Below are 128,724 nucleotides of genomic sequence, written 5' to 3'. Positions count from 1 at the left end.
TACATGTTCTCTTTCCTGTGCAAGCAGTGATAAGGCCTTCTGGTGCTGATAGTCACTGTGGGTTGTGTGTGCAAGGCCTGGTGTCGTCAGTTACTGTGGAATGTGTGTGCAAGGCCTGGTGTTGTCAGTCACAGTGGAATGAGTGTGCAGGGCCTGGTGTAGGTCACTGTGAGATGTTTGTGCAAGGCCTGGTGTTGTCAGTCACTGTGGGATGAGTGTGCAAGGCCTGGTGTCAGTCACTGCGGGATGTGAGTGCAAGGCCTGGTGTCAGTCACTGTGGGCTGTGTACGCAAGGCCTGGTGTCGGTTCACTGTGGGCTGTGTGTGCAAGGTCTGGTGTCGGGCGCTGTGGGATGCATGTGCAAGGCTTGGTGATGTCAGTCACTGTGGGATGAGTGTGCAAGGCCTGGTGTCAGTCACTGTGGGATGTGAGTGCAAGGTCTGGTGTCGGACACTGTGGGATGCGTGTGCAAGGCTTGGTGATGTCAGTCACTGTGGGATGAGTGTGCAAGGCTGGTGTCGGTCACTGTGGGATGTGAGTGCAAGACCTGGTGTCGGTCACTGTGGGCTGTGTGCGCAAGGCCTGGTGTCGGTCACTGTGGGCTGTGTGCAAGGGGCTGGGTTGTTGTCAGTCACTATGGGCTGTGTGTGCAAGGCCTGGTGCCGTTCACTGTGGGCTGTGTGTGCAAGCCCTGGTGTTATTCACTGTGGGCTGTGTGTGGAAGGCTTGGTGTCGGTCACTGTGGGCTGTGTGTACAAGGCCTGGTGTTGTCAGTCACTGTGGGCTGTGTGTGCAAGGCCTGGTGTTGTCAGTCACTGGAATGTGTGTCCAAGGCCTGGTGTTGTCAGTCACTGTGGGATGTGTGTGCAAGGCCTGGTGTCGGACACTGTGGGATGCGTGTGTAAGGCCTGGTGTTGTCAGTTACTGTGGAATGTGTGTGCAAGGCCTGGTGTTGTCAGTCACAGTGGGATGAGTGTGCAAGGCCTGGTGTCGGTCACTGTGGGATGTGAGTGCAAGGCCTGGTGTCAGTCACTGTGGGATGTGAGTGCAAGACCTGGTGTCGGTCACCGTGGGCTGTGTGCGCAAGGCCTGATGTCGGTCACTGTGGTCTGTGTGTACAAGGCCTGGTGTTGTCAGTCACTGTGGGCTGTGTGTGCAAGGCCTGGTGTTGTCAGTCACTGGAATGTGTGTCCAAGGCCTGGTGTTGTCAGTCACTGTGGGATGTGTGTGCAAGGCCTGGTGTCGGACACTGTGGGATGCGTGTGTAAGGCCTGGTGTTGTCAGTTACTGTGGAATGTGTGTGCAAGGCCTGGTGTTGTCAGTCACAGTGGGATGAGTGTGCAAGGCCTGGTGTCGGTCACTGTGGGATGTGAGTGCAAGGCCTGGTGTCAGTCACTGTGGGATGTGAGTGCAAGACCTGGTGTCGGTCACCGTGGGCTGTGTGCGCAAGGCCTGATGTCGGTCACTGTGGTCTGTGTGTACAAGGCCTGGGGTGTCAGTCACTGTGGGCTGTGTGTGCAAGGCCTGGTGTCGGTCACTGTGGGCTGTGTGTGCAAGGCCTACTGGTAACCTTTGTCCCTCTGTGGATGGACAAGGGAGGCATTTATAGTGTTTCCATCTGTGTGCCACTGGGGAAAGGCAGGCTACTCTTTTGTCCAGGCAGAAGGTATGATAGTAATCTTGTGATATTCCCTCTCTGAGCATTGTGTCGGTCTACTCGGATGGTATTCTGTTATCACATGGGATATATTGTTGGTATGTCTTGACGTTCTCAGTCCCTGTGGGAAGTGTTAGTATGGTCTGTTGGTGTTCCATGTTCCAGTGGAAGTGTTGGTGTGGTGTGCTTGTGTTCTGTGTCCCTGTGGGAAGTGCTGGTGTGGACTGCTGGTGCTCTGTCTCCCTGCGGGAAGTGCTGGTATTGACTGCTGGTGCTCTGTGTCCCTGCGGGAAGTGCTGGTATGGACTGCTGGTGCTCTGTTTCCCTGCGGGAAGTACTGGTGTGGACTGCTGGTGCTCTGCTTCCCTGTGGGAACTGCTGGTGTGGACTGCTGATGTTCTCTGAAGCAAAAAAGGCAACACGCAGTGATTTGCAGTCAATATATAAAAAATGCTGGAGGATTTGAGCAGATCTCACTGCATCCAATATTTCAAGCCTGAGCCCTTCATCAAGGTGTGACCAAAATGCAGGCAGGAGCCTGAGTATAAAGGTGGGGGGGGAGGGGAAGAAGGGGCAGGGGAAGGCGCGCAGGCCAACAGGCAAGAGGCCATAGATGGACATAGATCAGAATTGATCGGGGAGGGGGTGGCTTTGTGAATGCAGGGCTGGAGGACAGCAGGATAAAGGAAGGGGAGAGGTGGGTGGGGCACCTGAAACCTCTCCATCTTCAGTTCAACTGCAGACCGACACTCTTATACAGGTCCCACCTGCCCTGGAAGAGAGCCTAGTGATCTAAATAAGGGCATCACGTTTAGCGTAGTAGTTAGTGCAATGCTGTTACAGTGCCAGCAATTGGGACCAGTGTTCAAATCCCTTGCTGTCTGTAAGGAGTTTGTATGTTCTCCCTGTGTGTGGGTTTTCCTGGGTGCCATGGTTTCCTCCCATCCTCCAAAACGTACCAAGGGTTGTAGGTCAATTGGGTGTAATTGGACGACATGGGACTCGTGAGCCGAAAGGGTCATTTACCAAACTGTTTGTCTAAAGGTAATTTTTTTTTTAAAAACACCCGTAAATTAGAGATGCAACACCTAATTTTCTATCTCTAACATCGACTTCTCCGGTTTCTGCTAGCCTACTCCCTGTTCTCCCTCTCTTCCCCATCCCCTGTCTTCTTTCCTCCAGCTCTCCACCCTCTTCCCTCTCTGGTCACAGAGCCATTCCCCCCTCCCCCTATTTGCTGCTGTGCTCTCCCTCCTTTGTACACCTATTACCTCCTGCTTGTGGGACTTTGTTCCTCCTCCTGGCCTACGCTCCACTATTTTTTTCAGCACCTGTCTACACTTTGCTTATACCCTGACGAACCATTGGTTATGTATCTTTGCTATATAATGTGCCCTGTTTGACCTGATGAGTTTCTCCACTGTTGTGTCATGGCGCCTACAGACTTTTGTGTTTTACTCCAATGATTTAAATATCTGAATCTCGCCCTTTCCGTTGGATTCTCAACCGTGCATTAAACTGCACCACCTTCTTGTTTCGTGCCTCTCACTGGAGCTTTGGGCACTGAGGGGTGATGTTGTGCAGGTTTTGAGGAATGCAAAAACCCAAACACTGCTGGAGAAACACAGCAGGTCACATAGCATCTAACAGAAGTAGAAGTCAATGTTTTGGACCTGGGCCCTGTCACATTTGTGGCCCGAAATGCGAAGTTAATTACACTATGTTTACCGGTTAAACATCTCCGTGTCTTTATTCTCCAGTTTTCATTGTTCCTCCATTTCGCGCTCTTCTCTCTCTCGTACCATGTGACTTCCGGTCAGCTGAATACATCTCATGCATATTCATTATCACGACATCCCTCCTTTTACCAGAAATAAACTTTACACCTTAATGTTGAAATGTAAACACCGTCACCTTATCAATATCCCTCGGAACCAACAAACAATGTCTAACAAATAAACAAACAAGTTCAAACTCCTACACACAATGTAACATGAACATGTTGTAACTAACTGTAATACAATAACTCAACTAAACAAAATGTACTTCATACAGCACTCATACACGCACTTTATGATATATGATCAAATCATTGTCCCAATGTTCTTTTATCATTCCAACCGTCACAAACTTTCCCTTTTGTGATAATGCGGGCACAATTAGAAATACGGCACAAAGTCTTCATATCGTTTAGGCGGTTTCCTGTCTCGTTTCGGCCTTCCTGCGATACTATCGTCGCTACTCGGCTGTTCACTCTCAGTGTTGGAAACACTACTCACCACGGCATCGGGTGCTTCTGGCACTCTAGTCACTTCATCAGGAATGCTGGTAACCGCCTCGGGAACATCATCTGGTCTCTCAGGTTGAGAATCTCGTATTGGACTTTCAACCACCTCGCTCGATGTCTCTCTGGATTGGTACCTTTTTACACCTGACACATTTCTTTTGTACAGGACTCCAGCCGGAGACTTGACTGTTACCATACTGCCACTTCTGGATACGACAGTGTAGGGTTGATGGTAATAAGGTGTGTCTAGCTTACCACCATTCTCATGCCTCACCAGAACATTATCTCCAGGCATGATGTCTGAGTACCTGGCTCCACGTCTCGAATCTGTACAGCTTTGCTGCTCCTTTCTTTTCAGCATCGTGGTCCCTCATCTCCTGGTCGTCCCTGATTTCCTTTATTTCGGGCATTTTTGTGCGGATTTTTCTCCCAAAAAATGCTTCTGCAGGACTTTTTCCTGTGGTTGCATGAGGCGTTGCCCGATAGACATCCACATAAGATAGCAATGCTTCTCGCCAATTTTGTCCTTCTGCGTGAGCAATCCGTAATCGTTTTTCAATGGACTGATTTGGTCTCTCTACTTCCCCGTTGGCTTGCGGCCATTTCGGAGTTACTTTATGATGGTGGATACCTGTGGTCCTCATGTATTCAGCAAATGTCTCTGAAATGAACTGTGGACCGTTGTCAGAGTATAGCGTAACAGGCAATCCATATCTTGTGAAGATCTCTGCTAATGCTTGTATTGTTCTTTCAGTGGTCGTGGACCTCATCACAGCGTACTCATAGTATCTGCTGTAGTAATCTATCACTACCATGATTGATTCACCAGTCGGTAAAGGTCCAAGAAAATCAACGGCTATGTCGATCCACGGTCCTGTCGGGAGTTGTGTACTCCGGATCGGCTCTGGAGGATTACTCCTACTTGTGATTTGACATCCATGGCAAGTTTTGACGAATTTCTCTGCGTCTTTATCACAACCTGGCCACCATACTTTACTCCTGAGGTTTTGCTTGGTACCAACAATACCTAGGTGTCCTTCATGAGCTAAGGATACGATCTTCGGTCTCAACCTCTGTGGTATCACCAATCTACAACCTCTCAATACACACTGTCCGATGCAACAAAGTTCGTCTCTAATGGGAATGTAAGCCTTGTGAGTACACTTGTCCCATTGTCCACTCTAGATACATTCTCTCACTTCCATGAGTTCTGGGTCATGTTCGGACTCTCTCTCGACTTCCTTCGTGGTCACAGCTTTCGGTGTCGACTGAATAGCTACAAAGCGTACAAAGCTCTCTGCTTCTGACCCCAATTCTGACTTGGATTGTGGACATCCATCCTTCACCAATCTGGACAGCGGATCAGCAATGTTTGCTTTCCCGGCAATGTGAACTACTTTATATTTGTAAGGTTGGAGTCGGAGTACCCATCGCTCTATTCTGGCATACGGTTTGGATCTAGGTGCATAGATCACCTCTAATGGCTTATGATCTGTGATGAGTTCAAATTCAATGCCATACAAATATGCGTGGAACCTCTCACAGGCCCATACAAGTCCGAGTGCTTCTTTCTCTGTCTGAGAATATCTTCTTTCCACATCTGATAATGATCTGCTGGCGTAGGCAATGATTCTTGGTCCTACATCATGCATCTGGACCAACACGGCTCCTAAACCAACAGGACTAGCATCCGCTATGACTTTGGTTGGTGCAGCCGGATCATAATATCCAAGAGTATCAGCATCTGTCAGACTTTGCTTCAGCGTTGTGAACGCTTTCTTCTGCTCCGATCCAAAATGAAATGGTACACCTTTCCTGGTTAGTTTCTTTAGTGGTTCTGCCACTGTAGCAAAGTTAGGGATGAACTTTGCGCAATAATTGACCAATCCCAGGAAACTCCTCACCTCCATTGCGTTCTGGGGTGCACGTGCATCTGCAATAGCCTTCACCTTGGCCTCTGCTGGGTTTAGTCCTTCCCGTGTAAGTCTGTGTCCCATGAAGTCCATTTCTGACACACCGAACTGGCACTTGTTTCCATTCACGGTAAGGCCTGCCTCCTGTAGTCTAGATAGTACACGCCTCAACCGTCTGTCATGCTCTTCCTTTGTAGGTGCATGGACTATGATGTCGTCAGAAATGTTGGCAACTCCAGGAATGCCTTGAATCACTCGATGGATTTCATACTGGTAGATCTCAGAAGCTCCATTAATGCCGAACGATAGTCTCTTGTATCGGTACAATCCACAGTGAGTCACAAATGTTGTTACGTCTCGGGATTCTGGGTCCAGCTCTAATTGATGATAGCCCCATTTTAAATCAATTTTTGAGAATGTCTTACTGGTAGTTAACTCCTGAAGTATTTCCTCCACTGTTGGTATAGGGCAGGGGTGTCAAACTCAAATTCACGGAGGGCCAAAATTAAAAACTTGGTCTAAGTCGAGGGCCGAACTAAATATTTATTGAAAATTTTCAACAACATCTGCATGCTTTCTCTTCTTTCAACATATGTAATGTTAAACTTTTTCTTATTAAAATAAATGTTTAATAATAGTTTTGGATAAACTCTTTCCAGAAGCATTAACAAATGAGAAATAAAATATTCAATAAATAATATTTCTCTATAGAGGATTTGTCAAATGTTGCTAGTGTGCTGTCGAATAGTAAAATCTGAGGGCTATTGAGAATGTGGGAGAATAACATGATTCCTGAAACAATCAAATGGGTGACTGATTGTGGGCATGAACTCTAGCAGGGTTATTTGCCATGCCCTTTTTCCATTGGTACAGATATCCTTTGATTGACAGACTTCAAGTTTTATGCCTAATGAGCTCGTATCCAGGTGCAGGACCATTTTTAACCAGGAATATATTTATCACTGAGACATGAAACTATTGGAAGATCGTTTTATCCTGAGATTAAAGTTCATAATACTTACTCAGGCCTGTGTGCGGGCGGGTGGGGTTTGCGGGCGATCGGGTTGGACAACGACAGTGCGGGGGCATCGGCTGTCGCTGCAGGGCGGCATCTCGGCGGATCACCGGCCCTGAAACCATGAGTCGCGGGTCGGCCTGCGGCAGGGAGGGGGAGTGGGCAACGGTCCTGGCGAGGTCAGGCCCGAGGCCTCCAGTTCCGGGCGCTGGGAAGCGGCCTTGGCTTCCCCTGACACCTGCCAGGTCGTGCTGCGGTGGGGGGGCGGGCGGGGGGACACGACAGTGCGGGGGCATCGGCTGTCGCTGCAGGGCAGCATCTCGGGGGATCAGCGGCCCCGTCACCGTGAGTCGCGGGTCGGCCTGCGGCAGGAAGGGGGAGTGGGCAACGGTCCTGGCGAGGTCAAGCCCGAGGTCTCCGGTTCCGGGCGCTGGGAAGCGGCCATGGCTTCCCCTGACACTGGCCAGGCCCCAAAACCAGAGTCCATGGTGAGACCCTGCAACGTAAACAGAGGAGGTGGGGGCGATTAGCGGGCTGACGCCAATGCATTCTGGGATTTGTAGTATTAGCTGTGCATGTGCTATACTGCCACGGCGGCCAGCAGGCCACCTCTAATACATTTTTGAAATGATCTTGCGGGCCAAATATAATATATCGGGCCAGAGTTTGACATGTGTGGTATAGGGTGTCGTTCTCGAATTATAGCTTAATTGGCCATCCTCATATCAACACACAGTCTTATGTCACCATTTGGTTTGGGCACAATCACTACTGGGCTGACCCATTGTGTCGAATGTTCCACAGGTTCAATAATGTCTTGCTCGATCAACTCTTTAATTTTGGCTTCGACTTTCCCACGAAATCCAAACGGAGTTCTGTGCACTAGTTGCGCCTTGGGTTTGACCGTTTCGTCCATCGCTAGCTTTAGTTGTTGACCTTTCAGCTTTCCTACTCCTTGGAAGACTGCGGGGAATTCTTGCTTCATATCCTCGTATGACTGAACTGAATTGACACGAGCTCCAATATGAAGTATTGCCAGGTCTTGCGCTGTGCGTCTACTAAGCAATGGTTCTCCCCTCTCGTCTATGACAACAAACTCTGCTTCGGTGTACTTGTCACCAGCTTCAACAGTTGCAGTAAAACATCCAATGGTCTGCAATGGCTTGGTTGCTGTGTATGGATACAGTTTCTTGGAGCACTTCTTTGAGGTACAGATGATCTTTTTCCTTTTCAATTTCTCCCATAAATGTCGATCAATTACATTACTGTCACTGCCTGAGTCTACAATGACCTGAACTGTCACACCACCAATGATCACTGGGACCTTCTCATGATGTACATCATTCAATGTAAATTGATAATATCTCTGTCCATCCTGGTTATCATCATCATCATCGTCACTTTCTGGGTCACCGTCTATATGGCGAATAGTGTCTTTCTTTCCAGGATACTTTCCTTTCCCCCAAGCTTTGTCTTTGGAAGCTGTGCTCTTCCCCTTCTGGTCTGCATTGGACTTACTTTTGCACTTCTTTGCAAAGTGGTCCTTACCTCCGCACTTTCTGCAAACTTTGCCTTTTGCTGGGCAGCATGGGTCTTTTCCGAAATGACCTCTGTTTCCACATCGATAACACTCCACGTCATGTGTCGACGTATATCTTGGCTGGATATGGCGATGCGAGAGCCTCTTAACTTGCTGGCTTGAGTTATCCTTCAGGGTCATGGTATGAAATTGCCCCTCAACAGCCTCTAATGCAGCAGCAATGGCTAAAGCATCGGTGAGCTTCAACTCACTCCCTTTTTCCAGCAGACGTCTCCTGAGTTTGTCTGATCTGCAGTGCTGCACGACTTGATCCAATAATTGGTTGTCCAAATCAGCTGCCATGTAATTGCATCCAACAGCCAGCTGGCGCAATCTCGTCACGTACTGAGCAATTGTTTGTCCATCTTCTTGTTTCGTTCTCCGAAACAAATGGCGTTGAAATGTAGCATTCGGTGTCACTACATAGTGTGCATTCAATGCATCGACCGCTTTCTGGTATTCATCCTTCCTTCCTGTATTCAAAAGTGTCTTAAAAGTTTCCCGAACTGCGGGTCCTGCGGTGAAAAGAAGTAACGCCCTCCTCTGCGCGTTTTGTTCCACCGTACCGCTATCAAGAAATAGGCCACGACTGTCGGCGTAGACTTAATTCTTCCAGCCATGCCTTCCACTTCACACTTACAGTGCTTGCATCACCCGTTGGGTCAAAATGAGGAACACCTCGAAGTGTTAGAAAGTCAGCTTCTGCGCCTGCCATGAGGAAACTTTTTTCAGCCCAAAGCCACCGAATCAAAGATCAAAATTCTTATCACATTGAAGTTCCAAAATGTTGTTGTTTTAATCCTCGTCGCCAATGTCACATTTGTGGCCCGAAATGTGAAGTTAATAACACTAATAACGCAGGTTTTACCAGTTAAACATCTCCGTGTCTTTATTCTCCAGTTTTCATTGTTCCTCCATTTCGCGCTCTTCTCTCTCATACCATGTGACTTCCGGTCAGGTGAATACATCTCATGCATATTCATTTTCATGACAGGCCCTTCATTAGGTAGAAGCAAAATCAGGCAGACACCCGAATAAAAAGATGGGGGTGAGGAGCACAGGCCCACAAGTGAGAGGTCACTGGTGGGAGGATAGAAGAGAAAAAGATTGAGGGGACGGTGAAGAGGGCACAGGGCTAAGCTGTCTGATGATTGGATGAACTGGGGAGGTGGGAAGGGAAGGAGGGGTGGACACGAAAACATTGACTTTTCCAATTTCTCTTCATGCCGCTCCCCCAAGTCTATAGCTGCTTTCAGGTGGCCAGAATACCCCAACGTAAAGCTGCCTAAAATACCCAAATGCGGCTGTTTGGAGGCCACCTGAAAACAGAGAACCCTGGCCCAAGGTGCACTTACCCAACCCTCCTTGGGTAGCTGCTTCTGAGCGCTCCCCCTAGGCACCTGAAAGCAGACGGGCTATTGCCACAGTCAACGGGAGCCAGCGTTTGCTCCGCGGCACCTCTCCCCGCTGCAGACCTTTCAGGTGCCAGAACAGCACCTTCAGCGCTGCCACCTGAATGTCGCTTCGCACACATCCGCAGCCAGCTCTGGAGCCGCATCCTCCCAGCTATTCCACCTGAAAGCAGCTTATCTTTCCCCATCCCTCTGTCGCCTTTCCTCCAGCTCTCCACCCCATTGCTTTCCCTCTCAGAGAGATACCCTCTTCCCTATCAGTTCTCAGCTTCTACCCTCCCACCTGCATCCACCTATGACTTGTTGGCCTATGCTGCTTCCCTTTCTCCACCCCCACCCAGCCCCCACCATATTATTCAGGTTTCTGTCTGTTTTTTTGGTTCAACCTGACCAAAGGCTAAGGCCCGAAACATTGATTACTCATGAGGATAATTCCATGAATGAAAGGTTTATCATATGTTTGACAGCTCTTGGCATGCCCTTGTTGGAATTTAGAATAAGTGGGGGGGTGTGGGAATGGATCTCAATGAAACATTTTGATTGTTGAAAGGCGTGGATAGAGTCGATGAAGAAAGGTTGTTTCCTACGGTGGGAGAGTCTGGGCACAACTTCAAGATTGAAAGGTATCCGCTTAGAGCAGAGATGAGGAGAAATTTCTTCTGCCAGAAGGTGGTGAATTGTGGAATTTGTTGCCACAGGTGGTTGTGAAGGCCGGGCCATTGGGTGTATTTAAATTTAGGCATACAGCATGGTAACAGGCACTTTTAGTCCATGAGTTTTGAACATTTTAAGGCAGAGATTGGTAGGTTCTTGATTAGCCTGGGCATCAAAGTTGAGGAGAAGGCCGGGTATTGGGGCTGTGGGAAAATAGATCAGCTCATGAAAGAATGGCGGAGCAGACTCGATGGCCTATGTCTTATGGACCTGCTGACTTTCTCCTGCCTTTGTTATACTCCTCCCAGCATCTCCAGACTTTCTTGTTTTTTCTCAAGTTTACATCAATATGTGGAGCATCTCTTAATAGTTGCTGTCTTTGTTCCAGTGGTCCAGAATCTAACACTAAATGTGAGAGGTTTAAGGAGAAAGGGGAGAAAATAAAAGATCCAAGGAGTGAGTTTTCACAAGAATTTGGTAATTATTTGGAGCTGGCTGTCAGGTAAAATCCTGTGGGCAGAAACATTGATGTTTAAATGGCAGGCACTCAGATTAGAATGAATGCTTGATGCAAAGGAAATGGGATCTGTGTAGGACCCTGGCTTCAGGGTCAGTACAGGAGTTGGGTGGAGTGGGACTCCACCACTGAGGAAATGATATTGGTGTGTGCTTTGTTGACGTACTTGCCGAGCTTCGGAGTGCCACCAGGGTCCCAGATTGATAGAATGGTGATAGCATTCCCACGTGTACTAGTGCCACAAACACTGCACAGTCTTTCCTTGAACATTCCCCCAACTCATCTCTGAATGCATCAAATAGACTTCCACAGGTTACTCGAGCAGCAAATTCCAGATGACTCACAAGTTATTTAAATTTATACACACCGTACGGTAACAGGCCCTTACAACCCATGAGTCTGTGCCACCCAATTAACCTGCAAACTCCCATACATTTTTGGAGGGTGGGAGGAAACCTGCATGGGTCTTGGGGAGAACTCCTTGCGGACAGTGCCGGATTTGATCCTGGGCACTGGCACTGTAATAGCATGCTGAGGGTGAATGATTATTCCCGCCCGGCTCATTTTCATACATCTATCCATCATCCTCTGTACCATGGTTCTTGACCCTGATGCCGATGCTTCCTATCACATCAGTCCATAGGCCATATGATGGTAAACACATTGGTAACTGCTCTACCCCAGGGAGAACAGCTCCTGCTTTCCCAGTTTACTTACACAGCAAGTCAGCACCTCTGGATTCAGGCTTGGGAAGGTCTTCTCCATCCCCATCACTCTCTGAACACATTACTGTGGTGTAAAAATGTGGAGTTTGCACCAGTATATTTCTAAACGTCTCCCCACTAATCCTAATATGTTTACTCTTCCTCACTGTTCCCTCCCAGCTGCGCATGGGTGCGCGCGCACATGTTTTGCAACCAGTGTCCAAAGGAAATTAATGTGTGCACAAAAGGTCAGTTACCTAAAATAATGTAGTCATTAATAATTATATGTATTGAAAATAATCTCTTAGGTCACTTTCTTTCAACTGGTTAGTCAGTTTTTCAAATACCACATTTGCATTTCACTCATTGATGTTTTATTTAATGGAACAACAAACTGAACAAAGTAGTTCAAAGTATAGAATAAAATCTTAACTAAATATGTTACTTTGTAGAATGAAATCATACTTGTATTATATTAGAACATGGCAATAGAGTTTTATTATCCATGAGAGATAGACTGCACCAAAATTATCTTTAAACAATTACAAGTTTACATTTACACAAGCATTCAGTGCACACATACTTTCAGCACAGGAAAAAATTTGCACAACATAAGTTTTTTTGTGCACACTGACTACTAAAAATTTGGGGGACCATTGCTCTTCCCCCACTGGTCCCAGTGTGTTTACTCTACCTCACTAATCCCAGTGTATTACTCTCCCCCGCTGGTCCCAGTGTGTTACTCTCCCCCGCTGGTCCCAGTGTGTTACTCTCCCCCGCTGGTCCCAGTGTGTTACTCTCCCCCGCTGGTCCCAGTGTGTTACTCTCCCCCGCTGGTCCCAGTGTGTTACTTTCCCCCGCTGGTCCCAGTGTGTTACTCTCCCCCGCTGGTCCCAGTGTGTTACTCTCCCCCACGCCAGTCCCACTGTGTTTGCTCTCCCTCTACCGGTCCAGTGTATTTACCCCCCCCACCACTGGTCCTAGTGTGTTTACTCTTCCCCCCCCCCCCCCACTGGTCCCACTGTGTTACTCTCCCCCACTGGTCCCAGTGTGTTTACTCTTCCCCACTGGTCCCAGTGTGTTTACTCTTCCCCACTAGTTCCATGGTGTTACTCTCCTCCACTGGTCTCAGTGTGTTACTCTCCGCCCCCCCCTGTAATGTTTACCCCCCCCCCCCCCAAATGGTCCCAGTCCATTTACTCTCTTCTCCCCTTGTTTCCAGCTCAGCTTGCTGTGCTCACTGACTACTGTCTCTGGAATCTGGATATAGGTGAGTAAACATAGAACACTACAGCACAGTACAGGCCCCTCAGCTCTCGTGCTAACCTATATGTACCAAAAAAAACAAACGAAATCCTCCATTTTTTTTTCATCCATGTGTCTATCTAAGCGTCTTCTAAGTGGCTCTAATGTTTCAGTCTCCACCACAATCTCTGGCAAGGCTTTCCAGGCACCCACAGGATTCTGTGTTTTTAAAAAAACATATCCCTGATATCTCCCATAATCTTTCCTCCCTTCACATTGTACAGAAGTTCTTTATTGTTTACTACTCCTGCCCATGGGAAAAGGCACTGGCTGTTGACCTTATCTGTGTCTTTCATAATCTTGTAGACCTCTATTATGTCTCCTCTCATCCTTCTTCACTCCAAAGAGAAAAGCCCCAGCTCTGCTCACCTTTAATTTTTAAAATTTAGACATATAGCACTGAAGCAGGCCATCTCGGCCCATGAGTCTGTGCTGCCCAATTTATACCCCATTAACCCTCGCAACCCAATACATTTTGAGCGGTGGGAGGAAGCCAGAGCCCCCAAGGAAAACCCACGCAAACATGGGGAGAACGTACAAACTCCTTACAGACAGCGCGGGATTCGAACTCTGGTCCTGATCGCTGGTGCAGTAAAGGCGTTGCACTAACCACTACACCAACCATGCCTTATAAGACATCCTTTCCAAACTAGGCAATATCCTGGTAAATCTCTGAACCCTCTCCATAGCATCCACATCCTTTCTATAATGGGGTGGCCAGAACTGAACACGATGCTCTATAAGTGTGGTCTCAGCAGAAATCTGTAGAATTGCAACATGACCTCTCAGCTCTTGATCTCATCCCTGCTATTAATGAAGCCCAGCATTCCATAAGCTTTCTTAACTATCCTTTCAACCTGTGTGGCAACTTTGAGAGATATACGGTTTTGGACCTCAAGGACCAAAACTGTTAAATATCCGACTGTTAACCAGGTACTCTGCCTTCAAGTCTGACCTTCCATATGATTCACCGGATTGAGCTCTGTCAGCCGCTTTTCTGCCAAACTCTACATCCTGTCTATATCCTGTTTTAACCTAAAACAACTTCCAACACTATCCATAACACTTCTAACCTTTGTATCATCTGCAAACACTAACCCACCCCTCTACTTCTTCATCCAGCTCTTTGTTAAAAATCACAAAGAGCAGGTGTCCCAGAATTTGATCCCTGAGGAACTCTACTAGACACTGACCACCAGACAGCATTCTTTCCTGTCACTACTACTGTCTGCTTTCTCCAGGCAGGCCAATTCTGAATCCCCACAGCTAAGATTCCATGGATCCCATGCCTTAAGACTTTCTGAACAAGCTGCCCATGGAGGAACCTTGTAAAATGCCTTACTAAAATTTTATTTTAAACTTTATTTATTCATTCAAAAAACAAATAATATATGACATATACAGCAATTAAACATGAACATTTTTATATATATATATATAGAAAAAAAGAAAAGAACCCCCCCTTCAGCCAACTCTCTTAAAAACCAGAAAAAAGAAAGAATATTAAAAAAAATTAAATGTACATATTAAAATCTAATCAATATAAATTGAAATGTAAATATTCCAAGTATAACAGCCACTTGTTAATAAAAAATTATAATGATCATGCAAAACATATGTAATATTTTCCATTATTAAACAATATTTCATCTCATTATGCCATCTATTAATATCAATCATATTTGTATCTTTCCACGTCCCAGCAATACATTTTTTCGCTACAGATAAAGCTAAATATGCAAAAGCAAGCTGAAACTTATCTAATTCCAAGCCTTTTAGAGGTTGCAAACTACCCAATAAAAATACTGTTGGATCTAAAACTATTTTAATCACGATTGAATTTACTTCCAAAAAGATTGTATATGTACACATAGCCAAACAGCATGAAAAAAGTTCCAACCGTATCTATCACCACATCTAAAACACAAATCTGATTCATTAAAACCATATTTTTTTAATTTTTCAGGTGTCAAATATAATTGATGTAAAAAATTGTAATTAATCATTGCATAACGTGCATTTATCAATCTAGTTACACTATCATAACAAATATCTAACCAATCATCTTCAGAAAAAGTAAAACCAATATCTGCTTCCCATTTACTTTTAGATCTATCCCAACCCTTTTTATCCATACCATCCTGTAATATTTGATACATAAATGAAATATAACCCTTCTCTGGTACCTTCAAAAGAGAAGTCTCAAATTTAGTCATTTTAGTTCAAATCATATCTCTACCAAACATACATTTTACCAAAGATTGAATTTGATAATAAAGAAATAGAGTTCTTATCAATACCAAAATATTCCCTCATCTGATTAAAAGATAAAAGCTTACCCTCTTTAAAACAATCTCCCAAATTTTTCACACCTTTAAATCTCTAATGCAATAAAATTTGATTATGTATTGAAAAAGAAATAAGTTGATTATTATACAACGGAGTCAAAGCCAATAATTTACCCCTAGAACCTATCATTTTATTTTTCTTTATCCATAACTTCATGAAATATTTTAGTATAGGCACATTATATTGTTGTAACAAATTCATATTCCACCTAAACACAAATTGATGTATTTCAAATTCAGAAATACTTGCCATCTCAATTTTAGCACAACTAGGAGTCTGTACCAAATCCATCAATGAACTAATAAATTTAAGTTGGGCTGCCTCATAATAATTTTGAAAATGTGGTAAACGTAATCCCCCTAACTCATATTTCCAAGTTAATTTATTCAAAGCTACTCTCGAAAATTTACCCCTCCATAAAAACTCCCTAACCATTTTATTAAATCTCAAAAAAAAAATTTATCAAGTAAATATGGCATAGATTGAAATAAATATTGTATATGTGGATAGATATTCATCTTAATTGTATTTATCCTTCCCATTAAATTAATAGGTAAATCTTTCCATTTAATCAAATCAGTTTTAATTTTTTTCATTAACGGAGCATAATTTAATTTATATAAAGATTGATAATTAACATTCAAAATTATACCCAGATATTTAATTCAATCAGTCCATTTCAAATTAATAATATTCTTATAAACTGAATAATGTCCTTCACTTACCAGTAATATTTCACTTTTTTCCCCAATTAACTTTATATCCAGAAAGACATCCATATTGTATTAAAAATTCCTTCAAATTCAAAAGTGACTGAGCTGGATTTGTTAAATACACCAATACGTCATCAGCAAATAAATTAATTTTATACTCCTCGTCTAAAACTTTCATACCTTGTATCTGTGTATTTTGTCTTATCAACTGTGCTAAAGGTTCAATCACTAACGCAAACAAAGCTGGTGATAAAGGACAACCTTGACGAGTTGATCGAGTTAACTTAAAAGATTCTGAAATCAAACCATTCGTCAATACTCTAGCTACCAGTTTACTATATAGAGCACTTATCCAACCAATAAAAGAAGGACCAAACTTAAATTTCTCCAAAACTTTAAACAAAAAATTCCATTCAACTCTTATCAAATGCTTTTTCTGCATCTAGGAATATCACCATTGGGTGATCTGAAGATTGTCGAAATCTATTAATCAAAGTAATCATGCGCAAAATGTAATCTGAAGCATATCTATTCTTTATAAAACCTGTTTGATCAATATGAATCAACTTGGGTAAAATTTAGCCAATCTATTCGCTAATATTTTAGCTATTATTTTATAATCTACATTTAACAACAAAATTGGTCTATATGAAGATACTTTCAAAGGATTATCTTTTTTAGGAATTACTGTAATTAAAGCACTAGAACAAGACTCAGGTAATTTATAATGTTCTCCAACTTGAAGTAATACATCCCCAAACACTGTAGATAAATCATCATAAAATTTTTTTATAAAATTCAACCGAAAATCCATCATCGCCAGGCGATTTACCGTTCGGCATTTCCAGCATAGCCATTTTAATTTCTGAATCAGTAATTGGTTCTTCCTACTCCTGTATATCTGCATCCTCTAATATCGGTGAATTCAACTGTGATAAAAAAAAGATCAATTGATCCAGTTTCCTGTTTTCCTTCAGATGTATATAACTTTTTATAAAATGAATAAAATTCATCATTAATCTCATGAGGTTTATAAGTAATAAGGGAATTCCGTCTAACAGCATTAATAGTCCTCGAAATCTGTTCTTTCTTTAATTGCCATGCCAATACCTTATGTGCTTTCTCCTCCCCATTCGTAATACTGTTGTTTAGTCCTATTGATCACACATTCAAATTGATAAGATTGCAAAGAGATACATTTCAATTTCAGCCGAGATAATTCTATTTTCTGATCTTCTGTAGCATCTTTCTGAAATTCCTTTTCTAACTCATCGATCTGTTTCTCTAATTCAAGACTCTGATTTAATCGATTCTTTTTTATTTTAGAAGTATAACTAATTATTTGTCCTCTCAAATAGGCTTTCATAGCATCCCATAATACAAACTTACTTTGAACAGAATTAGAATTTTCTTTAAAAAAAAAATTAATTTGATTTTTCAAAATATCAATAAATTCCATATTTTTTAACAACATTGTATTAAACCTCCAACGATAAGCCATTTGAATTTTCTCGGAAGTTTCATATGTAAAATATAACAAAGAATTATCTGAAATCACCCTACTTTTATATTCTGCTTGTTTTATTTTTCCCTTGTAAGTGTGCCGATACTAAAAAGAAGTCAATCCTTGAAAACGATTCATGTCTGGATGAATAAAAGCAGAAATCTTTCTCTGTCGGATTAAGACGTCTCCAAATATCTACTAAGTTAAGATGTTTCATCACCGCTTGGACCTGAATTGCCATCTTGGATTTTTTAACTTTGTTCAGAGATTTATCTAATAAAGGTTCCAAAACACAATTAAAATCACCACCATCTAAAATACTAGCATTAGCCTGACCCAAACATAAAAATGCATCCGAAATAAATACTTTATCATCTGCATTTGGAGCATAAATATTAAGTAAAGTCCAAAATTCACTTAAAATCTTACAATTCAATTTAAGAATACATCCTGCCTTTTCCTCCATTGATTGTAATTCAAAAGATAAATTTTTATGTATCAAAATTGCTACACCTTTAGCTCTAGAATTAAATGAAGAAGAATATATATGCCCAACCCAGTCCCTTTTTAATTTCACGCTTTCCTTCACATTCAAATGTGTTTCTTGTAAAAAGGCAATATCAATTTTCATTTTCTTAATATATGCCAAGACTCGCTTACGTTTAATCGTACTATTTAATCCTCGAACATTAAAAGTAGCAAACCTCAATTTTGACATATTTACTATTATTACTAAATACCAATAATATCTTTATATAAAAACTCAAATCAATGTATGTTGTCTATATGGACTTCAGTAAGGCCTTCGATAAGGTACCACATGGAAGGTTAGTTAGGAAGGTGCAGTCTTTAGGTATAAATTTTGAGATAGTCAAATGGATTGAACATTGGCTGAAAGGGAGAGGCCAGAGAGTGGTAGTGGATAATTGTCTGTCAGGTTGGAGGCCGGTGACCAGTGGTGTGCCTCAAGGATCTGTATTGGGCCCATTGTTGTTCGTTATATACATTAATGATCTAGATGATGGGGTGGTGAATTGGATTAGTAAATATGCAGACGATACTAAGATAGGTGGAATAGTGGATAATGAAGAAGGTTTTCAAGGATTGCAGAGGGATTTGGGCTGCTTAGAAAAGTGGGCTGAAAAATGGCAGATGGAATTTAATGCTGATAAGAGTGAGGTGCTTCATTTTGGTAAGAAGAATCAGAATAGGACATATGTGGTAAATGGGAGAGTATTGAGGAATACAGAAGAGCAGAAAGATTTAGGAGTAACGGTACATCGTTCCCTGAAGGTAGAAACTCACATGAATAGGGTGGTGAAGAAGGCTTTTAGTATGCTGGCCTTTATCAATCATTGCATGGAATATAGGAGTTGGGAGGTGATGTTGAGATTGTATAAGACGTTGGTGCGGCCTAATTTGGAGTTCTCTGTGCAGTTCTGGTCGCCTAATTATAGGAAGGATATACACAGAGTGGAGAGAGTGCAGAGAAGGTTTACCAGAATGTTGCCTGGGTTTAAGCATCTGGAGTATGGGGAGAGATTGGACAGATTGGGTCTTTATTCTTTGGAGTGTAGAAGGTTGAGAGGGGATTTGATAGAAGTATTTAAGATTATGAAAGGGATAGACAAAATGGATGTGGATAGACTATTTCCGTTAAGAGGAGGAAAGTTTAAAACAAGAGGACATGAGTTAAGAATTAAGGGGCAGAGGTTTAGAGGTAACATGAGGGGGAACTTCTTTACTCAGAGAGTGGTAGCTGTGTGGAATGATCTTCCGGGAGAAATAGTGGCGGCGGAGTCAATTGTATTATTTAAGAAAAGGTTGGACAGGTATATGGATGAGAAGAAGATGGAGGGTTATGGGCATTGTGCAGGGAGGTGGGACTAGAAAGGGGTGTTTGGTTCGGTGCGGACTAGAAGGGCCTAATGGCCTGTTTCCGTGCTGTAATTGTTATGTTAATATTATGTTAATATAGGCCCTCCAATAATAAAAATCACAAATTTAAAACTAAAAAAAAATAAAGAAAAAAAAGAAAATCCCCCCCCCCCCAAAAAAAACTGCCAAAAGGTAGTAATCCCCTAAACAAAAATTGGGTGTGGGTCACCCACCAGTGGCTGATGACTAGTAAAGAACTTGAAGCAAATCTCTCCCTCCCCAGCCAAACAATCAATAACATCAAATTATCATAATAACAAAAGGAAAAAATAGAATAAGAAAATTCTTCTTTTCATCCAGAAGATTCCAATCTCGAAGATCCCATTTCAGAAGGAGGTAGACTCTTTCCATTCCCATTTTTCCCATTTCTGCCATTTCTTCTGTTTCCAGAGCAACCAGATTTTTCTTTAGGAGATAATGGTGGACTACGTCTTTGTCCTCTTATATCTGGCAATGAATCAGCAAAAATCATTGCCTCACGATCAGTTTCAAAAAACCAAAATTGATAGTCTCCATAAAACACCTTCAACACTGCAGGGTAACGAAAAGTAGACTTATAACCTTTACGCCACAAAACTTCTTTAACTGGATTGAAACGACGTCGACGTTGAATGACCTCTTGACTCATATCAGGATAAAAAAAGACTCTGCTATTCTGAATCAATAATGGGGTTTGTCGTTGTCTCGCATTTTGTACTGCAAGTCGAAGTATTGCTTCTCTATCCAAATAACTCAAACATCGAATTATTACCAGTCTCGGTGGTTGACCAGCTGAGGGTGTTCTTCTTAAAGCTCTATGGGCTCTTTCCAGTGCCAATCCCCCAGAGAAAAATTATTGCCCTAATACTTGCGGGATCCAGTCTTTAAAGAAACGAAGAGGATCTTGTCCTTTTATACCTTCTGGCAAACCAACAATTTTCACATTATTCCTTCTGCTTTGATTTTCCAAATAATTTATTTGTCTTTCTAGCTCCTTCTCATGTTCTCCTAATTCTATGACTGATTTTTCCACCTTCAATACTTTTTCTGTGTTAGAAGTCACTTGTTGTTTACAGTCCAAAAAAGCAGTCTGAAATTTTAAAAATTCTTCATAAGATGCATCCACACGTGTCTTAACCATATTTAATTCTGAACTTATACCAGCATTCATTTGAACTATTTCATTCATTTGAGATGCCAACAAAGGTTTTATAACAGCTTGAACAATTGCATTCATTTGCATACACTGTGATTCAGTAAAGCTCAGTTCTGCTCTCTCTGACATAGTGGCAGAACAAGGTAACTGCAGCTCCTGCTGCAACTCAACAGAAGGCATTTTAAAAGTTTTACTGGGGGTCTGGACTCCCAGCGACGGCACCCTGACTTCCTCAGGGGGTTGCCGCTGGTCTCCCCCCCCCCCATCTCGTTATTTTTTCATCAATTCACAAAGAAAAACGATTTCTTCAGATTGAAATGCTACCTGATGCATTTCCAACAATGGAGTCGTCTTCCTGCGTGCTCCCTCCATTGAAATCAAAAGGTTTTCCAAATTGGGGTCCACTTCTTGGGAACACGCACCTTCTTCCGGAGAACGGGTAATTCCAGCGCCATCCTTCATTTGGTGAGCAATAGATTTTTTCAGCCCCCATAGGTGATCTTTGGGGTTTAGACAATGAAGAGATTGAGCCTGGGGCTGTATCAAGTTGTCTGGGCCCCAAATCTTCAGCACTTCGAAAATGTAACTTCTTATGAACTTGAGGTTTAGTCTTTTTACCATTAGTTGCCATAGTAATTCCTTAATACTTTAAACTAAAATTTAAAAAGTTTAAACTTGAAAACAAAGGGTTAAAAAGCGGGTATTTAAAAGTCTGGCCAGAGAGGTCGAGATTGCACGTCTAGACTCTACGCCATCTTGCCACGCCCCCCCATGCCTTACTAAAATCTATATACACTACATCCATTTCTTTTGTTGCCTCCTCAAAATACTCGATTAGGCTTACCCTCACAAAGCCATGCTGACTCGCTGAGGAGACTGTACTTCTCCAAGTGCTCATAAATTCTGTCCTTAAGAATCCTCTTCAATCGTTTGCACACCATTGACATAAGACTCACTGGTGTATAATTCCCAGGATTCCTATTACCATTCTCCAATCCCCTGTTACCTCTCATGTGGCCAAGGAGAATGCAAAAATCATTGCCAATGTTCCAGCAATACCTTTCCTCCCTTCCCACAGCAACCTAAGGTATATCTTTACCAACCCCTGGGATGTTTTTAAGAAGATCCAGTACTTCCTCTTTCTTGATCTCAGCATGGTCCAGCACATAAACTGGTTCTATTCTGACCTCACCTTGACCAAGATCCTTCTCTCTGGTAAATACTGTAGCAAAGTATTAATTTAGGACCTCACCAACCTCTTCCACTTCAGGGCACATGTTGCCTCCTTTATCCTGAACCTGCCCCACCTTCACTCTCTTCATCCTTCTGTTCTTCACAAAGAATGCCTTGGGGGTTTTTCCTTGATCCTATATGCTAAGCTCTTCTCATGCCCCTTCTAGCTCTCGGAAGTCCTGGCTGTCATATAATTCTCATGCCTTCCTTTTTTTTGCTTCCTAAATCTAATGTATGCTTCCTACATCCTCTTAACCTGCTGCCTCGCTGGTTTTGATAACTATGATTCCCTTTTCCTATCATCTTTTCCCTGTCTCAGTGGGACAAACCTATCCAGAACCCTGCGCAAATGGTTCTTCCACATTACTTTTGTGCTTTCTCCAGAAACCACCTGTTCCCAATTTACTCTCCCTAGTTCCTGCCTCATCCTATCATAATTAGCTTTCCCAATTAAGTATTTTTCCATTTTGGCTGTTTTTATCCTGTCCAAACTATAGCTATGCTAAAGCTCAGGGAGTTGTGATCAATATCACTGAAATGTTCCTCACCGAGAGGTTTGTCACCTGACCAAGTTCATTATTCAGTACTAGATCCAGTATTGCCTCTCCTCTACTTGGCTGGACACATACTGTGTCAAGAATCCTTCTTGGACACACTTGACAAATTCTGCCCCTGTCAAGATTTAAGAAGTTGAAGTCTCCCGTAATGACAACCCTGTTATTTCTGCACTATTCCAAAATCTGCCTGCTTATCTGCTCCTTGGTGTCTTTTTTTTAATTTAAAAAAATTTTTTCACACTATGAACCATATTAATCAAAATACACACAAACATTTCCCTCTTGAATATACACAGTGACATTTTCTCCCCCTTTTTCCCCCCTCCCTTCCCTCCCTCCCACCCCCCTCCAAACCCATTAAATGTTCAACATATACAAAACATAAACCCATTAAACAATTTCATCACACCATGAAAATAAACAAGAAAATTGTGTCATCTACTTTTACACATTGGATCAAGTCATTTTGTCTTCTTCTCATTCTATCATTTTAGGGGGTGGAGGTCTGTGGTAGGCCCTCTCTGTTGTTTTCCATGTACGATTCCCAAATTGGTTCAAATAATGTGACTTTATTTTTTAAATTGTATGTTATTTTTCCAATGGAATACATTTATTCATTTCTATGTACCATTGCTGTATTCCCAGGCTCTCTTCTGATTTCCAAGTTGACATTATACATTTTTTTGCTACTGCTAAGGCTATCATAATAAATCTTTTTTGTGCTTCATCCAGTTTAAGGCCTAATTCTTTACTTTTTATATTACTTAGAAGAAAGATCTCTGGATTTTTTGGTATGTTACTTTTTGTGATTTCATTTAATATCTGATTTAGATCTTCCCAAAATTTTTTCACTTTCTCACATGCCCAAATTGCATGTACTGTTGTTCCCATTTCCTCCTTACAGCAAAAACATCTATCTGATAATGTTGGATCCCATTTATTTAACTTTTGGGGCGTGATATATAGCCTGTATAACCAATTATATTGTATCATGCTTAACCTCGTATTTATTATATTTTTCGTAGTTCCGTAGCATAGCTTTTCCTATATTTAATTTTTTATCTTTATGTTTAGATCTTGCTCCCACTTTTGTTTGGATTTATAGCTTATTTCATCATTTTCTTTCTCTTACAGCTTGATGTACATGTTTATTATAAATCTTTGAATTATCATTGTGTCTGTAATCACATATTTAAAGCTGCTTCCTTCTGGTAATCTTAGTCTTCTTCCCAATTTGTCCTTTAAGTAGGTTCATTTGTTCAAATGATAATAAATTATTTCCATAAAAACAATTTTCTATTCTTTTAATTCCTTTTCTCTCCCATTCTCTAAATGAAAGGTTATCTATTGTGAAAAGGATTAGTTGATTTTGCGTCAATAATAATTTTGGTAGTTGGCAATTTTTTTTTTCCTTTCGACGTGAATCTTCTTCCAAATGTTGAGCAGATGGTGCAGTACTGGTGAACTTCTATATTGCACCAGTTTTTCATCCCACTTATAAAGTATATGTTCTAGATCCAGTATGGTCTCTCCTCTACTTGGGTGGACACATACTGTGTCAAGAATCCTTCTTGGACACACTTGACAAACTCTGGTACCTTTGCCCCTATTTTATCTAGCTCTAACCTGGTCCAATCTGGTTTTTCCCTTGTTTGATAGAGATCTGATAGATATCTTAATTGTGCTGCTCTATAATAATTTTTAAAGTTTGATAGCTGCAAACCACCTTCTTTGTCTCTCTTTGGCTTGGCTTCGCGGACGAAGATTTATGGAGGGGGTAAAAAGTCCACGTCAGCTGCAGGCTCGTTTGTGGCTGACAAGTCCGATGTGGGACAGGCAGACACGATTGCAGTGGTTGCAGGGGAAAATTGGTTGGTTGGGGTTGGGTGTTGGGTTTTTCCTCCTTTGCCTTTTGTCAGTGAGGTGGGCTCTGCGGTCTTCTTCAAAGGAGGTTGCTGCCCGCCAAACTGTGAGGCGCCAAGATGCACGGTTTGAGGCGTTATCAGCCCATTGGCGGTGGTCAATGTGGCAGGCACCAAGAGATTTCTTTAGGCAGTCCTTGTACCTTTTCTTTGGTGCACCTCTGTCACGGTGGCCAGTGGAGAGCTCGCCATATAACACGATCTTGGGAAGGCGATGGTCCTCCATTCTGGAGACGTGACCCATCCAGCGCAGCTGGACCTTCTTTGTACCATTCTGTTAATTTATCTAGCGCTATCCTCGGTTTCCCCCCTTTCCATAAGAATTTCCTTATTATTCTCTTTAGTTCATTGAAGAATTTCTCTGTTAAGGGAATTAGTAACAATTGAAATAGGTATTGTATCCTTGGGAAGATATTCATTTTAATGCAATTTACCCTTCCTATCAGTGTTAGTGGTAAATCTTTCCAATGTTCTAAGTCATCTTGTAATTTCCTCATTAATGGCTGATAATTTAATTTGTGTAGATGGCCTAGATTATTAACTAGTCTAATACCTAGGTATCGGATTGCTTGTGTTTGCCATTTAAATGGTGATTCTTTTTTAAAGTTTGTGTAATCTGCATTATTCATTGGCATCGCTTCACTTTTATTTGCGTTGAGCTTGTACCCCGATACTTCTCCATATTCCTTGAATTTCTTATGTAATTCTTTTATTGATAATTCTGGTTCTGTTAAGTATACTATGATGTCATCTGCAAATGGACTGATTTTATATTCCTTCTCTTTTATTTTTATCCCTTTTATTTTATTTTCTGTTCTTATCAGTTCTGCCAATGGTTCTATTGCTAAAGCAAACAGTGAGGGAGATGGTGGACATCCCTGCCTAGTTGACCTGCTTAATTAAAATTGTTTTGATATATATTCATTTACTGTCACCTTCGCCATTGGTCCCTTTTATAATGCTTTAATCCAATTAATATATTTCTCTGGTAGGTTGAACCTCTATAATACTTTGAATAAATAATTCCATTCTACCCTGTCAAAGGCTTTCTCTGCGTCTAAAGCAACAGCCACTGTTGGCGTCTTATTTCCTTGTAACTTACATACATTGTCTGTTGCTCGCCTTTTCTTAATAAATCCAGTTTGATCTTGTTTTACTATTTTTGGTACACAGTCGGCCAATCTGTTTGCTAATAGTTTTGCTATTATCTTATAATCTGAGTTAAGTAGAGTTAAATAGAGTTAAGCATCTATACGATGCTGGTGTTAGTGGATCTTTCCCCGTCTTTGGTATTACTGTAATTATTGCTGTTTTACATGAATCTGGCAAGTTTTGTGTTTCTTCTATCAGGTTCATTACTTCCAGGAGAGGAGGAATTAGTAACTCTTTAAATGTTTTATAGAATTCTATTGGGAGTCCGTCCTCTCCAGGCGTTTTATTGTTCGGTAGCTTTTTTAGTATATCCTGTATTTCCTCTATTTCAAATGGTTTTATCAATTTGTTTTGCTCCTCTTCTTGCAATTTTGGTAGTTCAATTTTAGCTAGAAACTCATCTATTTTGTCTTTTTTCCCTTCGTTCTCAATTCAGTATAATTGCTCGTAGAATTCCTTGAAGTTTTTATTGATCTCTGTTGGGTTATATGTAATTTGTTTGTCCTTTTTTCTTGATACCAATACTGTTCTTTTAGTTTGTTCTGTTTTAAGTTGCCAAGCTAGTATTTTGTGCATTTTTTTTCCTAGCTCATAATACTTCTGCTTTATTTTAATTATGTTCTTCTTCACCTTATACATTTGTAGTGTTTCGTATTTTATTTTTTGTCTGTCAATTCTCTTTTTGTTGTATCTTCCCGTGTTGCTAGTTCTTTTTCTGTACTTACTATTTCCCTTTTCAGCTGTTCTATTTCCCGATTGTAGTTCTTGTAGTTTCATAACTTACTATCTGCCCTCTGATGAAGGCTTTCATTGCATCCCATAATATAAATTTGTCTTTCACTGATTCCGTATTTATTTCAAAGTACATTTTAATTTGGCGCTCAATAAATTCTCTAAATTCCTGTCTTTTAAGTAGCATGGAGTTTAATCTCCATCTATATGTTCTTGGTGGGATGTCCTCCAGTTCTATTGCTAATTACAGGGGTGAGTGATCAGATAATAATCTAGCTTTATATTCCATTTTCCTAACTCTCCCTTGGATATGGGCTGACAACAGGAACAGGTCAATCCTTGAGTATGTTTTATGTCTACTCAAATAATATGAGTATTCCTTCTCCTTTGGGTGTTGTCTCCTCCATATATCCAAAAGTTGCATTTCCTGCATTGATTTAACCATAAGTTTGGCTACTTTGTTCTTTTTGCTAGTCTTTTGTCCAGTTTTATCCATCTTTGAATCCAAATTAAGGTTAAAGTCCCCTCCTATCAATATATTCCCCTGTGTATCTACAATCTTCAAAAAAATATCTTGGATAAACTTTTGATCCTCTTCATAAGGTGTATATATATTGACCAAATTCCAGAGTTCTGAAGATATCTTGCATAAATTTTTGATCTTCTTCATTAGGTGAATATACATTGAGTAAATTCCAAAATTCTGAATATATCTGACATTTAATCATTACATATCTCCTTGCTGGATCTATTATTTCCTCCTATATTTGGATTGGTACATTTTTATTGATTAATATAGCTACACCTCTGGCTTTTGAATTATATGATGCTGCCATTACGTGCCCTACCCAGTCTCTCCTTAATTGATTATGTTCCACTTCAGTTAGATGCATTTCCTGCACGAATGCTATATCTAATTGTTCTTTTTAATAGCCTCTTCCTTTTGATTTGGTTATGTATTCCGTTAATATTTATAGTCTTATAGTTCAACATGGCCATCTCATACTCTGTTTACATTTCATTTCCGCTTCCTCACCACCACTTTTCCCCTTTTCCTCATTTTCATTTCTCTGTTTTCCTTTTTTGAACACACTGTATGACAACACTTCTAAAACATAAAATACTTCAACCACTCCCACATTTAAAATTCCCTTAACCCCAGGTGTCCCCCCCCCCTCTCTGAGTCGCCCCTTGTCCCTTGCTGGGCAACCATAACTCCCCTCTCCATTCGGACTGTGAACCCGATCGCAAGTGTCAACTGATTTCGTAGTGACTGTTCTTCTCTTCCACCCAACCAGAAAAGACTTTTAACTTCACATTAAAACAAAGCTACCCCTCTTTTCTTCTCTTTTTCTTTTTTTTTTAAACCCCTCTTTTTTTCTCCCCCTTCTCCCTTACTTCCCTTTTCTTCCCTCCTTTAGTTCTTACTTATACATTATTTTTACATCTTTATATGTAGTTTGTCGTCATTCTTCATTCTTGTTACATCTCTTCAGGTGTTCTGCAAATTCTCGTGCTTTCTCCGGATCCGAAAACAGTCTGTTTTGCTCCCCCAGGATAACTATTTTAAACACGCTGGATATCTTAAACATAAATTTATAGCCTTTTTCCAGAGGATCGATTTTGCTGCGTTAAACTCCTTCCTCTTCTTGAGGAGCTCAAAACTTATGTCTGGGTAGAAAAATTTTTTTGACCTTTTCTTCTCTAATTTTATTAATTGCCTTCTCCAATATATTTTCTCTTGTTGTGTATCTCAGAAATTTTACTAAAATGGATCTTGGTTTTTTGCTGTGACTGTGGTTTCGGGGCTAATGTTCTGTGTTTCTTTCTATTTCCATTCTTTCCTGCATTTCTGGCATTCCCAGGACTTTTGGGATCCATTCTTTTATAAATTCTTTCATATCTTTGCCTTCTTCATCTTCCTTAAGGCCCACTATCTTTATATTGTTTTCCATTATATCCATCTTCTGAGCTAACAACTCCTCTGTTTAACTTTTTTGTCACTTTCTTCCAATTTTATTTTTAAGTCATTCACTCCCATTTCTACCGCTATTACTCATTCTTCCACATTTTCTAATCCTATCCCTACATCTGTTATGACCGGCTCTATTCTACTCACTTTTTCTTCTGTACTTTTCATTTTTCTTTTCATTTCACTAAATTCTAATGTCAACCATTCTTTTAGTGCTTTCATTTGTTCTTGAAAATTTTTTTAATCAATGTACTGTCCATTCATTTTATCTTCTATTCCTCTGTGGAGAGCTTGGTGTTCTACTTTTTCTTCTTCTGTGTCTGCTCTTGGGTTTGTGTCTTCTATTTCTCTTCCTTGTATCTGTGTCTCTTCTGACTTTCTTGTTGAGCTGCTTGTCTCAGTTTGTTGGGTATTTTTTTTCATGGTTTTTTGATGTTGGTCCTCTTCTTCTGGGCTGGTTATCTGTTGGGCCTCCTGCTTCTGTTTTTCTTTCTCATCCCTCCCTTTCCCATTGCTTACCTTTTCTTCCAGCTGGGAGCCCTGCTGTCGGGCCTCTCTCAGCTGTTCGTGCTGTTTCACTCCACAACTGGACCCCCCTCCCATTGTCATGCGGATGCGCAGTTGCGCACCTCTGTTTGGCTCAGTGAGCCATTTTTGCAGTCCCGTGGTCGGTAGGTCGCCACCCTGCGGGGTCTTCACTAACCTCGGAGAGCGGGCTCCTCTTTCCACGGTGAGTCCCTGCTTTTTCGTGCAGGTAAGGCCTTCTCCTTTCTCTTCTGGTGTCTTTCCTTTTTTTCCCGTTTTTGGTTTTTCTTTCTTAGGTGCCATTTTCTCCACACCTTTATCTTATTTGTTGTATTCTGTGTATCTGGGGGTTTGCTTTTTCTTCACATTTTTTCTTCTTTTCTGGAGAGGGCTGGTATTCTCCTACCGGCCACTACTCCATCATGTGACTCCCATCTGCTCCTTGGTGTCTTGAGGGCTATTTGGGAGCCTATAGACTACTCCCAGGACAGTGATTGCTCCCTTTCTATTTCTGACTTCCACCCACACTCCCTCCACAGCGTAGTTGTGATACTATCCCTGAGAAATGCTACCCCCCCTCTATTTTACCTCCCATCCTATCCCTTCTGAAACACCTAAACCTCGGTACTGGCATCACCCAATCCTGTCCTTGCGTCAGCCAAGTCTCTGTAATGACCACAGCATCATAATTCCATGTCCTGATCCATGCTCTGAGTTCATTTCCTTTATTTCTAATACTTAATGCATTGAAATAGACACATTTCACCAGCTTTGTAATTCTCATGTTCAGCAGGAAGAAGTTTGCAGTGGCGAAGTGCCTACCAATTCCTGAATGATAACCAGGTAAGCAGATGATTGGTGTGAAATCGTTGAACACAGGCACGTGGCTGGGTTTGTGATTGCACTCTGTGTCTCTTCCAGTCTGAAGCATGTGGGCATACAGCAAACTGAATGCTCCTTAATGACCCTTTTTGGTCTGTGAGACTGTGATCCATTGGGGCTGAGGCTCTGGCTGTGAAAGTCAAGTTTATTGTCATCTGATTGCACAATTGCAACCCAGTGAAACAGCGTTCTCCGGTCCTCAGTGCAAATCACCCAGACACACAACCAGATATAATACACATAGAATCATAGAACATTACAGCACAGAAACAGGGCCCTTCTAGTCTGTGCTGAACCATTTTTTTTTTGCCAAGTCCCATTGACCTGCATCCTTCCATACCTCTCCAATCCATGTACCTGTCCAAATTCTTCTTAAATGTTAAAACATACAGACAAACAATACATATGCAGGGTAACTATATATATAAATAAATATTGTTTTGTAAATATGAGAGACTTGGTTGGTGTGAGCAGTTCCTTTGGTTGTTCAGCATTCTTACTGACTATGGGAAGAAGTTGTTCCTCAGCCTCGTGGGCACACTCACACACTTCAAGCGCATTGTATGCAGCTAACCAACTGATGCTTTCTACTCCTGATAGATCACTACTAATCGCAGATAAACGTGAGGATGAAACAAACATTACCCGCCACCCCTCGCTCACCAACAGACACAATATCCCGATTAACCACAGAGTGTAATCACACTGATTATAAGGCACAACAGTCCTTCACAGGTGTACACATAGGAAAATGATTTTATACCTGCCTGGTCAGAGCAAGCACCTGGATTATCCTTTGTTCGGACCACTTTCCTGTTCAGGCTGTTAGATAATCCTCTGGATCCTTGGGCAGAGTGGTTAGCACAGCCATTAGCGCAATGCCATTACAGTGCCAGCGACCGGGGTTCAAATCTGGTGCTGTCTGTAAGGTGCTTGTATGTTCTCCCTGTGTCAGTGTGGTTTCCTCCCACCTTTCAAAAAACACGTACCAGAGTTGCAGGTCAATTGGGTGGCACAGGCTTGTGGGCTGAAAGAGGCTTGTTACCGTGCTGTATATGTAATCTCCCCTCATTCTCCTATACTCCAGGGAATAAAGTCCTGACCTGTTTAATCTTTCCTGTAACTCAGTTCCTGAAGTCTTGGCAACATCCTAGTAAATCTTCTCTGCCCTCTTTCTGTCTTATTGATATCTTTCCTGTAGTTAGGTGACCAAAACTACACACAATACTCTAAATTTAGTGTCACCAGTGCCTTGTACAACTTTACCAACTCCTATTCTCAATACTTTGATTTTATGAAGGCCAAGATGTCAAAATCTCTACAACCCTATCCACTACCTTCAGGGAATTATGTATCTGTATTCCCAGATCCCTCTGTTCTATCGCAGTCCTCAGTGCCCGACTATTTTCCTTGTATGTTCTCACCTTGGTTTGTCCTTCAAGAATGCAACATTTCACACTTGTCTGCATTAAATTCCATCTGCCATTTTTTAAGCGGTCTAGATCCCATTGCAAACTTTGAAAGATTTCCTTGCTGTTCCAATTTATAATTTTATCATCCAGATCATTGATAGAGATGACAGATAACAATGGTCCCAGCACCTGATTCCTGAGGCCCACCAGTCTGAGAAGCAATCATCCAATACCACTCTCTGGCTTCTCCCATATAGCTATTGTTGATTCCAGTTTACTATCTCACCATTTCGATCCTCTGTCATTTCCTCAAAATTGGCCTTTCTCCAGTTTAGAATCTCAACCTGAGGACCAGCCCGATCCTCATCCATAATGAACTTGAAACTAATGGCCTTATGATCACTGGACCCAAAATGTTCCCTTACAAGTACTTCAGTCACCTGTCATGTTCATTCCTTGCTCAGTCAAGTCATCTTTATTTATCGTTCATACCACGTTCGCATAGTAAAGACGAAATAGTGTTTCTCCAGGACCACGGAACATATTTACATAAATATAAATTAGAATAGAAACATTGAAACATTAAAATATTAAGATGTATACAGTAAAAGACATGGTACATTATCCAGATATGTTCTGGGAATTCAGGAGTCTGATAGCCTGGGGGAAAAACTTGCCAAATCTGGATGTAAGGGCCCAAGTGCTACAGTACCTCCTACCAGATTGAATTCAATCCCACTATTAATGAAGCCCAGCATCCCTTAGGCCTTCTTAACTATCTGATCAATCCGCTTGGCAAACTTGATTTGGACCCCAGGGTCCCTCTTCTTCCACACTGTTAAATAACCAACCGTTAACCCTACAGTCAACCTTCTGGATTGACCTTACAAAATGCATCACCTTACACTGATCCGGATTGAACTCTATCTGCCATTTTTCTGCCCAACTCTGCATCCTGTCTATATCCTTTTTTGTAACCTACGATAACCTTTAGCAATATCCATAGCTCCTCCAACATTCATATCATCTGCAAACTTACCCATCCTTCTGCTTCTTCATCTAGGTTATTTATAAAAATCACAAACTCAGTAAACAAGCCCTCTGGTCTGAGCACCGCTGTAAACCCTCTCCCCTTTTTTCTAGCTCAAACTTCCGTGCCAACAAAGTGCTGTGCCTCAAGAATCTGGATGCGGGTGAGTAAATGATTTGCTTTTGCATATTCAATTCAGTTCATATAATTTGCACTTGCCAGGTAATATTGGATGATCATGAAAGATCCTTTACCTGATTGATATCTAATCGCTTTGAAATGGTTCCTGGTAGCTAGTTGACTCTGAGCTTGTTAAACCTGGGGTAATTCAGGTCAACTCAGCAGGTCACACAGCATCCATAAAGGGTAACCAATGTTTCTCGTCGGGGGCCTTCAAGTAAAAAACAGGCAGGCGTCTGAATAACAAGATGGGAGGAAGGGGCAGGGGGAGGACACAAGTGGGAGGGTAGAAGAGAGAAAAGTTGAGGTGATAGGGGGAAGGTAGCTCTCTGAATGGAGAGGGAAGTGAAGGGGTTGGGAGCTGGAGGAAGGGAGAGAGGGATAGGGAAAGAGGGACTCGGGTGCGGGGGAGGGTAACAGAAACTGGAGATGTTGATGTTATCAGATGGAGAGTACCAAGACAAAATACAGTATAAGGTGTTGCTCCAAGGCAAGAGGCGGTGTCTTAAGAAAGCAGCCTCATTCCTCAAGAACCCCCACCACCCAGGCCATGCCTTCTTCACTCAGGAAAAAGGTATTGAAGATGAGCACTCAACGGCACAAGGACAGCTTCTTCCTCTGCCATCAGATTGCTGAATGGACAATGAACCACAGACACTACCTCACTTGATCTTTTTCTTTTTCTTGCACTATTTTCCTTTATTTTGAAATGTGGTTTATATAAATGCATATTCTGTGATGCTTCCGCAAAACAGCAAATTTTATGCCGTATTCATGACAATAAATTCTGATTCTCATCCTCTGGAAGGATGTGAGGAACCTTGTTGAATACTTCACTGAAGTCGGGAGAAACTCGGTTTCTCAGAGAACCTGACATGCGGTGAATACGGGGGAAGCTTCATCCAGGAAGACTATGCTTTGGGGAAGAGGGTATGGGTTCAAGGTGAGAGGGAAGAGGATGAGAGGTAATCTGAGGAAGAATTTTCTTTCCCTTCCCTCCCCCGTCCAAAGGCTATTTTAATCTGGGACAAACTGCCGAAAGAGACGAAGGAGGCAAGGACTGTTGAATGAGCATCTGGATGACAATCGCTGAGGCACAAAAGACTAGGCAACAAGTGATGGTAAATGAGTAGGGTTCCCAGAAATCCCCGCTATCAGCACAACAACCTCTAGCTCCATGGCCTGAGCCCGCAATGCCTGGCCTCACCCTGACCCCGCTTGCAGTCATGTCCTCCTTTCCACTCCAGCCCACCCCGTTCCCCTCTCTGCCCTTCTCCACCTATCTCTCGTCACTTGCCCCTGATTTCCCCGAGCGCTCTCACCTGCAGTCGCGGGAGGTGGAGATGCCCGTTCCTGAACCAGCCTGCCTCGCTGGGCTCCACTGGTCTGTTTCCCCCACTCCTCGGGCATTCTCACCCACAACTGCGGGAGGTGAGATGCTTTTACTCATCCTCAAGCTCCCTGAGACATCTTTCTGGAAGTTCACTAATGACTTCCAGAAATCTCTGGTCACAATATCCTAATTTAAGTTCAAATTTATTATCATCTCTCTGTACCAAGGTACCCACACAAACACACGCAGTATGCAGCACATAATACGCAGACCAAAAGTCATAGAAGCAGAAATAGGCTATTCAGCCCATTGAGTTGGCCCTGCCATTTAATTAAGAGCTGATCCATTTTCCCACCCAACCCCACTGCCCAGCCTTCTCCCCATAACATTTGATGCCCTGGCTAATCAAGACCCTATTGTTCTCTGCCTTAAATACACCCAATGACCTGGCCTCCACAACCTCTTTCCCCCCCCTCCATTTTTCCCTCCCCTCACCCTCCCTCTTTTCCCACCCCCCCTCTCTCTCTCTCTCACACACACACCCCCTCACTCACCCTCTTTCGCACTCCTCCCCCAGCTCTTCCAGCCATTTCCACAAAGTGCCGTGCCAAGGGATTCTGGATGTTGGTGAGTAAATATCACGATTTATTTGCAGATTTTCTTAACTTTCCAGTTTTCAATGAAAATGATAAGGAAGTAGTATGAAGTGGGGGATAGCTTGACATTCAGGTAACCAGAGAGCTGGACAGTCACAGACTGCTGACTGATCCTGTCTGGGTTCAGCAGTTGTCCAGCAAGGTATTCCTGGAGAAAGTGGTGTCCCAGGATGTGGATGGCTGTTCTCGGGACAGTAGATTTGTGGTTAGTGCATGCAGCGATGTGGGCTGAGGACCTAACTGTTCACAATCTATATCAATGTTCTGTGTGAGGGCACCGTGTTTGGTATCTACCTTCGTTGAGGATATAACGCTGCGTCCGATAGCAGGTTCTGGGAGGTGTGGGGGAACAGGAGCATGAATTAACGTGGTGGCAAACGAGGGAGAATGAGAATTCCAGTATTCACTGGTCCCAGTGTGTTTACTCCCCCCCCCCCACTGGCCCCAGTGTGTTTACTCTCCCGCCCCACTGGTCCCAGTGTATTTACTTCCCCCCACTGGTCCCAGTGTGTCCCGTCCCCCCCACTGCTCCCAAGGTGTTTACTCTCCCCCCCACTGGTCCCAGTGTGTTTATACCCCCGCCACTGGTCCCAGTGTGTTTACTACCTCTCCACTGGTCCCAATGTGTTTACTCTCCCCCCCCCCCACTGGTCTCAGTGTGTTTTCTCCCTCCCCCCCCCCGCCCCCCACTGGTACCAGTGCATTTACTCTCTCCATTGGTCCCAGTGTGTTTACTCTTCCCCCCCAACTGATCCTAGTCTATTTACTCTCTCTCTCTCTCTCTCTCTCTCTCTCTCTCTCTCTCTCTCTCTCTCTCTCTGTTCTTTTTCAGCTCAGCATCCAGCACCGACCGAGTGCCGGGTCTTGGGAGACTGAATGTTGGTGAGTGATTATCTTCTGAGCCCATTGAACAGATATTGAATTCTTAATTGTGTCTCTGCCATGTGAATTGAATGACTAGTGGTACAGAGGGTAATACACAATCATGGGTATGGATAGAATAAATGGAACTAGGTTTTTTCCACTGAGGTTAGGTGAGATTAAAAACTAGAGGACATGGGTTAATGGTGAAAGGGGAACAGTTTAAAGGGGGAGCATCTTTGTATGGAGAGCGTGGAATGAGCTGTCAACTGGTGATGAATTTTGACATTCAAGAAAAATTTGGACAGGTACGTGGATGGGAAGGGGTAATGAGGGCTATTGTCTGGGTGCAGGTCAATCTGTCTAGACATAAAAATAGTTTGGCACAGACTAGATGAGCCAAAACGCCTGTTTCTGTGCTGTCGTGTTCTATGGATCTTTGCAAATGCCAGGTGATCAGGAACTGGTTCCTGATGTGGGATGACTCCGAGACCTGCGGGTATGAGTCAGCGGATGCTCATGTGGTGCAGTGCATCCTACCTCAGAGCTCAGATTGATGATGTAGAACTTCAGGGTTTCATCAAGCAAGTCTGTGACTGGTGGTACACTGAAGGGACAAGAGGTGGGATTGAGGAGGTGACATGAGGCTGGATAAGGGAGATGAAGTGGATATTATGTATTTGGATTTTCAGAAGGCACTTAATAAGGTGCGAGCTGATAGGAGGAAGCAGAGAGTCGGAATACAGGGATCATATTTAAGTTGGCTGCCAGTCACTAGTGATGTTAGAGGTCAGTGTTGGGGCCACTTCTTCTTGTGTTGTATATTAATGATTTGGATTGTGAAATGAATGGCTTTGTGGCCAAGTTTGCAGATGATACAAAAGTGGGGCTCATTTCAGGATTCATTCAAGGACACATTTTTGCACGATATTGTGTTTTTTTTATCTTCTTGGTATTGCATAGTCTGTTACTTACATTTTTAATTGTTTACATGCGTACATTGTGTACAGTTTTTTTTGCACTACCAATAAGTGATAATTCTGCCTGGCCGCAGAAGAAAGAAACTCATGGTTGTATGTGAGGTTATGGATGTACTCTGACAAGAAATCTGAAATCAAGTGGTGGAAAAGGGGGTGTAGAGGAAACTTGGAAGCTGCAGAAGGACTTTGACAGATTTGGAGAATGGACAGAGAAGTGTCAAATTAAATGTACTGTCGTGTCAGAAAGATTATGGTGGTGCTTGCTTCGGCAGCACGTATACCATTCAGAGAAGATTAGCATGGCCCCTTCAAATTCGTGAAGTATTCCATATTTTGAAAAAAACAAAGTGTAAGGTCACTTTGGTAGAAAAAAATAAATGGGCCGACTTTTTTAAATGGGGAGAAAACTGAAGATCCCTAGAAACAAAGGGACCTAGGAGTCCTCATACAGGGTAGCCTGAAGGTAAGCTTGCACATTGAGATGGGGGTGAAGAAGGCAAATGCAATGCTGGTGTTCATTTCAATAGGAATCAAATACAAGAGCAGGGATGTGATGTTGAGGCTTTATGAGACACTGGTGAGACCTCACTTGGAGAATTGTGAGCAGTTTTGGGCTCCTTGTTTAAGAAAAGATGTACTGATATTGGTGAGGGTTCAAAGGAGGTTCACTCGGATGATTCCATATGAGGAGCATTTGATAACTCTTGGCCTATTATCGTTGGTATTTAGGAGAATGAGGAGGCATCTCATTGAAACATTTTGAATGTTGAAAGGCATGGACAGAGTAGATGTGGAAAGGTTGTTTCCCGTGGTGGGAGAGTCTAGGACAAGAGGGCACAAATTCAGGATTTAAGGGAGTCTGCTTAGAACAGAGATGCTTAAGAACTTCTGGTAAATCTGTAGAATTTGTTGCCACAGGCCAGGTCATTGGGTGTATATAAGATAGAGATTGATGGGTTCTCGATCAGCCAGGACATCAAAGATTGTGGGGAGAAGGCTGGGCAGTGGGTCTGAGTGGAAAAATGGATCAGCTCATGATTAAATGGCAGGGCAGACTAGATGGGCTGAAGAGCCTACCTGCTTCTGTGTCTTATGGTCTTATTTACTGTCTGTGACATAAATCTTTTGAGATGAGAATGGGGGAGGTCTGATTACTGAATTTGCAGAGAACGCGGGAACAGCCTACCTGCTTTTTTCTCCTATCTTGACAAAAGCCTTAAGGCCCAAAACATTGGTTCTATATCTTTATCTCCTATGGAAGGTGCGGGACCTGCTGAGTTTCTGCAGCAATTTTGTGCATTTACAAGAGCAGCTGGTGTTTGTGCCCCACAAAGAGGGATGTTTAGAACATTGGACATCACAGCACAGTACATGCCCTTTGGTTAACATTGTTGTGCTACTCCGACAGAATCTACCTTTGCCCTCCCTCCACCCATAACCCTCTTACATCCATGTGGCTGTCTAAGCTTATTTGCAATGCCCCTTTTTCTTGTGTGTGCGTGTGTGTGGTTGTAAAAATGTCTCCTCTCAACTTTCCTCCCCCCACCTTAAACCGATAGTGTCTGGTATTTCCTACTGGTTCTCTGGGAGAAAGGTGCCTCCTTGTTATCTTGTACACCTTTGTTAAGTCACCTCTCATCCTTTGTCATTCCAAAGAGAAAAGCCTCCAGCTCTGTCAACCTTGCCTTTAACATGTCCTCCAATTGAGACAACATCCTGGTAAATCTCCTCTGCACCCTCTCCAAAGCTTGCATTATCCTTCCTGTAAGGAGGTGACCAGAACTGAACACAATACTCCAAACGTGGTCTCACCAGAGTTTTATAGACCTTCATCATTACCCTACAGCTCCTGAACTCAATCCCCTGACTAGCACACCAAGCGCCTTCTTAACCGCCCTGTCAACTTGAAGGATCTATTGACCTGGACCCTAAGATGTCTCTGTTCCTCTGCACAGTTAGGAATAAGAGACATTTAGATTGGCACATCGATGTAAGTAAAATTGGAGAATATAGATTGCAAGGGAGTGAAACACAAAAATCTGTTGACAATATGATTGTAGTCAAAACACAGAAATGCTGGAGGAACTCAGCTGGTCTCACACAGTCCACAGGAAATAAAGATATGTTACGACCTTTTGGACCTGAGCCCTTCCTCAAGGTATGAGTGAAAAAAACAGGCATCTAAATTAAAGGCTGGGGGTAGAAAGGGGGGAAGAATTGGAGAGGGAGGAGTACAGACTAACAGACAAAAGGTGTTAATTGAATATGATTGATGTGCTGTTAGGTTACGTGGGTCAACACAACAACATGGGCTGAAGGGCCAGTACTCTTCTATATTTCAAGGTTGCTTGAGGCAGGATATTAATCTGGGACAAACTGCCGAAAGAGACGAAGGAGGCAAGGACTGTTGAATGAGCATCTGGACGACAATCGCTGAGGCACAAAAGACTAGGCAACAAGTGATGGTAAATGAGTAGGGTTCCCAGAAATCCCCGCTATGGAAAGTGAAACAAATGTTGGGAGATGAGTGAGAAGTGATGCCAGGTAGGGTCAGATGTGTTGGTGGTATGGTGGCATGAAGGAAGTTGGATGAGCAGAGGGAGCTTGATGTCCAGGTCAATTGAATGGTGTAGGAGGTGTATGGGTGGTTTGGACAAGAGAGAAAAGGTTGGAAAAAAAAGCACCAATACCTCCGAGCAGAAATAGTGGACACAGCCCAGAACACAGGCAAAACTCTCCCCATGTATTCGGGGAATACTGCCATCAGAGAGCAACAGCAATCATCAAGGATCCACACCTCCCAGCACACATTCTCTTCTTGCTGCTGCCATCAGGAAAGAGGTCAAGGCGTCACAAGATTCACACCCACCAGGTACAGGAACAGCTGCTACTTCTTCAACATCAGTTCAACAACAAACTCAATCAGGGACTCGTTTAAGGACTCTTACTTTGAACATTATTTCTTACTGATTTTTTGTATTGCACAGTCAATTTGTTTACATTTATTTCTTTGTTTACATTTCTCTCTCTTGTACACATATCTTTTCTTGAGTACAGTTTTTTGCACTACTGATAAGTGGTAATTCTGCCACGCCCGCTGGAAAAAGAATCTCAGGGTTGTATGTGCTCTGATAATAAATCTGAAGTTTGAACTGAGGTGGAGGGTATCCAGAACGAGCTGTTAGAGTGATGGGTAGAAGTGGGAATGGCATCACTTGGATTAGTTCAGAGGGAATTGGAATGAGGACAAGCAGATGGGAGCAGGACAGGTTGACAAGTTGGGCCAAAGGGCCTTTATCTGTACATTGGATAATTGGTGTAAGCAAAGAATAGGAAGGCATCAGAATAAAGACTGAAGAATGACAGGGGGAGGGGTCCAGACCAACAGAAGATGTTAATTGGATATGAAAAGGTGGGACCAGTAGCGTGGATCTCCTAGTGACCATCCATTTCAACTCCCCATCCCATTCCCTTGCTGACATGTCTGTCCACGGTCTCGTGCACTGTCAGACTGAGACCACCCACAAATTGGAGGATCAACATCTCATCATCTGTCTGGACACCCTCCAACCAGATGGAATTAACATAGACTTCTCTGGATTCCCAGTCACCTTTTCCCCATCTCTCTCTTTTTCTCTGTTCCATCTTGTCTCCTTCCACAGAGCAATTAACCCTTTTTGTTGGTCTGGACTCCTCTCCCATGTCATTCTCCAGTCGCCTTCCTGGTCTTTGTTTATACCTTGCTCAGGCCCAAAACGTCAGTAATATATCTTTGCCTTTTATGGGTGCTACAAGTTCGGCTGAGTTCCTCCAGCTGTTTTTACGACATTCTCAGCATCTGCAGACTTTTGTGCTTTGCTGGATAATTGGTGTTGGATAAATACACAGATTTAAATGCTGAGACTCCCGGCCTGAATGTTGAGGGACTGTCTCAGTGTGGGCAGTTAGTGAGGGAATGTCTCAGTGTGGGCAGAACAGTGACCATATTGGAGGAGCGGTGAGGTGGGGGAACAGCACTTTGGGAGAAGTAATGAGGAGGGAGGGGTGGGAGAGGAGGGACCTGCAGAGCAGTGTGTGCCACAGGGATAGAAGAGGTGCAGTGGGAATCGCACCGGAGAATCCAAGGTGGATAATTCATTGATTTCTCCTCCCAGGTGAACATAAAGGATCCCATGGCACAGTTTGGAAGAAGAGCAGCTGAATTATCATCTGGTAGGTTGCTAGCTCTGTATTCAGCCCTGCATGGCTTGCTGACTCTTTGTGTAGGTGCAGCAGTAACTATCTCCTTTGTCAGTGACCTGAAACACCAGGAAATGTTCTGTGTGGGTGAGCAAATTCCGCTTGGACAAATTCATTCATGGTTCCAATCCCCATCGCATAAAACTCAGACCCACTGAGTTTGAGCTGTTCACATTTAACAAGTAGACTTCAGTATATTTGCTCCCTCCTGCGATATTTAAGGGGGATGGGAAAACCTTGTTTTCCAGAATTCAAGGAACCGACAGTCTCAAGCAACTGTCAGTAAGTCCCTGTGTCCCAGTGAGTTTGCTTCACGTGCCTCATGGGAGAGTAGATTGATGGGTGGAGCGAGGGAGAAGGTCAGGGTGAGGAGGAGAGGATGGAGGAGGCCGGGGGAGGAAAGAAAGGGAGGGAGGAAGTGGCAGGAAGATGAGAGGAGGGAGGAAGTGGCAGAGCGAGGTGAGGAGAGGTGGTGAAGGAGGCATGGTGGCAGGGGTAGTGAGGAAGGAGCAGTGGCAGGGTTAGGAAAGGAGGGAGGAAGGGGCATGAGGAGGGAGGAAGGGTCATGAAGAGGAGAGGAGAGAGGAAGAGGCAGGGAGAGGAGAGGAGGGAGGAAGGGGCAGGAGCACGGGGAGAAGGAGTAACTAACAGATAAGAAATCACAGTTGACCCAGGTGGGAGTGTAGACTTAGGGAAAGGAGTAATTCTCTGACAGGAGAGGGATGGGAAGGGGTTATAGGAAATTGAACACTGATAATCATGCTGTCTTATTGGAGACTACCCAGATGGAATTGACTCTCTGTCCCTCTATATTCTCAGCTCTTATTTCTGCTCTTCCACCTGTTTCTACCTGTGACCTTCTCCCCCTGCCCCTCCTCCCTCCTCTCCTCTCCACCCCCTCCCCTCGCTCCTTCCTCTCCACTCCTGCTCCTTCCTACCTGCTCTCCACCCCCTGCTTCTTCCTCCTTCCTCTGCCCCTTCCCCCCTCATCCCCCTCCCTGCACCATTTTATTCAGCCACGTGCCAGTTTCTACTTCTACCTAACGAAGGGCCCAGGCCCAAAACATTGGTCCTCTTTTCTTCCCGTGGACACTGCGTACAGGAGAGGGATTGGATGGTGGTTAGATGGTGCGTAGCCGACAGGGGCCAGTTGGGATGAAAGGCCTTCCTCTGGAACTCCACCTTCCTCACATGGGCAAGTGGGACATCATGGTAGGCAGGATGGGCTGAAGGGCCCTTATCCAGGCACCACAACAACAAAGACATTCAAGATCGAATGGGGAAACAGATATTGGAAAAGTGAAATGCACATTTTTCTAATTTAGCATAGCTGTGATTGACTGTTGTTCACGGATGGCTGGTGATGCCTGGGGTTTGGGCCTCCACTGTTGTCAAAGCTGTTGTAGGAGAGAATCACTTCCCCTTCCTTGTACTGTGTGTACCTGGGAGCTAAGGTCCATGGGCTCACCCCACCTTTGGCAAGGTCAGGAATGCCAGACCCTGCAACACTGACTGGCCCTCGATTTGTGTGTTGCAGGCGGGTGTCGCGGGACCAAGAGCCAAGGGGTTTCCATGAGGAGTGAACGAAGATGCATCTGCTGCCAGCCATGGTGCTCCTGATCCTGATGTCGGTCAAGCACAGTCGGCAGCTGTTCTCCACGCTGCGCGTGGGTGAGTCCGCATGCGACTGTCCGCAATCCTGGTCCACATTTCGTATGCCACCCCTCCCCCAGATACAGTGTGTCAGTCCCCACACCCCACCCCAGATACAATGTGTCAGTCCCCACACCCCCCAGATACAGTGTGTCAATCCCCACTTGTCTCTTCCCTACTTTACCGCATCACTCCTTCTCTACTCTATCTCCTGCCCCTTTCACCCTTTCTCCCTCCTCCCCTCTTCCCCCTTGCTCTCTCTCTGCCCCCTCACTCCATCCCTTTCCCTCCACCCCCTCCCCATGGCTCTCTCTGCTCTTCACTCCCTCCTTGACCCTACCCTCTCCGCCCCCTTGCTCTCTCCCTGCCCTCTCCCCAGGCTCCCTATGCTCCCCTCTCTCTGTCCCCAACCCCCCACCACCCCGTGCTCCCCTATCCATCCACAATCCCTCTCTATTCCCTATCCCCTTCCCATTGCTTCCTGTTTCCTACTCCCTTCCCCCTTGCTCCCTCCCTGCCTTCTCACTTGTTCTCTGTCCCCAACCCCTTCCATTCGCCCCCCCGTCCCCTACCCCGTCCCACTTGCTCCCCTTCATCCTTTCCTCGCTCCCTCCTTCTTACTTTCTCTCTTCCCTCTACTTCTTCCTCTTCACTACCTCTGTCCCTTGCTTCCACCTAACCCCTTTTTTCCCCTCCCATTGCTCTCTCTCCCTTTCGCTCCCTCTCTGTCACTCTCTCTCTCTGCCCCCACCCTCCCTCTCTGCCCCCTGTGCCACACACCCCTTCATTCCCTCCCAATCTAATCTGCTCCCCTTTCCCTCCTGCACCACTCTGCTCCCATCCCCAAGCTCTCTTTCTGCTCCCTTTCTCCTTCCCCCATCCTCTTAGCTTCCCTCTCTGCCCCCTCCTAACCGGGGCTGCTGTGTTGCAGCCTCGATTCTAGAAGACCACACCATGTGATATCTCTTCCACCTTCCTGTGACCCCCCCCCCACCCTCTGCCCTCCCTCCTGACGAGGGGCTGCTGTGTTGCAGCCTCGATCCTGGATGACCACACAACGTGTGGCCGCGGAGAGCGTTTGGCGCTGGCGCTGGCCCGTGAGCAGATCAACAGTGTGATGGAGGTGCCGGAGCGGGCCCGGGTCGAGGTGGAGATCTTTGAGCTGCAACAGGACAGTCAGTACGAGACAACCGACATGAGTAGGTGTCTGCTTCTCCCTCTGGGTGTTTGTTGAGCTAAGTTTAAGCATCTGCCGCTCTGTCTGGGCATCTTTTTCGACCCTTCTGGGCGTTTGCCAGGCTGCATCTGGGTGTGTGCCACTCCTTCTCAGCATCTGGCGAACGAGTTCTAAGTGTCTGCCACTCCTCCTGGGTGTCTGCTGGGCTGGGTCTGGGCATCTGCCGCTTTGTCTGGGTATTTGCTGAGCTGGGTCTGGGCGTCTGCTGGTCCTTCTGGGCCTCTGCTGGGCTGGGGCTGGACATCTGCCACGCTGGGAGTCTGCTGGGCTGGGTCTGGGCATCTGCCGCTTCGTCTGGGTATCTGCGAGGCTGGGTCTGGGCGTTTGCCAGCCCTTCTGGGCCTCTGCCGGGCTGCGTCTAGGTGTGTGCTACTCCATCTGAGCATCTGCTGGACTAGGTCTAGGTATCTGCTGCTCCACCTGGGCGTCTGCTGGGCTGGGCCTGGGTGTCTGCTGCTCTGGGTTTGGGCATCTGCCGCTTCCTCTGGTTATCTGCTGGGCTGGGACTAGTCATCTGCCACTCTGTCTGGTCGTCTGCCACTCTGTCTGCATATCTGCCAGGCTGATCCCAAAACTGCCCACAATACTCTAAGTGAGGTCTCACCAGTGCTTTTTAAGCCTCAACATCACATCCCTGCTCTTGTATCCTTTTCCTCTTGAAATGAATGCCAGCATTCTATTTGCCTTCTTCACCACCATTTTAAACTGCAGATTTAATTTCAGTCTACCCTGCGCGAGGACTCCGAGGTCCATTTAAATCTGGGTATTTTCAATTTCCTCCACATTTAAAGAACAGTCTGCTCATCTATTTTTTTCCACCAGAGTGCATGACCTTACACTTTCCGACATTGTATTTCATTTGCCCACATTATATTTCATTTACTTCCAACGAGACCTCTGGCAACCCAATTCAGACACCCTCCACTGTGTAAAATAACTCCTTCACTTGCTCCCCCCTCCCCAACCTTCAGCCAACTCTCCTAAGGAGAGCCATAAAGAAAGAAAAAAGAAAGAATATTAAAGAAAAAAATAAATATACATATTAAGATCTAATCAATATAAATTGAAATGTAAATATTCTGAGTATAACAACCACTTATTAATTAAAAAATTATAATTATCACACAAAACATACGTAATTTTTTCCATTATTAAACAATATTTCATCTCATTATGTCATCTATTAATATCAATCACATTTGTATCTTTCCACGTACTAGCAATACATTTTTTCGCTACGGATAAAGCTAAATATACAAAAGCAAGCTGAAACTTATCTAATCCCAAACCTTTCAGAGGTTGCAAACTACCCAATAAAAATACTGTTGGATCTAAAGCTATTTTAATCTTATACAGGTATTTTAAAAAAGATTGAATTTTCTTCCCCAAAAAGATTGTATATGTATACATAACCAAACAGCATGAAAAAAGTTCCAACCGTATCACCGCATCTAAAACGTAAATCTGATTCATGAAAACCATACTTTTTAAATTTTTCAGGTGTTAAATATAATTGATGTAAAAAATTGTAATTAATCATTGCATAACGTGCATTTATCAATCTAGTTACACTATCATAACATATCTAACCAATCATCTTCGGAAAAAATAAAGCCAATATCCACTTCCCATTTAATTTTAGATCTATCCCAACCCTTTTTATCCATACTATCTTATAATATTTGATACATAAATGAAATATAACCCTTCTCTGGTACCTTCATAAGTCTCAAATTTAGTAATTTCAGGTAGAATCATATCTCTACCAAACATACATTTTACCAAAGATTGAATTTGATAATAAAGAAATAGATTTCTTATCAATACCAAAACCTTCCCTCATCTGATTAAAAGATAAAAACTTACCCTCTTTAAAACAATCTCCCAAATTTTTCACACCTTTAAATCTCCAATGCAATAAACTTTTGATTATGTATTGAAAAAGAAATAAGTTGATTATTATACAACAGAGTCAAAGCCAATAATTTACCCCTAGAACCTGTCATTTTATTTTTCTTTATCCATAACTTCATTAAATGTTTTAGTATAGGCACATTATATTGTTGTAGCAAATTTATATTCCATCTAAACAAAAATTGATGTATTTCAAATTCAGAAATACTTGCCATCTCAATTTTAACACAACTAGGAGTCCATACCAAATTCATCAATGAACTAATAAATTTAAGTTGGGCTGCTTCATAATAATTTTGAAAATGTGGTAAACGTAGTCCCCCTAACTCATATTTCCAAGTTAATTTATTCAAAGCTACTCTCGAAAATTTACCCCTCCATAAAAACCCCCTAACCATTTTATTCAAATCCCAAAAAAAAATTTATCAAGTAAATACGGAATAGATTGAAACAAATATTGTATACGCGGATAGATATTCATCTTAATTGTATTTATCCTACCCATTAAATTAATAGGTAAATCTTTCCATTTAATCAAATCAATTTTAATTTTTTTCATTAATGGAGCATAATTTAATTTATATAAAGATTGATAATTAACATTCAAAATTATACCCAGATATTTAATTTGATCAGTCCACTTCAAATTAATAATATTCTTATAAACTGAATAATCTCCTTCACTTACCGGTAATATTTTACTTTTTTCCCCAATTAACTTTATATCCAGAAAGACATCCATATTGTATTAAACATTCCTTCAAATTCAAAAGTGACTGAGCTGGATTTATTAAATACACCAATACGTCATCAGCAAATAAATTAATTTTATACTCCTCGTCTAAAACTTTCATACCCTGTATCTGTGTATTTTGTCTTATCAACTGTGCTAAAGGTTCAATCATTAACGCAAACAAAGCTCGTGATAAAGGACAACCTTGACGAGTTAACTTAAAGGATTCCGAAATCAAACCATTCGTCAATACTCTAGCTACCGGTTTACTATATAGAGCACTAATCCAACCAATAAAAGAAGGACCAAACTTAAATTTCTCCAAAACTTTAAACAAAAAATTCCATTCAACTCTTATCAAATGCTTTTTCTGCATCTAAGGATATCACCACCGGATGATCTAAAGATTGTCGAAATCTATTAATCAAACTAATCACGCGCAAAATGTAATCTGAAGCATATCTATTCTTTATAAAACCTGTTTGATCAATATGAATCAACTTGGGTAAAAATTTAGCCAATCTATTCGCTAATATTTTAGCTATTTTATAATCTACATTTAACAACGAAATTGGTCTATATGAAGATACTTTCAAAGGATCTCTATCTTTTTTAGGAATTACTGTAATTAAAGCACTAGAACAAGACTCAGGTAATTCATAATGTTCTCCAACTTGATGTAATACATCCCCAAACACTGTAGATAAATCATCATTTAAAAATTTTTATAAAATTTAACCGAAAATCCATCATCGCCAGGCGATTTACCGTTCGGCATTTCCAGCATAGCCATTTTAATTTCTGAATCAGTAAATGGTTCTTCTAACTCCTGTATATCTGCATCCTTTAATATCGGTAAATTCAACTGTGATTAAAAAAAGATCAATTGATCCAGTTTCTTGTTTTCCTTCAGATGTTTATAACTTTTTATAAAATGAATAAAATTCATCATTAATCTCATGAGGTTTATAAGTGTGAGAAACAGAAGTACCTTCACAGATTTCGCTTGAGACAAAAATTGAGAACAAAGAACATTTATTGTACAACAGTGCAAAGTTGGGTGCTTCCCCTTACCATGGGAATACACACACATACTGGGGCTCACCCAACTCTTATACAGTTCATTTCAGTGTAGAGGTACCCTCCCCCCCTAACATTCTTCTGCCTCCTGGATTGGTTTGTCATTTGGTAATTCTGTCTGCCTACCTGCAGTTTATGTAAACTTGAAAGACCATGGGGTATCCTGTCTTGGTCCCATCATGTCATTGTCCTTATTCATGAATCTGCCTTTGTCCTTATTTACACATCTCAACCCCCAGGACTTACTAATTCTATATGCAGAACTTGGTAATTCTGTCTATCACTATAAGACCCTTATACTATTATACTTGTGTAACCCTTCCTCACACTCTTATCGGAATTCATCCCTACTCAGCACTTACTTAACTTCCTCTAATCTAGTCTAGTATTCCTTATTTCATTCATACTAGCTTTACTTCCTATATTCTATTATCTCTCACATAAATAATAAGAGAATTCCGTATAACAGCATTAATAGTCCTCGAAATCTGTTCTTTATTTAATTGCCACGCCAATACCTTATGTGCTTTCTCTCCCCATTCATAATACTGTTGTTTAGTCCTATTAATCACACATTCAAATTGATAAGATTGCAAAGTATTATTTTCCAATTTCAACCTAGATAATTCTATTTTCTGATCTTCTGTAGCATCTTTCTGAAATTCCTTTTCTAACTCATCGATCTGTTTATCTAATTCAAGACTCTGATTTAATCGATTCTTTTTTATTTTAGAAGTATAACTAATTATTTGTCCTCTCAAATAGGCTTTCATAGCATCCCATAATACAAACTTACTTTGAACAGAATTAGAATTTTCTTTAAAAAAAATTAATTTGATTTTTCAAAATATCAATAAATTCCATATTTTTTAACAACATTGTATTAAACCTCCAACGATAAGCCATTTGAATTTTCTCAGAAGTTTCATATGTAAAATATAACAAAGAATTATCTGAAATCACCCTACTTTTATATTCTGCTTGTTGTATTTTTCCCTTGTAAGTGTGCCGATACTAAAAAGAAGTCAATCCTTGAAAACGATTCATGTCTGGATGAATAAAAGCAGAAATCTTTCTCTGTCGGATTAAGACATCTCCAAATATCTACTAAATTAAGATCTTTCATCAACGCTTGGACCTGAATTGCCATCTTGGATTTCTTAACTTTCTTCGGAAATTTATCTAATAAAGGTTCCAAAACACAATTAAAATCACCACCAACTAAAATATTATCATTAGCCTGACCCAAACATAAAAATGCATCTGAAATAAATATTTCATCATCTGCATTTGGAGCATAAATATTAAGTAAAGTCCAAAGTTCACTAAAAATCTTACAATTCAATTTAAGAATACATCCTGCCTTTTCCTCCATTGATTGTAATTCAAAAGATCAATTTTTATGTATCAAAATTGCTACACCTTTAGCTCTAGAATTAAATGAAGAAGAATGTACATGCCCAACCCAGTCTCTCTTTAATTTCATACTTTCCTTCACATTCAAATGTGTTTCTTGTAAAAAAGCAATATCAATTTTCATTTTCTTAATATACGCCAAGACTCGCTTACGTTTAATCGTACTATTTAAACCTCGAACATTAAAAGTAGCAAACCTCAATTTTGACATATTTACTATTATTACTAAATACCAATAATATCTTTATATAAAAACTCAAATCAATGTATATAGGCCCTCCAATAATAAAAAATCACAAATTACAAACTAACTAAAATGAAAATTAAAAAAAAAAGAAAATCCCTCCCCCCAAAAAAAACTACCAGAAGGTAGTAATCCCCTAAGCAAAAATTGGGTGTGGGTCACCCACCAGTGGCTGATGACTAGTAAAGAACTTAGTGCAAATCTCTCCCTCCCCAGCCAAACAATCAATAACATCAAAATATCATAATAACAAAAGAAAAAAATAGAATAAGAAAATTCTTCTTTTCATCCAGAAGATTCCAATCTCGAAGATCCCATTTCAGAAGGAGGTAGACTCTTTCCATTCCCATTTTTCCCATTTCTGCCATTTCTTCTGTTTCCAGAGCAACCAGATTTTTCTTTAGGAGATAATGGTTGACTACGTCTTTGTCCTCTTATATCTGGCAATGAATCAGCAAAAATCATTGCTTCACGATCATTTTCAAAAAACCGAAATTGATCTTCTCCATAAAACACCTTCAACACTGCAGGGTAGCGAAAAGTAGACTTATAACCTTTACGCCACAAAACTTCTTTAACTTTTTTTTTCGTTCATGTTTATGGTTAATTGTTGCATATGTCATATATTATTTGTTTTTTGAATGAATAAATAAAGTTTTTTTAAAAACCTTGCTTCCCCTCACCTAAAATGCACACCCTCTCATGTCTGGGGAAAAGATTCTGTCTCCCCTACCGATGCCACTTAGAAATTTATAAACTTCCACCAGGACTGCCCTCGGCCTTTGACACAACAGAGAAAACAACCCAAGTTTTTCCAAACTCTTCCAATAATTTTCCAAAGCCTCCACACCCTTCCTGTGGTGGTGGGGGGGTGGTGGTAGGGGGTGCGACCAGAATGATACACAGTATTCCCAGTGCAACCAGACCACAATTTTAGAGAGCTGCAACACGACTTCTGTACTCTGAGACTCCATGCTCCGTCCATTGAAGGCACCCAGATCACATGCCGTCTTTCCCACCTGATTTACTTGCCTGGCCATGTTCACAGAACCCCAGAACCCTTATCAGTGCTGTTTAGAGCCTGGCATTCACTGCTTCCTTTGCCTTTAGGTTTGACATCTCAAAGTGCAACCCTCACACTTGTCTGGGTGAAACTCATCTGCAGTTTCATTGCTCACATTCTTTCCTTTGTCCTTGTGTCTGTGCCTGTATGTGTGGGTCTGTGTGTATATCTGTGTGCCTGTCTACATACCTGTGTCCCGAGTATGTGTGTGTGCATTTACAGATGTATGTATACATAAGTGTGTCTGTGTTTGTGTCTACATATGTGTGTGCATGCATTTGGAGTGCCTGTGTGTGTGTGTGTGCCTGCATATATTTTTGTGTATCTGCATGTTTATGTACGTATGTGCATGTGTGTGTCCATATATCTGTGTACATGTTTGTGTGTCTCTGTATGTGTGTGCATCCGTGTGTGTCTTTGTGTGTGTCTGCGTGTGTGACTCCATGTTATGTGTGTGTTTGTGTGTGTGTGTGAATGTGCAGAGATCCGTGTTTATGTGCATATGTGAATGTACGTGTGTTTGAGTGGCTCTGTGTGTGTGTGTGAGATACAGATTCTGCCCGTCAACATATGTGTTCCCCCAGGTACTCCCATGACTTCCCAGTCATGCAGGAGTTAGGGATTTAAGTGCGCTGTATATTCACCCTCACCCTCTCCCAGATGGGTGGGTGACGGGAGAAGCTGGGGGAGAATGGGTGATGGGAATGTGGGGACAATGGGTGACAAGGAAACTCAACAGTATCTGGGAGCTGGCATGGGTTTGATGGGCCAAACGCCCTCCTGCCTGATTGACAGGAATTCAAGGGATTGAGGCTGGAGAGCTGGGTGTGTGCTGAAAATCCTGGAGTTGGTGGGGAGATGGGCTGGGAGTGGTCACAGATCATCTTTGCCCAAGGTGCCCAGTGACAGCATGAACAAAGGGGTTGCAGAGCTAGGGTGCGGGGGACCTCTCCCCTTCTCGGGGCAGTGACTGTCTGCATCACAGACCTCCCCACCAGCCCCTGCTCTTCTCTTGCAGTGTGTCAGATCCTGCCCAAAGGTGTGGCGGCAGTGCTGGGCCCTTCCTCCAGCCCGGCATCTGGGACCTTCGTCAGTCACATTTGCGGAGAGAAGGAGGTAGGGAGTCGGGATCTGGTGGGGATGCACAGCGGGTCCCATAGAGATGTGACCCAGAAATCAATGTTCATCTGCTCACTGACCCATTATACACCAGTTGCTTACTCTCCCGTGACACACTGGTTACTCACTCTCCTGTTACACACTGGTTACTCAATGACCTGTATCACACTGACCCGTTACAGACTGGACACACACTGACCCGTTACAGACTGGACACACACTGACCCATTACAGACTGGACACACACTGACCCGTTACAGACTGGACACACACCGACCCATTATACCCCAGTCACTCACTGACCCATTACACATTGGTCACTCACTGACCTTTTACACACTGACTCATTACACACTGGTCACTCATTGACCATTACACACTGGTCACTCACTGACCCGTTACACACAGGTTGACTGACCTGTTACGTACTGAACACTGACCCATTATTCACTGGTTACTTACTTATCCATTACACATCAGTCACACACTGACCCGTCACTCACTGACCCGTTACACACTGAGGGCTTAAGGAGGGGCTGAGTGAGGCACTCTCCCTTCCCTCCCTCCCTCTCCCTCCTCCTCTCCATAACCCTCCCCTTAACACTCTCACATTCTTTTTGTCTCCTCCCTCCTTACACCCTCCCCACCCCACCTCACCCTCCCATCCTAATCTCCTCTCCCTCATCTCCCCTTCCCCTGTTCCCTTTCACCCTACCCCTCTCATTTCCCTTTCTCAATCCCCTCGCCCCCTCTCCCCAGCTCTCTACCCCCCCACCCCTTCCTCCCTATCATCCTCTTTCCCTCCCTCCCCTCTCCCTAACCTCCCTCTCCTCTTGGTCTCCTCCTCCCACCCTTCTTCCCTCCTGCTCCTCCACTCCCTCCCTCACACCTCCTCACCTACTTCCCCTTACCCTCTCCCACCCCTTCTCCTTTCCCTCTCCTCCACTCCCTCCCTCTCACCTCTCTCTACCTCACCTACTCTCACTCCCACCCTTTCCCCTCCCCTCTCCCTACCATTTTTCCTCCCCACCCCCCTCCTCCTTTCCCTTCCATCCCCATCTTGTCTCTTCCCTCCTCCTTTCTCTCCCCCTTCTCCTCTCTCTGCCTCATGGAAACTGTGGTTTGTCGCAGGTTGGGGGTTAGGATCCGGGACCAGATCCATGTGGATAACCAACATCACTGACGAAGCCCCCTGCTACCCCATAGACCTATATGTGCAGTTGGGACCGGAACCATGGTTTGGATTAGAGGTCAGGGTTAGGGTCTGGGAAGGGACCATATGGGCAATGGACATCTCTGATGAAGCCCCTCCCTCTCCCCCTTACAGATCCCCCACGTGCAGGTGGGCCCGGAGGAAACCCCCAAGCTGCAGTACCTGCGCTTCGCCTCCATCAGCCTGTACCCCAGCAACGAGGACATCAGCCTGGCTGTTGGCAGCATCCTCAAGTTCTCCAGCTGTCCCTCTACCAGCCTCGTGTGTGCCAAGGCCGAGTGTGAGTGGAGACCCCACACCTCCCGGGACGCTTGGAACCCTGCAACATTCTTCTCGACCTCCAGGATCCCCACCCCTCACCCTGGACATCCTCCTGAACTTCCATCCATCCCAAGATCCTCACACACGGTCTGGGGGTCTGACACTCTGTTTAGAGGTCTAAGACTCTATCTGGTGGTCCAACATTGTCCTGGGATCCGACGCTCCAACTGAGGGGCCAGAACTCCTTTCAAGGGTACGACAATCCATCTGGGGGGGCAAGTATTCTGTCTGGGGGTCCAACAGACTCCCAGGGTGGCTGTCTGACACACTATCCAGGGTCCGACAGTCCATCTGGGATTCTGACACACGGCCCAATGATCCAACACTCAATCCTGAAGTCTGACACCCTGCAGGTCTCTGACACACGGCTCGGCGGTTCAACAATCTGTCCATGGTCCTACACACGGCCTGGAAGTTCAACACTCTACCTGGGGGTCTGACGCTCCTTTTGAGGGTCTGTCACTGTGTGCGGGGCTCTGACAAATGGTCCAGGAATCCGAGACACACCGTCCATCCCGAGGTCTGAAACACACCACAGGCCTCTAACTGTCTTCCCCCTTCCTTCTCACAGGCCTACTGCGGCTGGAGGAGCTTGTGCGTCAGTTCCTCATCTCCAAGGACTCGCTGTCCATCCGAATGCTGGACCAGTCGAATGACCCCACACCCCTCCTGAAGGAAATCCGTGACGATAAGATCTCCACTATCATCATCGACGCCAACGCCTCTATGTCTTACCTCATCCTCAAGAAGGTGAGCTGGGCCTCCCCTGGATCCGGCACGGCACAGGGCTGACATCCCAGGAGCACCAGAAGGACCAGGCCCATGGTATTCCACTGCCGGGGCCACCGTCCTGGTCAACCAAGATGGGATGGTTCCTTCATTGTTCTCCAGTCACCCCCTGGTCCCTCCCCAGCCCCTTCTCAGTCCCTAGTCCCTCCCCAATCCTGGTCCTCAGGCCCAAGTCCCCAGTCACCCCCTGGCGCCATCCCAGTCCCTCCTCAGACTCTCCCCAATCCTCAATCCCTAATCCCAGTCCCCACTTCCTCCCCAATCACCTCTCTCTTTTCCTTTACAGGCAGCCGAACTAAGAATGACTTCCGCATATTACAAGTACATCCTTACAACGATGGTGAGTGCAGACTGTCAGCAGAAAACTGGCTGCCCAACACCTCAACAGGTGGCCATGATGTCAGGGCATTGGGGTGTGTACATAGTCCCTGTATATTCTGGGTGAAGATGTTTGTAAAGGATTCTCTGCATTCAGGTTGAGGATATCTGTAGATTGTCACTGTGTATTTGGGGGTGAGGGTGTGCGTACAGGGTCCTGTGTATTTGGGGAGAGGGTATGTGTAGAGGTTCTGTGTACTTGGGGTGAGGGTGTATGTTAAGGTTCCTGTGCATTTGGGGAGAGCATATATCTCCTACCTCCGCCCCATCATCCCCCTTTCTCCCTCCCCAACCCTCACCCTCTGCCCCTCATCAACCCCCTCCTCCACTTTCTGACTTTTTCCTCGCCCACCGGCCCTTTCTTTGCCTCTGCCCCAGCTTTTCCCCCCTGCCCTCCCTCCCTTCTACTCCATCTTACCCGTTGCTTCCTGACCTTCTCTGCTGCTCTGCCGACCCTCCCTCTGCCCCATCGTCCCCTCCCCGTCCCTTCTCCCCCAGTCCCTGACCTTGTTCTCTACTGCTCCCATGACCCTCCCTCTGCTCCATAGTCCACTCTGTCCCCCTTCCCCTCCCTTTCTCTGCCCCATCTTCCCCCGCCTCTGCTCCCTGACATTGTTTTCTGCCCTTCCCTGTCCCTGCCTCCCCGCCACATGTCATCCCCTCCCTGCTGCCTGATCTTTTCTGCCCCTCCCCCCTCCCCATGATCCCCACCCTCCTTCTCTGCTCCCTGACCTTGTCCTCTGCTCTTCCTCAGGACTTCCCGGTGCTACAGTTGGGTGACATTGTGGATGACCATGCCAACATCATCGGGTTTTCCATGTTTGACCCTCGGCATCCCTTCTTCCTGGAGTTTATCCGCAGCCTTAACATGTCCTGGCGGGAAAACTGTGACTCATTCAAATTCCCGGGAGCTGCGGTAAGTCCCAGCGGGTGAGGCAGGGTGGGACAGAGAGAGGGACCACACCAATTTTGTTTCCCACCCCAGGTTCCTCCCCTGTTCATCAACACCTCCTAAACATAGAGACTCTATCAGGATCCACCGCCTCCTCTGCAACCGAGTTCCAGAACTCGACCAAGCTCTGTGTGGATAAACCTCTGCCTCAAGTCCCCATTGAATTTAAATTTAAACATATCACACTGTAACAGGCCCTTTCGGCTCTTGAGTCTGTACTGCCCAATTACACCAATTAACCAAGAATGCCTGTACATTTTTAGAGAGTGGGAGGAAACCAGGGCACCCAGAGGAAACCCATGCAGACACTGGGAGTACATACCAACTCCTCACAGCAGTTGATTTGAACTTGGATCCTGGTGCTGGAACAGCATAATGCTAACCATTACCGGCTCTACCCTCTCACCCTCCCCTTGTTTCCACTCTGCCTAAAGTAAAACATGAAAGTCTGCTGACATTGTGGTTGAAGTAAAGATTACCTCAAGGCCAATTCGTTGGTTATGTATCTTTATCTTTGCTACATAAAGGGCACTGTTTGACCTGCTGAGTTTCTTCAAAACTGCCTATCCTACTGATAGCTCTGATCATTTGACACACCTCACTCCTTCATGTGACTAAAATCTTCCAGTCCAGGCAACAAACGTCCTGGAGAAATTCAGCAGGTCACGCACATTCCCTGGGAAATAAAAGGTAACCAGCCTCTCACCTGTTGTAAAAAAAAACACACAGAGAAATTCTGGAGGAATTCAGCTGGTCTCGCAGCGTCCATAGGAGGTAAAGATATATTATTCGGAAAAGGAGCAATTGGTTTATAGGTGGAGTTTTAATTCTACATTGTTAAAGAGGGGGGACTTTTGTGATCTTATAAGAAAGCAAATCAGGAATTTTTAGAAATAAATTCTAATTTAGTTGTTAATAAATGTATTGTTTGACATACAATAAAGGCATATTTGAGAGGACAAATACATTTTCCAGTGAAAATTTAAAAAAAGATTATATGAAAGAGGTTGATCGATTAAAAATGGAAATAGAAATTTGGAGAAGGAATTACAAAGAAAGGTTTCAGATGAGAAAAAATATATTAAAAAAGAAAAAAACTATTAGAATACGATTCTGACTTGTAGATCGGAAAAATTAATTGAGAACTAAGCAAAGAAATTATGAATTAGGAGAGAGGGCCATAAGAATTTAGCTTGGCAGTTAAAAACAGAGCAAACTTCTAGAATAATTAATGCAGTTAGGAAAAGCTTAAAGATAATTATTTATAAACCCCAAGAAATTAATTATTCATTTAAAGATTTTTATTCTAATTTATATGTCTGAATCTACTAGAGATTGTTAAAATTAGGAATTTTTTTCTCAGATAAATTTATCTAGTTTAAAACATCAAGATCAAAGAGATTTCGATGCTCCTTTTACAACAAGAGAAGTTTAGTGAAGTACTTATTTCTTTGCAAAATGGTAAGTCTCTGGGAGAGGATGGTTTTATAAGATGTTTCAGGATCTTTTAATACGTCCTGTAATGGAGATGTTAAAGCAAGTGGCAGAATCTCATTCCTTACTGGAATCTATTTCAACTGATAATTACAGTTATACCAAAGAAGGATAAATTAAATCTGGTGTCTTATTGTCCTATATCATTATTAAATGTGGATTATAAAATTGATGCAAAAATTTTAGTAATAGACTAGCTAAATATTTACCTAATTTAATTTATATGGACCAAACAGAATTTGTCAAAAAGCAACAATCTGCTGATAATGTTGAAAGGTTAATTAGTTTAATTCATTTAATTCAAAAAAGAGGTGATTTAAGTGTGGTAGTAATTTTGGATACAGAAAAAACTTTTGATAGATTAGAATGGCATTTTTTGTTTAACGTGTTAGAGAAGTTTGGTTTTGGGCTGACGTTTACAAATTGGGTTAAAGCTCTATAAAAATCCTTATGCAAGGACAAATATCTGCTTCTTTTTCATTAACTAGATCAAGTTGTCAAGGTTGTCCTTTATCACCAGCTTTGTTTACTTTATCTTAGAGAATATCCTAAGATTAAATGTATAAAGGTTCAGGAGGAATATAAAATTAATTTATTTGCTGATGTTTTAGTTTAATTAACTGATCCTATAAATTCTTTGTCCCAATTACATGGTAGGTTGGAAGAATATGGGGGAAATTTCTGGAATAAAATTAATTGGAGAAAAATGAAATTATGCCTTAGTTAGGGGTGATTATACTAATGGTCATTAAATTTGGGTGGCCAGATTCTGGTATTAAATATTTAGGTATTTGGGTTGATAATGATATAAGAAATTTATATAAATTAAATTATTTGCCTTTACAATAAAATTGATGAAGATTTGAAAAAGTGGAATGCCCTGCCTATTACTTTAATAGGTAGGGTAAATTGTGTTAAAATAAATAATTTTCGGGAGGAGTCACGTGATGGAGTAGTGGCCGGTCAGGGAATTCCAGCCCTCTCCCGAAAAGTTTTAAAAAAACGCACAAAACACAAAGGTACAAAATTAAAATTTAAAACAAAGTAAAAATAAAATTGAGAAGAAAATGGCAGTGAAGAGAGAAAAGTCGAAGACAACGGGAAGAAGAGAAGAAGAAAGAACGTCGGAGGAAGAAGGTGAAGGCCTTACCTGTCCGAGGAGGCCCGCCGCGGAGAGAGAAGCCCGCTCCCTCAGGTCAGTGGAAGTCCCGGGCTCGGGACTACAAAAATGGCTCAAAGAGCTGAGTAAAAGTGCGCAACCGCGCATGAAAAAAAACACACTGACGGGAGGGGGGAACAGCTGTGGAGTCGATCTCCACAGCTGAGAGAGACACCTGCAACACAGCAGCAGGTGCAGAAAACAGAAAATAACGACAACAAGAAAGAAGAGGGTAAAAAGAAAACAAGGAAACAACAGATGGTCAACCCAGAGGAGGAAGAAGAAGAAGAGAAAGGCAAGACAATGGATATATCTTTTTTTAAAGAAAATATGGAATCAGTGAAAGAATGGCAATTACAAGAATTTAATGAGATAAAAAGAAGAATTAAGAATGCAGAAGAAATGAATAAAATAGAAATGGTCATATCAGAGATAGGAAAAAGAGTGGTAAATGTGGAAGAACGAGAAATAATCGTAGAAATGGAAGTAGAGGACTTAAAAGAGAAATTAGAAGAATCTAATAAAAAAGTTAAAGGGACACATGAGCTGTTAGCTCAGAAGATAGATATAATGGAAAACTATAATAGAAGAAATAATATAAAGATAGTGGGCCTTAAGGAAGATGAAAAAGGCAAGAATATGAGAGAATTTATAAAAGATTGGATCCCCAGGGTCCTAGGAAGACCAGAATTACAGGAAGAAATGGAAATAGAGAGGGCACATAGAACACTAGCCCCGAAACCACAACCGCAGCAAAAACCAAGATCCATTTTAGTAAAATTCTTAAGATATACAACAAGAGAAAATATATTGGAGAAAGCAATGAAGAAAATAAGAGAAGACAAAAAGCCACTGGAATACAAAGGTCAAAAAAATTTTTTCTATCCAGACATAAGTTTTGAACTCCTGAAGAAGAGGAAGGAGTTCAATACAGCAAAAACGATCTTATGGAAAAAAGGATATAAATTTATGTTAAAGTACCCAGCGGTACTTAAAATAGTTATTCCAGGGCAACAAAACAGACTATTCTCGGATCCAGAGGAAGCACGAAAATTTGCAGAACAACTACAAAACAAGCAGAGAGATGAAGACATGTAATGAGAGTAAAAATGACCACAAACTATATGTATGTGTGTATATGGGTATATATATATATATATATATATATATATATATAATATATATATAGATGTGTATGTATATATGTGTATACATGAGTGTATCCGTATTTAGAGGAAAATATATAGAGTATAGATCAGAATTAATAAGGGAAGGAAAGGGAATAGAGGGAATAAGGAGGGAATTAAAAGAGTGACCTTTGTTACATATGAAAATTGACATCTTTTCCGGGGTGGGGCTGGGTGGGGAGGAGTTACGGTCACTGCAAAATCAGTTGACATTTGCGAGTGAATTTGAAAATCCAAATGGAGAGGGGAGATGTGGTTGCCCGACAAGGGATAAATGGCAACTCAGGAGGGGGAGGGGAGAATGGGGTTAAAGAAGTTTTAAATAGGAGAATAAGGAAAATGTTTGATGTTTTAGAAATGTTGTCTTATAAAGTGTTCAAAACAAGAAAGCAGAAATGGATAAGAAGGAAAGGTGATGATGGAGAAAAGGAAAGGGAAGATAAACAAAGTATGAAATGGCTACGCTGAACTATATGACTTTAAATATTAACGGAATACATAACCAAATCAAAAGGAAGAAACTGCTAAATTTACTGAAAAAAGAAAAAATTGATATAGCATTTGTGCAAGAAACACATTTAACTGAATTGGAGCACAAGAAATTAAAGAGAGATTGGGTAGGACATGTAACAGCAGCGTCGTATAATTCAAAAGCAAGAGGAGTAGCAATATTAATCAGTAAAAATGTACCAATTAAAATAGAAGAGGAAATAATAGATCCAGCAGGGAGATATGTAATGATAAAATGTCAGATATATTCAGAGTTTTGGAATCTACTCAATGTATATTCACCTAACGAAGATCAAAAGTTTATGCAAGATATTTTTTTGAAGATAGCAGATATGCAAGGGAACATATTAATAGGAGGGGATTTCAACCTTAATTTGGATTCAAATATGGACAAAACTGGGAAAAAAATTAACAGAAAGAACAAAGTAACCAAATTTATAATTAAATCGATGCAAGAAATGCAACTTTTGGATATATGGAGGAAACAACACCCAAAGGAAAAGGAATATTCATATTGTTCGGGTAGACATAAAACATACTCAAGAATAGACCTATTTTTGTTATCAGCTCGTATGGAAGATAGAGTAAGAAAAACAGAATATAAAGCTAGAATATTATCGGACCATTCACCCTTGATATTGACAATAGAGTTAGAGGACATCCCTCCAAGAATGTATAGATGGAGATTAAATTCCATGCTACTTAAAAGGCAGGATTTTAGAGAATTCATTGAAAGACAAATCAAAATGTACTTTGAAATAAATACGGAATCAGTGAAAGATAAGTTTATACTATGGGATGCAATGAACGCGTTCATTAGAGGGCAAATAATAAGTTATGTAACCAAGATGAAGAAGTACTATAATCAGGAAACAGAGCAGTTGGAAAGGGAAATAGTAAATATAGAAAAAGAATTAGCAATGAAGGAAGATACAACTAAAAGAAGAGAATTGGCAGATAAAAAAATAAAATATGAAACACTACAAACATATAAGGTGGAGAAGAACATAATGAAGACAAAACAGAAATATTATGAACTAGGGGAAAAACCGCACAAAATTCTAGCATGGCAGCTTAAGACAGAACAAGCTAAGAAAATGGTATTGGCATCAAGGAAAAAAGACAAACAAATCACATATAATCCAACGAGATCAATGAAAACTTTAGAGAATTCTATGAACAATTATACCGAACTGAAAACGAAGGGAAAGAAAGCAAAATAGATGAATTTTTAACTAAAATTGAACTACCAAAATTACAAATAGAGGAACAAAATAAATTAACAGAACCATTTGAAATAGTAGAAATACAAGAGATAATAAAAAAATTACCAAATAATAAAACACCAGGAGAGGATGGATTCCCAATAGAATTCTATAAAACATTTAAAGATTTATTAATTCCTCCCCTCCTGGAAGTAATCAACCAGATTGACAAAACACAAAGCTTACCAGATTCATGTAAAACAGCAATAATTACAGTAATACTAAAGCAAGGGAAAGATCCACTCGCACCAGCGTCATATAGACCAATATCTTTACTTAACACAGATTATAAGATAATAGCTAAACTATTAGCAAACAGATTAGCAGATTATGTACCTAAAATGGTAAATCTAGACCAAACTGGATTTATTAAAAAAAGACGCACAACAGACAATATTTGTAAATTTATTAACTTAATTCATGCAGTAGAAGGGAGTAAAGCGCCAGCAGTAGCAGTTGCTTTAGACGCGGAGAAGGCCTTTGACAGAGTAGAATGGAATTATTTATTCAAAGTATTGCAAAAATTCAGTTTACCAGAGAAGTACATTAATTGGATTAAAGCATTATATAAGGGGCCATTGGCGAAAGTGACAGTAAATGGATATATATCAAAGCAATTTAACTTAAGCAGATCAACAAGGCAGGGATGCCCACTATCACCCTTATTGTTCGCGTTAGCTATAGAACCGCTAGCAGAATTGATAAGAACAGAAAATAATAAAAAAGGGATAAAAATAAAAGACAAGGAATATAAAATCAGTTTATTTGCGGATGATGTTATAGTATACTTGACAGAACCAGAACTATCAATAAAAGAATTATATAAGAAATTGAAGGAATATGGAGAAGTGTCGGGATACAGGATTAACGTAAATAAAAGTGAAGCAATGCCAATGAATAATGCAGATTTCTCAAAATTTAAGAAGGAATCGCCATTTAAATGGCAAATGCAAGCAATAAGATACCTAGGTGTACAAATAAACAAAAATCTCGGCCAACTATATAAACTCAATTATTATCCACTAATGAAAAAATTACAGGGCGATTTAGAGCATTGGAAAGATTTACCATTAACACTAATAGGAAGGATAAACTGTATTAAAATGAACATTTTCCCAAGGATATTATACCTATTTCAGGCATTGCCAATACACTTGACAGAGAAATTCTTCAAGGAGTTAAAGAAAATAATAAGGAAATTTTTATGGAAAGGGTGGAAACCGAGGATAGCACTAGATAAATTAACAGAATGGTATAAACAAGAAGGCTTACAACTGCCAAACTTTAAAAATTATTATAGAGCCGCACAATTAAGATACCTATCAGATTTTTACCAAACAAGGGAAAAGCCAGATTGGACTAGATTAGAACTAGATAAAATAGGGGAAAAGATACCTGAACACATATTATATAAATGGGATGAAAAATTGGTACAACATAGGAGTTCTCCAGTATTACATCATCTGCTCAATATTTGGAAGAAGATTCATGTGGAAAGGAATAAAACAAATTACCAATTACCAAAACTAATAATGACGCAAAATCAGTTACTCCCTTTTACAATAGATGACCTTTCCTTTAGAGAATGGGAGAAAAAAGGGATCAAAAGAATAGAAAATTGTTTTTCAGGAAATAGATTATTATCCTTTGAACAAATGAAAGATAAATACAATATAACTCAAGATACAGTGCTGGCATATTACCAATTGAAATCCTACTTGAAGGACAAATTGGGAAGCAGTCTGAGGTTACCAGAGGGAAGTAACTTTGAATATGTGATTACAGATACAATGATAATCAAAAGATTTGTAACAAGTATGTATATTAAACTGCAAGAAAAAGAGAATGAGGAAACAAATGGTAGAACTAAACAAAAATGGGAACAAGATTTATATATAAAGATAAAAAAGGAAACATGGGAGAAGTTATGTTCTGGAACGATGAGAAATACAATAAATACGAGGTTATGTATGATAAAATATAACTGGATACACAGGCTATACATTACACCTCAAAAGTTAAATAAATGGGACCCAACAGTATCTGACAGATGTTTTCGTTGTAAAAACGAAATGGGAACAACAATTCATGCAATCTGGACATGTGAGAAAGTAGAAAAATTTTGGGAAGATCTAAACCAGATATTAAATAAAATTACAGAAAACAATATACCAAAAAATCCAGAGATCTTCCTCCTAAGTAACATAAAAAACAAAAAATTTGGAATTGATTTGGATGGTGCACAAAAAAGATTTGTTAAGATAGCTCTAGCCGTAGCAAAAAAATGTATTATGTCAACCTGGAAACCTGGATTTGGATGGTGCACAAAAAAGATTTGTTAAGATAGCTCTAGCCGTTGCAAAAAAATGTATTATGTCAACCTGGAAATTGGAAGATAATTTGAAAATACAACAATGGTATATAGAAATGAATAAATGTATTCCATTAGAAAAAAATAACATATAGTTTAAGAAATAATATTGAAATATTTGAACAAATATGGGAGTCATACATGAAACACAATAGAGAAAACCTACCGGGGACATTCACCACCTAAATTAACGAAAGGATAAGGAAATGAAAAGAATTGACTCAGTGGAATTTCTTGTTTATTTTTATTGAATGACAACATTGTTTGACTGGTTTAATGTATCTTAGATTTTGTACTTTAAATGGATGGGTGGGAGGTAGGGAGGGTGGGATGGGAGGAGGGGGGGGAGAAAATGACACTGTATATATTTGAAAAGGAAAATGTATGTATCATGGTCAAGTGGTTTATGGTGTGAAAAATAAAAAAATTAAAAAAAAAAAATAATTTTCCTAGAATTCAATATCTTTTTCAGTTGATTCCTATTCCAATTCATCAAAAATATTTTAAGGATTTAAATATGATTGTTAGGAAGTTTTTATGCATAGGAAAAATTGATTTGGAAATTTGAATTGGAGGGATTTAAGAATTGTTATAAAACTGCTCAATTGAGATTTATTAATTTACTATTTAATTCAGATAAAATTCCTGCTTGGGTTAATAGGAGAAATAAATTTACAGGATTTTATCTTTAAATGGAATTCTAAATTGTTAATAGGAAATACAGAAACCCCTATTTTGAAACATCTGATTGAATTGCAAAATAATATTGATAATGAAATAGGTATGAAAGGTTTAATATCTTGAAAAATGCCCCTCTGTCAAAATAGACTTATTCTGTTTTCAATGGATAGTCAACTTTTGAAGATGTGGATGCAGATGGGTATTAAGATTGAGAATAGTTTTGAGAATCAGAAATTTATAACATTTGAATGAATGAAGAATAAATTTTATGTGCCTAACTATACTTTATTTTGTTATTATCAAATTAAAGCTTTTTGTCTCTTAAAATATGTCTGAGTTTGACGTTACCTAGTCAGAGTGAATTGGAATTACTGATTTGTACTAGTAATGTAAATAAATTTATTTCTGCAATGTATAATTTACTTCAAAGGAAAGCCCCCAAATTAGGGGTGCATAAATTGAGATTTAGATGGAAAATAGATTTAAATAGACAAATAAATGAGAAGGAATAATATGACAAAAGTTATAAATATAAGATATAGGTTAATTCAATATAATTTTTTTGCATTAATTATATTTGACTCCACAAAAATTAAATAGATTAAATCCTGCCGTATCAGATATATGTTTTAGATGTGGACGTGAGATAGGAATTTTTTTCCATTCTCCATGGCAGTGTCCTAAAGTCAGATATTTTTGGTTGGAAGTAGATAATTGTTTGGAATGGATTATGGGGGTCAAGTTCCCACAGGATCCAATGTTATTCTTATTGAGTAATGTTAAGGTTATAAGTCCTAAATTAAAATTAACTATGTATCAAATTGAATTTCTTTAGCAGTTTCTAGGAAATGGATAGAATATCAATATAATTTAGGTATGGAAAGATGGCACGCAGAACTTCGTAGTTGTATACAATTAGAGAAGATAACATATAGTTTACAAAATAATATATTTCACTTATATTTTATAAATAAATATTTTGCAAAATATGGCACCCATATATACATAATTTGGGTTTGTATGTTTGATAAACTCTCTGATAATCTCACTCTTGGTAACCTTCAATATTAGAATTTATGTTATAAATGCCTTATTCCCTTGAATTTCTCGGGTCCTTTCTTCTCTTTTTTAGGGCAGCAGTGGGCTTTCTTTTATATTTACCACATGTATAATTTTTTTGGATAATTTTTGAATTTAATGTAATGTTTGATATTGTTTAAAATTTATAAATATTTTTTAAAAATATATATTACCAATGTTTTGGGCCTGAACTCTTCTTAAAGGTATGAGCAAAAATCAGGCAGACGTCTGAAAAAAAGATCAGAGAGAAAGGGGGAAGAACGGAAGGGGGTGCAGTCCAGAACAACAGACATAGGACATTACAGGCCCTTCAGCCGTATTTGTTGCGCTGACCTAATATTCCTACCAAAAATTACCAAAACCTTCCTACCTCATAACCCCCTATTTTTCTTTCATCCATCTAAGAGTCTCTTAAATGCCCCAGAGTTTCAGCCTCCACCACCAAACCTGGCAGGGCATTCCAGTGTAAAAATAAAACTTGCCCCTGATGTCTCCCCTAAACCTTTCTCCCTTCACTTTGTACCAGACCTCTGGTGTTTATTATTCCTGCCCTGGGAAAAAGGTGCTGGCTGTCCACCCTATCTCTGCCTCTCAGACTGTGCAGACCTCTATCAAGTCTCCTCTCATCCTTCTACACTCCAAAGAGAAAAGCCTCAGGTCTGCTAATCTTGCCTCATAAGACTTGTTTCCCAATGCAGGCAACATCCTAGTAAATCTCGTCTGCACCTTCTCCATAGCTTCCACAATCTTCCTGTAACAAGGTGACAAGAACTGATCACATCACTTCAAGTGTGGTCTCACCAGAGATTTGTAGATTTGCAGATTTGCCACATGACTTCTTGACTCTCGAACTCAATCCCCTGACTAATAAAGCTCAGCATCCCATAGGCCTTCTTAACTATCCTATCAACCTGCACAGCAGCGCTGAGAGATGTACGGATTTGGACCCCAAGGTCACTCTGTTCCTCCACACTGTAAAGTAACCGACCATTAACCCTGCACTCACCCTTCTGGTTTGACCTTACAAAATGCATCACCTCGCACAAATCCAGATTAAATCCCATCTACCACTTTTCCGTTCAATTCTGCATCCTCTCTGTATCCTTTTGTAACCCACAATAACCTTTAGCACTATCCACGACTCTTCCGACCTTCGTATCATCTGCAAGCTTACTGACCCATCCTTCCGCTTCTTCATGTAGGTCATTTATAAAAAATCACAAAGAGCAGGGCCAAAAAGGATCCCTGCAGAACTCCACTAGTCACTGACCTCCAGACACAAAAGGTGTTCATTGGATATGATAAGAAGAAAGGTGAGAAACCCTCCCCTTCTTTTTTCCCATCTCCTTACTTCTAGTTTTTGTTCTCTCTCTCTCTCTCTCTTGCTTTCTTCCCTCTGTCTCCTTTCACAGAGCCAACATCAATTCTCACCTTTCCTCTTATAAGACACCTGCCTGCTTTTTGTTTATACCTTGAAGAAAAGCTCAGGCCCGAAATGTTAGTAATATATCTTTACCTTTTATGGTCACTGCAAGACTGGCTGAGTTCCTCCAGCATTGCTTTTTTTTTTAAACAATCTCAGTGTCTGCAGACTTTCGTGTTTCACCTCTTACCCGTTAGCCAGTCCTCCTCCTCCACTGTCTATTTTTGGCTCTATCTGAAAAAGGGCTCAGGCCTGAAAAGCTGGTTACCCTTTACTTCCCATGGATGCTGCATGACCTGCTAAATTTCTCCTGCACCTTTATGTGTTTCCCTCAACCCCAGCCCGTGCAGACTTTTCTTGATTTTTGGGGAAATCTCTCAGCACAGTTACTGAAGCGATTAGCACAATGCTGTTACAGCACCAGCGACCCAGGTTCAAAGTGAGAGCAGGCGTAGGAACATTTATAAATGGGGGAAAGAAGCTGGAAAAGAGGGCCCAGAGATGTCAGAAGATGTGGGAGGTGAAGAGCAAGACCATTGGGATTTCAATTCAATGCCCAAAAGTGCTGGAGAAACTCAGGAGGTCATGCAGCGGTCCATAGGAGGCAGTTTCAGACCTGAGCCCTTCGTCAAGCTATGAGAAAAAAGCAGGCAGGTGTCAGAATAAAATGGTTTGGGGTAGACCGGGGGGGCATCACAGGTTCACATGACAGAGGTGGATATGATGGGAGGGCAGAAGAGAAAAAAGCTGAGAAGAGATTGAGGGAGGGGATAGCTCTCTGTATGAAGAAGGAAGTGGGGGAGAGAGAGAGAGAGAGAGAGAGAGCACTGTGCATGTGGACTTGGACAGACATGTCGGTATGGGAATGGAGGGTGGAATTGAAATAGGTGGTCTTTGGGAGGTCCCTGCTATTGTGGCGGATGGAACAAAGGTGCTCAACAAAACGATCACCCAATCTGCGTCCAGACTCTCCGATGTAGAGGAGACCACAACAGCAGATTCACTTGGATGGACTGTTTGGGTCCCAAAATGGTGGTGTGGGCGCAAGTGGAGTATTTCATGCAGTCACAGGGGTAGGCGCTGAGGAGGCGATTAGTGGGAAGGGAGGAGTGGACAAGGGAGTCACAAAGAGGGTGGTCCCTGCAGAAGGCAGAGAGTGGAGCTAGGGGAAGAGATATGTAATTTCAATGCCCAGAGAACATTACAGCAGAGGACAGATGATGTTGTGCCTACTTGTTATATACAAAAAAAACCTTTCTCGTAACCCTCTATTTTTCTTTCATCCACATGCCTGTCTCAGAGTCTTTTATATGCCCTTAATGTTTCAGCCTCCACCACTCTCCTGGAAATGCATTCCAGGCACCTACAACTCTGTGTTTAAGAAAAAAACTTGCCACTGATGTTTCCCCTAAACTTTCCTCCCTTCACTTTGTACAGATGTCCTCTGGTGTTTGCTACTCCTACCCCGGGATAAAGGTACTGGCTGTTCACCCTCATAAATTTGTAGACCTCTGTCAAGTCTCCTCTCATCTTTCTACACTTCAAAGAGAAAAATCGCAGCTCTGCCTCACCCTCCGACGGCAATGTTCCCTATAGATAATCTCAACAGTGGGGACAGTTTCACCCGTGATGTTATAGGCTGTGTCCACTACCTTTTGCAGGGCTTTTCACTTGGGGATATTGGTGTCCCCCATACCAGACCATGATGCAGCAAGTCAGCAAACTTCCCACCACTCATCTGTAGAAATTTGTCAGGGTTTCCGATGTCGCATCAAACCTCCGCAAACTTCTGGGGAAGTAGAGGCACTGACGTGCTTTTTTTATGATATCATTTGTGTGTTGGGTCCAGGAAATATCCTCTGAGATAGTGACTCCCAAGAACTTAAATTTGCAGACATAATATAAGTCAACTTTCGTCTGCCATAAGGCAAACAAAGAGTCACCATGAGTGTTGCCCAGCGCCCCCAACAATAGAAAGAGAAGCAAAAGAGAGTCCCTTCAGAGCCACTGAGGGTCTATGGATTCTCCTCCAGCGCTCCTGCAGACTCCTGTTTGATCCATCAGCCACCCGAGCTCCAGATCCAAACTTCTGATATGATCAGGGAGCCTTCAGCATCTGAGATACTTTGGGAGCCCTTCTTGCCCTCAGCACCCTCGCAAATCCAGGTTCTGATACCAGATTCCTATGAGCCATTCTCCAGCATGCCCCATGCTGATGTGGGTCCTTCAACCATGTCGGCAGCAGCCTGTAGCAGGAACAAGTCTTTTGATGGCAAGTTGCCAACTGACTAGAGCCTGTGGGGGGGGCTCTCAGCTGCTGAGTCCCTTGCTGGCTGGCTGCCGTGGTCACCTTCCCTGTAGGGTTGTGTCCTCTGCTTCTCCTTCTCAACAGCAGGGAGGTGGGTGTTCTCGTTTCTGCCTGTATCAGTCCACTGCTCCCCGGAGTCTGTTGGCTCTCCAGCAAAGGTACCACCATTCTGGGCACTTCGTGGTTACATGATTAAAACAGGGTATTTAAAGCCTGTTCGGAACTGTTGGCAATAGAAGCAGGAAGTAGGACCCTGCAGAGTAGCGCTTGTCTCCGCTCCCCACTCTCATGGGTCCTAACCAGTGGCCGCTCCGCCATTTTTTTTTCACCTGAGTTGTTAATGTACGTTTCTAATGGGAAAGGTCCCATCACCCTTCCCCCCACCCTTGCAGCCTCTCACCTGCCTCTTCCATCTCCTCTGCCCCCTACCCTTCTCTACCTCTCCCATCTCCTTGCCCTTCCCTCCTCCCCCTCTCTCCCCCTCCATCTCATCTCCTCTCCCCTTCCCCTCTCACCCCTCTCCCTCCCCTCTCACCCCTCCCCTTTTCTTCCCCTTCACAAACTCCCTCTCTCATCTTCCCCTCTGCCTTTCCCCCACCCTCAACCGCCCCCTCCCCTCCCTCTCTGTCACCTCTCTCTTCCTTCTCCCATATCTTCTCCCTCTTCCCTTTCCCTCCATCCCCCCACTCCCTCTTCCATCTCCTCTCCCCTCCCCAGTCATGTTGTCACTAACAGCTCTCCCTCTCCCCTCCCTCCTTCCTCACCACCTTCTTTCTCCCTTACCTCCTCTCACCCCTTTCACCAGTAGTTGCCGCCACTGACACCTCTCCCTCCTTCTTCCCCTCCCCATCCCCTTCCTTCCTCTCTCCCTCCCCAGATTGCCACCTCTGACACCCCTCCCTCCCCTCCCATCCTCTCGCTCTCCCACTCCACCCCTTTCCCTCCTCTCCGCCCTCTCTCTTTTCCACACTCCCCCTCCCTCTGCTCCTCCCTTTTCTGCACCCCAAACCTCTGTCCCTTCCTTCTTTCCCTCCACATTTCCCCCTCCCCTCCACTGCTTTCCTCCCTCCCCTACCATCTCCCTCTCCAGCCTGTCCCTCCTCTCCCCTCTTTCTTGGTCCCCAGTCCCTTTCCCCTATCCTTCCCTCTCTCCACACTCCACTTCCCGCCCCTCTCTCACCCCACCCCCCCGTCCTTGTCCCCTCCAGCCATTGCTGCCGCTGACCCCTCTCCCTCCCCTGCAGCTCCCGTCGGCCCTGATGTTTGACGCGGTGCACGTAGTGGTGAACGCAGTGCGGGAACTGAACCGTAGCCAGGAGATCGGCCTGCGGCCCCTCTCCTGCAGCACCTCGCAGATCTGGCAACATGGCACCAGCCTCATGAACTACCTGCGCACGGTGAGTAGGGGCAGTGCCCTGGGATCCTCGACCTGACCTCCCCCATCCTTGCACCCCCCCCCAAAACACAGAGGTCAGGCCCCATCCTATGTTATTGGCCTGAGGTCAGGCCTCCAATGACATCACCCCCCATGCCCTGGAGGGTCAGGCCCTGTCCTGTCCTCTTCCCCTGTCCTAGAGGTCAGAACCCTCCAGGAATCCTGATTCCCCCCCCCCACCCCCCCAGAGATCAAACTCCTATTTCCAAGCCCCAGAGGTTGGATTCCCCATCTTTCCCCGTACCCCCATGAACCCTGAGGTCAGACCCCCTCTCAACCCCACCCTTACAACCCATCTCTCTGCCCCAGAGGTCAGAACACCCTTTCCTCCTGACCCCCTATCCTCCCCATCCCCTTCTCTGGAGATCAGACCGCCCTCCCAGGAATCCCCATCTCCCTTGAAAATTAAACTCCTGTCTCCCTGCCCCTGGAGGTTGGAACCCCCCCCCCCACCTTGTTCCTTCGCTCCCCAGAGATCAGACCCCCTCAGAAATCCCTGTCACCATGGAGATCAGACCCTCTGTCTCCCCAATCTTGAAGGTTGGACCTCACCTCTCCGTCCCTCCATTCCTTCAGCGATCAGACCCCCTCAGGAATCCCTGTCACCATGGAGATCAGACCCTCTATCTCCCCAATCCTGGAGGTTGGACCTCATCCCCATCCCTCCATCCCCTGGATCCCCTGCACTCCCGGCTCCCTGCTTCCCACCCCCCAACCTTCTGCTGCACCCTCACACATTGCTCAATTCGTCTCACCATTCCCCTTTCTCCCATTCCTCTTCCCTCCCCTCTTTCCCTCTCCCCTCCCAATCCCCCTCCCACTATCCCTTCCCTCTCTCACTTTCCTTCACCCCCTCCTTCCTTCAACCACACCTCACTCTCCCCTCCTTGGTTTGCATCTCTCCCTCCCCCACCCCATCTGTCCCTTACTCCTCCATCCCTTCTTGGTCTCCCCCACTCGCTCTCCCTCCCTCCTACACCCCTCTCACCCTGACTCTCCCACTCCTTCCCCCTCTCCTCTGCTTCTCTAATCCCTCTCCTGCCTCCCCTACCCCCTCTCTCCCCTATACCTCTAATTGCTCTCCCCCTCCCTCCCCGCTCCCCAACTCCTCCAATCCCTCTCCTGTCTCACCCTACCCCTGCCCACCCCATACCCTTCCCCACCCCCAGGTGGAGTACGACGGCCTCACAGGCCACGTAGAGTTTAACAGTAAGGGCCAGCGGATGAACTACACACTGCGGATCCTGGAGCAGGGCAGGGACAGCCATAGGCAGGTGGGTGATCTGCAAACCTCCCATCCAGGCATTCCCAATCCTGGCATTCCAGTCCATTGATCCCAGCATTCCTGGTCCCCAATATCCCATTCCATCCCTCAATCCCAGTGTTCTGTCCGTTGATCCTGGAATTCCATCCCTCAGTCCTGGCATTCTGTCCTCCAATCCTCGTGTTCCTGTCCTTTAATCCTGGCATTCTGTCCCTCGATCACTGCGTTCCATCCTCCAATCTCGACGTTCTATCGTCCAATCCCGGCGTTCCATCCTCTGATCCCAGCATTCCATTCCTCAGTCCTGGCATTGTGTCCTCTGATCCTCATGTTCCCGTCCTTCGATCCCGGCATTCTGTCCCTCGATCCCTGCTTTCCATCCCTCGATCCCAGCGTTCCATCCCTCAATCCTGGCATTCCATCCACCAATCCTGGTGTTCCATACCTTATCCCTGTGTTCCTGTCCCCCTATCCTGACGTTCTCCCCTTAAACCCTGCATTCTACTCCCTCGATCCCCACATTCCCATCTCCCAATCCCGATTATCCTGACCCCCTCCCCCTGAGTTCCCGTCGCCCAATTCTGGCATTCCTGTCGCCCAATCCCAGCATTCCAATCCTCGTTCCTAATTCCAGCGATCTCATCCTCCGATCCCAGTGTTCCTGTTACCTGTTCCCGACGTTCCCTGCTCCCAATCCCGGCTTTTCTGTTCTCCAGTCCCTGTCGTTGCCTGCTCCCAATCCCAGCATTCCCATCCCCTGATCCCGGCTTTCCCGTCCCGGAACCTAGCTTTCCTGTCGATCAATCCCGGAATTCTAGCACTCCCGTTTCCCCACCCCCCGATCCCAGCATTCTGTGCCCTGATCCTGGCATTCCAAATCCCCAGACCCAGCATTCCCATCCTGGCATAATCCTGGTGTTACCTTCCCCTGGTCATGGTGTTCCCATCACCCAATTCCAGTGTTCATGTCCCCTCAGCTGCATCTCCTCTTGAGCCCATGGCTGCACTAGAGGCTGGGGTCCCACAGAGAAGGCTCCACACCCAGCCGAGGGGTGGGGGTGTGGTGGGGAAAGGGCGTGGGGTGGGGGAGGGGAAGGGTAAGGTGGAAGAGGGGCTGGACGAGGGAGAGTCAAGAGGAGGTGCAGGGTATGGAGTAGGGGCAGGTGGTGGGGAAGATATGGGAGGGGTAGAGGAGGGGCGGTGGGGGGTAAGGGAGGGGCAGGGGAGGTAAAGATGGTTAGTAGGGGTGGGGAAGGGGGTGGGGGAGGGAGGGGCAGATTCAGCAGTATCAACTCAGGCAGTTATGTCGACTCCAGCTCACAAATTGGGGGTGAGGGTTGAGAGGGGGGGCAGGACTTGGGGGATGTGGGGCGACTGGGAGTCAGGGTGATAAGGGTAGGGGTGTAGATGGGTATGGGTGTGACTGGGAGTCAAGGTGATGGGATGTGGGTGGGCATGGGGGTGACTGGGTCAGGGTGTGGGTGGGTGTGGAAGTGACAGAGTTAGGGTGACAAGGGAGGGGTGTAGATGGGCATGGGTGTGACTGGGAGTCAAGGTGATGGGGTGTGGGTGGGCATGGGGGTGACTGGGTCAGGGTGTGGGTGGGTGTGGAGGTGACAGTCAGGGTGACAAGGGGAGGGGTGTAGATGGGCATGGGTGTGACTGGGAGTCAAGGTGATGGGATGTGGGTGGGCATGGGGGTGACTGGGTCAGTGTGTGGGTGAGTGTGAAGGTGACTGGAAATCAGGGTGACGGGGTGGGGGTATGGATGGTTGTGGGGGTAACTAGGTCAGGGTGACAGGGTATGGGTGGGTGTGGGAGCTGTGGGGGTGGCTAGGAGTAAAGGTGATGGATGGACGGGGGATGTTGGGGTGGGGTTGGGCTAGGGAGTCCTGGTGGGGGTGACTGACTGCGATTCTTCCCACCCCCCCCACCCCAGATTGGGATCTGGCACTCGAGCCGGGGCCTCAGCATGGAGGCGGCCTTTCTCCATGTCAACGTGTCCCAGAGCCTCATCAACAAGACCCTGATCGTCACCACCATCCTGGTGAGTGGGCCATTGCCTCACCCCTTCCCCCCATCCCCCCACCTCACTCCACCCCCACCCCCACCAACCCACCCCCCACGATCCTCATTGAGTCCCCGCATTATTCCTCTACCCCTTCCTCCCATCTATTCCCTCCCATCCATTCCCCCACCCACCCCCTCCCATATAATCTCCCACTCACCCCCATCCATCATCTCATCCATCCACCCATCCCTCACCTAGCCCCTCTCTCTCCCTCCCTCTTCCTCTGCCTCACCTCCTCTCCTTCAACTCTCCCCATCCCCCACCCTTTCCTCCACCCCTCTTCCTCTCTTCCAACCCTCCTCCTCTCCTCCAAACCTCTTCACCCTATCCCCTCCTACTCTCTCCCTCCCCTCCCAACCATTTCTCTCCCCTTCCCCACCCTCTGTGCTCTGGGTGTTCGAGAGCTGCACTCTGGAAACGTGAGAGCCTACTCCATGGATATGCAAGCCTGCACGATGTGTGTGCGAGCCCATGTGGTGGGTGTGCGAATCTGTGCGGTGGGAGGGCGTGCCTAAGGTGAGTGTGCAAGTTCGTGCATTGGGAATGCGTACCACCAAATCCAGTGTGATGCCTGTGTTCCCTGTAGGAAAACCCGTACGTGATGCGGAAACGGAACTACCAGGATCTTCAGGAGGAGGAGCAGTACGAGGGGTTCTGTGTTGACATGCTCCGCGAACTAGGGGACATCCTCAAGTTCAACTTTCGCATCAAACTTGTGGAGGACGGGCTGTACGGCGCTCCCGAACCCAACGGCTCCTGGACCGGCATGGTGGGGGAGCTGATCCAGAGGGTAGGAGTGGTCCCTCCCCAACCTCTCCACTCCTCATAACTGTAATGTGCTCCCGAACCCAACAGTTCCTGGACTGGCAAGATGGGGGAGCTGATCTGGAGGGAGGGTAGGAGTGGTCCCCTCTCCTCTTCCAGTCTCCACATCCCCCACCCTTCCCTCCTCTCTTCTCTACTCCCCTCCTCAACCTTCTCCCCCCATTCTTTATCCCCATAGATTGAAGGAAGGAGTGGGAGGGAGAGATGGAAGGGGAAACAGAAGGGAAGACAGTGACGGGGAGATGAAGGAAGAGATAGACACGAGGTGGAGAGAGGGTGAAGGGCAGAGGGAGGGAGTGTGAGGGACACGAGGGAGGGAGTGTGAGGGACACGAGGGAGGGGAGAGTGAGGAACCGACATGGGGAGAGTGAGGGTCCAAGGGAGGGGAGTGTGAAGGGCAGAGGGAAGGAGTGTGAGGGACAGAGGGAGGGGGAGTGAGGGGTAGAAGGAGGGGAGTGTTGGACATGAGGGAGGGGAGTGCGAGGGACCGAGGGAGGGGAGTGCAAGGAACATGAGGGAGGGGAGTGGGAGGGACAGGGAGGGGAGTGTGAGGGGCAGAGGAAGGGGAGAGTGAGGGACTGAGGGAGGGGGAATGTGAGGGGCAGAGGGAGGAGAGTGTGAGGCTCCAATGGAGGGTGAGGTAATCTAGGACCCTCCCTTTGATCACTCACCCCAGTGTGAGTCAGCCTGTGTGTCCCCTATTCCAGGGGTCCAGTGCAGTGCCACTCACCTCGGTTTGTGTCTCTGCAGAAAGCTGACCTCGCTGTCGCTGCTTTCACCATCACGGCCGAGAGGGAGAAGGTCATCGACTTCTCCAAGCCTTTCATGACTCTGGGCATCAGCATCCTTTACAGAATGCACATGGTGAGACTTGACATTGGCATGCACTTCCTGGGGCCCAGTGTCTTTATTCATGCCATTCCGCCATTGACATGCTCTCCCTGGGGCCCAGTGTCTCTACACACGTCCCTCTGCCATTGACATGCTCTCCCTGGGGCCCAATGTCTTTACACACGCCATTCCACCATTGACATGCACTCCCTGGGGTCCAGTGTCTTTACACAGACCCTTCTGCCATTGACATTCTCTCCCTGGGGCCCAGTGTCTTTACGCACGCCATTCTGCCATTGACACGCACTCCCTGGGGCCCAGTGTTTTTACACACGCCCCTCTGCCATTGACACGCATTCCCTGGGGCCCAGTGTCTTTACACACGCCATTCCGCCATTGACACGCATTCCCTGGGGCCCAGTGTCTTTACACACGCCATTCCGCCATTGACACACACTCCCTGGGGCCCAGTGTCTTTACACACACCCCTCTGCCATTGACATTCTCTCCCTGGGTCCAGTGTCTTTACACACGCTATTCTGCCATTGACATGCTCTCCCTGGGGGCCCAGTGTCTTTACACACACCCCTCTGCCATTGACATTCTCTCCCTGGGTCCAGTGTCTTTACATACGCTATTCTGCCATTGACATGCTCTCCCTGGGGGCCCAGTGTCTTTACACACACCCCTCTGCCATTGACATTCTCTCCCTGGGTCCAGTGTCTTTACACACGCTATTCTGCCATTGACATGCTCTCCCTGGGGGCCCAGTGTCTTTACGCACGCCATCCTGCCATTGACACATGCTCTCTGGGTCAGTGTCCTGAAACAAGCTCCCTGGAGCCGAGTATCATTTATACACACTCCTTTGTTATTGACGCACAATCTCCTGCCATTGACATTCTCCTTAGAACCCCTCTGTCATTGACACATGTTCCCTAGAGTCCAATGTTCTTTACACATGCTCCTCTGCCATTGACACAGGCTTCAAAAGGTCTGCTACATCATTTACACACGTTCCCTAAGGTGTGATGCATCATTTACACATGTTCCCTAAGTTCTGTGGCATCATTTACACATGCTCCCTACATTCTCCCCTCCTCTATTTACACATGCTCCATTAAATCTCCCCACCCAAATTTACACACATTGTCTCATACCCCTATTTACACACGTTCCCTTCAGCTCCTCACCCCTGTTTACACACATTTCCTACAGTCTCCGCACACATATTTACTCACGCTCCCTAGTCTTCCCACAACTAATTACACAAGCTCGCTACAGTCTCCCCTCTATTTACAAACACTCCTAGTCTCTCCACACCTATTTACACACACTCCTTACAGTCTTGCACCCCTATTTATACATGATCCCTACAATCTCCCCTTCCCAATTTACACACGCTCCCTCCAGTCCCCAACCCAATACCTATTTACACATGCTCCCTTCAGTTTCCACACACCTATTTACATACACTCCCTACAGTATCCAGCTCTATTGCCCCTTCCCAACACAGACTAGAGGGGCTGAGGTGGCCTGTTTTTTGTGCTGTAATTGTTCTAATATCTATTTGCACACGCTCCGTACAGTCACGTCTTCCCTATGTACAGACTCTCCCTACAGTCTCCTCTTCCCTACACACTTTCCCCACCGTCTCTCCACTCCCACAGCTCACAAGATGTGACTCACTGCTGCTATGAGATCTCCTCAAGGTCCCAGGACAAAAAATTTTGAAAAATGATTTCCCTCTCTTTGCCCCCCCCCCCCACTCAGAAAAGGCCACCCCTCCCAAGGATGGTCACTGCTGCCACTGACTGCACAAGCCTATTTATGGGGTCTGCATGCACAGCACTGTTTACACAGCCCCACCCATATTGATGAACACTCCATTTGCCATTGAAACCCTCCCTAAATCTCCCAAGACCTGTAACAAGCGTTGGCCCCTGGAGATGGAATGGAACAAAGGCTGGAGCTTTCGCTCTCTTTTCCACTCACCGGTACCGGAATAGCCACCTGATAATCTCTCTTGTCCTCTCTCTCACACACACTCTTTCTCTCTCTCTCTCTCTCTCTCTCTCTCTCTCTCCCACTACCTCTACCCTATTCCCTTCCTCTCCTCCACCCATGTTCTACCTCTCGCCCTTCCTCTTTTCTCCTCTGGATCCTCTGTCATTCTTCTCCTCATCTCCTCCCCTCCCCATCCACCCTCTCACCTCTTTCCTCCTCCCTTCTCCTCCCCTCCCCTCCTCCACCCACTCATTCCTCCCTCTTTCTTTTTCTTTCTCCTTACTCTCCCCCTCTATCCTCACCCTCTCCCCTCCTCTCTTCCTCTCCAATCATTTTCACCCTCTCTCCTCCCCTTCTCTCTGACTCCCATATCTCTCCCTTTCTCCTTCCTCCTCTGTCCCTTCCCTTCTTTCCTACCTCTCCCCTTCCCCTCCCCAACTTCCCTCTCCTTCCCCAATCTCCTTGCTCTTCCCTCTCTCCCTGGGATGCCTAAACCCCTCCCCTCCATCTGCACCACCCTACTTTCCCCTTCTCTCCTTCCCTCCTTCTCCCTCCTCCCTCTCTCCCCTCCTCCCTCTCTCCCCTCCTCCCTCTCTCCCCTCCTCCCTCTCTCCCCTCCTCCCTCTCCCCTCCTCCCTCTCTCCCCTCCTCCCTCTCTCCCCTCCTCCCTCTCTCCCCTCCTCCCTCTCTCCCCTCCTGCCTCTCTCTCCCCTCCTCCCTCTCTCCCTCCTTCCTCTCTCCCCCCTCCCTCTCTCCCCTTCCTCCCTCTCTCCCCTTCCTCCCTCTCCCCCTCCTCTCTCCCCCTCCTCCCTCTCTCCCCCTCCTCCCTCTCTCCCCCTCCTCCCTCTCTTCCCCCTCCCTCTCCCCCTCCTCCCTCTCTCCCCTCCTCCCTCTCTCTCCTCCTCCCTCTCTCACCCCTTCCCTCTCTCTCTCCCCTTCCCCCTCTCTCTCCCCTTCCCCTCTCTCCCCTTCCCCTCTCTCCCCTTCCCCTTCCCCCTCTCTCTCCCCCCTCCCCTCTCTCCCCCTCTTTCTCCCCCTCCTCTCCACCTCTCTGCCTCCTCTCTCTCACACCCCCCACCCCTCCCTCCCACTCTCCCTGCCCCTCCACCACTCTCTTCTCCCTCTGTCTCCCCCTTCCTCTCCCTACCTTTTGATCACCCACTCCTCTCCCCTGCCCCCTCTCCCTCCCCATCCTTCTCCCCAGGGTCGGAAGCCAGGATACTTCTCCTTCCTGGACCCCTTCTCTCCGGCCGTCTGGCTCTTCATGCTTCTGGCCTACCTCGCCGTCAGCTGTGTGCTCTTCCTGGCTGCCAGGTGAGGCATCTTCTCATCCCTACCCCCTCCCCCACTCCCCCCCTCCTGTGCGCCATGGCTGAATCCCCCCCCCCCCCCCCACTTATCTGCAGCCTGGGGCAGGTCAGCACCATCAAGCCCTTTCCCCTCCATGCTGGGTCCCTCTACCCCCCATCTCCACCCAATCCTAAGGGGCCCTCCGCACCCCTGATATGTTTGTTGTATAAGACTAACCAGAGACAGGAGTTGGCCACATGGTCCATCGAGCCTGCTCCCCCATTCCGTGAGATTGTGACTGATCTGTCCTTGGACTCAGCTCCACCTACCTGTTTGTTCCCCAACGCCCTCAATACCCCCACAATGCCAAAATCTGCATTTCAAATGCTTCCCCAAGCAGAGAATTCCTGGGATTCACCCCTCCCAGGGTAAAGCAGTTCTTTCTCACCTCCATCCCAAATCTACTCCCATGAATCTTGAGGCTGTGTGCCTTGGTTCTAGTCTTACCTCCCGGTGGAAACAATCTCCATTCCCTGGACCTTATCTACCCCTTTCAAGATACCCCACTCTGTCTTCCAAGTTCCAGTGAGTACATCCCCCAGATGCCTCAAGCTCCCCTCACAGGCTAACTCCCTCATCTCCAGAATCCTCTGCACCACCTCCAAAAATTGTGTATTCAGTCTGATTGCCTCATTACAGGAAGGACATGGCAGCTTTGGAGAGAGTGAAGAGGAGATTTACCAGGACTTTGCCTGAATTGGAGAATGTGTCTCATGAGGCAAGGTTAACAGAGCTATGGTTTTTCTCTTTTGAGCGATGAAGACTACTGAGAGGTGACTTAATAGAGGGACGTAGAAAAATAGGGGCAAGAGTCGGCCATTTGGCTCGTCAAGCCTACACCGCCATTCAATATGATCATGGCTGATGAGTACCTGGTTCCTGCCTTCTCCCCATACCCCTCAATCCCCTTAGCCCCAATGACCAAATCTAACCTACTCTTAAATATTGACAAGGAACCGGCCTCAACTACTTCCTGTATTCCACAGATCCATCTCCCTCTGAGAGAAGAAACTTTTCCTCATCTCAATCCTAAAAAAAACTTCCCCCCCTTATCTTTAAACTGTGACCCCTGGTTCTGGTTTTTCCCAGCATTTAAACAACCTACCTCCGTCTAGTCTGTCTAAACCCTTTTTATATGCTTCTATAAGATCCCCCTTCAATCTTCTAAATTCCAGAGAATATAAGCTTAGTCTATCCAACCTTTCATCATATGCAAGTCCTTCCATCCCTGGTATCAGTCTAGTGATGGTCTCACCAAGGCCCTGTACAGCTGCAGCAGGATCTCCCTACTCCTGGACTCTAATCCTCTTGCTATGATCGCCAACATAGATAGGGTGGACAGGCAGCACCTTTACCCCGGGGCTGGAGTAGAGGATATCTGTACAAGGTGAGGGGAGGAAAGTTTAGGGGAGACATCAGGGTAAGTATTTTACAGAGAGTTTTGGGTGCCTGGAATGCATTGCTAGGGAAGGTCATGGAAGCTGGTGCAGTAGGGACATTCAAAAGGCCCTTGACAGACACATGGATGTAATGAAAGATATGGGTGTGAAGGAGATTGTTGTTGCGTAGTGTTATATGGATCTGCTTGAAGGGCTTGTACTGCGCTCTAATATTCAGCGTCTTTCCTCGAGTCAGGAGGCCTGAACTGCCTACAGTGCTCTAGGTGCCTCACCTGGCCCCTGTCCACTGCAGCAGGACATCCCTGCTCTTGAATGCAATCCCTCCAGCAATGAAGGACGGCAGGTTTATCGACGGCGCTAAAATCGGTGGGACAGTGGAGACTGAAAATGGATCTTAAATCACAACTGGGCAAATAGGTCAAGGAATGGCAGGTGGAATTTAATTTGGATGAAGTCTATTTTGATACATAAAGCTAGGGTTGGCATTACAGCGCACAACAGGCCCTTCAACCCCTGATGTTGTGCCCTTCGATCCCTGATATTGTGCCGAACTATATATTTCTACTGGAAGAAAAACTAAGCCCTTCCGACCTCATAATTCTCTATTTTTCTTCCATTCATGTGCCTGTCAGAGTCTTTTAAATGCCCCTAATGTTTCAGCCTCCACCACCATCCCCGGCAAGGCATTCCAGGCACCCATCACTCTCTGTGTATTTTTTAAAAAAAACCTATCCCTGATGTCTCCCCTAAATATCCCTCATTTTATACAGAGGTCCTCTGGTGTTTGTTACTCCCACCCTAGGATAAAGCCACTGGCTGTCTGCCCTATGTACACCTCTCATAACCTTGCAGGCTTCTATTAAGTTTCCTCTCATTCTTCTTTGTCCAAAGAGGAAAGTCCCAGCTCTGCTAACCTTGCCTCATAAGACATTTTCCAATTCAGGCAACATCCTGGTAAATCTCCTCTGCACTCTCTCTATAGCTTTCACATCCTTTTTTTAGTGAGGTGACCAGATCTGAACTCAGTACTCTGTATGGGCATACACAGTAAATGTTAGATCCCTGGGGAGGGTTGTGGAACAGAGACACTTATGGGAGGGTGGGGGGTTAGGTCCATAGTTTCCTGAAGGAGGAGGCGCAGGCACCCAGGGCAGCGACAGGGGCAAACAGCCAATTTTGCCTTCGTTAGCCACTTAATCCAGGACCAGGGATGTCCTGTTTCAATAAGGGTGCAGAGGAAATTTACTAGGATGTTGCTGGGACTCGAGGAATTGAGTTACAGGGAAAGGTTAAACAGATCAGGACTTTATTCCCTAGAGTGTAGAAGGCACGGTAAGTGTAGCGATTAGTGCAATGCTATTGCAACGCCAACAACCTACGTTTGAATCTTTCACTGTCTGTAAGGAGTTTGTACATTCTCCCCGTGTCACAGCTATGCCCAGAACGGGACAGATCAGAGGGTTTGTTTACTGGGGCTATATGGATGGAGCTGAGGAATGGGACAGACCAGAGGGCTTGTCTACTGGGGCTGTATGGATGGAGCTGAGGAATGGGAAAGGTCAGCAAGAATTGGAGGAGCAAATCTGAAGAGAGAGAGCACAGCTGCAGGAAACATGAAGTTGTGATAGAAGCAGGTTTTTACTTTCCATATATTGATTGGGACTTCTATACTGTATAAAAAGGGCTTAGAGTGTGTCAAGTCTGCTCAGGAAAGTTTTCTAAATCAATATATAGAGGTACCAACTAGAGAGAGTGCAATACTGGATCTCCTATGAGGGAACAAGACAGGACAGGTAACAGAAGTATGTGTAGGGAAACATTTTGGGACCAGTGATCATAATGCCATTTGCTTCGTTAATTATGGATGATTGATCTCATCCTTGGGTTGAGATTCTAAACTACAGTAAAACCAATTTTGAGGAAATGAGAAAGGAGGATTGGGACGTTGTTTTCCGGCAAGGATGTGCGAGGTAAGTGGAAGGCCTTCAAAATAGAAGTTTTGAGAGTACAGACTTTGTATCTTCCTGTTAGGATTAAAGGCAAAGTTTACAGGCACAGGGAACCTTGGGGATCTGGTTAAGAAGAGGGATATTGGGGATCTGGTTAAGAAGAAGAGAGAAGTATATAGCAGTGGAGAAAATGATGTACTTGAGGAGTTTAAAACATGCAAGAAAAATCTTAAGAAGGATAAAAGAAGTCATGAGGTTGCCTTGGCAGACAATGTGAAAGAAAATCGTAAGGGTTTCTACAGGTATATTAAGAGTAAAAGATAGTAAAGGACAAAATTGGTTCCCTTGAAGATCAGAGTAGTTGGCAATGTATGGAGCCAGAAGAGATGGCTTATCTTAAGTGGGTTTTTTGCATTGGTATTTACTCAGGAAACTGGCACAGTCTTGGAAAGTAATGAAAAAAAACAGTGAGGAAATGGAACCTATACATATTGAAGAGGAGGAGGTGCTTGCTGTCTTTTTTTTTAATGTTTTTATTTTTCACACTATAAACCATATTGACCAAGATACATACAGACATTTTTCTTCTTAAATATATACAGTGTCGTTTTCTCCCCCCTTTTCCCCCCTCCCTTCCCTCCCTCCCTCACCCCCTTCCCCATTTATTTGAAGTTCAATCGATAAGATACATTAAACCCGTTAAACAATGTTGTCACTTAATAAAAATAAACAAGAAATTTTACTGAGTCAGTTCTTTTCGTTATCTTCTCCCTCTGTCATTTTAGGTGGTGGAGGTCCATGGTAGGATTTCTCTATTGTATTTCATGTATGGCTCCCATATTTGTTTGAATATTGTAATGTTATTTCTTAAATTATATGTTATTTTTTCTAATGGAATACATTTATTCATTTCTATATACCATTGTTGTATTCTCAAGTTGTCTTCTAATTTCCAGGTTGACATAATACATTTTTTTGCTACAGCTAGGGCTATCATAACAAATCTTTTTTGTGCTCCATCCAAATCGAGTCCAAATTCTTTGTTCCTTATATTACTTAGGAGGAAGATCTCTGGGTTTTTTGGTATATTGCTTTTTGTGATTTTATTTAATATCTGGTTTAGATCTTCCCAAAATGTTTCCACTTTCTCACATGTCCAAATTGCATGAATTGTTGTTCCCGTTTCCTTTTAACAGCGAAAACATCTGTCTGATACTGTTGGGTCCCATTTATTTAACTTTTGAGGTGTGATGTATAGCCTGTGTATCCAGTTATATTGTATCATGCGTAACCTCACGTTTATTGTATTTCTCATAGTTCCGGAGCATAGCTTCTCCCATATTTCATTCTTTATCTTTATGTTTAAATCTTGTTCCCATTTTTGTTTAGGTTTACCATTTGTTTCCTCGTTCTCCTTTTCTTGCAGTTTGATGTACATGTTTGTTACAAATTTTTAAATTATCATTGTGTCTGTCATCACATATTCAAAATTCCTTCCTTCTGGTAACCTCAGACTGTTTCCCAATTTGTTCTTCAAATAGGTTTTCAGTTGGTAGCATGCAAACATATCATGAGTTATATTATATTTAAAGGATAATAATTTATTTCCCGAAAAACAATTTTCTATTCTTTTGATCCCTTTTCTCTCCCATTCTCTAAAGGAAAGGTTATCTATTGTGAAAGGGATTAGTTGATTTTGCGTCAATATTAGTTTTGGTAGTTGGTAATTTGTTTTATTCCTTTCTACATGAGTCTTCTTCCAAATGTTGAGCAGATGATGCAATACCGGTGAATTCCTACGTTGCACCAATTTTTCATCCCATTTATATAGTATATGTTCAGGTATCTTCTCCCCTATTTTATCTAGTTCTAATCTGGTCCAATCTGGTTTTTCCCTTGTTTGATAAAAATCTGATAGGTATCTTAATTGTGCGGCTCTATAATAATTCTTAAAGTTTGGTAGTTGTAAGCCTCCTTGTTTGTACCATTCTGTTAATTTATCTAGTGCTATCCTCGGTTTCCCCCCTTTCCATAAGAATTTCCTTATTATTTTCTTTAGCTCCTTGAAGAATTTCTCAGTTAGGTGAATTGGTAATGACTGAAATAGGTATTGTATCCTTAGGAAAATGTTCATTTTAATACAGTTTATCCTTCCTATCAGTGTTAGTGGTAAGTCTTTCCAATGCTCTAAGTCGTCTTGTAATTTTTTCATTAATGGATGGTAATTTAGTTTATATAGACGGTCGAGGTTTTTATTTAGTTGTATACCTAGGTATCGCATTAACTGTTCTGTTTCCCGATTGTAGACCTTCTTCATCTTAGTTACATAACTTATTATTTGCCCTCTGTTGAACGCTTTCATTGCGTCCCATAGTATAAACTTATCTTTCACTGATTCCGTATTTATTTCAAAGTACATTTTAATTTGTCGTTCAATTAATTCTCTAAAATCCTGTCTTTTAAGTAGCATGGAGTTTAATCTCCATCTATACATACTTAGTGGGATGTCCTCTAGCTCTATTGCCAATAACAGGGGTGAGTGGTCCGATAATTGTCTAGCTTTATATTCCGTTTTCCTAACTCTCCCTTGAATGTGGGCTGATAACAGGAATAGATCTATCCTTGAGTATGTTTTATGTCGACCCGAATAGTATGAATATTCCTTTTCCTTTGGGTGTTGTTTCCTCCATATATCCAAAAGTTGCATTTCTTGCATCGATTTAATTATAAATTTGGTTACTTTGTTCTTTCTGTTAGTTTTTTATCCAGTTTTATCCATGTTTGAGTCCAAATTAAGGTTAAAACCCCTCCTATTAGTATGTTCCTTTGCGTATCTGCTATCTTCAAAAAGATATCTTGCATAAATTTTTGATCTTCTTCATTAGGTGAATATACATTGAGTAAATTCCAAAATTCTGAATATATCTGACATTTTATCATTACATATCTCCCTGCTGGATCTATTATTTCCTCTTCTATTTTGATTGGTACATTTTTATTGATTAATATAGCTACTCCTCTGGCTTTTGAATTATATGATGCTGCTGTTACATGTCCTATCCAATCTCTCTTTAATTTCTTGTGTTCCACTTCAGTTAGATGTGTTTCTTGTATGAATGCTTTATCAATTTTTTTCTTTTTTCAGTAAATTTAACTTTCTTCCTTTTGATTTGGTTATGTATTCCATTAATATTTAAAGTCATATAGTTCAACATAGTCATTCCATACTTTGTTTATCTTTCCTTTCCGTTTCCTCATCACCACCTTCCCTTCTTATCCATTTCTGCTTTCTTTTTTTGAACACATTATAAGACAACATTTCTAAAACATAAAATATTTCCACTATTCTCATATCTAAAATACCTTTAACCCCCCAATAGTCCCTCCCCTTTCTGAGTTGCCCTTTGTCCCTTGTCGGGCAACCACAACTCCCCTCTCCATTTGGATTTGCGAATCCGCTCGCAAGCGTCAACTGATTTCACAGTGACTTTAATTCTTTCCCACCCAGCCCCCCACCAGAAAAGTTTTTAATCTTCATAATAACAAATGTCACTCTCTCAATTCCCTCCTTACTTCCTTCCTTCCTTCCCTTTCTTTCCCTTCTTAATTCTTACCTATACTCTATTTTTTATACACACACACACACATATATATATATATATACATACACACATATACATATAGATATATACATACATACACACATACATATAGTTTGTTGTCATTTTTGTTCTTGTTACATCTCTTCATCTCTCTGTCTGTTTTGTAGTTCTTCTGCAAATTTTCGTGCTTCTTCCAGATCCGAGAATAGTTTGCTTTGCTGCCCCGGAATAACTTTTAAGTACCGCTGGGTATTTTAACATAAATTTATAACCTTTTTTCCATAGGGTCGTTTTTGCTGCATTAAACTCCTTCCTCTTCGTCAGGAGTTCAAAACTTATATCTGGATAGAAAAAAATTTTTGACCCTTGTATTCCAGTGGTTTTTTGTCTTCTCTTATTTTTTTCATTGCCTTCTCCAATATATTTTCTCTTGTTGTATATCTTAGGAATTTTACTAGAATGGATCTTGGTTTTTGTTGTGGTTGTGGTTTAGGGGCTAATGTTCTGTGTGCCCTTTCTATTTCCATTTCTTCCTGTAATTCTGGTCTTCCTAGGACCCTGGGGATCCATTCTTTTATAAATTCTTTCTTTCATATTTTTGCCTTCTTCATCTTCCTTGAGGCCCACTATCTTTATATTGTTTCTTCTATTATAATTTTCCATTATATCTATCTTCTGAGCTAACAGCTCCTGTGTTTCTTTAACTTTTTTATCAGATTCTTCTAATTTCTTTTTTAAGTCATCCACTTCCATTTCTATGGCTGTTTCTCGTTCTTCCACCTTGTCTACTCTTTTTCCTATATCTGTCATGATCATCTCTAATCTATTCACTTTTTCTTCTGTACTTTTTATTTTTTTTATTTCACTGAATTCTTGTGACTGCCATTCTTTTACTGTTTCCATATATTCTTTAAAAAAATATATATCCATGTACTTGCCCTTCCCTTCATCTTCCTTTTCTCTGTGTTCTCCCTCCTCTTCTTCTGAGTCCACTCCAGGATCTGTGTCCTTTACCTCTGTCTCTTCTGGTTTTCTTGTTGGGTTGTTTGTTTTATTTTGTTCTTCTTATTTTTATTAAAAGTGTCTTGGTGTTGGTCTTCTTCCTCTGGGTTGGTCATCTGTTGTTTCTTTGATTTCCTATTTTTATTCTCTTCCTTCTTGTTCTCGTTATTTTCTATGTTTTCCTTTTGAGAGTCTTGCTGTTGTGTTTTAGTTGTCTGTTTCAGCTGTGGAGATTTACTCCTCAGCTGGTCCCCCCTCCCGTCAGTGTTGTTTTTGTCTTGCGCATCGCGGTTGCGCACTTTTGTTTGGCTCAGTGAGCCATTTTTGTAGTCCTGAGTTCGGGGTTTCCACTGACCTCAGGGAGCGGGCTTCTCTCTCCACGGCGGGCCTCCTCATACCAGTAAGGCCTTCACCTTCCTCCTCTGACGTCCTTCCTTCTTTTCTTCCCGTTGTTTTTGATTTTTCTTTCTTCGCTGCCATTTTCTCCATACTTTCACTTTCACTTTGTTATGGTTTCTATGTTTGTGCCTTTGTTTTTTCTCTCTTTTTTTTACTTTTCTGGAGAGGGCTGGAGTTCCCCTACCGGCCACTACTCCGAAACCCACTACTCCAATAAGGGTGGATAAATCCTCAGCGCCTGACATGATATTCCCTCGGACTTTGAGGAAGACTAGTGTTGAAACTACAGGGGCCCTGGCAGAAATATTTAAAATGTCCTTAGCCACATGTGAGATACTGGAGGATTGGAGGGTAGCTCATGTTATTCCATTGTTTAAAAAAGGCTCCAAAAGTAACCCAGGAAATTAAAGGCTGGTGAGTCTGATGTCAGCAGTAGGTAAATTATTGAAAGATGTTCTAAGAGATCAGATAAACAAATATTTGGATAGTCGACATGGCTTTGTGCATAACCAATCTTATAGAATTTATTGAGGAATTTATCAGGAATGTTGATGAAGGAAAAGCTTTGTATGTTGTCTACATAGACTTTAGTAAGGCCTTAATGAGGTCCTGCATGGGAGATTAGTCAGGAAGGTTCAGATGCAGTTTAGGTTCAAGGTGAGGCAGTGAACCGGATTTGACATTGGTGAAATGGGAGAAAGCAGAGAGTGGTAGGAGATTATTGGTTCGCATACTGGAGGATCATTGTTGTTTGTCATCTATATCTGGATGATGATGTGGTAAAAATGGATCAGCAAGTTTGCAGACGACACTAAGATTGGAGGTGCTGTGGACAGTAAAGCAGGTTTTCAAAGCTTGCAGAGAGATCTGGATCAGCTGGAAAAATGGGCTGAAAAATAGCAGATGGAGTTTAATGCAGACAGGTGTGAGGTGCTGCATTATCCAAGAAAGGACGCTCATGGTAAATGATCGGGCACTGAGGACAGAGGGATCTGGGAATACAGATACATAATTCCCTGAAAGTGGTGTCACAGGTGGACAAGGTTGTAAAGAGTCTTCATAATTCAATTTTTTTTTAATTATTTAAGAATTTTAAAACTGAATCCATGGAAACATATTCAATAAAACTACAATAAAAATTACATGTGGTGTATGATATATACATATATATATATAAAACCATCCCCCATCCTTCCCTCCCCCCCCCCACCCTCCCCCAAAATATATCAAAGAAAAATAAAGAAATGAAAGAGTTGGGAGAATGGCGAAAATAAATACAAAGCTTCAATACTAATAATAATGGAACTGGGGGGTTACCAACAGGATGGGCTTTCAGAGAGTCCTTCAAATTTTCAAACCGACATGTTGTAAGTATGGGCTCCATATTTTTGAAAAAATTATACATTATGTAAGTTATGCTATTTTCTCAAGTGGAATATAAGATAAATCAAATTATTGAGTATAGGTGTTGGGATGGTGTGGTAAAATTGTAGAAGACATTGATGAGGCCAAATTTGGAGTTTTGTGTGCAGTTTTAGTCACCTAACTACAGGAAAGATATCAATAAGATAGAAAGAGTGCAGAATTTACTCAGATGTTTCCCAGACTTCAGGAACTGGATTAGAGGGAAAGGTTAAACAGGTTTGGACTTTATTCCCTGGAGCATAGAAAAATGAGGGGAGATTTGATCGAGGTGTAGATGGAGTAAATGCAAGTAGGCTTTTCCACTTAGGTTGTAAGATACAAGCCAAAGGGCATGAGTTAAGAGTGAAAGGGGAAAATCAAGGAGAACTTCTTCACACAGAGAGCGGTGGGAGTGTGGAACAAGCTGAAGTGGTGAATGTGGGCTCAATTTTAACATTGTGGACAGGTACATGGATGGGAGGGGTATGTATGGAGGGATTTGGACTGGGTGCAGGTCAGTGGGACTCGGCAGAATAATAGTTTGGCACAGACTAGAAGGGCCAGAGAGCCTTTATTTTTGGTGTAATGTTTAATGGCTATATGGTCTGCATAGGTTTCCTCCAGGTACTGCAGTTTCCTCCCTCTTTTCAAAAATGTGCAGGGGATGTAGGTTTAATTGAGGTATTTGGTGCGCACAGGCTGGTGGGCTGGAAGGGCCTGTTACTGTGCTGTACGTCTAAATGTGAAAGAATGAGGAGAAATTTTATAAATGTATGCAAAATGATGAGAGGTGCAGATAGAGTAAATACAAGTAGGCTTCTGCTGAGGTTAGGAGAGATACAAACCAGAGGACAAGGGTTAAGGATGAAAGGCAAAAGGTTTAAGGCAGTGGTTCTCAACCTTTTTCTTTCCACTCACATACCACTTTAAGTAATCCCAATGCCACAGGTGCTCTGTGATACCAAGCCATGAAAGACCCCAACAATGAAGACGCTGTTTACATCCGGTACCGCACGGATGGCAGTCTCTTCAATCTGAGGCGCCTGCAAGCTCACACCAAGACACAAGAGAAACTTGTCCGTGAACTACTCTTTGCAGATGATGCCGCTTTAGTTGCCCATTCAGAGCCAGCTCTTCAGCGCTTGACGTCCTGCTTTGCGGAAACTGCCAAAATGTTTGGCCTGGAAGTCAGCCTGAAGAAAACTGAGGTCCTCCATCAGCCAGCTCCCCACCATGACTACCAGCCCCCCCACATCTCCATCGGGCACACAAAACTCAAAACGGTCAACCAGTTTACCTATCTCGGCTGCACCATTTCATCAGATGCAAGGATCGACAATGAGATAGACAACAGACTCGCCAAGGCAAATAGGGCCTTTGGAAGACTACACAAAAGAGTCTGGAAAAACAACCAACTGAAAAACCTCACAAAGATAAGCGTATACAGAGCTGTTGTCATACCCACACTCCTGTTCGGCTCCGAATCATGGGTCCTCTACCGGCATCACCTACGGCTCCTAGAACGCTTCCACCAGCGTTGTCTCCGCTCCATCCTCAACATCCATTGGAGCGCTTACACCCCTAACGTCGAAGTACTCGAGATGGCAGAGGTCAACAGCATCGAGTCCACGCTGCTGAAGATCCAGCTGCGCTGGATGGGTGACGTCTCCAGAATGGAGAACAATCGCCTTCCCAAGATCGTGTTATATGGCGAGCTCTCCACTGGCCACCGTGGCAGAGGTGCACCAAAGAAAAGGTACAAGGACTGCCTAAAGAAATCTCTTGGTGCCTGCCACATTGACCACCGCCAGTGGGCTGATAACGCCTCAAACCGTGCATCTTGGCGCCTCACAGTTTGGTGGGCAGCAACCTCCTTTGAAGAAGACCGCAGAGCCCACCTCACTGACAAAAGGCAAAGGAGGAAAAACCCAACACCCAACCCCAACCAACCAATTTTCCCTTGCAACCGCTGCAATCGTGTCTGCCTGTCCTGCATCGGACTTGTCAGCCACAAACGAGCCTGCAGCTGACGTGGACTTTTTACCCCCTCCATAAATCTTCGTCCGCGAAGCGAAGCCAAAGATGTGGGTGGAAAGAAAATGTTTGAAAATCACTGTTTTAATCATCCCTAATTGACTTATTATGTGCACGGTTTCATAACTCCAAAGGAAATGGGCCAATTACATTTTTTCTCAAGCAAGATATTTCAGTAACAAGTGGATCTCGAGCATTGATTCTCAACCTTGCCCTCCACTTACATCCCACCTTAAGCAATCCCTTACTATCACAGAGCACCTGTGGCATTGGGATTACTTAAAATGGGATGTGAGTGGGAAGAAAAAGGTTGAGAACTACTGGTTTAAGGGGAACAGTAGGGGGAATTTCTTTCACACACAGAGTAGTGGGAGAGTAAATGCAGGATCAATTTTGACATTTAAGAAAAATTGGGACAGGTGCATGGATGGAAGGGGTATGGAGAGCTATGGACTGGCTGCAGGTCAGAGGGAGTGGGCAGAATATTAGTTTGGCACAGTCCAGAAAGGCCGAAGGGCATGTTTCTGTGTTGTAGTGTTCTAACTGAACTAAAGACCTCATTTGGAGTTCCAGCTGTGGGAAGGATATCACTGAGCTGGAAAAGCAGACGGAGGGGGTCTTGAGTTATAAGGAGAGGCTGGGGTATAGGTGGCATAGGGGTCAAGAAAATAGGAAGGGGGCAGATATGGAGGACACTTACTTCCTGTTCTTCCCGGTGTTGGGGAGACGGAAGTGACAGTGCAGAAGTTTCAGGTGAGGGGAAAGGTGCAGAGGGTGATGGCAGAGCAGCCAATGGAGGCAGGAAGCACGATTGAGATGAATGCAGGAAGGGGATAGCACAAGAGCTCTGGACAGAAGGGCTTGCAGCTGTGATGTGGCCCTGTGAGGGAGCAGTGCCCTGGTTAACAGTGCTGTCTCTCCCAACCCTGCGCAGGATGAGCCCCTACGAGTGGTACAACCCGCACCCGTGCCTGCGGCAACGCCTTGACATCCTGGAGAACCAGTACACCCTGGGCAACAGTCTATGGTTCCCTGTCGGGGGCTTCATGCAGCAGGGCTCCGAGATCATGCCCCGGGCCCTCTCCACCCGCTGCGTCAGCGGGGTCTGGTGAGTCCTGGGGTGGACGGGGAACGGTGGTGTAACTGTAGACCAGTGGCACAGTCCCGGCAACGCACTGACATCCCACCGGTGGCGGGGGGTTAGGGGGGATGGAATGGGACCCACAGGGGAATGGGACAATTGGGAAGGAAACCTCCACTCCTGTCTCCCCATCCCGACACTTCTCCCCTTCTCTCCCCTCCCCTCTCCTGACCTCATTGCACCACCCTTGCTCTCTCCACCCATCTCCCCTCCTTCCCTCACCATCCCCCTCTCCGCTCACATCACCTCCCCACTCCTGCCCATTCCCCTTCCCTGCCCTTCCTTCCCTCCACCCTCCTCACCTCCCCTCCACCTCCCGCTCTCTTCTCTCCTCTCCCCCCTCGCCCACACCTTCCCTCCACTCATTTCCCTTCCCCTCCTCTTTTCCCCAACCCCCGTCCCCACCCCTGCCATGACAGCCTGCTCTGTGCTCCAGGTGGGCCTTCACCCTGATCATCATCTCGTCCTACACGGCCAACCTGGCTGCCTTCCTCACCGTGCAGAGGATGGAGGTTCCCATCGAGTCAGCCGATGACCTTGCCGACCAGACCAACATCGAGTACGGAACCATTCACGGAGGTTCCACCATGACCTTCTTCCAGGTTGGTCCCAGGGGTCATGGAGGGATTGTGGGTCACAGGATCCCTGGGTATTCCAGGGATGTCGGGGTTCCCGGGGAGGGTTCCACTCAGTCCCAGGGATGGGGTGGGTTTCTGGATTCCAGGGGTGGTGGGGGGGAGGGTGAGCATCATATTACTGAGAGAACTCTGAACAGTGAGGAGGAATGGGATCTCCTGGGCTGACTGTGCCATTGGCCTTGTTAACCATGGGATTGAGTTCATGAGCCATTGGTCAAGTTGCAGCTACATAAGGCCTTAGTTAGTCCCCAGTTGGAATATGGTGTTGAGTTCTGGTCACCTCACTGCAGGAAGGATGGGGATGCTGTAGAGAGGATGCAGAGGAGATTTACCAGGACACTGCCTGGATTGGAGAGAATGCCTCATAGGCATCAGCTGAGTGAACTTGGAATGACAGAGGATGAGGGGATGACCTGATTGAAGTGTGCAAGACAATCAGAAGCATTGATCGTGTGGACAGTCAGAGGCTTTTTAATAGAACTTTACAGCACAGTACAGGCCCTTCAGCCCACAATGTATATAAATCTCAAAAAAACGAAATCTTCCCTCCCTCATCACCCTCTATTATTTTATCTATCTGTCATCCAAGAGTCTTTTAAACGTCCCCACTGAACATGCCTCCACCATCACCCCCAGCAATGCGTTCCAGGCATCCACTACTCCCTATGTAAAATAAATTATCCCTGGCGTCTCACCTGAATTCTCCTCTACTCACCTTAAACAGAATCTCCTCTGGTATTTGCTATTGTCACCTCAGGAAAAAGGTGCACCCTATTTAAGCCCCTCGTAATCTTATATAACTCACTTAAGTCTCCTCTCATTCTTTGTCACTCCGAGCTCTGTTAAAACACAATGCTGGAGAAACTCAGCAGGACCAACACCGTACTTTATACGGCAGGGACAATTTACTTATTTATTTTATTTAGACATACAGCACGGTAACAGGCCATTTTGGCCCACGAGTCTGTGCTGCCCAATTTATACCCCTGGTACGTTTCAAACAGTGGGAGAAAACCGGTGCCCCTGGGGAAAACCCACACAAACGGAGAGAACGTACAAACTCCTTACAAACAGCGTGGGATTCGAAACCCAGTCCCGATCGCTGGCGCTGGAACGGCGTTCTGCTAACCATGATACCCATATATTTTATATAAAGATACATAACCAATATTTTGAGGCTTAAGCCCTTGGTGAAGGGTTATGATTCTTTATCTTCGCCTCTATAAGAATGTAAGAAGTAGGAGCAGTTGGCCATCTGGAGCGTAGAGCCTGCTCCGCCATTCAATGCACTGACATCCCACCAGTATGAGATGATCTTGGCTGATCATATCCACTTACCTGCCTTTTCCCCATATCCCTTCATTCCCCCGGTACATAAACATCCATCTAACCTTGTCTCAAATATATTTACTGAGGTCACCTTCACTGGGCAGCAAATTCCATAGATTCACCACCCTCTGGGAAAAGCAGTTCCTCTTCCCCTCCATCCTAAATCTACTCCCCTGGATCTTGAGGCGATGTCCCTCAGTTCTAGTTTCCCCCACCAATGGGAACAACTTACCTGGATCTTGAGGCGATGTCCCCCAGTTCTAGTTTCCCCCACCAATGGGAACAACTTACCTACCTCTACCATATCAATGCCTTACATAATTTTATACATTTCTATAAGATCCCCTCTCCTTCTTTTAAAGGACACTGTTTGACCTGCTGAGTTTCCCCAGCATTGTTTTTTTCCTTCAATTATGGCATCTGAAGACTTTTATGATTTACTCCCCAGCTCCTGCCAACCTTGCCTCATAAGGGCATGTTTCCCAATCCAGGCAACATCGTGGTAAATGTCCTCTTCACCCTCTCCACACCTTGCACATCCTTCCTATAACGAAGCAGTCAGAACTGAACACAATATTCCAAGTAAGGTCTACCTAGAGTGTTATAGAGCTGCAACCTGACCTCATAGCTCTTGAACTCAATCACCCAACTGAATCCCAGGGCTGAAATGTCTTGACAGGAAGGGTGCAGTTTGAATGTGATTACATGGGTAAGTACGGAGGGTGGGGGGTATAAGAGGTAAGATCTTCATGCAGAGAGCGGTGGGTGCATGGAATGCATTGCCAGCAATGGCGGTGGAGGCAGATACAATAGGATCTGGGGAACGCTGGGGTGTGGGGAATGCTGGGGTTTGGAGGTGTGGGGAATTCTGGGATGGGGATGTAGAGGATCCTGGGGTGTGGGGAAAACTGGGGTTGGGGATGTGGGGAACCTGGAGGTTTGTAACCTCTGGAACCCGGCAAACTTGGGCATGACTTGCTGCATAGAAACACTGATGTGCACCCCTGTATACCCGGCCTCCAACAGAATTCCCGGTACCAGACCTACCAGCGGATGTGGAACTACATGCACTCCAAGCAGCCGAGTGTCTTTGTGAAGACCACCGAGGAGGGAATCGCCCGCGTCCTTAACTCCAAATATGCCTTCCTGCTGGAGTCCACCATGAATGAGTATCACAGGAAGCGCAATTGTAACCTGACCCAGATCGGGGGGCTGCTCGACACCAAGGGCTATGGCATTGGCATGCCTCTGGGTGAGAAGGGGTGATGGTGGAGGTGGGGAGAGAGATGGACAGAGGGAGCAAGGGGGGAGGGATGAGGAGGGGCAGAAAAGGAGCGGAGAGTATGTATGTGAGAGTGAGAGGGTATGGGTGTGTGTGAGATGGGGGAGAAAGAGTATGTGTGTGAGAGAGGAGAGTGACTATATGAGGGAGAGGGGGTGAGTGTGTGAGACAAGGTAGAGTGGTTGTGTGTGAGAAGGAGAATGGAAGGAGTGTGTGACTATATGGGGGAATGAGGGGGAGGGAAGGAGAGGGAAGGGTGGCAGAGAGCAGGAGTGGAGGGATGGAGAGAGGGTTAGAGATAGAGGGAGAGCATGTGCATGTGTGAGGGAGAGGGTCAGGGAGAGGGAGGATGGGAGAGAGAGAGCGTGTGTAAGAGGGAGAGGGGGTGAGAGGTGTGATTGTGTAGGGTGACGGGTGTTTGTGTGTGTTTGAGAGGGGGTGGGGTATGTATCTGTGTGTATGAGAGGGGAGGGATGTGTGTAAAAACACATTGCTGGAGAAACTCAGCAGATTAAACAGTGACCTTTATAGAGCAAAGGTAAAAATACATAATCAACATTTTGGGCTTGAGCCCTTCATCAAGTGATGGAAAAATGTCAACAGGCAACCGGATAAAAAAGGTAAGGTGGGAGATGTGGGGGGAGGTGCGCGTTTCCAAAGGCAGGAGGTAATAGGTGGAGAAGGGAGGGAGGGTACAGCAGCAAGCAGGGAGACGGGGGAGTGGGGGCCAGTTGCTGGGTGAAAAGAGAGGAAGGAGTTGGGTTGGAGAGCTGAGGGAAAGAAGGAGAATGGAGAGTAGGTTAGCAGGGAGAGTGGGAGAATTTGTGAGGGAGGGAGGGAGAGAGGGGAAGAGTGGATGTGTGTGAGAGAGGGAGAAAGGGTGGGGATCTGTGATGGGGGTATCTGTGAGGGGGGTCCGCGGGAGGTATATATGGGGTACGTGAGAGTGTGTCTATGACTTGGGAACTGCCCACCCCCCAGGTTCACCGTTCCGTGACGACATCACCCTGGCCATCCTCCAACTGCAGGAGAACGACCGTCTGGAGATCCTCAAGAGGAAGTGGTGGGAAGGGGGCGAGTGTCGGCGGGAGGAGGACCATCGGGCCAAAGGTGCGACCTTCGGGACCCCCCCCCCACCACATCTCTATCAACCCATTCACCCAGCCCATCTCACTGTACCCCCACCCTGACCATCCCATCCTGTCCCCCCACCTCATCCGTCCCAACCTCTCACTTCATGCCCACCCCATTCACTTCAACTTGTACCACCTCACCCCATCCATCCCAGCCCACCTCACTCCATCCCCCAGCCCGTCTTACCGCACTCCCCACACACCCCCAGCCCATTCCCCCTCACCAACCTTCCCACTCTGTCCCCAACCCAGCAGTGACGGTATTGCCATGTCTCCCTCCCCGACCCTGCGGTAATGGTGTTGCCACATCCCCCTCCTTGATCGCAGGTAACGGTGTTGCTGTGTCCTCGACCCTGCGGTTAAGGTGTTGGCGTCTTTTCTCTACAGGTCTTGGCATGGAGAACATAGGTGGCATCTTCGTGGTACTGATCTGCGGGTTAATTATCGCTGTCTTCGTGGCCGTGATGGAATTTGTGTGGACGACACGCCGCTCCGCCGAGTCGGAGGAGGTACAACGGGTCACAGCTACAAGTGTGGCAGCCAGGGTCAGAGGGAGGGGGTCTAAGTTGTGTCTACATACCGCGCTGTGGTATGGCCCATCCTCTGGAGCACCAAGGGAAATCTAACTCTCCCATAGGTCACCGGACCACATCTGTCCTACCCATGGGTCTCCGGATGACCTCTGCCCCACCTGCAGGTCACCAAGCGACTCTGACCTACCTATGGGTCACAGGGTGACTGACTTACATCTAACTTGAACTGGGAGCAGGCCTAACTCGATGCCACTTGCCCTCTGACCTCCTCTTTCTCCCCAGTCTCGGTGTGTAGAGGTGAGCTGGTGCCCTGTATCCGCCCTCTGCCCCCTGCTCTCTCCCCAGGGATTGCAATATAGGGGTAAGCTGGTGATCTTGACCACTGCCCCCCCCCATGCTTCAGGGTGGACTTCGAGGCCTCGGTGACCTTTGCCTCCCTTTCCTGTTCTCTTTTTCACCCCTGGATATCCATATGGAGTGGGGGTGGGGGGTGGGTCGGTGATGACCAGGTGACGTTTACCCTCTGACTCTGCCTTTCTCCTCCATCCCAATAGTTGGTATGTGAGGCATGTAATAACCCAGCAAAATTTGCCCCACTGATCTCCCCTCCCCCTTCCCACAGGTGTGTTGGGGAAATGGTGGTGACCTTGTGACCCCCTCCTTCTGACCTTTGCCCCCAGGTGTCAGTGTGCCAGGAGATGCTGAGCGAACTGCGCCACGCCGTGTCGTGCAGGAAGACGCTGCGCTCCCGTCGACGCCGGCGGAGGCAGGGCCGTGTCGGTGTCTCGGCATCCCGGCAGCTTCGGCTCAGCAACGGCCGCCTGTACCTGGGTCCTGGGCCCCTGCAAGGCTGCAGCCATGTCCGCGTCTGCCAGGAGTGCCGGCGTATCCAGGGTGCCCGCCCCGCCCGCGGGCAACGACCACCAGCGCCCACTGAGGAGCCGCCGCCGCCGCCCAGGACTGGCCTTCCTGCTGAATGCCGGGCCCAGGAGTAAGGGAGTCACTGGCAGCCATCGTCGGCTTCACCGTGTGGGTGAGGGTCCCTGACCATCGACCTTATCAACCTGACCTTTGACCCTGACCCTTGACCTGAACCATCTTTTGACTGATCCTTGTCCTGAATCCCTGACTTTTGACCTGAACCCCCAAACCCTTCACCTGAATCTCCAACCATTGATCTGCACCTTGACCTGGACCTAAACATCTGACCCTTAACCTAAATCCCATCCCATGACCTGACACTTGACCGACCCTCCCAGTCCTCAACCTCAACCCCCGACCTTTGACTTGACCACTGTCATTTACCCGACCCTTGTTCAGAACTTTTGACCCTTGACTTAACCCTGCCTTTGTGCCCTGACACTGAACCGTTCACCACACCTCTTGACCCCACTCCTTGACCCTGCGGGCATGACCTGTGGCTGTGAGCCCAGACTTGCCCTGCCCCCACTCCACCCCATCAACCCCCCCTGCCTTCGAAACATCATGCCTCCAACCTTCGACCCCCCCCCCCCCCCCCCACCAAGACCCTCACGCCCCAGCACAGACCAGCCGGACGAGGGAAAGTGCCAGGAGCAGCCAAGGGGGGCTCTCCCCGAGGGGATTGGCCAGGGGGCACGAGGACTGCGAGGCAGCCGCTGCCCCGGCCCTCTGCAAAGCCGCGGACTCGTGCGGTGCGCAGAGATCCCCACCGCCTCTTTTTTCAACGGTTTCTCTTTTTGCTACTTTCTATGTATAGTTACCAAAAACAAAAAAAATGTCCGCAGCTCACCACGTGGCAAATGCAAGGCCATATGATCGGAGTCCAATAAAGCACTCTCCTATGCACCTCCCCTGTCCAAGCTCTCATTCACAGCGGCACGATGGGAGGAATAAGGAATCGTGAAGGTCTGGGGACGCTGGCCCAGAGGGCCATGGGGAAGGTCACGCAGCATCCACGGGAAGTGAGGGGTGACCAAAGTTTCAGGCCTGGGAAATTCCTCAGGTAAAAGTGAAAACAGGCAGGATGCTAAGTGAAAAGGTGGAGGGAGGGGCAGTGGGAGGAAAGGGGAGGGACAGGGAAGGAGGAAAGACAGTGAGAGGAGAAGTGGAAGGGGTACGAGAGGAGGGAGGGGCAGGGGAAGAGATGAACGGGTATGGGAGGAGAGGAAGGGGTGGGGAGTAGGAAAGAGGAAGGGGCAGGGGAGGGAGGAGGGGAAACGGGCAGGGGAGGGGGAGGGAAGGAGAAGGGGCAGGGGAGGAGGAGAGGAGGGTGAAAGGGGCAGGTGGATGAGAGACTAACAATGGGTCGATGCAGGTGGGATGATAGAATAGGGTGAAGCTGGATGACAGGGAGGGGGCAGCATTTTGATAGCAGAGGGAAGGGGTGAGGAGTTCTCCGGTCAGGTCCCTGCTTTAGCCCGCGGGGATTCATGGCCATCCACCACTTCCCAATCCCGTGGGCAGTGGGATCTCTGGGGTGAGACCGGCATCTGGAGACACCGGCAGGCTGCTGTGGACCCACAGCAGAGGAAGTCAATGGCTCGGAGGAGGGCAATACTGGGGCTGGTATGGTTGGCAGGGAGGGGATTCCAAGGTGAGGTGCAAGACCCTGAGGGCTGTTGGAAAGAAACTAAGACAAAGATGCTGGTCTTCAGGCTCTGAGACCTTGTGCCCAGGGAGCAGTCAGTGGAGATTGTGACTAAGAGCATGGGGGTCCTGCATGGGGACAGGCTACTTTTATCAGGCACCACCTCACATGGACATTTTCACGAGATCGGAGCCTGTGATGTACCCAGCTGGGTTTGCCACCTACAGCCTTCAGCATCCCTGAACAGTTGTGTGACCAAATCCAAAGGCAATAGATTAATGGTGTAACTTGGAGTAATGTTCATTAAACTTGTGCACAGTAATCCAGTTACACGGGAAATGTACGTTAATACGGTTACACGGAGGAATGTACGTTAATGAGATTATATGGGGGAATGTACGTTAATGCGGTTACATGAGGGGGAATGTGCATTAATACGGTTATACACGGGAATGTACATTAATGCGGTTACACAAGATGGAATGTACGTTAATGTGGTAACACGAGGGGGAATGTACATTCATGAGGTTACACAAGGGGGAATGTGCATTAATGCGGTTACACGACGGGGAATGTAAATTAATACGGTTACACGGGGGAATGTACATTAATGAGGTTACATGAGGGGGAATGTGCGTTAATGCGGTTACACGAGGGGGAATGTGCATTAATGCGGTTACACGAGGGGGAATGTAAATTAATACGGTTACATGGGGGAATGTACATTAATGAGGTTACATGAGGGGGAATGTGCGTTAATGCGGTTACACGAGGGGGAATGTGCATTAATACAGTTACACAGGGAATGTACATTAATGAGGTTACACGGGGGAATGTACATTAATAGTTACACGAGGGGAAATGTGCGTAATGTGGTTACACGGGGGAATGTACATTAATGAGGTTACACAAGGGGGTATGTGCATTCATGCGGTTACACGAGGGGGAATATAAATACGGTTACACGGGGGAATGTACATTAATGAGGTTACATGAGGGGGAATGTGCGTTAATGCAGTTATACGAGGGGGAATGTGCGTTAATGCAGTTACACGAGGGGGAATGTACATTAATAGTTACACGAGGGGAAATGTGCATTAATGCGGTTACACGAGGGGGAATGTAAGTTAATATGGTTACATGTGGGAATGTACATTAATGAGGTTACATGAGGGGGAATGTATGTTAATATGGTTACATGGGGGAATGTACATTAATACAATTACATGAGGAGGAATGTACGATAATGAGGTTACACGGTTACATGAGATGTGCATTAATGCTGTTTAAATGTGGGGAATGTGCGTTAATGCTGTTTAAACGGGGAATGTGCGTTAATGCTGTTTAAATGCGGGGATTGTGCATAAATGCTGTTTAAATGTGGGGAAATGTGAGTTAATGCAGATACACAAGGGGGAATGTACGTTAATGCAGATACACGAGGGGGAATGTAAGTTAATGTGGTTTCATTAATGCTGTATTACTATTCAGTAATACCATTTTACGCAAATCAGAAATATCATTACACGAGGATATTCAGTAATAATGTCACACGGGGACATATAAAACAGAGGGCTTTGGATAAAGGATTTGTGAGAGACTTTTTTCACCCAGTTTAGTGGCAAGTACCTCAAAAACAATGGGTGACAGCATGGTGGCACCACAGTTCCCGAGACAATTTACGATGTTTCTGGAGCGGCACTGCCTAAGTGTTGGACGGGCACTTAATATAGATGCATAACCAGTGGTCATTGTGGACCAAGGACACCCATTCTTAACAGGGGCCCTACAGCCTCCCTGGAGCCCACAGCACATTCAAGTAAAAGTCTTGTTTTTTCACCACGTAACATGATTTTTTTTTTTGTTTTAAGTAGTCATTAGGAGAGAAGTGCAGAAGAAACCAAAACTAGACTGCTTCACAAGGAAGGGGCCCCCCAAAGATTTTGAGCAGATTCCTAAGGGGGCCATAACCAAAAAAAGAGTTGAGAATGCTGACCTGGGGGCTCTTTCTGTGTCCTATGACAATGATCTAGTGTATCCCTAGCTGTGAATCTAACTGCCCCCATTGATCTTTGTGCTCCCACCCAATCAGAGATATTCCACTTGTTCTACCCATCCCTCACCCCCATTTATTTTCTAACAGAAAATCTGCTGTTTATCTCTCTTGAATGAACACCATGATGCAAGAGGAACTGAATGGATCAGACAGAATCAATGAAGAAGAAAGATCAGTCAGTACTTCAGGTTAGGAGTAAAGGGCTGACATCAAGGGGAAAAGGGGCAGTGGAGGGAGGTGGCAGAAGCTTGGGAGGCTGAGACATGGTTTTGGCCAGAAGGTGGGCAAAATGCAGAGACAGGTAAAAGAGAGAGCTACCTGAGGTGGGGGGGGGGGGCGGGGAGGAAGGTGTGAGAGAAAAGTAAGACTGACAGAAGTTGAAGAAGAGATTGAAATAGAGCAAAAGGATTCCCAATGACGATTAGTGTGGTCGGTATGTATGGAACTTCATGGGGGGAGATCTTAAATGGGGTTTTTGCATCAGTATTTACTTAGGAAATTGGCACCAAGTCCGTGGAGGTAAGGAAAACAAACATTTTAAATAGGAGGAGGAGCTTGCTGTCTTAAAGCAAATAAAGATGGAGAAATCCCCAGATCATGACAAGATTTTCCCTCTGACCTTGAGGAAGGCTGGTGTAGAAATTGAAGGGCGCCTGGCAGAAATATTTAAAATGTCTTTAGCCACAGGTGAGGTGCCAGAGGATTGGAGGGTAGCTCATGTTGTTCCTGTTGTTTTAAACAAAGGCTCCAAAAGTAACCCTGGAAATTATAGGCCAGTGAACCCGATGTTAGTAGTAATTAATTATTAGAGTCCAAAGAGATCAGTTGTACAATTATTTGGATAGCCACTGATTGATTAGGGATGGTCAACGTGGCTTTGTGCGTGGTAGATTGAGTTTAACCAATCTTTTCGAGTTTTTTGAGGAGGTTACCAGGAAAGTTGATGAAGGAAAGACTGGGTGTTGTCTACATGGATTTTAGTGAGGCCTACGACAAGGTCCAATATGGGAGGTGAGTTAGGAAGGTTCAGATGCTCGGTATTCATGGTGAGGTGGTAAACTGGATTCAACGTTGGCTTTACAGAAGAAGCCAGAAAGTGGTAGTGGATGGTTGCTTCTCAGAGTGGAGGCCTGTTTCTAGTGGTGGTGCCTAAGGAATCGGTGCTGGGCCATTGTTGTTTGTCATCTATATTAATGATCTGAATGATAATGTGGTAAATTGGATCAGAAAGTTTGCTGATGACACAAAGATTGGAGGTGTGGACAGTGAGGAAAACTTTCACAGATTGCAGAGGGATCTGGACCAACTGGAAAAATGGGCTGAAAAAATGGGAGATGGAATTTAATGCAGACAAGTGTGAGGTGTTGCATTTTGGAAGGACAAACCAAGGTTGGACGTACACGATAAATGGTCGGACACAGAGGAGAGCAGTAGAACAGAAGGATCTGAGACTACAGATGCATAATTCCCTGAAAGTGGTGTCACAGATATGGTTGTAAAGGGAGATTTTGCTATCTTGGTCTTCATAAATCAAAGTATTGAGCATAAGAGTTGAGATGTTATGGTAACATTGTATAAGTCATTTATTTGGAGCATTGTGTGCAGTTTGGTCACCTAACTTCAGGAAAGCTATCAATAAAATTGAAAGCGTGCAGAGATTTACTGGGAAGTTGTCAGGACTTTAGGAACTGAGTTACAGGGAAAGGATAAACAGGTTAGGACTTTATTCCCTGAATGAGAGGAGATTTGACAGAGGTATACAAAATTATGAGGGGAATAGACAAGAGTAAATGGAAGTAGTTTTTTTTTCCACTGAGGTTAGTTGAGCTACAAACCAGAGGACATGAGTTAAGGGTGAAAAGAGAAAAGTTTAGAGGGATCATTTGGACAGGTACATGGATGGGAGGGATAAGGACTGGTTGCAGGTCAGTGGCATTAGACAGAATAATAGTTTGGCACAGACTAGAAGGGCTGAAACACCTGTTTTCTATGCTGTAATGTTTTATGATTTTAAGACAATGTCCAATCTCCTCCCTCCGTGAATCCAGATGATCCAACCAGTTGCCATGGTCTGCCAGCAGGCTGGCCAAGCTGCCAAAACTAGCACTATCATCAGTCCATCCCGGGGACTCCCTACACTCCACACATGGTGCGCTTCTTCTAAGTGCACGTGTATGAAATGTGTATAGGTTCAGGAAAGTTCTTTGATTCACAGTCCAATCTCACTTCTCACTCCTCCAAGTTCACCAGTATCAGGCAATTCTGAAACTGTGCACAGAATTCAACATTTATGCATTTTCACCAGGCTTTGGTGCTTGAAAGGTAAATGGTTACCACTCAGAAAGGTTCTTGTTGGTTTTCAGAGAGAGATTTGTTGCTCGTTGGACACAAACTGATTCCTTGTAACCAGCCACTTCAGTGTCTTGCCGAAGGAACTTGCCCCATCAGGTTGTCCAGATGATAACCTCTTTCTTTCAGGTCATCACAGAGTTCCTTTTTGTTTCCCTTATTTTAAGTGAAACATTAGGCAGCCAGTCCTCTCCTCTTGAATGGATACAAGGGCTTTGACCAGGCTGAACTAAGAACTCACAACTCGTCATCAAAATGGGGTTTTTCCACAAGTTTGCCAGCTTGTCCTGTTCCAGTCCCAGCTGCTACTGCTGAACTGTAGAACTGAATTCTCTCTCTCTCACTCAGAGAAAACCACACGACCCTCAGAACAGCAAACTGCACTCAGACTGCAGCACTGGACTTGATCTTTCAAGTCCATTCATCTGTTGCTTTGCAAAACAATAATCCATTTCTCCACAGCATGTCTAATTAACACCTACTTGTGAAGTCCTTATAGGCATCCTTTAATAAAGTCTTTGGAAAGGCACCCGGAGCCTGGACTGTCTAGGCTTGAGCAGAGCTCTGGCATTTTAACATAACATAACATAACATAACAATTACAGCACAGAAACAGGCCATTAGGCCCTTTCTAGTCCCACCTCCCTGCACAATGCCCATAACCCTCCATCTTCTCATCCATATACCTGTCCAACCTTTTCTTAAATAATACAATTGACTCCGCCGCCACTATTTCTCCCGGAAGCTCATTCCACACGGCTACCACTCTCTGAGTAAAGAAGTTCCCCCTCATGTTACCTCTAAACCTCTGCCCCTTAATTCTTAACTCATGTCCTCTTGTTTTAATCTTTCCTCCTCTTAACGGAAATAGTCTATCCACATCCACTCTGTCTATCCCTTTCATAATCTTAAATACTTCTATCAAATCCCCTCTCAACCTTCTACACTCCAAAGAATAAAGACCTAATCTGTCCAATCTCTCCCTATACTCTAGATGCTTAAACCCAGGTAACATTCTGGTAAACCTTTTCTGCACTCTCTCCACCCTGTTTATATCCTTCCTATAATTATGCGACCAGAACTGCACACAGAAATCCAAATTAGGCCGCACCAACGTCTTATACAATCTCAACATCACCTCCCAACTCCTATATTCCATGCAATGATTGATAAAGGCCAGCATACTAAAAGCCTTCTTCACCACCCTATTCACGTGAGTTTCTACCTTCAGGGAACGATGTACCGTTACTCCTAAATCTTTCTGCTCTTCTGTATTCATCAATGCTCTCCCATTTACCACGTATGTCCTATTCTGATTCTTCTTACCAAAATGAAGCACCTCACACTTATCAGCATTAAATTCCATCTGCCATTTTTCAGCCCACTTTTCTAAGCAGCCCAAATCCCTCTGCAATCCTTGAAAACCTTCTTCATTATCCACTATTCCACCTATCTTAGTATCGTCTGCATATTTACTAATCCAATTCACCACCCCATCATCTAGATCATTAATGTATATAACGAACAACAATGGGCCCAATACAGATCCTTGAGGCACACCACTGGTCACCGGCCTCCAACCTGACAGACAATTATCCACTACCACTCTCTGGCCTCTCCCTTTCAGCCAATGTTCAATCCATTTGACTATCTCAAAATTTATACCTAAAGACTGCACCTTCCTAACTAACCTTCCATGTGGTACCTTATCGAAGGCCTTACTGAAGTCCATATAGACAACATCCACTGCGCTACCCTCATCCACATTCCTAGTCACCTCTTCAAAAAATTCAATCAGATTGGTCAAACATGACCTTCCTCCCACAAATCCATGTTGAGTGCTCCTGATCAGACCCTGTCTATCCAGATGTTTATAAGTACTATCTCTAAGAATTTTCTCTATTAATTTACCTACCACAGACGTCAAACTTACAGGTCGATAGTTGCCAGGCTTCCTCCTTGAACCCTTTTTAAATAACGGAACCACATGCGCAATGCGCCAATCCTCCGGCACTATCCCCATATCTAATGACATTTGGAAAATTACCGCCAGAGCCTCTGCTATTTCCTCCTTCACTTCTCTCAATGTCCTGGGGAAGATCCCGTCTGGTCCCGGAGACTTATCCACCTTTATATTCTTCAAAAGCCTTAAAACTACACCTTTTGTAATCTCTATATTCCCCATATTTACCCAATTTGCTTTTTTTTATCTCACATCTCCCAATATCCTTCTCCTTAGTGAATACCGAAGAAAAGAAACTGTTCAATATCTCCCCCATTTCTCTAGGCTCCACACACAGTTTTCCGCTCTGATTTTCTAAGGGACCAATTTTGTCTCTAGCTTTCCTCTTACCATTACCATATTTGTAGAACTCTTTTGGATTAGTTTTCACCCTGCTTGCCATAGTTTCCTCGTACCTTCTTTTAGCTTTCCTAATTCCTCTCTTAAGATTCCTCTTACATTCAATGTATCTTTCAAACATCTCCTTAACTCCATGCTTCTTATATCTAATGTACGCCTCCCTTTTTCTTCGAACCAAGTTTCCAATATTCCTTGAAAACCACGGCTCTCTCAAACCTTTTGCCCCTCCTTTTAACCTAACAGGAACATAAAGCTTTTGCACTCTCAAAATCTGATCTTTAAAAGACTTCCATCTCTCTACTACATCCTGCCCATAAAACAAATTGTCCCAATGCACACCCTGCAAGTCCTTTCGCATCTCCTCAAATCTAGCTTTTCCCCAATCAAAAACCTCAACCCTTGGCCCTGACTTCTCTCTTTCCATAATGACATTGAAGCTGATGGCATTATGATCACTGGACCCGAAGTGCTCGCCAACACTAACCTCCGTCACTTGACCCATCCCATTTGCCAACAGTAGATCTAACACTGCTCCTTCTCTGGTCGGCACCTCTACATATTGTTGTAAAAAACTATCTTGCACACATTTCACAAACTCTAACCCATCCAGTCCTTTCACAGGACTGGATCTGGTTTGCAGTGTTTGTATATAACCTACACTTAAAAAAAACCGCCACAATTTATCTCCTTCAAAATATATCTATATACAATATAAAATATAACATAATCTGTCACACTATGTGTTCTTAGTATCTGTTATGTGTATGGTGTGTACCATGGCCCGGAGAATGCTGTTTTGTCTGGTTGTTGATGTAGTCAGATGATAATAAATCAGAACTTGAAATTGAGATTTAGAGTCAGCAAATTTTGGTGAAATCCAGGCATTTTGCATGGATTGACACATTCAATGTCTCAATTTTCAAATTCAACTTCTTCATACGATCCTGATTTATACATTTGCAAACTCCAGTGTCAGCATTTTATCGATGAGGAACTCTCACTGGAATGGAAATGACCCTCCGGGAACCAGGGTTTCAATCAAAGCAACGACTAATGATCGTTGATGCATCAGTGGGCAGAATTGTTGGCACAACACTGTTACACCGTCCTGAGTTCGCACAGTCTGTAAGGGGTTTACGTGTTCTCCCCGTGTCTGCGTGGATTTCCTCTGAGTGTTCCGCATTTCCAGCCATCTTTCAAATGCACTGGTGGGCTAGAAGTTAATTGGCCTTTCAGGGGGTTAGGGTATTTCACAAATAAACACAGTGCATCACAACAGCACTGATTACAGTCAGAAGGTCATCAACAAAGAAAATAAAGCAAGAAGTGACATATCTATTCAGAAGCCAATTGCACCCTATGTCTCTGGACTACTTACTCCCTGTGCCACCACTTGGGGAAGGTCAGAGCAGCAAGTGAGCACAGACCAATGAGTGCTGAGAAGATGGTGTAGGGGGCAGGGGCTCAAATCCTTGGAAGCTTTTTCTGGGGAAGGGGTGATCTGTATAGGTGGGACGGGTGGCACATGAACTGGAGGGGGAACCAATATCCTGGCAGGGAGGTTTGCAAATGCTGTTTGAGGAACATTTGACAGCACTTGGCTGCATTTAATTGTTATTTAGTTGAATGAGGGGAGAATCTCATTGAAACAATTTTGAATGTTGAAAGGCACGGACAGAGTTTTTTTTTTGTTTTTTTTAAATTTTTTATTTTTCACACCATAAATCACATTAACCATGGTACACACTTTTTCCTTTTCACACATATACAGTGCCATTTTCTTCCCCCCCCTCCCTCCTCCCATCTCGCCCTCCCTACCTCCCCCCTCCCGTCCATTTAAGGTATACAATCTAGGATACATTTAACCAGTCAGACAATGTCGTCATTCAATAAAAGTACACCAGAAATTCTACTGAGTCCATTCTTTTCATTTCCTTTTCCTTCCGTTAACTTAGGTAATGATTGTCCCCGGTAGGTTTTCGCTATTGTTTTTAATGTAAGGCTCCCATATTTGTTCGAATATTTCAATATTATTTCTTAAACTATATGTTATTTTTTCTAATGGAATACATTTATTCATTTCTATATACCATTGTTGTATTTTCAAATTATCTTCCAATTTCCAGGTTGACATAATACATTTTTTTTGCTACGGCTAGAGCTATCTTAACAAATCTTTTTTGTGCATCCTCCAAATCAATTCCAAATTCTTTATTTTTTATGTTACTTAGGAGGAAGATCTCTGGATTCTTTGGTATATTGTTTTCTGTTATTTTATTTAATATCTGATTGAGATCTTCCCAAAATTTTTTTACTTTCTCACATGTCCAGATTGCATGAATTGTTGTTCCCATTTCTTTTTTACATCGAAAACATCTATCAGATACTGTTGGGTCCCATTTATTTAACTTTTGAGGTGTAATGTATAGCCTGTGTATCCAGTTATATTGTATCATACGTAACCTCGTATTTATTGTATTTCTCATTGTTCCGGAGCATAACTTCTCCTATGTTTCCTTTTTTATCTTTATATTTAAATCTTGTTCCCATTTTTGTTTAGTTTTACCATTTGTTTCCTCATTCTCCTTTTCTTGCAGTTTAATATACATATTTGTTATAAATCTTTTGATTAACATTGTTATCTGTAATTACATATTCAAGGTTACTTCCCTCTGGCAAACTCAAACTGCTTCCTAATTTATCCTTCAAGTAGGATCTCAATTGGTAATATGCCAGCGCTGTATCTCCAGTTATATTGTACTTATCTTTCATTTGTTCAAAGGATAAGAATCTATTTCCTGAAAAACAATTTTCTATTCTTTTAATCCCTTTTTTCTCCCATTCTCTAAAGGAAAGGTTATCTATTGTAAAAGGGAGTAACTTGTTTTGCGTCAATATTAGTTTTGGTAATTGATAATTTGTTTTATTTCTTTCTACATGAATCTTCTTCCAAATATTGAGGAGATGATGTAATACTGGAGATCTTCTATGTTGTACCAATTTTTCATCCCATTTATATAATATGTGTTCAGGTATCTTTTCCCCTATTTTATCTAATTCTAATCTCGTCCAATCTGGCTTTTCCCTTGTTTGATAAAAATCTGATAGGTATCTTAATTGTGCGGCTCTATAATAATTTTTAAAGTTTGGCAGTTGTAAGCCTCCTTGTTTATACCATTCTGTTAATTTATCTAGTGCTATCCTCGGTTTTCCCCCTCTCCATAAAAATTTCCTTATTATTTTCTTTAACTCCTTGAAGAATTTCTCTGTCAGTTGTATTGGCAATGCCTGAAATAAGTATAATATCCTTGAAAAAATGTTCATTTTAATACAGTTTATCCTTCCTATTAGTGTTAGTGGTAAATCTTTCCAATGCTCTAAATCGTCCTGTAATTTTTTCATTAGTGGATAATAATTGAGTTTATATAGTTGGCCGAGATTTTTGTTTATTTGTACACCTAGGTATCTTATTGCTTGCATTTGCCATTTAAATGGCGATTCCTTCTTAAATTTTGAGAAATCCGCATTATTCATAGGCATTGCTTCACTTTTATTTACGTTTATGTTGTAACCCGACACTTCTCCATATTCCTTCAATTTCTTATATAATTCTTTTATTGATAGTTCTGGTTCTGTTAAGTACACTATAACATCATCCGCAAATAAACTGAGTTTATATTCCTTGTCTTTTATTTTTATTCCTTTTATATTATTATCTGTTCTTATCAATTCTGCTAGTGGTTCTATAGCTAACGCAAACAATAAAGGTGATAGTGGGCATCCCTGTCGTGTTGACCTGCTTACGTTAAATTGTTTTGATACATGTCCATTTACTGTCACTTTCGCTAATGGTCCCTTATATAATGCTTTAATCCAATTAATATACTTCTCCGGTAAACTGAATTTTTGCAATACTTTGAACAAATAATTCCATTCTACTCTGTCAAAGGCCTTCTCTATGTCTAAAGCAACTGCTACTGTTGGTGCTTTATTCTCTTCTACTGCATGAATTAAGTTAATAAATTTACAAATATTGTCTGTTGTGCGTCTTTTTTTGATAAATCCAGTTTGGTCTAGATTTACCATTTTCGGTACATACTCTGCTAATCTGTTTGCTAATAATTTAGCTATTATCTTATAATCTGTGTTAAGTAAAGATATTGGTCTATATGACGCTGGTGTGAGTGGATCTTTCCCTTGCTTTAGTATTACTGTAATTATTGTTGTTTCACATGAATCTGGTAAGCTTTGCGTTTTATCAATCTGGTTGATTACTTCCAGGAGGGGCGGAATTAATAAGTCTTTAAATGTTTTATAGAATTCTATTGGGAATCCATCCTCTCCTGGTGTCTTATTATTTGGTAATTTTTTTATTATCTCTTGTATTTCTACTATTCCAAATGGCTCTGTTAATTTATTTTGTTCCTCTATTTGTAGTTTTGCTAGTTCAATTTTAGTTAGAAATTCATCTATTTTCCCTTCTTTCCCTTCGTTTTCAGTTCGGTATAATTGTTCATAGAATTCTCTAAAGTTTTCCTTAATTTCTTTTAGATTATATGTAATTTGTTTGTCTTTTTTCCTTGATGCCAATACCATTTTCTTAGCTTGTTCTGTCTTAAGCTGCCATGCTAGGATTTTGTGCGTTTTTTCCCCTAGTTCATAATATTTCTGTTTTGTCTTCATTATGTTCTTCTCCACCTTATATGTTTGTAGTGTTTCATATTTTATTTTTTTATCTGCCAATTCTCTTCTTTTAGTTGTATCTTCCTTCATTACTAATTCTTTTTCTATATTTACTATTTCCCTTTCCAACTGCTCTGTTTCCTGATTATAGTCCTTCTTCATCTTGCTTACATAACTTATTATTTGCCCTCTAATGAATGCTTTCATTGCATCCCATAGTATAAACTTATCTTCCACTGATTCCATATTTATTTCAAAGTACATTTTTATTTGTTTTTCAATAAATTCTCTAAAATCCTGCCTTTTAAGTAACATGGGGTTTAATCTACATCTATACATTCTTGGAGGGATGTCCTCTAACTTTACTCTCAATATTAAGGGTGAATGGTCCGATAGTATTCTAGCTTTATATTCTGTTTTTTTTACTCTATCTTGCATACGAGCTGATAACAAAAATAGGTCTATTCTTGAGTATGTTTTATGTCTAGCCGAGTAATATGAATATTTATTTTCCTTTGGGTGTTGTTTCCTCCATATATCCAAAAGTTGCATTTCTTCCATCGATTTAATTATAAATTTGGTTACTTTGTTCTTTCTGTTAATTGTTCTCCCAGTTTTGTCCATATTTGAATCCAAATTCAGGTTAAAATCCCCTCCTATTAATATGTTCCCTTGCGTATCTGCTACCTTCAAAAAGATATCTTGCATAAACTTTTGATCTTCTTCGTTAGGTGAATATACATTGAGTAGATTCCAAAACTCCGAATATATCTGACATTTTATCATTACATATCTCCCTGCTGGATCTATTATTTCCTCTTCTATTTTAAATGGCACATTTTTACTAATTAATATAGCTACTCCTCTTGCTTTTTAATTATACGATGCTGCTGTTACGTGTCCTACCCAATCTCTCTTCAATTTTTTGTGCTCCAATTCAGTTAAATGTGTTTCTTGCACAAATGCTATATCAATTTTTTCTTTTTTCAGTAAATTTAGCAGTTTCCTCCTTTTAATTTGGTTATGTATTCCATTAATATTTAAAGTCATATAGTTCAACGTAGCCATTTTATACTTTGTTTATCTTCCCTTTCCGTTTCTCCATCATTACCTTTCCTTCTTATCCATTTCTGTTTTCTTGTTTTGAATCCTTTATAAGACAACATTCCTAAAATATCAAACATTTTCCTTATTCTCCTATTTAAAACTTCTTTAGCCCCAATCCCCCCCTTCCCCTCCTGAGTTGTCCTTTATCCCTTGTCGGACAACCACATCTCCCCTCTCCATTTGGATTTGCGAATTCACTCGCAAGCGTCAGCTGATTTTGCAGTGACCGTAACACCCCCCCACCCAGCCCCCCCCAGAAAAGATTTCACTTTTCATATGTGACAAAGGTCACTCTTTTAATTCCCTCCTTATTCCCTCTATTCCTTTTCCTTCCCTTATTAATTCTTGTCTATACTATCTATATTTTCCTCTAAATACGGATACATACATGTATGCACATTATACATATACACACATATACCTCTTTACCCACATACATATAAATCGTGGTCATTTTTACTCTTATTACGTCTTCATCTCTCTGTTTGTTTTGTAGTTGTTCTGCAAATTTCCTTGCTTCCTCTGGATCCAAGAATAGATTTTTTTCCATAAGATTGTTTTCGATGTTTTGAACTCCTTCCTCCTCTTCAGGAGCTCAAAACTTATGTCTTTTTAGTTTGCAGTCTTTTGTACTCTCATTACACGTCTTCATCTCTCAGTCTATTTTGTAATTGTTCTGCAAATTTTCGTGCTTCCTCTGGATCCGAGAATAGCCTGTTTTGTTGTCGTGGAATAAATATTTTCAATACTGCTGGATGCTTTAGTATAAATTTATACCCTTTCTTCCATAAAATCGCCTTTGCTATATTGAACTCCTTTCTCTTCTTCAGGAGTTCAAAACTTATATCTGGATAAATGAAGATTTTTTGCCCTTTGTACTCCAGTGGCTTATTGTCCACTCTTACTTTTTCCATTGTTTTCTCCAGTACCTTTTCTCTTGTAGTATATCTTAAGAATTTTACTAAAACAGATCTTGGCTTTTGTTGTGATTGTGGTTTAAAGGCCAATGCTCTATGTGCCCTTTCTATTTCCATTTCTTGCTGTAGTTCTGGAGATCCTAGGATCCTAGGGATCCAATCTTTTATAAACTCTCTCATATTCTTGCCTTCTTCATCTTCCTTAAGGCCCACTATCCTTATGTTATTTCTTCTGTTATAATTTTCCATTATATCTATTTTCTGAGCTAACAGTTCTTGTGTCTCTTTAACTTTTTTATTAGATTCCTCTAATTTCTTTTTTAAGTCCTCTACCTCCATTTCTACTGCTGCTTCTCGTTCTTGCACCTTGTCCATTCTTTTTCCCATTTCTGATAAGGTCATATCTATTTTATTCATTTTCTCTTCTGTATTGTTTATTCTTCTTCTTAAATCATTAAATTCTTGTGCTTGCCATTCTTTAAATGACTCCATGTAATCTTTAATAAGAGAAAGTATATCCTTTATCTTGCCTTTCCCTTCTTCTTCTATTTCACTGTACTCTTCCTCTTCCTCTTCTTCTTCCTCTGGGTTGGCCATCTGTTGTTTCTTTGTTGCCCTTTCCTTCTCTTCTTTCTTGTTTTCATTGTCTTCTGTGTTCTCCTCTTGCTGCAGGTGTTCTGCAGCTGTCATTGCCGGCTGTGGAGATCGACTCCCCAGCTGGTCACCCCTCCCGTCGGTGTGTTTTTTTTCATGCGGGTTGTGCACTTTTACTCGGCTCAGCGAGCCATTTTTGTAGTCCATATTCTACCGACCTGAGGGAGCGAGCTTCTCTCTCCACCGCGGGCCTCTTCGAACAGGTAAGGCCTTTTCCTTCATCTTCCGTTGTCTTCTCTTCCTCTCTTCTTACCGTTGGTTTCGACTTTTCTTTTTTCGTCGCCATCTTCTTTCCACCTTTATATTCACTTTTCTTTGATTTTTATTTCTGTGCCTTTGTGTTTTCATTTGTTTTTTCTGACTTTTCTGGAGAGGGCTGGAGTTCACCGTCTGGCCACTACTCCATCACGTGACTCCCCCGGCACGGACAGAGTTGTAGAAAGATTGTTTTCCCACAGTGGGAGAGTCTAGGACAAGAGGGCACAACTTCAGGAATGAAGGGCGTACAATTCGAAGAGATGTGGAGAAATTACCTTTGCCAGAGTGCGGTGAAGCTGTGGAAGTTGTTGCCATGGGCCATTGGGTAATTTTAAGGCAGAAATTGAGAGGTTCTTGATGAGCGGGGCATCAATGGTGATGGGGAGGAGGCCAGGCAGTGGGGCTGAGTGGGAGAATGGATCAGCTCGTGATTAAATGGCGGGGCAGACTTGAAGGGATGAATGGCCAATTTCTGTTCTTAATTCCATCTCCTCTGTGAAGTCATTCAGCTGCTCATGGTATTCAATGTTCCCTCAACATACTGGAGGGAATTCTGAGAGAAAGGATCAACCTCCCTCTGGAAAGGCAATCATCAATTTGGAATGGTGAACAGAAAATACTTTTTTCATGAATTTGAGCTTTTGAAGAAGTGGCCGGGAAAATGGATTGGGGCAGGGTGGCATTTGTTGTCCTCGTGGACTTCAGTAAGGTCTTTGACAAGGTGATCTGCAATGTGAGATGACCCAGGGCAGGCAAGCCAGTTGGATGCAAAACCAGATGGTGGACGGAGTCAGACAGAGGTAGTGGAAGGTTGTTTTTCAGATTGGAGGCCTGTGGCCAGTTGTCCCCACTGGGGATCAGTGTTGGGCCCCCGCTGTTCATCACTCGGGAAGACAATGGAGCTGGCGTGTGCAGCAAGTTTGCAGATGTTGGAGGTGAAGACCGCATCTCTCAGACACCTCCTCTGACTTCCCCTGGAAACAAAACCTCCACCTGCTGTAGCAGCAAGCAGACATAAAAGACTGTACTACAGGGTTTATTCTGCTAAAAGTCTGTACACACCAGTTTCAGTGACTAGCTCAGGAGGGGCCAGCTCAGGCTTATATTCACATCAACTGATTGACAGTCGGCCAGGTGGGGTCAGCTCCGAGGAGGTGGTCTTCCTGCAGTTACACAGATCGCCCTCTGCAGTAAGCTAGTTGTTGTATCACCACACCGCCCCCTCCCCCACCACACACAAAAACATCAGGCCACCATCTCTTACCTCGTCACCTCTGGTCATCTCCCTCCCACGGTCTGCCAGTGCTCCCCATCCCCGTACTGCCTGGCTCCACTTCCTTCCCAAGACGCTCAATCCCAACTATCCAGGTAAACTCGTTGTTTCCACCCTGAACTATCATCTTACCTCAACTCCACTCTCTGACCCCTGATCTAATCCATCCCCACTGGTATCCGCCATTCCTCCCATGCCCTCCCTGTTTTCAATTGCCTGAATTGGACTGCTTTATTTTAATTTCAGTTTTGACATACAAGCTCAGCGCCGGGATTCGAACCCCTGTCCTGATCGCTGGTGCTGTAAAGGCATTGTGCTGACTGCTACCCTACCCAAAGGGTGAAAAATGGAATGTTTCACAGTAACATTGTGGGGAAATTCTTCACGCACAGAATTCTACTTCAGATCTTCTCAAAGAGTTTATTAATATATGTCAAACAGAGGTTTTGAGCGAACCCTTTGCATAAGTCATTTAAAAGCTTACATTTTATCTACATATTTTAAAATAAACCACTGTCGGCTCCTGTAAGAGAACGTTTAAAGTCTTTGGACTCATACCGGGCAGAAGGACCCCGGGGAGGAGCGCTGAGACTTCACAAAGAATGAACAGAGCATGTACGAGGTTGTATTTGTAACCGGCAGGTAGGGGGCAGTGGTGTCAAGGTAAGAATTTCTGACCCTTTGTATAGGACGCTCTTAAGGTGAAAATATTGTTTCAGATCGTCCTATACAACAGGATACGGGGGAAGACTGAAGGAAGATTTGATAAACTGTGAGGGGTATAGACAGGATAAATGTAGACAGGTTTTTCCCACAGAGGGAAGGTGAGGTACAAACCAAGGGACATGGGTTAAGGGCAAAAGGGGAAAAGTTTAGGGGGAACTTCACATAGAGGGAAATGGGGGTGTGGGACCTGCTGCAGTTGAGGTGCTGAATGTGGACAGTTTAAACATTTAAAAATTTGAGAGGTTTATGGCCCTGGTGTAGGTCCGAGGGAAGGCAGAGTAATAGTTTGGCACAGACTAGAAGGGCCAAAAGGCCTGTTTTCTGTGCTGTCATATTCTACAGTTCTAGGAGGGAGGGGATGGTGAGGAGGGAGGGGGCAGTGAGGAAGGAGGGATGGGTAGTGAGGAGGGATGGGATGGTGAGGGATTGTTGGAGATGGGATGGTGTACTGGGGTGTACAGGGAGATGAGACGCTGTACAGGGAGATGGGACAGTGTACTGAGGTGTACAGGGCGATGAGACATTGTACAGGAAGATGGGATGGTGTACTGGGGTGTACAGGGAGATGAGACGTTATACAGGGAGATGGGACGGTATACTGGGGTGTACAGGGAGATGAGACGCTGTCCAGGAAGATGGGACAGTGTACTGGGGTGTACAGGGTGATGAGACTTTGTACAGGGAGATGGGACAGTGTACTGGGGTGTATGGGGCGATGGGTTGGTGTACAGAGGTGTATGGGGAGATGGGACTGTACTTGATGGGCGTGATTACATGGGGTTGTTCAATAATAACGTTACACAGGGATCAGTATTACTCGGGGATCAGTAATACCACTCCGATCCACACTTCACTCTGGTCCCCAGCCCACTCCGATCCACTCTCCACTCTGTTCTGCACACCACTCTGTTCCACACTTCTCTTTACTCCGTTCCACACTCCATTCTTGTCCACACACTACTCCACTCCACTCTCCTCTCCAGTCCACACTTCAATCTGGTCTATACCCCACTCTGCTTCACACATCAATCTGATCACAAAATATAAGAGCAGAGTGGGCCAATCGGCCCATCAGGTCTGCTCTGCCACTTCATCCTGAGCTGATCCTTATCACTGATCCCCACTCCCTGGTCTTATCCCCGTAACCCTTGATACCCTGACTAATCAATCTCAACCTTAAGTATACTCAACGACTTCACTTCTATAGTCGCCTGTGGCAACACATTCCACAAACTCATGACCCTGGCTGAAGAAATTACTCCACATTTTGTTTCAAATTGACACTCTTTTACCCTGAAGTTACACCCTCTTGTCCTGGACTCCCCGACCATGGGAAGCAACCTTGCCACATCGAATCTGTTCAGGCCTTTCAGCATTCGAAATGCCTCTACAAGGTCCCCCCTCGTCCTTCTGTTACCCCATCGAGTTCAGTCCAAGAGCCGACCATCATTCCTCATACACTAACCCTTCCACTCCTGATGTCATTCTAGTAAATCTTCTCTGAACCCTCTCCAATGCCAGCCCGTCCTTTCTCAAACACGGCAAGCTGTACCCAGTCTCCACATGAGGTCTCACCAGCGCCCTGTAGGGTCTCGACGTCACATCCCTGCTCTTGTAAGCTCCTCTAGAAATGAACGCCAACCTTCTTCCCTACCGACCCAACCCGGAAGGTCACCTTCAGGGTATCCTGCACCAGGACTCCCAAGTCCCTCTGCCACTCCCAATTTAGAATTTTCTCCCCGTCTAAACAATAATCGGCCCGTCTATTTCTTCTACCAAAGTCCATGACCTTACACTTCCCAACACTATATTTCATCTCTTTGCCCCATTCTCCTTGTTGATCCGAGTCTCACTGCTGCCTTTCCATGTCCTCAGCACCACCCACCCAGCAACCTCTTTTGGTGTCATCTTCAAATTTAGTCAAAAATGTATCTATTTCATAATCCAAACCATTTACCATATTTGACAACATATAAGATGCATGGGCATTTAACACCCAATTCAGCAGGGGATATTAAGACAATTTTTTGTAAGTGTATTTACGGACAAGTTGGCGAACAGGTTCCTCCTGGAAGGCCCGTTGTAGAAAACGTGTGTGTGTATGCATGTGTGAGTTTGGGTGGGTGTGTGTACATGTGTGTGAATGTGCCTATATGCTTGTGTGTGTGTGTGTGTGTGTGTGTGTGGGTGTGTGTGTGTGTGCGCACGTGTACATGTGTGTGAATGTGTGTACATGCGTGTGTGTGTATTTGGGTGGGTGGGTGGGTGGGTGTGTGAGTGGGTGTGTGGGTGTGTGAGTGTGTGTGTGTGTGCGCGAGTGTGTGCATGCATGTGTGTGGTGTGTGTGTGCATGTGTATGTGTGTGCACATGTGCATGTGTGTGAATGTGCGTACATGCCCGTGTGTGTATTTGTGTGGGTGTGTGCATGTGTGTGCGTGAGTGTGTGCATGCATGTGTGTGCGCGCGCGCGTGTGAGTTTGGGTGGTTGTGTGTATGTGTGCATGCATGTACATGTACATGTGTGTGCATATGTGTACATGCGTGTGTGTACATTTGTGTGGGTGCGAGCATGTGGGTGTGTATATTTGGGTGGGTGTGTGTGTGTGCACGTGTATGTATATTTGTGGGTGTGAGCATGTGCATGTGCGTATTTGGGTTGGTGTGTGTGTGTGCGAGAGTGTGCATGCATGTTTGTGTGTGTGTATCTGCGCACAAGTGTGCATGCCTTTACACTCTATATTCCCCTTTCGTTCCCTCTCTTCTGTGTTTACTTTGGCTTTTACCTTCCTCGTCAGCCGCAATTGTCTCATTTTTCCATTCACAACATTTTTCCCTTTGGCCCTGTAACGTGTCCCTGCACTTTCCCCATTTCTCACGGAAACTACAGCCATTGCTGATCTGCGTCTTCGCATTATTGTTTTTTCCAATCGAATCTGATGGTCCACGATCTTCTCTCGTGACAGTCCATGCTCCGCCCTGGTCCACGCTCCACTCCAGTCCATGTTCCACTCCAGTCCATGTTCCACTCCAGTCCATGCTCCACTCCAGTCCACGCCCCACTCCGATTCACACTCCACTCTGATCCACACTCCACTCATTCCAGTCCACACTCCAGTCTACGCTCCACTCATTCTAGTCCACAGTCCACTCACTTTGATCCACACTCCACTCCGGTCCACACTCTGCTCCATCCCACACATTGCTCTGGTCCACACACACACACACACACACACACACACACACACACACACACACACACACACACACACACACACTGCTCCAGTCCAGATACTACTCCAATACAGTACACACTCCACTTTGGTCCTCACTCCACTCCAGTCCACACTTCACTCTGGCCCACAAAAGAAAATGGTGGTGCTGCCGCAGCTGCTTTAATGTGTGTGCTGTAACTGGTGCGGATCCAGGTAGAGCAGGGAGTGGAAGCACAGCGCTGCCCCAGGGTCCAACCACCCAGTCTGGCTGCTGTTGGCTCCGTACAGGCTTTAAATGGCTTGTTAAAGGAGTCCCTTAATCCCGGGACTCTGGGCCCAAGATGGCGGCGCCTGTGTTCGGCAGCGGTCACAAGGGGCTGTAGACTCGGGCGAAGCAGCAGGCTAGTGCAGGGCACAAGAGAACGAGGAGACCAAGCCCCACTTGAGAAGGTGAAGCAGAGAAGACAACCCATTGGACAGTAACCACGGCGGTGGACCAGTGAGGGCAGCTAAGGCTGTATGTTGCTGGAGACTGGCTGAAGGGCCTCCAGGTATCAGAACTGGGATGTGAGAGGGCGCTGGAAGCTTCCTGGTCATGTCAGAGGTGTTTATCTGGAGCTCGGGTCACCAATGGTTTGGACTAAAAGCTGGGAGGCTGCGGGAGTGCTGGAAGCAAATCCATGGACACTCAGTGATTCTGGGGGTCTCTGTTTTGCTTCTCTTTCTCTGATGGACAGGGGAAATTTCTGCTGATGGCGAATCTTGCACTGCCCATCTTCTGTGACAATAATCCCGAATCTTGAACTCCACTCCGGTCCGCAATCCACTCCACATCTCACCTCCTACTCCAGACACTAAATTCTGGTCTCAACCTCACTCCATGATCCATGCAAAATACAGTCCTTCTTTTGGATCCTACTCTGGTCTGCCCCTCTGCACTCTGCATGGATCCGTTCTCCAGTCTTTCTCAGGACCAGGAATGAATTCTGGAGAAGAGACGATGATTCCGCAGTCTCCCCAGCTCATTCCACCTCTCCTTCGACATTCATCCCCATCCACCCACCTATCCATCTTTCCCCCTCCCTCCATCCCTCTTTCTTCACTGCATCTCCCTTACTTTCTCCCCCTCTATAGCCTCTCTCTCTCCCCTTTTCCCTCTCTCTCCTCACCTGTACCCCCTGTCTCCCTCTCTCTTTCTCCCCTTCTCTCTCCCCTCCCTCCCTCTCTCTCCTTCTCTCTCTCCTCTCCCTCTCTCCAACCTCTCTCTCTCCTTTTCCTTATTTCTCTCCCTCTCCCCCTCTCTCCCCCCACTCTCACCCTGTCTCCCCCACTCTATCCCCCTCTCCTTTCCTCTCTTCTGTCTTCCTCCCCCTCTTTTACCTCTTTCCCCTACCTTTCTCCCCTTCTCTACTCCTCCACCCCTTTCTCAATCATTTTCTCTCTCCCCTGTCTCTCACTCCACTCCCTCTCCTTTTTCTCCCTCCCCCACTCTCTCCTCCTCTCTCCCCTTCTCAACCCTTCTCTCTTGCCCTCTCTCTTTCTCTTCTTTCTCTCCTGACCTCCATATCTCCTCTCTCCCCTCTCTTTCTCCCTCTCTCCCTCCCCCTTTCTCTCTTCCTCTTACCCTCTCTCTCACTCACCCTCTCTCTCTACTGCCACTCATTGATCTGTTCCCCATGGACACCATCTGCGTAGATCCCCGATTACCAAGGCAACAGAGTGTGTAATCTCCACCTCATCATCTCTCTGCAGCAGCTGTGATGCAGGGAGAGATGGAGGTGGGGAGGAGACGGAGAGATGGAAGGAGAGAGGACTCAGGCAAGAGATTGGAGATAAAAGGGAGAGGAAGATGGGGAAAAGCAGTTAAACACACGCACATCCCTCCACAGACAGACACATACCCCTCCACTGAGGGGAGGGGAGAGGGGAGATGGGTGATGTGGAGAGAGATCAGGAGAAGGGGGAGGTGGCAGGATGGGGAGGGTGAGATGGAGAGAAGAGATGTGGGGAGAGGGGATGGGGAAATGAGAGATAAGGGGGATGTCGAGAGGGGAAATTAGGAGATGGGAAGAGAATGTGATAGGGAGATGGGGAGAGGGTAGATGGGGGTGATGGAGATAGGAGATGGAGAGAGGGGAGGGGGACATGTGAGAGGGGGTGCTGAGGAGGGGAGATTGGGAGGGGGAGATGGGGAGATGCAGGTGGGTAGAGGAGAGATGGGAAATGGGATGAAGGGAGATGTGGAGAGGGCAGATGGAGAGATGGGAGATGAGAAAGGAGATGGGGAATGGGGAGATGGAGAGATGGCAAGGGAGGGGAGGGATGGGGATGAGGAGAGATGGGGACAAGGGATGATGAGGTGAGTGAGATGAGAGGAGAGATGTGGACATGGAGAGGGAGGGGTGGTGATGAGGAGATTGGGAGGGAGAAATTAGGAGAGGAAAGATGGGGAGAGAGTGATGGGGAGAGGGGAAATTGGAAGAGGGAAAGGGAGATGGGGAAATAGGGAGAGTGGAGATAAGGATGGTGATGGGGCGATGATGATGGTGGGGGGAGATGTGGAGGGTGATGAAGATGGGGGTGGGGGAGATGAGGGAGTGGAGGAGTGGGGGAGATGGGGTGAGGGTTGAGAAGGAGGGTGATGGGGGAGTAGGGGGAGATGAGAAGGGTGATGGGGAGTGGGGGAGATGAGGTGATGGGGAGATGAGGATGGTAGGGGAGATGAGGGGATGGGGGATAGAAGGAAGGTGATGGGGAGATGAGGGGGTGGAGGAGAGAAGGAGGGTGATGTGGCGATGAGGTGATGGGGAGATGAGGGGTTGGCTTCCCCTCCCCGCCTCCCTGCCTAAGGTGAAGACTGCAGTGCGGACGGCGGGTCCGGCTGTCCGTCATCAGCCGCAGCGCGGCGCCGATTGGCTACCGGTGTGCGGGGCCGGCGTTGATTGGCTGCCGAGGCCGGAGCTGGGGTGGGGGGCGGAGGCCCGGCGCTGGGCAGGGATTAGAGAGGGCGGCAGCGGGCGCTGGCAGAGTCCCAGAGGCAGCGACTCCTCTCCCCGCATCCGATCCTCTCCCCGCATCCGATCCTCTCCCCGCTCAGCCCGCGGCTCCACATCGCAACATGGGGGTAAGTGGGCCGATCGGCCGGCCGCCCGCCCGGCCCCGAGCCGGGCGCGGTGTCGCAGGAAGATGGAGGGAGGGAGAGAGAGAGAGGAAAGAACGGAGGAGAAGGGAGGAGGGGAGGGGAATGAAATGAGAGAGAAGGGTGGAGAGAGAAAGGGAGAATAAGAGGAGGGAGAGGGTAGAGAGAGATACAGGAAGATAGAGGGAAAGAAAGGAGTGAATGAGCGGATAGAGAGATAAAGAGAAAGTTGGAGAGGATGAAAAGCAGGGTAGCGAGAGAGAGAGATAGGAAAGATGAGAGGATGGAGAAGTTAGAAAAGGAGAGGGGATAGAGGGAGAAGGAGAGAGAGAAAGGAAGGAGCGACAGAGAGAGGAGGAATAGAGGAAAGGTAAAATGAGGGAGAGGAGAGGGGAAAAGGGACAGAGAGAGGGATGGAGAGAGGGGGAATGGAGGACAGGGATGGGATAGAGGACAGAGAGAGGGGATGAACAGAGAGAGGGGGATGAACAGAGAGAGGGGGATGAACAGAGAGAGGGGGATGGACAGAGAGAGGGGGATGGACAGAGAGAGATGGAGGACAGAGAGAGGGGGATGGAGGACAGAGAGAGGGGGATGGAGGACAGAGTGAGGGGGATGGAGGACAGAGAGAGGGGGATGGAGGACAGAGAGAGGGGGATGGAGGACAGAGAGAGGGGGATGGAGGACAGAGAGAGGGGGATGGAGGACAGAGAGAGGGGGATGGAGGACAGAGAGAGGGGGATGGAGGACAGAGAGAGGGGATGGAGGACAGAGAGAGGGGTTGGAGGACAGAGAGAGGGGGATGGAGGACAGAGAGAGGGGGGATGGAGGACAGAGAGAGGGGGATGGAGGACAGAGAGAGGGGGATGGAGGACAGAGAGAGGGGGATGGAGGACAGAGAGAGGGGGGATGGAGGACAGAGAGGGGATGGAGGACAGAGAGAGGGGGATGGAGGACAGAGAGAGGGGGATGGAGGACAGAGAGAGGGGGATGGAGGACAGAGAGAGGGGGATGGAGGACAGAGAGAGGGGGATGGAGGACAGAGAGAGGGGGATGGAGGACAGAGAGAGGGGGATGGAGGACAGAGAGAGGGGGATGGAGGACAGAGAGAGGGGGATGGAGGACAGAGAGAGGGGGATGGAGGACAGAGAGGGGGATGAAGGACAGAAATAGCAGGTGAGGGAGAATGGTGACAGATTAAACAGGGTGGATTTGTCAGACCGCTTGACTTGGGCCTTTAATGGGATGTTATTGGTCTCCACCGTCTCTCTATTCTCTCCCCTCTTTTCATCTTTCCCTTCTCTACCCTCTCTCTCTCTCTCCAGCCTCTCTCTTTCCATCTGTCCCCCTTTCTCTCAGTCCTCTCTCTATCCTACACCTCACCATCCCCTCTTTTTCCACCCTTCCCTTCCTCTCCTTTCCATCCTCCTCTCACTCCATCCTTCCCTCCATCTCTTTTACTTCAACCTCCTCTCCCCATCCTCTATCCATCCACTCCCTCTCAATCCCCTCTCTGACCCTCATCATCCCCTCTCTCTTTCTCTCTCTCTCTTTCTCTCTTTCTATCCATCCTCCACTATCTTCCATCCTCTATCTCTATCCTTCTCTCTCCATCCCTTCCTCCCTCCTTCTCAGTACCTCCCTCCATTTCCATCTCACAATTCCTCCCTCCATCTCCATCCCTCCCTCCATCTTTCATTCCTCCATTTCTCCATCCTCCCCTCTATTCCCTCTTTCTCCATTCTCCTTTGCCTCCCTTTCCTTCCACCTCTCCCTCCATCCCTCTCTCCATCTCACAATTCCTCCCTCCATCTCTTCATCCTTCCATTTCTCTGTCCTCCCCTCTCCATCCTTCCCTCTCTGTTCCCCCTTTCACCATCCCCCTCCACCACCCTTTCCTTCCACCTCTCCATCCCTCTCCATTCCCCTCTCTCCATCTCCCTCTCACCATCCCTCTAACCCTCTCCACCCACCTCTCCATCCCCATCCCCCTTTCCCCATCCCCCTTTCCCCAACCCCCTTTCCCAAACCCCCTTTCCCCAACCCCCTTTCCCATCCCCCTTTCCCCATCCCCCTTTCCCCATCCCCCTTTCCCCATCCCCCTTTCCCCTTCCCCCATCCCCCTTTCCCCCATCCCCTTTCCCCCATCCCCCTTTCCCCCATCCCCTTTCCCCATCCCCCTTTCCCCCATCCCCCTTTCCCCCATCCCCCTTTCCCCCATCCCCCTTTCCCCCATCCCCCTTTCCCCCATCCCCCTTTCCCCCATCCCCCTTTCCCCCATCCCCCTTCCCCCATCCCCTTTCCCCGTCCCCCTTTCCCCGTCCCCCTTTCCCCGTCCCCCTTTCCCGTCCCCCTTTCCCCGTCCCCCTTTCCCGTCCCCCTTTCCCCGTCCCCCTTTCCCCGTCCCCCTTTCCCCGTCCCCCTTTCCCCGTCCCCCTTTCCCCGTCCCCCTTTCCCCGTCCCCCTTTCCCGTCCCCCTTTCCCCGTCCCCCTTTCCCCCGTCCCCCTTTCCCCGTCCCCCTTTCCCCGTCCCCTTTCCCCGTCCCCCTTTCCCCGTCCCCCTTTCCCCGTCCCCTTTCCCCGTCCCCCTTTCCCGTCCCCTTTCCCCGTCCCCCTTTCCCCGTCCCCCTTTCCCCGTCCCCCTTTCCCCGTCCCCCTTTCCCCGTCCCCCTTTCCCCGTCCCCCTTTCCCCGTCCCCCTTTCCCCGTCCCCCTTTCCCCGTCCCCCTTTCCCCGTCCCCCTTTCCCCGTCCCCCTTTCCCCGTCCCCCTTTCCCCGTCCCCCTTTCCCCGTCCCCCTTTCCCCGTCCCCCTTTCCCCGTCCCCTTTCCCCGTCCCCCTTTCCCCGTCCCCCTTTCCCCGTCCCCCTTTCCCCGTCCCCCTTTCCCCGTCCCCCTTTCCCCCGTCCCCCTTTCCCCCGTCCCCCGTCCCCCTTTCCCCCGTCCCCCTTTCCCCCGTCCCCCTTTCCCCGTCCCCTTTCCCCCGGTCCCCCCTTTCCCCCGGTCCCCCTTTCCCCCGTCCCCCTTTCCCCCGTCCCCCTTTTCCCCCGTCCCCCTTTCCCGTCCCCCTTTACCCCGTCCCCCTTTTCCCCCGTCCCCCCTTTCCCCCGTCCCCCTTTTCCCCCGTCCCCCTTTCCCCCGTCCCCCTTTCCCCCCGTCCCCCTTTCCCCCCGTCCCCCTTTCCCCCCCGTCCCCCTTTCCCCCCGTCCCCCTTTCCCCCCGTCCCCCTTTCCCCCGTCCCCCTTTCCCCCGTCCCCTTTCCCCCGTCCCCCTTTCCCCCCGTCCCCCTTTCCCCCCGTCCCCCTTTCCCCCCGTCCCCCTTTCCCCCCGTCCCCCTTTCCCCCCGTCCCCCTTTCCCCCGTCCCCCTTTCCCCCGTCCCCCTTTCCCCCGTCCCTTCCCCCTTTCCCCTCCGTCCCCTTTCCCCGTCCCCTTTTCCCCGTCCCCCTTTCCCCATCCCCTTTCCCATCCCTTTCCCCATCCCCCTTTCCCATCCCCTTTCCCATCCCCCCTTTCCCCATCCCCCTTTCCCCATCCCCTTTCCCCCATCCCCCTTCCCCCATCCCCCTTTCCCCATCCCCCTTTCCCCATCCCCCTTTCCCCATCCCCCTTTCCCCATCCCCCTCTCCCCCATCCCCCTCTCCCCCATCCCCCTTTCCCATCCCCCTTTCCCCATCCCCCTCTCCCATCTCTCTCTCCCCCCCTCTCTCTCCCCCCCTCTCTCTCCCCCCCTCTCTCTCCCCCCTCTCTCTCTCTCCCCCCCTCTCTCTCCCCCCCTCTCTCTCCCCCCCTCTCTCTCCCCAACTCTCTCCCCCCCTCTCTCTCCCCCCCTCTCTCTCCCCCCCTCTCTCTCCCCCCCTCTCTCTCCCCATCTCTCTCTCCCTCCTCTCTCTTGCCCCATCTCTCTCACCCCCATCTCTCTCTCCCCATCTCTCTCTCCCCATCTCTCTCTCCCATCTCTCTCTCCCCATCTCTCTCTCCCCATCTCTCTCTCCCCATCTCTCTCTCCCCATCTCTCTCTCCCCATCTCTCTCTCCCCATCTCTCTCTCTCCCCCATCTCTCTCTCCCCCATCTCTCTCCCCCCATCTCTCTCTCCCCCCATCTCTCTCTCCCCCCATCTCTCTCTCCCCCCCATCTCTCTCTCCCCCCCATCTCTCTCTCTCCCCATCTCTCTCTCCCCCATCTCTCTCACCCCCATCTCTCTCTCTCCCCATCTCTCTCTCCCCCATCTCTCTCTCCCCCATCTCTCTCTCCCCCATCTCTCTCTCCCCCATCTCTCTCTCCCCCCATCTCTCTCTCCCCCATCTCTCTCTCCCCCATCTCTCTCTCCCCCATCTCTCTCTCCCCCATCTCTCTCTCCCCATCTCTCTCTCCCCCATCTCTCACTCCCCCATCTCTCACTCCCCCATCTCTCACTCCCCCATCTCTCTCTCCCCCATCTCTCTCTCCCCCCATCTCTCTCCCCCATCTCTCTCTCCCCATCTCTCTCTCCCCATCTCTCTCTCCCCATCTCTCTCTCCCCATCTCTCTCTCCCCATCTCTCTCTCCCCCATCTCTCTCTCCCCCCCCATCTCTCTCTCTCCCCCATCTCTCTCCCCCCCATCTCTCTCTCCCCCCCATCTCTCTCTCCCCCCCATCTCTCTCTCCCCCCATCTCTCTCTCCCCCATCTCTCTCTCCCTCATCTCTCTCTCCCTCCATCTCTCTCTCTCCATCCCTGCGACAGGTCCCTCCATTTTGTGTGCCAGGGACTGATGCAGAGTGGTGTGAAGACAGGTCTCTGCGTTGCTGCTGCAGACTTGGCTGGCGGCCAGCTTCACTGCGGAGTGTGGGGGAGGGGAAGGAGGCAGGGGATGAGTCAAGGTCAGGGTTCTCCAGCTGTGTGAAGGTGAGATGCCGGCACCTCTGGCTCCCGACTGCAGGGGCCGGGATGTGAGGACTGGCATCTACGCTCCTCCAGGCACCCCAGCACCAACACGGGGCAATGATCCCAAGCCTCACTCGCTCCACGCTGAGCTATTCCTGTCCTTTCTTATCTCTTTCTAAATATATTCATTGTCAGCCCATGTCTCCTTCACCTTCTCTCCCTCTCTCCCTCCTCCTCCCCTCCTTCTCCTCTCACCCTCTCTTCCCATCTTTTCTCTCTCTTCCCCTCTCTCTCCCCTTTCTCTCTCTCCCCTTTCTCTCTCTCCCCTTTCTCTCTCTCCCCTTTCTCTCTCTCCCCTTTCTCTCTCTCCCCTTTCTCTCTCTCCCCTTTCTCTCTCTCCCCTTTCTCTCTCTCCCCTTTCTCTCTCTCCCCTTTCTCTCCCCTTTCTCTCTCTCCCCTTTCTCTCTCTCCCCTTTCTCTCTCCCCACTTTCTCCTCTCTTTCTCTCTTTCTTTTTCTCTCTTTCTCCCTCTTCCTCCCCTGTTTCTCTTTCTCTCTACCCTCTTTATCCCTCTATCTCTTCCACACTTTCCCTTTCTCTCTCTCTTTATCCTCTCTCTTTCTCACTCTTTCCCTCTCTCTCTCTTTATCCATCTATATCTTTCCCCCTTTCTCTCCTTCTCTCTCTATCCCTCTATCTCTTTCCCACTCTTTGCCTCTCTTTCTTTCACTCTCTCTCTTTATCTCTATCTCTTTCCCTCGCTCTTCCTTTCCCTTCCTTCCCCCGACACCACTGGGTTTCCGGACCTGCTGCAGTCCAGTCCTGCATGGGCCACAGTCCAGTTAACCCTCATGATCAGTCATGATCTGGAGGGAGGCTGGGTGGGAGAGGGGGCACCTCAAGGAGGGTGGAGGGAGGGAGGTCCCTCAAGGAGGCGTAGAAAGTGGGGGATTGTGGAGGGAATGGAGGTGAGGGATGGAGGGAGCTGAGGGGTGGAGGTGGGAGGGAAAGACAGAAAGGATGGTGAGGCATAGGGGGAGGGAGCTGATGGAGGGGAATGACATGAGGGAGGTGAGGATTGAGGTGAGGGAGGGAAGGGAGGAAGTGAGAACACAGCCTGGCGTTCCCCTCAGATCCCTGAAATCAGCCAGTGTTGGCGTCAGATTCCTGGATGGGGCCAATGGGGCCTGTGTCAGTCACCTGGACACCTGCGGTGGGGCCTGTGTCAGTCGCCCGACACCTGCGGTGGGGCCTGTGTCAGTTGCCCGGACACCTCTGGTTGGGGCCTTTGCTCAATCGCCCGGATACCTCCAACGGGGCCTGTGTCACTGATACCCTGAATCAGATAGCCTCTCTGTATAATTCAGGAACCTGATTGCCCAGGGCTGCTCAAGTTCCTGGAGAGGACGCAGAGTTTCCTTGTCGGGGAGACCTGATCTGCCTGGAGTGGAGGAGGGCGGGAGTGGAGGGTAAACTGATCCTGGTGCCCATAGCTACCAGTGGCGCAGGTTCCTCTGGTGACAGGAGTCTGAAAGCCAAAGGCATGGGTTCAGGGCTGTGCAAGGTGAGGGGGGTGTGAGAACAGAACACAAGGGCACAGAACAGGCCCTTCGGCCCTTGGTGCTGTGCCGATGATGATGGTTCCTTTCAGTCAGTTTGTGGGGTTTGATACATGCGCCCAGGAGCGGCCGTACGGGCTGATCCTTGACGGGGTCTGTGAGGATACTCCACTCCTCAGAAAGGAATCACCGTGCACGTGAATGGATTTTAGGGGGTTGCCCAGGTCCAGACCCACTCTCTCAACGTCCCCTCCTGAATCCAGCGCCTGGGGGGAAGCTCTGCTGATAGGGAGTGGCCAGACTAAGCTTCGATGCAAGGGATGCCCTATCCGCGCCTCCTGGCACATGTCTGCCAGAAGGCCGTTGACCCTACGAGAGGGTTCATCCATCCTTGTTTATCGTCCGCAGGGTGTCCGGCCCACCCTCCAGCACCAGGCAAGCCTGGTTTAGTTGTCAACCTACCAAAATAAATTACTCAACCCTTCCTACCTCATATCCTCTATTTTTCTTCTCTACATGCCCCTAATGTTTCAGCCTCCTGGCAATGCATCCCAGGCCCCACAACTCTGTAAAAACCTGCCCCTGACATCTCCCCCTAAACTTCCTGCCCTCCACTTTGTATGGACGTCCTCTGGTATTTGCTGATCCCGCCCTGGGACACAGGCGCTGGCCTCCTGCCTTAATTATGCCTCTTATAATTTTATAGAGTCCCAGCTCTGCTAACTCTGCCTCGTGACTTGTTTCCCAATCCAGGCAATGTCCTGGTGAATCCCCTCTGCGCCCTCTCCACAGCTTCCACATCCTTCCTGTAATGAGGTGACCAACACAGAACACAATGTTCTAAGTCTGGCCTCGCCAGAGATGTAGAGTTTGCAACGTGACCTCTCAACTCTTGAACTCAATCTCCCGCCGAATGAAGGCCAGCCTCCCATTCTTATTTCTCCAGTATCAGAAGGCATGCACTCCAATCCAGGTGGCAGGGCGGTCCTTGTGAATCTTTGTATTCCGTCTCTCGAGCATCCACATCCTTCCTGTGGTGAGGTGACCGAACTGAACCCAGAATTCCAAGTGGTGTCCAACCAAGATCTTGTGTAGCTGCAACATTTACCTCACAGCTCTTGAAATCGATCCCATGGTTAATCGAAGGCTGACACACCGTACACTGGCTTAACAACTCTGTCAGGGCCTTGTCGTTGAGGTTGGAAAGAGTGTTGAAAAGATTAAGCATTTCAACCAGGATCAGAGGACTTATCCCTTGTGACAGGCAGGATGTATCATACAGGGGTGATGAGGATGGGTTTTCATGAGGTCTATGGTGGGTTGACGGAATCATAGTCATCCTGGGTGGAAACAGGTCCTTCGGCCCAACTTGCCTCTGCTGACCACCCACACTAGTCCTATGGGGGGTTGACATGGATAGCACAAAGCTGA

At 45.3% G+C, this 128,724-nt stretch overlaps 2 protein-coding genes and 1 long non-coding RNA gene across 12 annotated transcripts in view; 2 read left to right on the top strand and 1 right to left on the bottom strand.

Moving 5' to 3' along the window:
- megf8 (multiple EGF-like-domains 8) overlaps positions 1-358 on the bottom strand; it is a 49,460-nt gene extending 49,102 nt beyond the window's left edge. Inside the window, exons 1-2 of the mRNA XM_069942434.1 lie at positions 312-358; positions 4-55 (exon numbers count right to left, since the gene is read on the bottom strand). Coding sequence (XP_069798535.1) covers positions 4-55; positions 312-358 — 99 coding nt within the window. The remainder of the gene's footprint in view (positions 1-3; positions 56-311) is intronic.
- Positions 359-5,961: 5,603 nt separating this feature from the next.
- On the top strand, positions 5,962-29,607 carry LOC138764334 (uncharacterized). The gene is made up of 3 exons (XR_011358121.1): positions 5,962-6,190; positions 12,961-13,008; positions 29,566-29,607. It is a non-coding gene; the product is annotated as an uncharacterized lncRNA (long non-coding RNA).
- Positions 29,608-33,295: 3,688 nt separating this feature from the next.
- grik5 (glutamate receptor, ionotropic, kainate 5) lies at positions 33,296-97,395 on the top strand. 10 transcript variants are annotated; one of them, XM_069940098.1, is made up of 26 exons: positions 33,296-33,400; positions 34,190-34,239; positions 35,106-35,150; positions 38,453-38,574; positions 40,264-40,321; positions 41,886-42,019; positions 43,036-43,200; positions 50,707-50,804; positions 52,135-52,300; positions 52,913-53,091; positions 53,417-53,470; positions 54,263-54,424; positions 67,068-67,106; positions 69,183-69,335; positions 70,543-70,647; positions 72,577-72,684; positions 73,295-73,498; positions 74,284-74,397; positions 77,576-77,685; positions 78,361-78,444; positions 90,446-90,619; positions 91,089-91,254; positions 93,646-93,871; positions 94,883-95,011; positions 95,422-95,543; positions 96,248-97,395. In XM_069940098.1, the coding sequence occupies exons 6-26, from the start codon at positions 41,938-41,940 to the stop codon at positions 96,560-96,562; spliced, it is 2,955 nt and encodes a 984-aa protein (XP_069796199.1). In that variant the 5' UTR covers positions 33,296-33,400; positions 34,190-34,239; positions 35,106-35,150; positions 38,453-38,574; positions 40,264-40,321; positions 41,886-41,937; the 3' UTR covers positions 96,563-97,395. The 10 variants fall into 10 exon arrangements, with proteins under 10 accessions (XP_069796199.1, XP_069796197.1, XP_069796196.1 ...); XM_069940096.1 differs by having other exon boundaries at positions 35,101-35,150; XM_069940095.1 differs by having other exon boundaries at positions 35,101-35,150; positions 38,394-38,574.
- The last annotated feature ends 31,329 nt before the right edge of the window (positions 97,396-128,724 follow it).

Source organism: Narcine bancroftii, chromosome 5 (genome assembly GCF_036971445.1).
Source record: "Narcine bancroftii isolate sNarBan1 chromosome 5, sNarBan1.hap1, whole genome shotgun sequence".
Lineage (NCBI taxonomy): Eukaryota > Metazoa > Chordata > Chondrichthyes > Torpediniformes > Narcinidae > Narcine > Narcine bancroftii.
The sequence above is the reverse complement of the archived record's forward strand: the minus strand, read 5'-3'. Positions and strand labels throughout refer to the sequence as shown.

Coding starts and splice junctions, on each gene's coding strand:
- grik5 (XM_069940099.1), top strand. CDS start 41,938: ATGCATCTGCTGCCAGCCATGGTGCTCCTGATCCTGATGTCGGTCAAG. Junction 69,336..70,542: donor TCATGAACTACCTGCGCACG/GTGAGTAGGGGC, acceptor CCCCACCCCCAG/GTGGAGTACGACGGCCTCAC. Junction 70,648..72,576: donor GCAGGGACAGCCATAGGCAG/GTGGGTGATCTG, acceptor CCCCCACCCCAG/ATTGGGATCTGGCACTCGAG.